This window comes from Myotis myotis, unplaced genomic scaffold, assembly GCF_014108235.1.
Source record: "Myotis myotis isolate mMyoMyo1 unplaced genomic scaffold, mMyoMyo1.p scaffold_m19_p_2, whole genome shotgun sequence".
Classification (NCBI taxonomy): Eukaryota; Metazoa; Chordata; class Mammalia; order Chiroptera; family Vespertilionidae; genus Myotis; species Myotis myotis.
In genome coordinates this window covers 199,689,671-199,833,849 of record NW_023416324.1, presented here as the reverse complement: position 1 = coordinate 199,833,849, position 144,179 = coordinate 199,689,671, and the positions used below count along the sequence as shown (strand labels likewise).

General features: G+C 36.7%; 1 long non-coding RNA gene across 1 annotated transcript; it reads right to left on the bottom strand.

The window, feature by feature from the left end:
• Nucleotides 1–52,492: 52,492 nt before the first annotated feature.
• On the bottom strand, nt 52,493–132,339 carry LOC118675103. Its single transcript, XR_004973815.1, has 3 exons — nt 132,278–132,339; nt 80,732–80,819; nt 52,493–52,812 (listed from the first exon to the last, which is right to left on the bottom strand). It is a non-coding gene; the product is annotated as an uncharacterized LOC118675103 (long non-coding RNA).
• Nucleotides 132,340–144,179: the final 11,840 nt, after the last annotated feature.

Below are 144,179 nucleotides of genomic sequence, written 5' to 3'. Positions count from 1 at the left end.
TAGTAAGGTACTTTGTGAAATCCTCATGGATAAATAATCTTGGAAGCTACTTGTGTCATGAACAGGAGAGCTGGTATTTTACAAGAGGAAGGAAAAGTTAAAATGGACATTGTCAAATTGGAGATCATATGTTTATATTCTAGAGAAAATAATACATCTGTCCTAGAAAAATCTGTTCTAATTCTAGGTAGAACACAATTTAGAGAAACTTGTTTTGATACCAAAAGTCCCTGTTCTTGTCCTAATCAAATAGGCAGCCTTTGTAATCTCACATTTAAAAATAAACTCAATAAAACAACATTGAGCTATATAACAAATATTTATAACAAAGAGGAGATAGTTTCCTTTGGTATATGTTAATCCATTTATTTTGAAGGGAGGGAAGAACCTTAAAAGCAAATTATCTACCACTTGACATCTTTTATGATAAAGTTATTTATTTAAATATTTGTATATGCATATCTTTATTTAAAGTTTTAGTTGCTATACACTTATTTACCTAGGCCAACCATCAAAAATCACTTACAATTTGCCCAGCCTGGCGTGACTCAGTGGTTGAGTATTGACCTGTGAGCCAGGAAGTCATGGTTTGATTCCAGGTCAGGTCAGGGCTGTAGGCTCGATCCCCAGTAGGGGGCATGCAGGAGGCAGCCAATCCATGATTCTCAGCATTGCTGTTTCTATCTCTCTCTCTCCCTTCATCTCTGAAATAAATAAAAATGTTTTTAAAAAATCATTTACAATTTGTTTTTACTTCAAACTGTCACTAGAGACCAACTCACAATGTTTATTCCTTAAAGGAATAATTTTAAAACTATTTTACAAAGGTTGTTTTAATATGGATTAATAAAAATACCATCTGATTCTTGCATAAATATATTTCCAATAATCAGAATTAAAACCTGTGGGGAAACACTATTTCTCAAAACAAATACATTTAGTAAATATCAATTATAAACGTACCTTTGAAGGTACTTTATGAGCATGGTATGAGTACACATTACTATTATTAACCTTTCCCTAACCATGAATTCTAAATTCTATGTAGCCAAGATCTTGATTCAGGATGGTGGTGGTGGGGGGGGAAGGGGTCCAGCAAAAAAAATAAAAATAAAAAAAGGAACCTTTCAACCTTTCAATGATCCAGTGTTAGCCTATTTAGAGGTATCATCCTCAAAACATGTTATATTTTAATTTGTAATATATAAAAAGAGGATTATTTCAATGTAAAAAATATTCTTTATAATTAAGGAAAATGGTTATTTGGGGGAGAGGTTAACATTTGTAAACAATAAATTTGCAGACTTTTGCAACTTGAAGCAACATCAAAGCAACCAGCCTTTTTGTTATGCTGGGTGCCAAAGGTTGGAAAGCATAAGTCAAAATGTCTTCATGAGACCACCTGCATTTGTTTCTTTTAATTCCGCTTGTGTAAGGCATGGCAACAATCAGGAACAAAGCACCAGGGTGTACTTTAAACACCCCATCTTGCAGTAATTGTTTTTTTGAAAAAAAGGGGGGAGTCTTTAGTTACTGAACTGCACATGATTTTGGAATAGAAAAATCCAACTACAAAGCTTAACCGTATCCTCTGGACTGACACAGACTTCAGCGTAGAAACTAGAGTTAACTGGCAAAATGTTAAGTCAATGAGCAACTAATATATCAAATACATCAGCTTCTATGCAGTTCTTTAGGTATCATCTAGGCTCTGTACTATGTTCTTGGTTAGAAAATATTCAAAACAGTGCCTGATATATTTTAAGCTATTGTTTTTATGACAGGTAATAGCTGATTGAGGGGATTTCAATAAAGTTCAAAAGGCAAAATCTGTACTCGTGTTAGATTTTCAAAAGTTGAACGGGTTGAACGAAATTTACGTAGACCGAATTATACAGATGTAGAACTCATTTACTCTCTAGTTATATCTTCTCAGTTATGTGGGAAAATTTTTCAATTAGAACATGAAGGTGTTTTTCCTTCAATTTTCAAGTCAGTGTATAAAATATGGCCTTCCATGCCTATTATCACTTCTGCCTGGTGACTCCTCCAGTGCTATAAAGAGTTAGATAGAAAGCTCTGAAAGAGAGACGGTCCACTTTAAATTGCACATAAGTTTATTTTTCCCAGTAGCTAGTAAGTATCAAAGACAGCAAACAAACACAAAATGCAGTTGATGTGCTTTAAGAAATTGCACTCAGAGAGAATGTTCTGCAACTAATATATCAACTACATCAGCTTTTATGCAAGCAAATGTGACTAGTTCCATGGAAATTACCACAGGACAAAGACTGGCATTGCGCATAGAAAGAGGACCAACTGAGGACACAGAAACAAGAAAATAAAACAAGGTTTCAAGTGAATATAGAACACCATTTTTTGTTTGCTTGTTTGTCTCTCTTAGTAGCTCCTGGATAGATGTTTTATCAATACCCTAAATGGAGAAATTATTAGTAAACAGCAGGACCACACAGTGATTATGTAGCTTTAAATTAATTATAGCTAACCCATTTTATATATGTTTATATATGCTTACATAGAACTATTTAGAATATTATATATTACTTAGTCTAGAGTGTTATTTTCCTAAACTAATTTTTCTGCTGTTTGTACAAACACTCACCACAAGAACGTTCTCTGAACTGGGGTTCAAAATGTCCAGACAGCCTGGCCAGTGTTGCTCAGTGGTTGAGCATCAACCTATGAACCAGAAGGTCACGGTTCGAATCCTGGTCATAGCACATGTCAGGGTTGCTGGCTCAATCCCCAGTGGGGGGTGTGCAGGAGGCAGCCGATCAATGATTCTCTCCCATCATTGATGTTTCTATCTCTCCTTCTCTTTTCCTCTCTGAAATCAATAAAAATATATTTAAAAAAATAAAAAGAATGTTCAAAGTAAAATATATATATATATATATATCCTCTTTCAGATGCTGATGGAACTGATGTTATTCCTGGGTAGATATGCCAAATGTTGCACTAAATTTCTAACTCAACAATACTTCAGCAAAAGTATGTCATGATGGTCTTTATCAAACAATATAACCAAAAGCAGTTTTTATTATTATAAGAGTTGGGGGGGGGGGTAAAAGAATATATTCTTTGGTATACACATGGATTAATAACTCAAATAATGGAATCACCCTGGAAATATATAGATACTGTAACTAAGATTAGAGAAAACATGTACAGAAGTATTAAACTCTTTGACAAGTGTGTTGGGAAAATAAATGATTAGATAAGCTATCACCTGTGCCTATAGTGGGTAAACAAAAGAGAATGGGATAGAAAGCAAGAGAAAACAATGAAGAAGTAGGAGTTGAGAGAACAAGGATGTTCTAGGAAAAGTATTTAGAATTAGTGGCAGTCAGGAGTGGGAGGCAGGGGCAGACACGGCTGCTCTGAGCTGCATTCCTAAGGAGAGTGTGGTTAGAGGTACATGCCATGCTGGAGGCTGGGGGAGTAACATCTTCTCCAGGGTGCTGTCCTAGCCCCTCTGTTCACACATCCTTTCAGGAAGGTTAAATATAACTACTTTCTGGAAAGAATCCTGCAACTTTCCCAAGAGAGTTATGGCTCATGTTCAATATTTTCAAGAATCTGGGTCATATGTCTGGATTGTAAAATTTATTTCTATTTCTCCTAAACTGGAATGTGGGCTTCCTTGGGGTTAGGACACTATTTCAGTCAACGTGGTATTTCTCAAGCTTAATAACAGTACCTAGAATATAGTATTCACTCAAAAATTTCTAAGTGTTTGTTCAACAAAGACCTATACCATTTATTTAGTCTCTTCTTAAATTTGTTTTAGGATTATGTCCTGTTATCGTACTTAGGACAGCTATTTTAGGCTTCATCTGAATTACGTAGAATAGACATGTTCAAGGGCCCTTTACTTCCTGAGCTTTTCCTAATAGGTAAAGGAACCCAAACTTTCCCTCGAAACTCTACTCCCTTATTTCTACGCACACTTTCCTGGTTCCATGTTTCACTCTTTCTATACTTGGGATTAACATATTCATGCACCCAGAAATGATCACATTTTCTCTCCATTGTCTCTTAGCCCTTTAAGCTTTTCAATGTCTAGTTCTGAAGTGATATAAAACAAGCAAAGTAAAACAGTGTAGCATAGTTATGTTTAAAAATTCAAGTCGCCACAGCCATTCTCTTAAAAACTGGAATGATACAGAACTAAATGGCAAGGCGTTATAATTCTGCCACTGAACCAAAAATGTCCCCAAAATTCAGCCTTGGCAAAGGGAGGCTAAAAGTAGCTGATAACCTAACAAAACCAAAGATGAATACATACCTGTAAATACACGCAAACACATATGCTTTCTGCCTACATATTCTTGTGTCTGTATCTACATGTACACACATACATATCAGGCATATTTGTATACAATGTCACAAACAATGCTCATTAATCAATGGGTATTTTAGGTTAATGAGTAGTTTTCTTTCTTTAACATGAGACAAGAGACAATGGTGGTGAAGAGGAAGTCTTGGGTTAATACACAGTACACAGTGTTGGGTCACCCTTTGGGAGGACAACACACTTAAATAAATCTCAAAGCAGGGTATGAAGAGGATGTGACCAGGAAATATTTTCTCTACAAATTTAACAGATGTAGAAAAGTCAGAAGCATAGGCAGGGCTTAGTCTAGACTCAGCGGTTCTCAACCTGTGGGTCGCGACCCCTTTGGCAGTCGAACGACCCTTTCACAGGGGTCGCCTAAGACCATCCTGCATATCAGATAGTTACATTATGATTCATAACAGTAGCAACATTACAGTTACGAAGTAGCAACGAAAATAATTTTATGGTTGGGTCACAACATGAGGAACTGTATTTAAAGGGCCAGAAGGTTGAGAACCACTGGAACTCTAGTGGAAGATTTTTTTTTAAATTCTGAGTTAGATTGAGGGTGAGAGGCTGCAGAGGTCCCTGACTGTTGACGCTGGACGGCTTCCTCCTTTGGACACTGTGGCTTTTTCAGAGGTGGTGAAGGAGGAAACCCACTAAAGAGCAGGAATAGAAAGCAGGCGGGTCCTGCAAAGTCTGGGCTCCTCTGATGTGGTGCTGGCAGCCCGCCACCCGCGGCCGCCAGGTCACAGCCTCAGAGCGCCCACCTCCATCTGCAAGTGAGCACAGCAGGCTCATCGGGTGAAGGCTGGGACAGGATGGCGGGGCAATTCAAATGGCAACATCCTGAGGTTTCACCCACGGGGGTTAAATAAAGAGGGACAAGTTCTCTCTGGCCTGTTTACCAAAGTTGTGTGCTTAAAATAACCGGCCTTTCATCTTAACAGCTAATGACTTATGGCAGTTATAAACAAAGTATCAGTGTGAAATGTAGAGTTTAGTCTGAGTGGCTGGGGTCAACCTTATTTAGCAGCACAAATTATGTCTAAATGTGGAAAAAGACAGGTGGTCAGTGAAGGAAAAATATACTGACCGATCTTTTTCCTTTGGCTGTCAGGGCTGGCTCTGTGGCAGTGAGGGTGAGCTGGGCAGTTATCAGAGAGAGGTTGCTTGAGGAGAGTAAGAAGACAGGGACATGGGAAGAGTCTTTAGAACAGTGGTTCTCAACCTGTGGGTCGCGACCCCTTTGGGGGCCGAACGACCCTTTCACAGGGGTCACCTAAGACCATCAGAAAACACATCTATAATTACATATTGTTTTTGTGATTAATCACTATGCTTTAATTATGTTCAATTTGTAACCATGAAATTGGGGGTCACCACAACATGAGGAACTGTATTAAAGGGTCGCGGCGTTAGAAAGGTTGAGAACCACTGCTTTAGAACCAAGAACAGTCTTCTTGTCTTCACTTTGTTCCATTCTATTTTGATTGTTACTGATGTTCTCCAGATGTTCCACTAAAATAAAATTTTAAAACCTTAATATAAACTGCAATCCTGGTTTTATATGGTTATATAGTGTAGGTGGTCCCTAATAACTTTCCATAGCAAATATTTGTTATCAGAAGAATACGGGACCTCATCTAATTCTTAGATGGCCTTTGTTTCATCTGTAAAATGTGGACAATGATGATGATCAATACCAATGGCTGTTAGAAGACTTCAAGGAAAACATGCAAAGGTAAAGATAAAATATGATTTATGCTGTTGTTTTGAGGGAGACTTTTATCCTGGTAAGAGTGTTTGGAATGCTCAGGGAATCATGCGTTTAACTCCCAAAAAGTTATATGTACTTGGAAAAGGAGAGGAGTGAAAGATAATTTCGATTGCAGCACTAAGCAGAGGTAGCGTGTAAGCCACGACAGGTATGACTTAGCAATGTCGGGCAGAGTGTGTACCATTGCTGATAAAAGTTTTAAGAAGGTGAATATGGCAAAGGCTATAGGTTCAAGCTTCCTGTCTATTTTAGATATTTAAAAATAAACAAGGTCTCAAACCTCTATTTTTGTTGATGTCATGTTATGGAAAGGACTTAGTTTATGACTGGTGTGGCTGCCTGAAGTATGGAATCAATACAACCTACCAAGAAGTGAAGGGATTCATCATACCGCATGCTGAAATCAGAGGCTGGGGTTTCTGGGAAATGCTTCCTCTCTTGGTTACAAGGGAGGCAGAACACCCAATGAGGACAGAGAACAGAAGCCAGCATTTGGAGGTGCTTTCACCCCCCAGAGAAGGGCCAGAAAGCAAATGACCACCAATGAAGAAGCTTTGAGTGCTCCCAGGGTGATGACCCACTCAATTGGCTCTCCAAAGACAGACAAGTCTCCTCTGTGTGCCTTAAACTATATTGGACAGTAAAAGTGATCGGTCAGAAGGCAGACTCCCTTGATGCACACTGAAGAGTCTAAGATGTTTTTCAGATACAGGGTGGGGCAAAAGTAGGTTTACAGTTGTGAATATGCAAAACAGGGTTTATTCTTATACTAGTGACCTGGTGCACGGATTCGTGCACATGGAAAGGAAATTAATTAGAAGGTGGCCAGTGGGGTGGGACTGGGCAAGACAGGCCCTTCACGCCCTGGAGCCAACCTCCTATGATCCCTCCCTGGCCAGCCGCACCTGGAGCAGCACCGTGGCTCAAAGGGTGTATGTGGAGTGAATGGGGTCCCTCCAGCAGGTGGGGCCCCTCAGCCTGGCCTGTGGGGATCAGGCTGAAACCAGCTTTCCAACATCCCCCGAGGGGTCCCAGAGTGTGAGAGGGCACTCTTCAAAGTTGCTGTCATACAGGTTGTGGGACGCAAATGCAAGTGTGCAGTAACCAGATTCGGTCCGACAGTGCCCCAGCAACAACATAACCCACAGCTGGAGGTGGAATCGCGCAGCCCCGTGAGGAATCAGGCTCCCTCTTCTCTGGTTTTGGGGTGGGTCACCAGAGAACCACCACTGCCAAGTCACTGCAGCTCAGCAGCTCCCGTGTTGAGTGTCTGCCCCCTGGTGGTAAGTGCACATCATAGCCACCAGTCAGACAGAAACTTAGCCATATTGCACTAAAAGATTCATGGCTGCTGACACTGGTTTTCCTCCAGCACCCGGGACCCAGGCCTTCGCTCCAGCCAGAGCCACCTTCAAGCCTTTGCTCCACCGCTTCGTGACTACATATGCAAATTAAACGCCATCTTTGTTGGCGGTTAATTTGCATATCTCGCTGATTAGCCAATGGGAGGCATAGCAAAGGTACGGTCAATTACCATGTTTGTCTATTATTAGATAGGAGATATATATATATATATATATATATATATATATATATATATATAAAATTGTTTATGCATCATTGTTTTACTTTCCACATGAACAACTGTAAACTTATTTTTGCCATAACCTGTATATCCACATATCGTACCATTGTCCTGATTTATCCAAGTAGCTGCTCTTTCCCCTTTCATATTTCATCAGTCGAAGAACGGCCCCTTCCCAATAGCTCTGGAAGGGCTGTGTTCAAGTGCCATTTCCCCCAATAGTTTCTCCTGCCCACTGCCAAAACTCAAACCCTCCGGTGTTTACTGGAATCTTTATGTTTAGTCTTTAAATGTCCTTGCTTAAAGGACACTGTAGACACATGTGTCTTCTCAAGGATACTTACCCTATTGATAGTATCTAATAGTTCATTTTAGTTCAAGCTGCTATTACAATAAAAGCCTAAGGAGACAGGCAAACAGGGCTGTTTGGTTTCTCTAGCCAGGCAGTCCCTTAGCCCTCTCTTTCACAGAAACATGTGTCAGAGTAATCATTCATCCATTGCTCAGGGTCTGCTGGTCAACCCCGGCTAGTGGTGCCCCATGTGAGGAGGAACACAATGAGACGTGGAGGAAACCTCGAAAATGAAAGTAAATGCACAATAAGTCATTAGAGCCTGATGGGGATTTCCAAGTTCAAGGGGATTGTTACTCAGCTAAGGAATTTACTACCTGTTATGCTCCTTGAGAATGTGAGTATATTTTCCATTGGAAAAATTAGCTTATTTCTAAAAGTAAGGGGAAAAAAAGTTTTTCCTGTATTTGCCTAGGAGGCATTCCTTTTCCCTGAAAGAATTAAGAGCTAAGTTGCTTGAGGAGGATGCAGTAGGTAGTTAGACAGACATGAGCAGAGCAAGGATGATAGGCCAACTAGAGGATAAATAGATAAGTCTCTGAGACACTTCTCACCACTCCAACTTCTCTGAAGCTAGCAATAGAGGAACCTGTATAGAACTGACCTTTACAGTTTGCTTAGTAGGAGTTAGGACACCTATTAATAATATATGGAATTATTCCATTAACTAATTAGAAAGAATTTATAGTTTCAATGTAATAAAAGGTATAAAGATAAAGGAAAAAGAAAGTAAAGTAGACAAACTGAAAAGTCTGTGTAAGTTATAGAAGATATGTGCAAGTTACAGAAGGTATGTGCAAGATAAAGAAGAATTAGAGTTGAGGAAGTAAAAAACAGTGAGAAGGGATATAAAGAAAGAGATATAACAGGAATAAAAGGATATTGGAGTAGGAATACTAAAGAGTAATTGTGAAAGTTGTAAGAATATTTTAAAAGTTATAGAAGGGTTGTGAAGAGAAATGTTAAAAGGAATTTAATACTATAGTACAAGGTTGATGGATATCAATCAATCTAACTAATCAGAGGGGAGAATGACAGTGGGTTCTATAACCTAATAGAGAAACTGAATTAATCTGAAAAGTAATCATATTATTTTAAATCTTATAACACATATACTTATGTGAATAAGGGATTAAGTTTCTTATATGTGAATAGGAGGTTAAGTTTTTCATAAAGTTTATTTTTAAGGTCCGTGTGAAACGATTAAGGAGCTAATTCAGCTGTGAATCCAGCAAGCAGAACAGATAAGCAGGGTCAGACCGACCTACCAAAAGTCAAAATATCATCTCATCAATATCTCATCACCTGATGACTAATTACAATAGCTGACATCTGCATACCCCCAGGCCTGTACGTAGCTACATTCCTCACCCTATACCCATTCCCCTTTATAATTTTGTCCCCTACACCTTGATAGAAGGCAGGATTTCATACTTATAAGTGCCCTATCTTCTTAATCAGACTAACCACCATTATCATTGTAATTTCCTTGTTTTTCTTATAGTTTGTAAAATCCGGAACGCAGTGATCACACTTTGCAGACCCTAACATTCCAAAGCAGAAAGTTCGCTGCCTCCCTTTGACTTTTGCATCCAGCAGGATCAGATCATAGATGAGGCCCTATGGCCTAGCTCTTTTCCAGCTATTCCAGTGGTTTTCAAATGTTTGTTTAATTTTACTTAAACAGTAGAACTCTTTGCTTAAAATACTTCTTGCTAGAAATTCCAATATGAAAACAGACAAAATCTAAAGTTATCCATTGGAATTAGGCCTAAAGTCTGCTAAGTATGTATGTTCTCACCCCTTTGCAGTCACTATGTCACTCAGGGGCAGGACCCTCGGGCTCCTGGGGACAAAATTTTGCACTATTTCTCACATCAAGGTCAAAGAGGATGAAAGCTCTAAATCACTTAGAAAACTTAAGATAGGTGCTTAGTTCTTGCTATGGGCTGAATGTTTTTCTCCCTATCCCTTCCCAGTCATATACACACTATGGTTACATTTAGAGGTGGGGCCTGTCTGAGCTAATTAGGTTTAGATGAGGTCAGGAGGTTGAAGCCTCTGAGGATCTGATTAAAAGATGTGCCCTCTCTTGTGATGTGAGGATCCAAGGGCAAGGCAGCTGTCTGCAAAACAGTAAGAGGGCCTCCCCAGACTCTGAATCTGCCAGTACCTTGACCATGAACTCTCCAGACTCCAGAAGGTGAGAAATAATTGGCTGTTGTTTAAGCCACCCATGCTTCGGTATTTTTTGTCAGCAGCCTGAACGAAGGCAGTTAGTTGTACTGTTTTTGCACTTAACTACATATGGGCCTGAAGAAAAGGAGGCGTTCACTAAGCAGAAGAAAGAAAAGACATTCACTTCATGCATGTTACTAAAACTGGCATAATCACTTTATTCTCCAAAACAAATTTTAATGAAGAGATTTTAAATCTTTTCAAAAGAGTTCCAACCTTTGCATAATGATCATCACATGTCTGTAAGTACTGTATTAATGTAGGAAGGACCAAATAACAAATGGGTGCAGCAGAGTAAACCAGAAAAACAAAAAGTTATTTTTTTTAAAATCTGTAATTAAAATGATAGTTGAAAAGGAAGATTTTAAGTAATTTGGGGTCCTTGTTTGTTTTAAACTTATGCAATTTTTCAGTCTCTCCAATTAATCCACTTAGCTCTTTTGTATGAGAATGTACATTGAGCATTAGAACAAACGTTGTAGATAGCATAAAGTTATATTGCTTGTTAGCAGATACATGGACATCCATTGACATGAAATTCCTTTACACATAACAAATATACACAAAACCCCTTTCTCTTGTAATAGAACTTTGTATGTGCCCATTTTTCTCCCTTAAATGAAATGGAGGAATGCTCTATTTTGAGTCTTTTGTTACTTTATATTCCACAGGTGTTCCAATAGTTGTTTTTTCTTTTAATTGTAAATATGAACATTGATGCAGGGGTTTTTTAGTATTTCTTTACATAGTGTGGTAGTTCCTAACAACTTTCCATAGCAATATTTATCAGAAGAACTTTTTATCATCCCCCACAAACATTTTAGGAAGACAAAAATACTTTAGTTTTGATATACATGCCTGAATCAATGTTAGTATCCTTATATCTCCAGTAGGAATAAGATAGCTCATTAGGTTTTTAAAAAAAGAATACCTGGTATATGATAATTCAAAATAATCCAGTGAAGCCATTTTGAAACTACTGTTCTACCTCTTACTGAGAAATTTTAGATGGGAAATGGAATCATTTAAAATGTATTTGAATATTGGCTAAAATTGGGGGAGTTCAGTTTAAGAATAGTATCCTCTGAATATATGTTACAGGTCTTAACTCTAAATTAATTATCTGTGATCTCAAGGATATTGCTACTTCTTTAGATCTGAATTCCTCATGTACATTGAAGGGGTTGGACCAGACTGTCTCTAGGATATCCTTCTATTACTCTCATCAAGGAGGTCCATAATTAGGATATGATCCTTACACTTGAGCTCTAAAGAATCAGAAAAATTTTGATATGTCAAAGATAATTTTTCCTTATGATTTTCTTCATGTTGATCTCCACTATTGAAAGAACACCACTTATTAAGCAAGCACATTGAGATTCTTCTTCAACATTTCAGCATTTCTACTATTGCTATCTTAAAGGAAACTTCAGCAATAGATAAACTTATCTACTCAGTCACTGTACCCTGAATACACATCCTCACTATGGCATCATTGGCTATCCTATGCAAGGCCTCTCATTGGAATGTACCTCTCCCTTCTTGCAAATTTCACCTATACTTCAAGTGCTAACTCAGATACTTCTTCCTCTGTAAAGTTTTCTTAAGGAGATATGCCAATCTACTTACATCATCTCTCAGTGGTTTTGGTTGTCTTTGGGATACAATTCCATGCCATGTTAAATACAACATGACATACAATTCCATGTCATGTCAAATACAACATGACATACAAGGCTCTTTGTTATATGGCTCCTGCCCTGGCCTCATTTATGAACACATGTATATTGATAATTAACACCAATTTTAATATACCAGACAAAGAATCAAAATGATGAATCAGACAGGCCATATCTCTGTCATCATGGAACTTGCATTCTAGTGAAAAAGATAAATGATAATATGCAAGTAAACACATATATTGGGGAAATAACTTCAGATAGTGATATGAAGAAAATGTAGCTGAAATATATAATACAACTAAGAGGAGAGGGTGGATCAAGAAACATGCTTTGAGAAAGGGCTATTTCAACAAAGACTAAAGAATAAGAAGATGTAGCCAAGTGAGACATCAAGAGAAGAACATTGCAAGAAGGAATAATGTCAAAAGCACAAATGCGCTGGGTAAGACATATGGCTGCAGATGAGCTCAGAGAAATAGGCAGGACCAGGTTAATCAGGGTCTTTTTGGGTAGACCATATGGAATTTGGATTTTTCTTCGTGTATTAGGAAGCTACAGAATTATTTTCAGCAGATGGTGTCATGCTCTGACATATTTTTTAATGATTATTTTGGCTACTGCGAAGATAATGGATTTCATTGTTATAAAAATAGAAATTTGGAGAGGAGGCCACTGCTGTAGTAACTCCATTTCCAGTCACTCCTACATATCTTCACTTTTCCCTGGATGTAACTTCTAGAATTTTTTTCCACTAACATAGAAGAGTTGGAAATGGATTCTGTTTTATGAGTAAGGATAATATTTTGAGCAGAGATATTCACACATATTGACTCATTTTTCTCACACTAGCTCAATGAACTATATGTTATTATTTGACATTTTATAAATGAGATTAATGGAACAGAGAAGTTAGAGGCTTCTGCATGGTCATTCACCCAGTACATGGAAATACAGAGTTTGGGATCTAGGGAGTCTAACTCCAGAGCTCTACTCTTATCTATTCCATAAAAGTTCTTTGTAAAATAAAACACACAATGTCACTATTTTAATGGAATCTATTATTTGTTCATTAAGATAAATATTAAGCAAAATTATAAAAAATATGGTAATAGCCAATGGTAATGAATTTTGCAAGAGAAAATTGTTTGGTATCATGAAATATTGGCATCCCCTTAATAATTTCGAAAAGATATGAGGATATAAGAGCAACGGATTTGGCTATTTAGTTGAGAATTTAAAAGAAGAATGTCATGAAATTGGAGGAAGATATGGAAACAAAATTTTCTTTAGGAATAGAAGGCTCTAGCCCTAACTGGTTTGGCTCAGTGGATAGAGCGTCAGCCTGTGGACTGAAGGGTTCCAGGTTCGATTCCGGTCAAGGGCATGTACCTGGTTGCGGGCACATCCCCAGTAGGGGGTATGCAGGAGGCAGCTGACAGATGTTTCTCTCTCATTGATGTTTCTAACTCTCTATCCCTCTCCCTTCCTCTCTGTAAAAAATCAATAAAATATATTTTAAAAAAAGAATAGAAGGCTCTGAATAAATTTGGAGATAGTGCAAAAGTGTCATTTGGAGAGGAAAAATAAAAAGTATTAAAATAGGAATAAATAATATACATAGAAGGCCCTCTAGGTAGGTATGATCTAACTTTAGGTAAAGAAATTATATTTAGAACTAGAGGCCTGATGCATGAAATTAGTACATGGGAGGGGGGAAGGGTCCCCCAGCTGGGCCTGCGCCCTCTCACAGTCCCGGACCCCTTAGGGGCTGTCCTCCTGCCGGTTTAGGCCTGGGCCTAAGCAGGCAGTTAGACATCCCTCTCACAGTCTGGGGCTCTTGCAATCTGGGACCCCTCGCTCCTTACTGCCCACCTGCAGCGGAGGCGGGAGAGGCTCCCACTACTGCTGCTGTGCTTGTCAGCCATGAGCCTGGCTTCTGGCTGAGTGGCGCTTCCCCTGTGGGAGCACACTGACCATCAGAAGGCAGCTCCTGCATTGAGCATCTGTCCCCTGGTGGTCAGTGCATGTCATAGCGACCAGTCGTTCTGCCATTCAGTCGATTTGCATATTAGGGTTTTATTATATAGGATTTGAAAGAAAATTTTGTCAACTAGGTTTTGAAATAAAGAGCAATGAGGGTGAACCAGAAATAAAATGAGGTGAAAATTAAAGATAGAAAAAGGATTTCACATTATATGGCTATATTAATAGAAATATTTTATGGGACATGGATCCATCCATAACTTAACAAACATCCATCCGCCTATGTCATTTATTCCTTGCTGAAACAATACTGGAATAAGATCAGAACTATGTTGCTTATAATTTGTCATGTTATATAGAAATATTCATACTAATGTTAAGTATTTTGTATATTAATTATAGTACACACCATCGCGTATAGTCAGCTATTATCATTTTGTTTTCATAGACTTTCTAAAACACTGCAACTCAGTGACCCTTCAGCCACTGCCAGATAAAGTCAGCCTAGTTGAGATGCCTGATAATTTCAATCAACGTCAGAGCCGAGTAAAATAACTTAACAATGGCGTTTTAGAAGGGACTATTCAGGTATAGAAGCACACTTGCTATCACCTAGGATTTAGGGTAATTTGATATTGTCCCATGTGTCTAAGACATGGCCACATGATAGATCATTTACATCTGAATATACATAACTCAAAGCCATCTGTGAAGCTATGAATGAATGAACAAATATGGAAGTAATCACAGAAGAGATTGAGAGTGAGAATGTTACCAGCACTTCTCCATAAACCCTGGTAATTGGTGAGATGTGCACCAATGTGTCTGAGCACTCATTACTCCATGGGGGATTGGGTGTCACCCACCATCATCAAGAACAGGTGTTGGCATCACTTACAGCTCATCCATCATCAGGCTGCAGCAGTGTTAACATATGTTGCTTTAGTGCTAATCATGTTTGTTTTTATAATCAACGTTGATCTGCCCTTCATCATGCCAAAGAGATAAATGTTTGCTGAGAAGAAACAAACCCAGAACATAACATTATGTATTCACCCAGATTCATGCATCACTGCTCCCACACCCAGGCAAATTCCCATGCCTCAGACCTGAAGAATCTCAAAGATTTCAAATTCAAGATCTTAGGATAATTTAAAAGTATTCAAAAAGTGCATTTTTAAGAATTACACTTGACATGAACTATTTGGAGAACTCTTGGTTAAAACCTTAAATTCTGATATTGATTGTATGCCACTGATTTAACTATAGATCACTGAATCAATAGCATTCTATTTAACAAAGACTATTTAGAGATTAGGATTTAAAGGCAATTCCATTTGAATAATGAACAACCAGTCTTGCTATTCAATTGTTAAAGTATAAGATGTGAATAAAATGTTTTGCATTTTAGCAAAACCCAGAAGCACATAATCAAGCCTGTATAGCAATATGCCACAAATATTTATTGATTAGGCTCTGTCTGATTAAGTGAAAAGGCTAAGTACAGAACTCCCCCCTCCCTCCAATATAGTTGCAATTTTCATTAAGTTTATGACTGGACTTCAGTTTAACAAATGAGAATTTGTTAATTAAGTAGTTCATTCAGAATCTCTAATTTACTGTTTGCAAACCAACTGTTAATTCTTAAACAAATTTCCTAAAATGTTTAGAGAAATTTTCTTCTTAAATGTTTACTTTGTTTTTTGTTCTTATGTCAAAAAAAGTTTTGCTAAGTAAAAGTATTCAATGCAAACTTTTTGCAAATATGATAATTCCTAAATTGGGAAGTAAACAATTGAGGCTGTTAAATATCTAGCTGCTGAAATTGCTTGGTTGTAATTTTAGCAGCTAGATACTTTGTTATTGTTGTTTTAAGGTGTGTTGTTTTTGTTGTTGTTGTTTTTGGTGTGTATGTATTTGCTATGACTAGGGATTAGTCATATTGCATCTTCGTTCTCACCCAGCTTTTTGCCAAGTCTTTCTCATGTGCTATTTTTTTTTCCTTCGGGTCTGGGTCAGCTTCCACTCTTTGTGGCTTTTGCATTTGACTTTCAGTTCTGCGACTGTAGTCAATTCACTATCTTGTTACTTTTTTTGTGTCCTTCATGTGCACTGATCTAATTTGTTCTTGAGATAGAGAATTGCTTATGTGATGAAGTTGAAATAGCTTTCCCTCCTGTTCAATTTTTCCAAATTGTGTCCTTCTTTTCTAGTCCAATTTTAATAGAGTATTATTTCTTAAATATATTATTTATTTTATTTGGTACTCTTATTCAGATCTTGAATCTTATAGTTAAATCCACGAGATTTTATAGATATTCAAATGATTTTCAATGTTCCTCTAACTGGTAAATAAATAATGTGAGCAGAGTATTTTTTTATTATAAAAACTCCAATTTTAGTATGAGGCTAAATTATTAAGAGATAGTCTGGAGTGGTGATTAGGCACAAATACTTTGGAGTCAGTTTATTCTGGTTCAACTTCTGGCTCTTCCATTACTAGCTATGCATCTTTGGACACATTACTGAATCTCTCTGTGTCTCAGTTTCTTCATCTGCAGAATGAAGGTGACGCTATTACCTAATATAGCAGTGGTTCTCAACCTTCTGGCCCTTTAAATACAGTGCCTCATGTTGTGACCCAACCATAAAATTATTTTTGTTGCTACTTCATAACTGTAATGTTGCTACTGTTATGAATCGTAATGTAAATATCTGATATGCAGGATGGTCTTAGGCGACCCCTGTGAAAGGGTCGTTCGACCGCCAAAGGGCTCGCGACCCACAGGTGGAGAACCGCTGTAATATAGGGTTCTTGTGAAGATAAAGTTAGTTAATATATGTAAAACGCCAAAAGCAGTGCCTGAAACATCACAGTGAAAATATTTACTTAGTTTTGAGTTTTCTGACATCACTATCATTTCACTACTATTGTTATTTCTAGTGTAAACACTTACCTTTATGTAACTTGTGTGTGTCTGTGTGTGTGTATAGTATACCCACACATGCATATGCTACTCAGTGTCGTGAAGGTTATTGCTTAAAAATCAAAACTACTCCCTCAAATTCCAGGGGTCTCTATCCATAACACAATCCTTTACTTCAATTTTTTCAGTATGCCCTTTATTTGCAATCTCAGAGACCCGAGTTTTTCTTAATGAACCTTAGTGCTTTCAGAAAAGGTCATTTATATCCTAATAGGAATGAGAAGCATGGACAAATGGGTAATAGACCAAAGAAATCATGTCTCTGCCCCCCTAATAGTGCTGCATAGAAGAGCAAATTGCCAATCAGCAGCAACATGGGTGGGGAGGTAAATGGTGATGTCTGTTCACTCACCCTTCCCACACACTCAGATCCCAAACATTTCAGGCTGATTGGAATCTATGTAGTTCGTATTCAGTCACTTTATCTATGAAATTTTACATTTTAGAGCACATTAACACGTATCATAATTCTTTATACAAATGTTACTATACTGCTATAATTGACGTTCACCTAATTCCCCGTAGTACAATCATGCCAAAATTAAAACTGATAAATGCATTGTCTGTGCTTCCTACTGTTGCTGATTACCACTACAGGAAAAGTTGTATTTAAATGAAAAATAATCATGTTGCTCAGTTGAGAGTGAGTTATTCTCATCCACACGTCTTTGAATTAAATCAAACTCCTTGCCTTTAGCAACCTTAATACAGATCATACTACATGATAATAGCATCATCTCCTTTATTTAGCATGTACTAAAAATACAATAATTAATAACCAAAAAGAAAAATGTAGCCCTTGGGTGATTTCCTTCTGTTATTTTGCAAATACATTTACCATAGCAAGGCTATAATATCCCTGAGAGCATGGAACCATGACTAGTTAGTTCCCATATTCTAGAGTGATGTGTACTCAGTACATATTTATTGATCAGGTGAATGAGAGAACCAAAGCATTTGGTTCTCAGAAAGACCTTAATGGTCACTGACTTCTCATTAAAAGCCAGGTGTTGCCATGGTTATGACCATTATCGTGCTCTACCTTTTATTTGTGTATTCGCTTCTCTTGTTGCGTGTAGTTCGCCTTCATGAATCCTACTTCATATTTTCAATGACTCTAATTTTCACGAAGCACGTAACAATGAGGTATGGGATGAGGCTTGTTAGAAGAAATCTAGTATAAATTGTTCCTTTGTACATTGGAGATTTCTGAACTGATTGGATTTGAGTTCACTGAAGTTTTGTTCCATAAAATGCCTGGAAGCCTGCCGGTGCCTTTCATCTCATGTGCTTGATGTATGTCTCTCCTCGTTCCTTCCATATTTCATAGTCGGTTAGAGAAAAAGATCTAATGTAATGTGAGAGTGTCATCACACCTTGGGAGAGAGTAGGATTGCACCGAAACAGAGTCACTTGTCAGTTTAGTGCTTTCCATCCAACAAAGTTGACATGGCTGACAGTAGCCTTCAGGCACTTTATCCGTGTGCTCAGAATAACTATAACTTTTTCTCATGTTTATTTTCCACCTTTCTCTGAACATAAAAGTTTATAAAATAAAATATGGTCTAGTTTTGCTTTATCTGAACATCATTTTCTCTTCTTCAGGATGTTTTATATTTAGAACTTGTATTACCCACATCTGCATAATTTCCTCCACTTAAAGTCCCAGCGTTATGATAAGAGACAGCTCAACCGATGTAGGTGATAGGAAGTAGAGTTAGAAATGTTGGCTTAGTTTAAAATCGATGCCATTTTTCATTAGTACTCCAAATCTCTACAGATGAGACAGCAGTTTTTCCAAAAACAAAAGGGAAAATGAAGTGTGACTGCTTTTCAAATTGATAGTGTGCATTATACATTTATATTTTAGTTATCAAAGCCCATTATGTGTGATGGTATTTCTCATCAAGGCAAAATGAATACAATTGAAAAGGAGAGATTTTGACCTTGTTTAAAAAAGGGCAAGGGAGATTACATTTTCTGAGAACTTTTCTAATTTTACTGTCTTTAGTTATTCTGAATTCTGTATGAATAGCATGCATAAAATATTAAGATATTTACTAACTCATGCCCTAACTGGTTAAGCTCAGTGGATAGAACATCGGCCTGCGGAGTAAAGGGTGCCAGGTTCGATTCTGGTCAAGGGCATGTACCTTGGTTGCGGGCTCATCCCCAGTAGGGGGTGTGCAGGAGGCAGCTGATTGATGTTTCTCTTTCATCGATGTTTCTAACTCTCTATCCCTCTCCCTTCCTCTCTGTAAAAAATCAATAAAATATATTTAAAAAAATAAAATAAAATATCTACTAACTCACAGACATCATAAATAATGCCTTCCAGCTACCATAAACCACCAATATGTTATGGAATGCAAAGCAATCTATAGTTATTTAATATGATACTATGTCACCTGTATTTTCATAGACAGTTTGGTTTTGAGACAGAAGGTTAACAAGTATCACAAAAGATCTGAGAAGGAAAATTAAACTGATTTGGAAGGAAAAATATTAAGCTATATTTCAAACATAATGGATACAAGGATGAGAATAAAACAAGAGTAATGTGAAAGTAAACAAGCAAGACAATAGCAAATGTAAACAGATAAACAAAATAACAAGATTGCTTTTGAAATCTCTTAAGGATCTATTTCCACCTTATTTTATCTTAACTCCAAAGGCAAAAATTACCTTTGAATATGTTGTGATTATCTATTCACTAAATAGCAGAAAAGGGATATTGTGTCTTTAAAAAAGTATTTTGTGTATGTAGAATTCTAGGAACTGAAAGTCCTACAAATACCTTAAAACAGAATGTATCTTTTGCAAATACTCAAACAAATGTTGGTTTGTTAATTAAATCATTTGCATATGTTCTCATTTATCTTCAGCATAAAAATATTAATTTATGAACATTTTCTCATTAACCACCTCATTTTTTCCATTGTCTCGATCTCAATAAAATGCAGTTTATTAAATTAAATAAAACTTGGTGGCCAGAAAAAAAGTTAATTTGTCACAGTAAGTGGTACATTGTTTGATTCAAGGCAACAGTAGGAAAAAAATTGAAAAAACAATACAAATATACATGTATATGTATATATCTCCCTATAAAAACAGTGTGTGTGTGTGTGTGTGTGTGTGTGTGTGTGTGTGATGAGAAAATAGAGGTCCTAGGATAAAATTTGGTTGATATTGCAAACACATTACAAAGAAATAGAAGGAGAAACACAGGGAGAGAAAAGAAAATGAGAAAGAGAAGGGGAGAAGGAAAGGAGGCAAGGAGAAGAGAAAAAAAAATCTAAACCTGTTTAACTGCCTTTCAAATAGCTGTTTTGTCAGCTCCCATTACATGTTTGAGATACTTCAAAGTCTTTATAAAATCAAATTAAAATCCTTACTACATGATCTGTAGCCTCTAAAATGTTAAATGTTACTAGATTCCATGCTGCATAGAAGACAAAACACTTAAAAAATGACTTTCAATAAAATATGTACCTAAAAATTTTAAATTTCTTGGAATACAAAAATACAGAGATTTGGAAACATCAGTGTTTAAAAAATGACAATATTGATATTTCAAGCTTTTAAATACACAACACTATATTGCCCCAAATATTAATGGCTCAATTAAATACTAAAATACAAATATTACATTTCAAAAAAATCCAACTGTACTTTTAGGAAATGGCTCAAAATTCATCTTTCTCATTTATTGCTTGATTCTGTTATTCCTACTTTGTCTTTCTTCTATCTTTACAATGTCTCTGAAAGTAAGAAAAAAAATCACAATTTCTTTGATGCTGCTATTAATCTCTTTTCCCAAAGTTTTTGTTTGGATAGGATAGAAGAATCAAACTGAACTAATCTCAAGAAAAAAATTAAAAGCCAAAAGGAGGGTAGAGCCAAAAGTATCGTAAGCAAGTCCTCCTGCACTCAGTCCCTCTTAAGTGTTCGGCCAGTGCACTCTCAATGTGGATATTCAATTACTATCAAGGGACTGTAAATCATGGGACATGTTTTGAGTGGTCTAATGTCCACTAGGGAAATGAGAGTAGATGCTGCAATGATTTCCATTTGCTCACTGACTTTGAACTCAAACTCCCAATAGCTCTCTCTTGACTGAATTTTCTGCTTGAAAGATTTGTATTTATGTATCACGAATGAAAAAGGCTACTTCTACAGTATATAAATTTTTGCATATGTTTTCTCAGATTAGTTGAAGAGAGTTTCACTCTGTTCCTCATACTTTAGTTATGACCAGTCAACGGTTTCACAGCTTTTATATTTTTCTGTATGAAGCTTACAAATGCTCCCCTAGCCCTTCCCCTGCAGGAGGGGTGTATTCTGGGCTTTTGGGAGTTGTAGAGTGGGAAGCCTTAAGTGGAGAGAGGGAGAGAAGAAGCTGACAATCTGGCCCAAGGGTCTTATTTATTTATTTTTTCAATCCAAAGATAATATAGAAGGCAACCATCAGTCTTGCTGATGGGGCTTCTTGATTAGTGTCTTAGAAGACTATTAGGACCCAACTGTGCAATTGCCTCTTACATCCAGAGACCACAGGGGACCCTTCTGCAGCTACCAGTTGGTAGAAACCATTACTCTGGTTCTAAATTTGACAATCCATGAATTGTGGGTTCACACTTCTGGGACCGACACGTTTTCAGCCTCCAGATGTGAAGCAGACTTTGAATTTTATGTGTATACTCAATGCCTTCCTTGAGCTAAATTGGGAACTTCTGTGGAATTCATTTTAAGTTTTCTGTTACATGTCAATAATTTTTTTAAACAAAGTAACCATTTCCCAAAATGAGTATAAAAGAACTGAAATGAGGCTGAATAATTGTGAAGTTCAACACTATCATTTTATAACTGAGGGCATTTGGAGTCATGAATTGATAAAGTTATATTTTTTTATGTTTTGATGCCAAGTTTACTCTGATGAATAAATAATTTCTACCTTCATATTCACTAACCTACCTGTTACCAGTTCTAAAAGTAGTCAGGAATACCTGAGTATCCCAGTCCTTTTCCTTTTCTTGGATATTATTAAGTTATTCCTACTGGAAATGAAATGTATAATTTAAATTAATTTGGATTTTTTCTCTAAGTATTAATAAAAAACAAGTTACCAGAATGGTCAAAATTTAGACCTGAATAAAAATTTTATATTTCTTAATTGAAGATGCAGCAATGGCCGATTTTATAATTTGAATTAGAAGAATTTTTAATTTTTAAAATAATGATGTTTTATATTCAACACATGGGACCATCAGAATGAACTATTCTCAATGTCAAAATTCTCCTTTAATCTATACAATAAGGAGAACAAACCCTTCCAGAATCAATCATTCTACTCTCTTGTAAGTAAAGGTTCCTCAATTTCTTTTAGATACTCCAATTAAGAGAATAATAAAACTATAGTGAAATTATGTTACTATATTAATATACTACTTGTGGGATAAAACAGGTCCTTTATTTTTCTGGCATTGTATGGCATATTATACTATACCATACCTACACTTTAGCTTATTTTTCAAATGACAGTCATCTAATTTCTTTCACAGTGGGGAAAAACTAAACTCTTGTACACACCAACCTTTTTTTTTTTTTTAATGTGAAGTTCTCATTTAAGATGAGGCATTTCATTTTTTTGTTTGTTTGTTTTCAGTATGTGGACATCTTTATCTAGGTATCTAAACTTTCTAAATGTAAGCCTCCATTAAAAAATAATAGCTTTATGCATTATAATTCATGGATTATAATGGCATTTTATATTCAAACTCTTGCAATTATAAAATTATGAATGCAAAATAAAAGTTACAAAATTATCTTAAATGCATGCACTCATTGCTTATTGTAAAATATTTTGAATTTATATTTCAGTCATTACAAATTGAATAATGTTCTGTTTAGTTTTCTTTCAAATTAAACATTGAAGAAAAGCTTATATGACCTAGAAAACAGTAAATACCTTTTAAACCTGTAATTTTCACATATTCAAAATGTTATTTGTAAATTATTACTTAGTTTGATTCAAAAAAATGTACATTTGGATTCTAAAAACTCAATCTTCCTAAATATTTTACTTTGGAGTTTGGGCCTAATTATTAATGTAGAGTAGATATAGACTAGAAAACAGTAAATGGGGGGTGGGGGTGATATTATTTAAAGTAGCTATCCTAATTCAGGGGTTCAAATTTTACAGAAGAGTATGGTAAAACAAATCTTTCAAACATAAACATTTTATAACATTATGGCAAAGAAGAGGACTGTAAATGATCAAACATATTCAGCATTTGACATTAAAATATGCTACAGTAATATGACTTGCTATATTAAACACATCATTAAAAGATGAAATTTTGTTTTTTCCCATGCTCTAATTGACACTGCTCCTGTTTTGTTTATTTATTCCAGCCACCTGACAGTTCTTGCCAAAAGCTCTAAATTTAAGTGCCTAAGACTTAGCTAGAATCAATCTTATTATCACCTTTAGTTTATAGTGTCAATTGGGTAATTAATTCCCTAAACTTATTTTTTATGTAAAGATATTAGCAAATGGTGGTTCAAGAAAACCTAGGGGACAGAGCTCTGGTCAAGATGGCACAGTAGGTAAATGCTGTGCTCGCCTCCTCCCATGACCACATCACAATTACAGTTATATTACAGAACAGTCAACCTGCAGAGCAGCTTCCTATAACAGAAATCCTGTAAGGAAGGTTATAAAGCAGTAGATGGAGACCAGCAGGAGGGGCAGAGACTTACATGGGCTGGTCCCACACCTCGTGTGGGTGGTGGACCATGGGAGGGATAACTCACCTGCAGAGGTTCCCCCGAGGAGCAGGAGTCCCTGCCTTAGAGCGGGCTCCCCAGCCCAGAGCACCAGTGCCTGGAAGAGGAGCCCTACAACATCTGGCTGCAGAAATCAGCAGGGATTCCTCCAGTCTCTCCAGGTGAGACTGAGGACTGCTGGAAAGCCAGGTTTTCCTCTTAAAGGGCCCCTGCACAGGCACACTTGTAGGCACTCGCCCTGGGCCCAGGTGGAGAGGCAGAAGCTTCAGGGAGCCGGAGACACACAGGGAGAAACTGAGTTGTGTGCCTTCGGGGCAAGAGCTGGAGAGACAGCAGCCATAATCCGTGTGTTGGTGGTGGGCTCCATCTTTCCTGTGCTGACCCCTTCCTACACAGGCTGAATCTGAATCCTCATTAGCTTGGGGAGCACCACTCTCCCCATCCTGATGGTTTCCGAGAACCTGCCCCATCCAATTCTGGCACCAGCAGTGTCTCTTTGGCAGCCAAACACGTATCCTTCTCAAACTTTTACATAAAACTCAAGAGGAGGCAACCTCCCAAGCCCATATTAGAAGGCCAGCATTATCCTGATTTGAAAACCAGACAAAGACATTTAATAAAAAAAATTATAGGCCATTATCCCAAATCAACGTAGGTGCAAAGATCCTCAACAAAATATTAGCAAAGTAAATTCAGCAACACATTAACAAGATCATACATCAAGATCAAGTGGGATTTATTCCCGGGATACAAGGTTGGTATAATAGTCCCAAATCAATTAAAGTGATATACCACCTACACAAAATGAAGAATAAAAATCTTATGATCATACCAATAGATGCAGAAAAAGTACTTGACAAAACCCAGTATACATTTATGATAAAAACTCTCAGCAAAGTGGGAATAGAGGGACATACCCCAACATAATAAAACCCATATATATCACACCCACAGTTAACATCATACTCAATGGGTAAAAGCTAATAGTGTTTTCTGGAGATCAAAAACAAGACAAAGGAACCCAATTTCACCACTTTCATCCAACATAGGAAAAACATTTGTAACTGCATATGATAAATGTGAACTAGACTTATTGTGATGATCATTTCATAATATAGAGAAATATTTAATCATGTTGTACACCTGAAACTAATATAACGGCACATGTGAACTATACCTCAATAAAAATAAAAAACAAAAAGAATCCAGAAGATAAAGTTGTTCTACAGGAGAATTTTCAAACTTTAAAAGAGTTAAGTTTCTCTTTCTGTGTGCAAACTTCTATTGAATGCATAGGGAGTGTCAGGCATGAAGCTAAGTTATATAAGCATAAGTTCACTCATAGATATAAGAAATAAAATGGTAGTAAACATTTTAAAAATACTTAATAAGGGCATAGGCCAAGTGACAGCCCAGAACAGTTCAAAACATCAAATTCAATATTTGGGGAGAAATATTATTAAAGCACATGAAGAAAGAGACATCTGTGAAATATTTTAAGATGCTACAGCCTGTAGCAGCAAGTTATATTAAAGTATATATTTGTAAACAAAATTCCTCTGATGTCCTTGAGATGCACATTTAAAAACACATTCCTGATGGATTCCATATGCTGCTCAACACTAATTACATACGTAGTTCTATTTACACAAAGCTAAGAAATCTCATTAGCATTAGATTAAATTTGTAGAGTCGATTTTAGTTTTTTTTTTTTTTTGCAGCTATGTAAGAAATTGCCATTCTTTAAGGACATTCATAATATAAAAGAAGCTTTAAAAGAAAATACTATTATTTCCCATCTGAAACTAAAATTGGTCTCAAAAGTCAGTGAATTGTGGAATGCTCACGATTAACTCTCAAACTTTGTGCCAGTTTTAAAAAAGGAAGACTTACACCACAGAGTTAAGTAGAACATTTTGGAGCTTTTACTCAATGTGAATGAAAATTAAATTGAGGTTGAACATTATTTTGAGATTATCAGAGTATTGTCAAATGAACAGCCACATTTCATAGGTAACTCTATAAAGACTGGGCTTGCTTACAGTTGCAATTAATATCGCCTATTACTTTTTAACACGTATCTGTAAAATCTTGGTCTTTAAGGAAGTACTTTAAAGTAATGGTTATAATTGGTTATTTTATCAATTCTGCATCTTCTAATTATATTGAATTTAATTACTTAATAGGTATGCTTACTGATATGATTTCAAAGGAATGTAAAGTAATAACTGTTAAGCTATTAAAATCTAAAAATTTATCATGTAACAAAATCTCAAATCATTTGAATACTAATTAAAAACCACTGTCAATTTCTTTCTTTCTAGGCAATTGCACGCCAATTTTGTTCTTATATAAGCACATACTGTATATAATTTTCCCTTTGACATGTTTCACTATACTTTACCATCTGTTTTATTGTGAGGATATATATATATATATATATATATATATATGTATATCTTAATATATATATATATATCTCAATATATGTGTGTGTATATATATATTGAAATATATACACCTTCACAAATGTACATGTATGTGTGTCCACAACACACACACTGACACACACACACATTTAGTAGCTACAGACCTGTTCTCGTTACATTATGCAGAATCATACCTCAACTAAGACCAAAACACTTGGAGCCCCAGTTTTCTAAAGTGCACAAGTGGGGGCTGCATATGCCCTGCTCACAAAGATTTTAGGAGTATTTGGTAAGGACATATATGTGAAAGCACTCTAGAAATAAGATTATAGCTCTGAACCAACTAAGTAATCATGGGCATATTTTTCAGTCCTGGGCTTCTACACCTAACATCGAATAATGCAGAAGGGGGAAAAAGCATGTAAGACACAAAAAAATACGGGCAAAATTTAAGAGCCAAACACTATGAAACTAAAGATTCTCCCTAATATATATGGTGTTTTCTACTTTGATAATTACAGTGGTAGAATAGCTGATCACTTCACCAGCGATATGTTCTATTACTGAAGAGTGGGCACAGCAGTTACGGAGGGTGGGGAAGGAAGGTACGCATACATACACGTTTACTCTGGTTGGGCAGCACCGCTTCAGGGGTATTACAGCTACATGTGTGTTGCACACAGGAACGATCAGAAAGCAAAACCAAAAGAAAAAATATTGAAGGTTTAACATTTTATCATTAGACTATATTTCCACCTCAAAATAAAGGTGAGGCACAGGGGAGGAACGCAGCCTTGTCTAACTTAAATAATAGTGTGGTCCATCATGCTTGATAAACAGAACACCTTTCCTGTACTCAAATCAACTCTCAAGGAGAAACACTAGTAATACCAATTTCAGATGAATTTCTGGATTTTTGCCTTGTTTCTAAATAAAATTATCCAATTATATAATTTTTATATTTTAAAGTAATAGACTCTGTCCTCTTATTATTAATTGATATAAAAACTTACCTGTTACTTAAAAACAAATGTAATGTCAGCCATGCTTTTAATACATTTTTAATTAACTTTATTTACATAGGTATTCTATTTCTTAAAGATACAATAGAGTCTTGCAAAAAAAAAGTACTAAAGTTTCTCCAAGAAATTTTAATTACTCCAAACCAACTCCTTAATATGACAGTTCTATAATCCTATCTCCCCCAAATTTATATAGGTCAGATCAATGGTTAGTAAAGTTTAAGCCAGAAACCACCGAAGTGTAGAGGAACTTGGCAAATATCTTATTCAAATTTCACGCTTTGATAATGATACCGTTGAATGACTTTAATATATTTTAGCAATATGAATGCTGACTCCAAGGCGACACAGGCATGCTACCTTGGTTGACAAAATAACAACAAAGTAACTGGTGTATTTACATTTGTTAACTAATTTTGTACAATTATCAAGTAAAGCTTCTGCTGTCACCTTAATTTAATATATGAACGTCAGAGAAATGTTTCACTGGTTAGGTGGCTGCAAATCTCTGCTGATCTGTTTCTGAAATTAGACAATCATAGCCTGTCTGTCTGTTGGTACAGAATTGGGCAAACAGATATCCTCCACTGCACTCAGATTACAGGCAAGGCTCAGAGTGACAGCTAGCATGATTGTATCATGGCATGATATTCATCTCAGGTGAAAAGGGGATCTTACGCGAACTGTAGGGAGCAGATTTAGTGTGTAATGTAAATTTTAAGAATTTTTTTCTACGATTTTTAAGAAGTCAAATATAGTGCATTGTTTTCTATCATTTTATTTTGTGTTCTTTGTGTTTTTTTTTCTGACCAGTATATGTTTCATTCAGTTCCTTCAGGTAATAAGCCAGTCTCCTAGACAGAGATGAGCATGTAACCAGTTCCCCCAGCAATACTGGCAGAAGTAAAAAGGGTGGGCACAAATGTTAAGCAGAGCCAATCAGAGTCTTTCCTTGTGATTGACATAAACAAAAGCGATCTTTTGTAGGAGAAAATGAAGTGAGCCTATGAGATGACAGCAGAAATGAGAAATGGATAGTGATATGGATTGGGAAAGAACTGAGTCTCCAATGCCATCTAATTTGACACTCAGGTCTTTCTTTGAATGTATGAGTCGCTATAGCAACTTTCCCAACTCAGTGGTCCAATATTTCACCTCTTTTTGTCTAAGCTATTTTAATTTAGACATCTCTCTCTAAAGCTGAAAGAATTCTGACAAATACATCAAATAGCTGCAATTTAGAACTTCTAGGTTGACTAAGTAGTAATCAACAACAATCAACACATATTTATTGGTCTCCAATAAAAATATATAAAATTTCAAAGCACTTCTCAGGGGCCAATTTATTTAATCATCACAACAACCTTATAATATTGATGCTTTTATTATCCCCATGTGAATGATTAAGAAAACTGACATGGGGATATTTTGTAATTGCCCAAGGGCACACAACTGGTAAAAGGAAAATTCTGAATTTGAACTCAGACTTACTGACTCCAGTGTCCAGATTCCTAATCTTGACTCTATATTCCCTCGCTTGACATGAATTGCGGTCTAATTCATCCATCTACTAGTTGAGTGCTGTAATAACTGAAACTTACATGTTTTTAATCTTTAAAAGACGTGTACTATTTCCTACTGCAAAGATTGTTGTAGGTATAGAAAAAAGATAATGCTTATGAAAGCATTTTGGAAACTGCCTAGCACTAGAGAAATGTCAGTTCATATTATAAAGTTGTAAACTACATTAAGGATTTATCAGTTATGAATCTTGTAATTGAGTTAACTACAAAATTTAATCAACATGTTTCAGTCAATAACATCTCAAAAAGTAGATACAAGGGTCAATTTATATGTCAGGAGTAGCTTTTAATCTAAATTAAACTAAGTAATTCTGGTGAATAAAATCTGTCTTTTTTTCAATAACAGTGATGATCATGCCTAAAATAAAATTAACTTACATTGTACTATCACTTTAAATTTTCAAAATTACTTTACATTTTTACCTTGTTTAGCATATTTCAGTGTCTTGGGAAATGAATTATATTTATTTTCTTCCTGTTAATGTCAATCTATTGCTATTAGGCAAGTTTTAGTAATAAGTTTTCTGGATGACAAAGCTTTATGCAGTTCACCATGAAGCTCTCAAAAGTGATAAATATGGATTATTTATTCAAATCTGCTTTTGAATTCCTTTCTTTTACCTCACTTGAAGACATTAACTTCTCAGAATTTGCCCAGAATACTGCATGTAAATAAAATTAAAATAGAATATTCACTACAAAGACCAAATTACACATCTGTACCCAATTCTTTATTGGTAATATAAAAAAATTTATATAGTATATAATTAATTCATGCATTTACTTTTTTCTTACCAAGTCTGGAACTTGAAGCTAATCTTTACGCATTTATATACTCAAATTCATGTACATTTTTATATATGTTGGCAAATACTTGACAACAGAACTATGCTGATTAATCTCACAATAAGCAAATGGATCTTTAATATCACCACATATTATTATTTAGTTGCCAACTCCAAATCTTATATTTATAATTAATATTTAAAAATTTCAAAAAAATCACTCAATTCTGTACAGACTATTATGACTAGAGAATATTTTGGATTGAAGGGAATTTTTTAGCATGCATCATATAGTGAATAATTTACTCTAGCAATGTAAAGTTTTATGGATTCATATAAACATTCTAATTAAATCACTACCACTAATAAAATTCAATTTATCTGAATCTTAGAAAGAGTTAAGAGAAGGGAATCAGAAAATTGGAAAATGTGAGCAAAGAATGTAGTAGGATATATGCACACGCAAAAAATCCTCAGAACAATAACAACAAAGATATAAAATTAAATGTATGTTATGAATTTACATAGTGATAAATTTGATCTCCATATAAGCCCCTAGCAATTCTAAAATAGTTTACCAAAGCCAATTCTTATTGCCAATAAGATTTCCCAGAAATAATTTCTTTTAACATTTATATAAGTCACAGAGGTCTATTTTATGAGAACACATAACATAATCAGGCAAAATAAAACATTACATAAAATGGGGAAAAAAGTTATGAATTGTTTTCTAGTAGTGTGCTAATGAGTCGCAGCAGAACAATTCTTTTATCAGGGCTTAAAATTAAACCGATACAAATATAGCTGCTGAATTATATTTCCTTATTTGACTTTTTTATACATATGCATATTATTTTTAAGCTCATTCGTATTCATGTGAATTGGATTGCAATTTAGAGTCTGGAAGTTTTGATTTCATTAAACCTTTTTTTTTGCTTTAATCAAAAAGTCTGTGTACACATGAATATTTCAAAGCCTGTATCCATTTCTTTTAAGATTTTCAAAACTGCATCGTTAAGTGTAATAGCAAGGAGAATGCACAAAGAGGGGTCTAAAATTTCTGAACACTTTGGACTTGGTAAGAACCAAAGTCCAAAATAAACCAAAGTTTTTTGTTTGTTTGCTTGTTTCACCACTGTCTTATATTCATTCTGCTCTGAATCTACATGTTTTCTTTTTAGATAAGTCTTGGGAAAATCCATAGCTTTTGATGATAAATCACTGCTTTAAAATATACAGCCCAGTCTAATGCTGTTATTTCTTCTAACTGGGCTAGATTCAGGCTCGGAAGTTGCCATGGTCGAGAGAGGAAATGGTATGCATGGTCACTTCTTTCCACAATTCAAACCTTGAGTTCGCTTTCCCCATTCACTATGTTGGCTCTTGATTAAAGAAGAGAAATGAAGAACTTAGGGTGCAGCAGGCACCTTTCTTCATTAGCACAGTTGCAACTTGTGCTGGTGACATTTCTCATGGGATGTTTGTGAGTTCTTGTGGTCGATGACAACTCCTTTTGAGATGACACAGTAAGGTTACTTTCTCTAGTGTCCAAACTGAGGGTATAGAATATTTCTTTAGAATGTGTGGGCACATATATCATGGTTCTCAGATATAAAGCCTCTTTCAAAATGCTACCTCACCAGAAAAAGTACCACTTAACTTTGTTGGAGAAACTATATTTAAAGAGACCCAATGAAATACTGTTTCTTAAGAAAACATTAAAAGATTCCGTAGTATAAAAAAAATCCCAGTGAAGATGGAAGCCCAGCAGCCCAGTCAGGTGGCTCAGTGGCTGAGTGTCGACCTATGAATGAGGAGGTCATGGTTCGATTCCTGGTCAGAGCACAAGCCAGGTTGCGGGCTCAATCCCCAGGGTGGGGCAGGCAGGAGGCAGCTAATCTATGATTCTCCCTCATCATTGATGCTTCTATCTCTCTCTCCCTCTCCCTTCCTCTCTGAAATCAATGAAAAAAAAGATGGCACAGCATTCATGATGTGATGTATTACTATCACTTCAAAGACATAGCAAGGTAGATGAAATGCAGAAAGAAGAAAAATCCGAAGACAAAGCTAATCTCAAAAACAGGATGAAATATCAATGAATGAAAACCAAAAGAGAAATACAAATCAGCAAGTGAGGCTGAAAGGGTAGGTCCACAATTTGAAAGTGAACAGAGGTGGCCAGAATGGTAGCCTCTGATGGTACAAGGGGGAACAAAAAAATCTTCCACATGAATCTGAGGACCAGAAAACGGCCATGCTCTTTGCCTGAAACTAGGGATTAGAGTAAAGCTCCTTTTTTGAGTGAGAGGTTGAACAAGAGCAAATAACAAACAGCAACCAAACAAGACAATCACAGCTGGAGCTGTTTCGGAGGTCACAGAAGGACAAGGGCTTACGTTAATGGAAGTTTATGAACATAGAGTTTTTTAAATCAGAAATTAAACCAAGCTACCAATGGTTCTAGGATAATGGGTTTCCAAAATAAATGCTGGAGAGAGACTGGGTGAGACAACCGCAAAATGCTGACAGGAAGTTGTTAAGAATAGAGAGAATGGGAGATTGAAAGGGAGCAAAATCCCACAACTTGGCCTCTCACTCATAATGAACCTATAAACCTAAATACCTGAAGAAACAGACAAGTTAAGACAGAAAAGATAAGCGACAACCTCAATATTGGATTGAGAGGTGTCTTCTCTTAAGAGGAAAACCCAATATGTTCCTTTAAGCAACAGTAAGTTGGAATGTTGTATCCTACCATTTCCAAATAGAATTTTTGTGTGAAAATCAACAGGGAGGAGTTAAACTCTTACATGTTAAGTACATTTTTTTAATTAAAAAATAATACTCAAAATTCTTTAAATCTATATGAAAAGTTGTAATGTTAAAATATATGTTTAAAATTATAAAAGAATGCAAACAATAAGGACCAATTATATATATATATATATATATATATATATATATATGCCTAAGCGACCAAACGACTGAACAATCAGTCACTATGAAACACACTGACCACTAGGGGCAGATGTTCAAAGAAGAAGCTACCCCCTGGTGGTCAGTGCACTCCCCCAGCCAACTTCCCATGGCCAGCCAACCTCACACAGTCCATCCCCCTGGCCAGCTGGCCCCGATATACCCTGATCAGGACTGGGCAGGATGGCCCCAATAGGTCCCAATTGCCAGCCAGGCCAAGGGACCTCACCTGTGCACAAATTCGTGCACCGGGCCTCTAGTATATATGTGTGTGTGTGTGTGTGTGTGTGTGTGTGTGTGTGTATAAATTGTATGAAAGATTATATACCAAAATGTGCATGGTTTACACTCAAAACAGGGATTATGAATAATTTCTCTTTATTACTTATTTTCATTTTTTGCAATAAACATTTACTATTAATATAACAAATATATTATTTAAAAATTGATTGAACAACATTCTGATTCACCCTTGGCATTGTGCCAGTACCACAGAATGAGCAAACTATCTAACAGTATATTACATAAGTAATCTTAAGACCTAAATTTTGCATGTATGTTTTATTCCTCAAGATCTAACCTAAAGTCCATTTTTCAACCTAATCTTTCAATCTTTATTTTCCCCTTTCTGGCATCAGCTACACAGTCATTAATGATCTAATATGGCTGCTTTAAACGTATTCTAAAATTCAAGGACAATTTTTGTTCACTCTTTAATTAACTATACATCTTAGATGCCAGGTTTTGCTGGTCCCTAGAGTGTTACCTATATCAAGTTTTGCTCTACACATGTGTTTGTTTGTTGTGGTTGTTTACATTATCTATCTAGACTGGCAATTTTTTAATCATTTTCATCTCATGCCACACATATGCTAATTACTAAATATATATTTTGTGAATCTGACAGAAATAGGTATATTTTGATTCATTCACACTGGATGGCTATTGTTGTGTTGGATGTTGTAATTATTTATTTATTTTTTTTTACAATCTAAAGGAAAAGAGGTCAGTGACACTGACTAAATGGTCAGGTATTACATGTTTTAAAAATTCTTGTGGCACATAGGTTGAAAATCTCATGTAGAAAATAGTGTGCTCTAAACACAAGTTAAATCACTTGGGTTTTACGTAAGTGTTTTTCAAAAACAAAGCTGCCATTTCCTTTAGAGGAATAAGAAACTTTAAGGTGGAATGTAGCAATTAACAAAACAAATCACATTCCCTCTACACACCAATATGAAAAAGATTTCTATAAAGAACTATGAAAACCAAATAAACTTTTACACCATAAATGTGGTCTTTAAACCATTGCTCTCCAGCATATTAAGTTAACACAGCAATCCACAACATGCTCTATTAGGAAATGTACCCAGAATCTTTGCCCTCTTATGTCCTCACACTTTACACCTGTTACTGCGAGATAAGAATTTGATGTTGTATACAAACGCATTACCCAGCTTCATAAATGGTGGTGCATTCAGACAATGGGAAATTATTCAGTGCTAAAATGAAATGAGCCATCAAGCCATAAAAAGACTTGAAAGAAACTTCAATGTATATTACTGTGTAAAAGGAGACAATCAGAAAGGGCTACATACTGTATGATTCCAAATGTATGACATTTTTGGAAAAGGCAAAACTACGAAGGCAGTAAAAAGATCAGTGGCTGCCGGTAATGAAGGGAGAGAGAGGATTGCATAGGCAGATCACAAGGATTTTTAGGGCAGTGAAACTACTCTGTATGACACTCTAACACTGGATGCATGTCATTATACATTTGTTCCAGGGGTGGGCAAACTTTTTGACTCGAGGGCCACAATGGGTTCTTAAACTGGACTGGAGGGCCGGAACAAAAGCATGGATGGAGTGTTTGTGTGAACTAATATAAATTCAAAGTAAACATCATTACATAAAAGGGTACAGTTTTTTGTTTTTTTTGTTTTTTTAGTTTTATTCATTTCAAATGGGCTGGATCCGGCCCGTGGGCCGTAGTTTGCCCACGGCTGGTTTAGACCCATAGAATGTACAGCACCAAGAATGGACCCTAATGTAAACTATGGACTTTGAGTGACTACGCTATGTCAATGCGCTGTAGGTTCTATTGTAACAGATGTACCACTCTAGTGGGGGATATTGATAGTGAGAGAGTCTGTGCATGTGTGAGGGCAGGGAGTACATGGGAAATCTCCCTACCTTCCTCTCTGTGAACCTAAAAAACTGCTCTAAAAATGAATGCATTTCCCTTCTCGGCTTGGTTCCCAGTAATACAAAAGGCAAAACTAAATAACCCCAATATTTCTTAATCTAGTGTAATTCTTTCTATTTTCCACACCAAACTGGATTTCTTTACAGAATAATTCATGAATTTCTATTTTATCCATCAAAACCCCAAGGAAACACCTTTCACATATTTTTTTCAGGCTTCTTCTATGGAAATTTAAAAATTATCTTTTCATTGAATGAAACTTTTTAGAATGCGAGTAGATTCATAGGCTCCTCATTGACTCTGTGACACGCATTGGTGATACACATATTGGCCACTAGGAACTACATGCTATTTACACATTTATTTTTAATTATATATCATTGTGAATGCTTGTGTTTAATCTATAAAAAGGGTAATTTCACATGGTTCATTATGAGATTTTTAAAAATCTCATTTATTCCTTGTAAGAACCATGGGATGCCTATTTTCATTGACAGAAGAGGAAACTGAGTCATAGAGATAGTAAGTATCTTGCCCAAGGGTACATGCACAGTAAGCCACAAAGCCAAGTAATGAATTTGGCAATTTGACTATACAGGCCATTGAATGAACTACTCAATATGTTGTAACAAGGTAACATACAGTTACATGTATGTATCTATGGGGGTTTTACTTCATTTTTGAACCCCTTCCCTTTGATAAACTACTCAAAGGTTATCATTATTCAAAGTATGACTGAACAAAAAGAGTAACCTGGGCCTCACCTGAGGTCTGTGAGAAATGCATAATCTCTGGCATTGAGATAATGAGGCTGAATCTGCATTAGAAGGTGATTCCCAGGTACCTTCGAGTTTGAGAACTGTGCTCTCTTGATTTTTAAGGGTTGACAAGCATATGCAAAACAATTAATTTACGTGCCAATAGGTAAAGAAAGAAATGTACGAACACCCTGGTTCAGTGAGAAATAATATTTTATATGTATCTGGTTCTGCACAAAATGAATGTGATAGAGGTACGCATTCCCTCTTACTCTTTGCTCCCCTCGAACCTTTTAACTTGTTAAGTGGATAATCATCTGTTATGTTTCAACAGCCATGAGAGCGTGTCTTTCAGTTTGCTCTTTTACCTCTTAAGATACACAGCGGTTCTCCCTTTCCTCCTAGAACTTTAGGGCTTTATATACAATCTCCATCATAGTGACATGGATTATTTCTTCCCACTAGATGGCAGTAATGGCAATTTAATAATACATTTATAAAGCCACTGCCAGCTTGCCTCATGCACAGCAAACAATGACTCTTTGTGTGTGAGGGTTTGAATGTTGCTGGTTTTAATATAGTTGCTCTGGTGCGCAGACTGATGCTCTAACCATGTAGCCACACCAGTAAGACTAAAGTGAACTACTTAAATCTTTTAGACACCCCATTTTAATAAGAATATTTTGATTTTAAGATTTTTTTGACTAAATTTAAACTAAACACTGTGTGCTACTTATTATAATTTTTTAATTTCAGCTTTATTGGGGTATAATTGATACTAGTATTTAATTAATACTAATGACTTAGTAACAAATTAGAGAAAACATTTCTCTATTGGTGTCGATGTTTAAACTTCATTTTGCTTGCTTTAGAAGATTGAAGGCTGTCTTGTTTTCATATCTCTTACCTGAACCTGTAAGAATCAGCAATGATGAATAATTTCACTGGTAAGAATTTGACAATAGGTGGTTGTTAAATAATATACTAAATAATATAACTGTCAACAAATAATTTTATTAGTTCATTTTTGAGGAATTTTAAAAATTTTCTTCTTGATCAAATATTAGATCTGTATAATATCTTAATGCAGAAATTCAAGATTTTTATGAGAAATTACATCTTGGGTTGATAAATTCATATTTTATTAAGTTCTTTCCTAATAAATATTTAAAGAGCATTATATGCAAATACCAGACTATAGAAGTTAAGTAATAGTCATGAGGAGAAAATTGGTTTATAGTAAAGTGATAATAAGAGTTTGTAAATGCAGTTAGGTTGATATTCTACTTAGTGTTTAAATATGACTTCTTGCATTAGAATGTTTTTACATAAATATTTAACAATTGTCTTAAAGGAAGGAAGACATTTATTAATCAAAATATAAGTTCCTTTTTGAATATATGCAATCCTATTGTATTCTTGGTGTTTCAAATAATGCATAAATACACTACATTTTACTATTGATCATAATTGTCCTATACAGGACATATTTCTCCATTTTGTTAACACTGTGAAAGTCCCAGCACAGTGCTTCTCACACTAATGGTGCTAAAGAGCCAGACTTTTCCCCAAATAGTCATGGACAATAAAAGTGAATAACTAGAAAAACCAAATTAAAGAACATTTTCATATATATATATTTTATTATTTGAGTCAACAGACACAAAATAACTATGTCAAAGTTTTATAAAATTTTCTAAATGCTTACTCTCAGTTTTCATACTTTTGGTTTTCTGATTGGTATCAGCAGGGCCCAGCCAAAGGACCGCCCTTTGGTTAGCACTGCTCTAGACTGCTTCCTGGCAGAGAAAGCTACATCTACTGGGAGAGGAAAAGAAATAAATCAAGATATGGTCACCATTAAAAATTTCCATGAACTTTACTAAGAGATTAGAACTTAAAAGTTCACATATACACACAAACACACACACAAAGCTAAATATGTGAAGTGATGGGTATGGTAATTAGCTAGATAGAGGGAATCTTTTCATGCTCCATACATATAACAATTCACCATGATGTACACTTTAAGCATCATACAATTTTTATATCAACTAGAGGCCTGGTGCATGAAAATTCATGCACTGAAGGGGGGTCTCTCAGCCCGGCCTGCCCCCTCTCACAGTCCAGGAGCCCTCAGGGGTGGGAGGTGACCTGGCAATCAGGGAAAGGCAACATCCCATCACACCTCTGCTGCTGCCACTGCTGGCAGCGCAAGCCTCAGCCCACCCTGGTTACCTGAGCCTCAGGTGGCCCTGGGCGGCTGGGGGGCCGAAGGGACTGGGCACGGCCATCTTGTGGCTGTGGGAGCTGCCATCTTTGAGGGCGGGGAAGTCAATTAGCATATTTTCTCCTTATTGGCTGGGGGTGCTGCCATCTTTGCGATGGCATGAGGGTCAATTAGCATATTACCTCTTTATCAGATAGGATTACACCCTAATAAAGCTGAAATTAAAAAATTCTAATAACTAGCACACAGTGTTTAGTTTAAACTTATTCAAAAAAATCTTAAAATCAAAATATTCTTATTAAAATGGGGTATCTAAAAGTTTAAGTAATTCACTTTAGTCCTGATTTGTGTGCTATATGGTTAGAGCATCAGTATGCGCACCAGAGCAACTTATAAAAAATTAACAGGAGTCAAAATTAGTAAAATATTAAAACAAGCCCAGCCAAAATTTAGTTTACATAAATTGAATTTGGAGCCAAAATGAGCTCTTCCTATTTTTATTGTTATAGTTGATCATAAAATTCCATAAATATTTTAGAGATAAAAGATTGTCCTATGGTTGAACAAATCACCACCAATTAATTTGTTTAATATCTCTAAGTAAAAAATTTTTGAATCTCAGGGAATACTACTTGTTAAATACTGCTTTACTTTAAAATGTTAATACTAAGCCCTAACCGGTTTGGCTCAGTGGATAGAGCATCGGCCTGTGGACTGAAGGGTCCCAGGTTTGATTCCGGTCAAGGGCGTGTACCTGGGTTGCAGGCACATCCCCAGTAGGAGGTGTGCAGGAGGCAGCTAATCAATGTTTCGCTCTCATTGATGTTTCTAACTCTCTGTCTCTCTCCCTTCCTCTCTGTAAAAAATCAATAAAATATATTTAAAAAAAAATAAAATGTTAATACTAAAATACATTATAAAATATGTCTAATGTCTAAATTTTTAATTCTTAAAGTGCTATTCATAGTTTTCTTTAAAATAACATTTTATATATTGTATTTACAATTAATTTCCTTACCAATCTGATTAGCTACCACAGGCATCAAAATTATTTATGAAAAAAATTTGAAATGAGGTGAAAATTTTGGAAAACATATGCTTACTGATGAGGTTTTATAAGTTATATTCCAACTCTGTGAGAATCTACAAATGTTAACAAAACGATTGTTGGGCCAGTCCAGTTTTTCAAACAGCAGAATATTCATGTAGGCTGTAAAATGAATGTTTTCCTTCGTTCACCTAGTTCATTCATAGTTGGCAAAACATTTGGAAACTAAAACATTACGGAAGGCTGGTCCCCTTTCCAGACCATGAATATGCAGAAAGAGAACAGCAGAATCTAATCTTTTTACCCACAGTTTCAAGATTTTCATTTTAACCCTATGTAGTTCTTTTATTTTAACAAACCCTGCACTATATATAAATAGCTCAATTTATATATATATATATATATATATATATATATATATACATACACACACACACTATATATATATATATATATATATATATATACACACACACACACACACATATATATACATCTTTGGTTAATTAACTATGAATAGTTCTTGATCTATTTACTACTAATGTGAACTAGAGATATATTAGGAAAAAATTCTAAAGTAAGCTAATAAAAACCAAGGACTAATACACCTGTATCTGTTAAGTAATATACTGTAAGCTTCTGGTCAGTTTTCATGGTGTTGTACTCCTAATAGAACATGAAGAGAAATAACCAAAACCCCATAGTTAGTTCTGTTAGTACCTGTAATTTACTTTAAAATACTCCAGTAGGTACAATATGACATACATTAGTTTATCTTTATTTCACAAACTAGAAAAAAATGGTTAACATTTGGAGAATTCTAGTCGGGGGTTCACTTTCTAGTCTGGTTAAGATTTGAACTTTCCTAATCAATAGTTTACACTCTAGGGGCAACTGTGACAAATGTTTCAATTTTCTAAATATTGTTCTGTGAACCTGTATGTGGGGGCTCAGTAATTTACAACGGATTGTGACAATTTCTTATTGGTTGAGACAGTGGTCATCAAGATGTGTGATTGGCTAGAAACACTGGGCAATCATCTTCCCCTTGTGTGAGAAAGTATAAATATCCCAGTACAAGGTCAAAGGCTACCATCTTCAGCACTGTAGATCTAAAATTCTATTTAATTTGTTCCCCATCCTCAACTTAAAACTCAGCCCCTTGCTCCTGCCGCCAGAATACTGATCCATTTGTTCAGCAGTGATCCTTTCCTACAAGGTGCTGGCTGGCATGCCACAAAGGACAGAGAACAAAGATTACCCCCAGATTTTAAAAATATATATATATTTTTTATTAATTTCAGAGAGGAGGAAGAAGGAGAGAGAGAGAGAGAGAGAGAGAGAGAGAGAGAGAGAGAGAGAGAGAGAGAGAGAGAAACATCAATGATGACAAAGAATCATTGGTTAGCTGCCTCTTAAACAAATCTAGCCCACAACCAGGGCACGTGCCCTGACCTCCTGGTTCACAGGTCAATGCTCAACCACTGAGCCACGCCAGCAGGCTACCCACAGATTTTTGAAACGGGCTGTTTGATAGATTTTGTAACTGATTGTTAGTAAAAGTTTGGACATTTGCAGAAATTGGTCAGTAACTTATTTGGGGGTTTGTTTTTGCTTTTTATTTGTTTGTCCTTCACAAAACTATCTGGTAGAAAAGTTGTAAGAGACATATAGTTCTGATCTATTTCTTATTGTCAGTGATTAAAACATTGACACAAAATCTCTGACAATTATTGAAAGAAGTTTCCATCAGTTCACAATATTGACCTACTACATAGGAGATAACTCAGGCCCAAGTAATTCAGTTTTGCTAGAGAAAGAAGATTTTGCTGCAATAACAACCAAACACCATCTGAATGGTTTAAAATTACAAAGGCATACTTTACACTCACACTAATTATACATTACAGGTTGGCAGAGGAGCTCTGCTAATCCTAGTAACTCAGGTAAGCAAGATACCAGGGCAACCTCCACCTCAATTATAGGAAAAGATATGAGAAAGATGAAGGAACATTGACAAATGTTCTGGCCTCGGGTACAATACTTACTGGCCTGCACTCCTTTTCTGGCCCCACATAAATCACCAGGGACAAAGAAAAACAATTCAGTTCTATCACATTCCCAGAACTGAGGAGAATCAGAAATATTTAGCAAACTTCTAAAATTAGCACAGCAATTCTCAATTAAAACTGGGTGGTTTTTTTTCTTTCTTCTGTTTGAACAGTATATTCTAAAGTTGCAGTACATTGTAAAATTATACTTTTTGCAAAAAAGGGGATAATTAAGTTTGGTTTGGTTTTGCTATAGATGGAAACTTTCCTGACTTAAATCAATTCTATTCTAATCAAAGCAACCTAGAATATGAGTGGGCAAGTTAAATAATGTAAATAATCATATTTTTTTTTTGCAATGGGATATTCTATATATATATATATATATATATATATATATATATATATATATATATAGTACTTTCTATTTATATACTACTAGAGGCCCAGTGCACGGAATTCATGCATAGGAGGAGGATCCCTCAGCCCAAACTGCACCCTTTTGCAGTTCGGGACCCCTTAAGGGATGTCCACCTGCCGGCTTAGGCCCAATCCCCTCGCAGTCCATGACCCCTCACCTGACAGCTTAGGCCTGATCCTCTGCAGCCTGGGACCCCTCACTCCTTACTGCCCACCTGCTCACTGCTCCTGACTGCTGGGCTCGCTGCTCCTTAGCACTGCTGTGGAGGGGGAGAGGCTCCCACCACTGCTGCTAGTTCTCCAGCCATGAGCTCGGCTTCTGGCTGAGTGGCGATCCCCCTGTGGGAGTGCACTGATCACCAGGGGGCAGCTCCTGCATTGAGTATCTGCCTTCTGGTGATCAGTGTGCATTCCAGAGACTGGTCATTCTGGTCATTCCACTGTAAAGGTCGCTTTGGCTTTTATTATATAGATAGCAGGAGTGACCAAATCTTCATCTGTATACTATTAACAATGAGTATTTTTTTTACAATTCAGATTCCTGGGCCTCTGGACTAATATTATAATTTAATAGGCCTGGTATTTGAGTGCAGAATTCTACAATTTAAAATACACCCATTTAATTCTGAAACAGGCACAATTGGGTCCAGGAACCAGATTTTGAGATATGATGGCTTTAGTTGATTGGTTTCAAGAAGCAAGAAGCATAAGTATAAAATTGAATTGGGCCAAGTAAGATTTCAATCAATTCACGGCAAATTTTATGTAGTTGCTGAAATTGTATTATAAAAAAACGTATCGCCGAAACCGGTTTGGCTCAGTGGATAGAGCGTCGGCCTGCGGACTGAGAGGTCCCAGGTTCGATTCCGGTCAAGGGCATGTACCTGGGTTGCGGGCACATCCCCAGTAGGAGATGTGCAGGAGGCAGCTGATCGATGATTCTCTCTCATCGATGTTTCTAACTCTCTATCTCTCTCCCTTCCTCTCTGTAAAAAATCAATAAAATATATTTAAAAAAAAAAAAAAAAAAAAAAAAAAAAAAAAAAAAAAAAAAAAACGTATCAAGAGAACATCTGATTCAGCCATTTCAACAAAGTTGCTTCTCTGCTCTGTATGAAATGAAAACTTTGAAAAACTGATATGCAATTAGTTCCTATTTACATTATGAAGAACAGGGACAGACTGTTAGAGAATTCCCAAATTGGTATCTCTAATTCAAACTCCTTTCCTGAGTACCACACTCAAATATCCAACTTTCTACATGGTATCTTCATTTGGATAAACCTAATGGGCATTGATATCTTTATATTTTCAAATCCAGATTCTGACACTTACCCCCAAGTCGCTCATCTTATGGTCATTTCCATCTCAATCAACTATCAACTATTCTTTCAGTTCTTGCATCATTTCCTCAGCCATTTTCTCAAAATTTCAACAAAGCCTTTCAGTGCTTCCTTTAACAACGCCTTCCAGAGTCTATTTCCTATCAGTTTCTTCACTGCTACCCTTGTCTAATCCAAGCCACAATGACCTCTCATTTGTACTGTGGCAATAACTTTTGAATGATATCCTCAGAGACCTCAGAGATGTGCTGATAAATGTGTACCAACAGCTTTATTTATGAAAATAAATTTTATAGTGGTATAAAAGAAAGAAAAAGAAAAGAAAAAGGAAAAGGAAGGAAGAAGGAAGGAAGGAAGGAAGGAAGGAAGGAAGGAAGGAAGGAAGGAAGGAAGAAAGGAGGGAGGGAGGGAAGGAGGGAGGAAGAAGAAGAAGGGAAGATAGCTAAAGGAAGGAGAGAAGGAGAAAAAGAGGAAAGAAAGAGAAAACGACAGGGAGAGTGGGGGCAAAAGACAACAGAGAGATATACACAAAGAAACAAAGAAAGAAAAGAAATCCCTGATTTACAGCTTTTGCAGGTTTCCATGCTATAAACATTCCCACCATGGCTAATTTCAAGAGACATAACACATTTGGGAAACGATGTGCACATTGGTAGGAGCTGGGAGCTGGTAGGAGTGAGTTCTAGCACACCTTGTGTTCTCCTTTCTCAGCTAATATCCTCTTCACTGCACAGCGTCCAGAATGACCGGACTCTGGTGACATCACTTCTCAGCTCAAAGCCTTACAAGACTCCCCATTTCACTCAGAATAGAATCTCAGGCTGTAATGCATCTTGAAGGGCTGCATGATAGCACCCAGAGCTGTGCTCTGCAGTCTCATCACCTATCACTCTCACCTGGCTCGCTGTCTTCCAGCCACCTTTAGCTCCAAGCTTGATCTTGAACATACGAACCATGCCCCTACCTCCGGGCCTTTGCACTTTCAGTTCTCTCTGCTTAGAACCATTTTTCCCCTAGATATGTCCTTCCCTTACTTCCTTCTGGCCTTTAAATAAATAGTACCTAATCAGCCAAGAAGTTAAGGGAAGGCTGAGTCTAGGAAAGGTAGCAATGAAATAATTAGGAAAGATCAACAATAGCAAAGATTTGTCTTTAGATACTAAGGCTAAGTTATCTACACCCTTGTGTTTTTAATTAATACCTGTGAACGAGAAATTTGGACAGCGAGGAAGGCTGATAGGGAAAAAATGGATCCCTTTGAAATATGGTACGGTGGGAAGCTGTATGGATACCCTGGGCTGTCTGAAAGACAAACAAGTGTGTCTTAGAGCAATATAAGCCTGAAACATCAGTAGTGCAAAAATGACAAAACTGAATCTGCCTTACTTCAGGCACATCATGAGAAAGCAGGGTTCTTTGGAAAAGACAATAATCCTGGGAGAAATAGAAGGCAGCAGAAAAAAACAAAAAGACCAAATATGAGATGGATTGACTCAAAATAAAAGGCCCTAGGCATAAATCTACAGGAGCTGAGCAGGGCTATTGAGGACAGGGCACTGAGGACATCACTCATTGGAAGGGTCACCAGGAGTTGGAGCTGACTCCATGGCATGTAACACATGCACAATCAGAGGGCCTTGCCCTGAACATCTGACATAAAATGGCATAATGACCTTTCCTCTCTAATCCTGCAGCTTGCTTTATTTTTCTTCATAGCACTTTTTACCACCTGACATTTATATATATAGATAGATATTATTAGCATCAATATTTATTGCTGTCTGTCTCCTTCAGGGCACATGTTGGCTCAGTTCCTTTGACACTGTCTGTCACATAATGAACTAATAAAATATTATTGACTAAAATGACATACAAGCAAATAAACAAAGGACATGATTTCAGGTAATGAAAAGTGCCATAGAGCAAATAAAGGAGGGTGGTGTGTGATCCCTGGGGGAGCAGTGGCGGGTGGGTGGTGGGTATCTCAAGAAATAATATCTAAGCTAAGGTCAGGATGACAATGTAATTAGTACAGTCTGCTCATGAATAAAAATTCATTACAGGATAAAAGAGAAGAGCAGCTTTGTCGATGCTTTCATAGTTTATATATATAAAAAAAGAAGTAAAACCAACCAATTGCCACAGGTGCTCTTATAAAGTGCACACAGAGTCCTAAAATGACAGAATAAAAAGATGACATTTCATTTAAAGGAGAAGGAAAAGGTGGGAGCAAGGATCACCACTTCCAAAGCCCCACCCCAAAGAGGGATGGGGAGGGATACAAAATTTCAAGGGGAAATCCTTCTATTGGCATAGACCTTTATACTTTCAGATTTAACGTTTTCCAATTTATTCACCATGTTTCTCTCTTGCAATTACTTTCGAAAACAGGCATAATTTATTTTCATCATTAAGAAGATGAACCCAAGACTTACAGAGGTGAATGTCTTCTCTAAGATCAATGGCTAGTTAGTGAAGGAGGCATACCTAGCAGCCAGGTGTCCTCACACAGTCCATTACACTGTGCTCATTATGCTATGCCACCTTGATGAAAACTGGCCAAAGATTACCTGGAGTTTGCCAATCTGCTCAGTTGACTCACATTTAAATTCCACAGAGTTGAATTAAAGGTTGATTTTGAATGGATGGCAGGAAGGCCAATAGTAGCATTGACTTTCAAAGATTTCTTCATGACCCCCAAACGAAGTACAGTCCCTTGTAGCCAGCATTTAAGGCCACCACAGTGTGACTCCAGTGAGAATTCCCAGCATTACCACATACATACATTAAAAAGAGGTTTATGACCATTTTGTCCATGCCAGATCATTTGTCCAAGCCACTAGCATGAACAGAAGCAAACAGAGCAGGATGTATGATTTGATCCACCTGTGATATCTATCCTCTTTCTCCCATTTCTTTTTGTTGCAATTTAGCCATCTGTAAGTCTTTTGAAAACCTCTCAAATTAGCTGTGATGTTTTCCTTTTCATATGAGATTCTTCAAAGTCTGATGACACCCATCACATTCCACGGTCATAGTCTACCACGTACAATTTGAGGTATTGTTAATATTCTACTCCCCAAGCAGAATACAAGTAATTTGACAAAAGGACTATCCCTTCTGTCACTTCTTCAATTTTATATATATTTTTTTTTTGCAGATAATCTGCCAAGTAGTGGAAATCAATAAGTATATTTAGAGTTGTAAAAAAAAATGATTCAGAGAGAAAAAAATATAACCTTCAGATTAATCATTGCAACAGTCTGTTGAAAGCATAAGGAAAGATATGAGAGATATAAAGCATAGAACAAAATCAATAAATGAACTCATTTGAGAGAATGCAGAAAAGTGAAAGTGGAAGGGCTCTGTTGAATCTTCAGAGGCTGGCGCAATGCATGGTGCACAGTAGCTACTCAATAAATACCTGCTGAATTAATAACTGAACGAATGAACAGGAAAGGGAGTGGAAGCATGGACAAAGAACTATTGGAAGATAACCTTAAAACTGGGTCTGTCATTTCAAGCTAAATGGACAGACACCAGCAGAATGAGGTTATTAGTATAAAATATGCTATTCAAAGAATAAGAGGACATATCTGCTGGTATCACCTCATCTTATGCTCCTTTGTTATAAGGCAATTTCCTAATTCATTTAATTTGAGCCACAGAACAACTCCATAAAGAAGCAGGAGAAACATGCTTCCATCCATTTTAAAGGGAAGAAACAAGACCAGGAAGGTAAGTCTCTAGGTTAAGATCAGAATCAGGGGCATAGTCAAAACTTAAGCTTCCTTGTGAAGAGCCCTCTCACTCCTTGGCATTCTTCTACCTGTGCTCCCGAGACCAGCAGCATTGTAACCTGCTGAATTCTCCTTAGAAAAGCAAAATTGCAGACTTCACCCTAGACACCTGAATTGGAACCGGGATATTAACAATATCCTGAAGTGATCTGAAGTAATCTGGAAGTTAACTGCTTATCTGCTACAAAACTGGTTATAAATCTGTCTGCCTTCATAGACAGGTTGAGCATGACATATGACAAATATAAATATAAATCAATAGGAGAACCACCGTAGAGACATTATCATTTTTAATAATAATAAGTATTGATACATATTTTATATGTTATATAAAAATAAATATGAATAAGAAAGGAGCATTGCTTAGGTCCATGTATATGGCCCTTAAAGAAAGAAATGCTTAAAAGAATGAGCCTTTTTTTAATTAAAACAAATTTCACTGAGCAGTTTGTTGGGTATTTTAAGGATTCAATCATCTCCTTGAGAAACAATACAAAAGGGAATGCAAAGTAATATAACAGCACAATAGTTGGCATCCATATATAAAAACAAAGGCTTATTTCAACACAGTAGCTTTTATACACCCACATACACGCACGCACATACACACACACACACTAGTAAAGTAGAATGGATTTGATGCTCAAAAAGTATGATGGTTGAGACATGCCAATTAAGGGAAATAGCTTTTGGTAAGCTTATGTTAGTAATAATAAACAATAATTTTTGGAAACCAAGGCAACAATGGAGCCTCAACATCACTTATTATAAACACATGTTCATCTCATGCTTCAGACAAAAGAATGGAGAAGAGTAGGAGGTTCATTTTCCCTCTCAGTAGGTTGAGAGAATGTTTTTATTTTACCTTTTTGTAAGGTTAAGGAAAAGCATTTCTTAAAAGGTGGTTGAGAACTCAGAGCTGAGTTGTATATCCAATTACTACAGTTTTCCAGTGTGAAAATATCTGCATATATTTCAAACTTTCCTATTGCCATCTAGTTATTTTTATTATTTTTACCTTAATAACAATATAAATGAAACAGAAGGGAAGAGATGGTATTTGGTATAAGAGATGTATTTGGTATAAGAAAGGGGGAAAAGTAGGAAGTAAAGATATCCCAGGAGAATGGAAATACTTATTGAAGGGGGGAAAATTGAACTGGGTTAATTAATATTGACTAAATTTCCTGGATAAAAATTTTTAACGAACAATTTTCTGTTATCAAAACGTGAAAGAGTTTCTTTAAAAAAAAAATATCTAAAAGGACTATGTTTTTTTTTCAATTTCTAAAATTTAAATACAATAGTGCTTATCATTTATAAATCATACTTATTAAAATTATAAAATAAAAGATATTTTCATTAAATATTCAACGTGATATAAGTAATTTGAAAATATTTCATATGTAAATTTTTTACATTGATCTATTTTAAGAATTGTGAAATACTGTTTGAAAGAAAGAAGAATTTCAAATAATGTGACGTAGGGAAGAGAATTTTCCTGTGCCACATTATTTGCTAAAATTTGGTATTATATCCAATGTGGTTGATATAAATGGCAAAGTACAAATCCTTTTGCAACTTTTGATTGGCTTTAGAAGTCACAGAAGCATAATATTATTGTGTTCAAATGCTTTTTTTCAACTACAAAAACATTTTATTCAATGAGTATTCAAACATGTGTTTCATACCCCACCCCACCACCACCACCCACACACACTATCCTCTAGTTGAATGCCTGTGAGAATTGACATTGGGAAAAGAATTATGTTTATCTTAGGATAATGGTGAAGTAGCCTTGGAGAATCTTGACTTTATGTGAAATTCTTCCTTGTGTTCATGAATAGGATGTACGGCTAGATTCTGTAACTTGTCTCTGCTTACTCTTGATTTAGGACTGTATTAAGAATCATATCCTTGCCACCGAGTCTGTATGGTTTGTAATTTTATTTGTGAATATGAAGCTCTTTGTGATACATCAGCACCTGTTACATAATGAGAGTAGAATCCAGAAAGCATATACGATTCTGGGCTTAAACATGGAGAATTCTGGGTATTCATAATATAGATGCATGTTAGATTTAAAGTAGACAGCATTATATTCACATGGCTCTCTCTCAGAACAGCAGCACCTTTACCCTGCTTTCTCCTCACACTTGACTGTGGGTTCCACAAGAGCAGAGACCAGCTATTAATCATGTTTGAATTCCCAATGAATAGCACAATACTTCTCCCCAAAATAGACGTGCAGATTAATTAACTAATTTGAGGGCCATATAAGCTGAAGTGTTTGGGTGTATGTGTTTGGGAAGGTAAATTAGAACCATAACATAAATAACCCTCTGTATTGTCACAAAGGAGATCCAAGAGACCCTGCAAAACATGACACCATATAACTCATTCTTCAAACAATAAGACCAGAAAAGAATTCATTCATGATTCTAAGTCATCTATTATTTAGTCAGATATCTACACTTGTAATCTAGAGATTTTACCTATAATCTACCCACAATAAAAGTTTAATTGGGAATAAAGTACCTTATCTATAAAAATGCATATTTCATTTTCTCCATTAATAGATTTTCCATTTTTATTTCTTTCTAATAACCTCACCCAAAAGCCAAGTGGGTTAATACATATGAAAAAATGCTTGAAATTAAATGATATGCAAAACAAAAGTATTCACTACTTTAAGATACCTCATTTTGTTTTATAAAAATTCTATGACAATGAAGTGAGTCTGGCTTAGAGACACATTTAAAGGATGTCTGGCCATTTTCAGAACCCTGTTTTCAGACACTCACTTAGAAATGATTAGACAATTACATATGAGAGCATATAAATGTTTTGATAGGAGAGGAACAAACATGGGTGTTTATCCAGGTAAATTAGAGAAGTCAGAAAGATAAACTGGATGACTTCCTGATATAAAAGCTAAACCTCTAAAGAAAAATTAGAGTGCTTAATATTTTCCATGGCCATCCCTCTCTTTCATGTTTAATCTCCATAATTGATTTCAATAGTTTTGTATTTTAGACAGGTTGATGAATAGAAAACTTCTGAACTTATTGACCTCTTAGTGGCTATAACGTACTTACGAAGATGGATTGAGAGAGGAAATTAGGCAATGGTGTGCTGGTCAATGCTTACCAACCGGTTCTCAAAAAGAGAGAGAGGCCCTGATTTGCAGCATTTGCTGATTTCTATGCTGAAAATACTTCTGACATAGCCTCTATCAGGCAAAGAAAATGATGCCTCTTAAAATGGAGTTTAGGAAGGAACAGGCACAATTGGCTGTTTCACGATGGGTTAGCCAGCTTCAGAGCATCATTTAAATTAGGTCATATTAAGCTAATAAACATTTTATGAATGTAGTTGATTAAATACACACACACAAACACACACACACACACATATATAATGTAATGAGTAAATTTTTAAAACTTTGATTAAGTAACTTCAGAAAATAGTGTCTAATAATATATGCCTCTCTTGAGGATACACTAAATACATTAGTTGTTTGAATGCCCTGAAAAGTATTGTATATAAAAAATCTACTTAACATTGTTTAATATAGTATACCTTTAGTATATTTTGACTCCTAGATTTTGTTTTGTCTCAGAACATATAATAACGTCAAATGTGCCTCTGGTGTGTGTAACCAGATTACCAAGAGAAAGTACTTATTTGTGTAGAAAGGTCATAAGAAAAAGACTTTTTAAAAGGATACATCAGTAAGTAGAGAATATTCCATTCTGTCTTCCATGAGACTGTGTTATTTTCAGAAAATGTTTAACTTGTGCAATCATATGTCTGTTCACTTCTTAGCTATTTATTGAGCATCTACTATATTTGAAGAACTACCAAACACTAGGCACTGGAAGTTTTCAGTTGTTTTGTTTCACTTATAAGGGTATGTGCTCCATTAGGAGAGGCCAATTTTTGTTTTCTTTTCTTTTTTAATTTTTATTTTGTAGGGAAGAGAGAAAAAAGACTACCCTAAAGCTTAATTCTAATAAATGCTTACATCTAACACACCTTGTTACATGAGGAGAGCTACATGCAGCTATTTAATACCTCAAATATAGAGAATTCTTCCTAAGAATGTTTCTGTCACTTTCCCCGCTAAGTATTCAACATTAAATGTCCTCTCTGGATATTAATGTGTTAAAGCAATAGCATTTAATAACTACCAATTTGACACTATGAGAATGTCTCCAAGTGCTTTACATCCACCTTTGGAAGTTATTGTAACTTATGTTCACACATAACTATTTATAAAACTGAGCATGTTTTGAAAAACAGAAGAGCAAGACTAATGGCTAAATGTTCGCTGAAGGAAACCCCCCCCACACACACACACACAAGTATCCAACTATCTTTTTTGCAGCTGATTTCATGCCATAGCCTCATTTTCTTTTAACCACAACTCACAAATGATCATACAACATGTAAACCTCAGTACATTTGCTTTTGTTTTGTTTTCCTTCGGAGAATTGACAGGTGGATTTTCCGCAGAAGAGGTAACTGGCACTTGACCTTTGGCGGCAAATATGATCTGTTGTTACATCAAAGTAACTCTGATGTTAATTATCTTAGAAGTACATGATTCTTTAAAGAAACTAGAGCATGACAGCTTTAATATATGTTTGTTGCTTATCATTGTGTATGAATTATTATAATATTAAACATATTGATACTTAAATAGTTTACTTTTTTTACCACAAACACTTTCCTTACCATGCAAGCATAGAAATTAATGGATCTAAACACATTGAAAGAAACAAAACCATATGCATGCATTTATCCATGGACCGAGTTTAAAACACAGCATCAGTATGAAGGATCACGCCAAAAAATTATTTTCTGATTTCTCGATTGAGAGCATAAAATTCTTACCATCACTGTCACCAGCACTTAATTGCTTTTGTAAAGCTACAAGGTAATTTTCCTTCAGCTAAGTATTTGAAATAAATATCTACATACCATAAGGCCATATGGTGCCCATTTACAGTAAATACAAAGCGTCTAAAAATAAATTGAATGAAAGTTGTTCAGAGCATTCTTTTCCTTTCTTTCCCTAATTTTAACAATACACTTGCAAACAAGACTTGCTCAAAGGATACATTACCTAGAACATCTCTAGTTAATTGTACATCCTTGGAAGACAACCAAACACGAGCTCTTCTAATATTTAGTTATACTACATTGTTAGTGGAATATCTATCCATCTTAATTACTCCTATGTCTACATATTTTGAGTAGCTATTATAGTAGACCTATCCTCGATAATACAGATATACTACATTTTATATTGGTCAAATTTTTATTCATAAAGTATCGGGTATTTATAACAGAGTAAATTATATCACAACATGCAACTTTACAACTAAACATCCCACAGAAAAGGAAAATAAAACACTTATATTTGAATCTACAGGGTCACTGATGTTTCAAGCAATGAGTAAAATACAAATGCTTGAATTAAAACAGCACTATTGTCAGAGGCGAATGGTTCTGACACAAATTTGAATTCACTACAAGCATATTTCAAAAGGCAGAGAAAACGCTGCCCTCTTAGAGACCGCACAAAAGAAGCTTCTCCCCAAATTTTCTACCTCTTTTCCATGAGACCTAACCTCCTTAATGAACACAATCATGGGAAAAAGCAGGGCAGGAAATCAGAGAGAACCAGACAGACATAGAAAGAGATTCAAAAGGACAGGTACTCGATGTTATAGTCCGGCAAAAAGGGAAATATTTTAAAATGGTATCTGTAATAAAGTTACATTAACAATAGTCGTATGGTCCTTCCTTGGGGGGGTGGGAGTATTATCTTGACCCTTGACCTCTGCTCACATAAGAGCTTGAGAAATTAAAAGCATGCCTATCATCGCTGTCTGTTTTATACAAATATATTATCTTTATTTAAACTGCTACAAAGAAAAAAAATTCTATTCTGAAATAGCCCAAGTCTGGTTCATAACAGTCATGTGACTTTTTTTTTTTTTTCTGCCAGCCATGTGCTCCGTATCATTTTACTCTGAAATAACTATGCGGATTTCAGCTCAACCTGCCTTTGCTTAGAATGCATGACATACCCCGCGAGGGAGCCTGAGAACAGACTCCCTTGAAAAGCAAGGTTCTCATAGTTGGCCTGTAACCATGGAAGCAGATGCCGTTTTTCTTCTTACCCCTGCTTACCTCTTTGCAGCCTCGAGCCGCTCCCTATTGTTACAAGAGGTACGCCTTGATTTTTCTTCATCATGACCGAACTTGCCTCTTCTTCAAAGGGCATGATGCTGCAGGTCATTGGTCTACTGTTTGCACGGTCCAGAGAACAGCCTTGATGTAACCCTTGCTCCGTCTGCGCCACACCACCAGCCGTGCATCTGTAGACTGGGGGACATTGGAGATCTGTATTTGAAAAGAAGTCTGTCTGATTTTGCCATTGTGCCTTTTCACTCATCGATCGAATGAATATCGAACCTTCTGTCGTTGCATGTGTGAAATAGATAGCTTAGCAAGCACTTTTGTGCCCAACCTGTGCGGTGGGCCAAAAGGTTTTCCTTTTAGTCTCGAGAATTTTTTCTTTCAGACTTTATGAATTTTGTGTTAGCTTAAATTATGTATATGCTGTTTAAAAGATGCAACTGTTATAATGACCGTTTGTGTCGCTTCGTCAGCAGTGACTTTCTTTTGGTCCTAGAAGGAACATTTTCCTTTCTGTCAACTATGTGTGTTTTTTTCCTTTTGTAGCTTTTAAAGGTCTTGTAACCCATTTATAACTAGAAGTGCTGTAACTATACCCTGTAGAGCCAAAGAATTGAGGTATCTTTTTAAGAAGACAATTAGATGGTGTTTGTCATTTAACAGATTTAATTCCAGAAAGGTGAACTTGAACTGCTTCAAGGTAATTTCAGTGATTTGTAAGAGTAAGTAAATCAAATACTCACATTGATTTTAAGTTAAACAAAATGTTTGATAAGCTCAGTTATTGGAAAGATTTTTCTCTGCTTTTTTTCCCTTTTTAAGATTTTGTGAAAATGTTAGTCTGATGTCTTGAAATATACCTAAATACATAAATGATTTACTGTGATTTTGTATGTTAAATAAATACCATATATTTATAATATTCTTATGACGTGATTTAACTAGAAAGTATACAATATGAAAGTAGGTTGCTTATATTTCATTTTAATACAATTACAATTCACTGCTTGTCATCAATAACTGATGTCCACAATCACCGATGGCAACCATACCACCTGCTCATTCTAAAATGAATTCTTTTACTGAGCCCTTAAAAAATCAGAATCACTTCAAAATGTCTCATATGCTCATTTTCAGTATATTGCTTAGCAAGCATTGACTGTGTGTCACAAGTTTTGCTTTGTTTTAAGAAACCTTTGTCTCATATTTCAAGGCATATACCTACTTTCTCTAATTGCCACAGGCAAAGGGGAGGTCCATGACAGAATAAAGAAGGTTATTGTGACAGATGAAACATAATTCACAATGAGTACTCCTTTCATCCAGCCTTAAGTAGCAGAGGATTACTTGAATTTGGTGGCAGAATGTATGAGCTGGTTTTATTAACATATAAGGACAGGCCAAAGGCAGAAAACCTATTTCTCCTCAGCTGGGTGGTGGTTATTTTGTGTGTGTCTGTTTGGGAATCTTATTTTGTTCACCTCAAATAGAAGAGAAGCTGGACCGAAGAGATTCTGAAGAATTGGAGGGAGTACGTGGGAAGGGTAGGAAATAGGAAACTTAAAGCAGTAAAAGTTGGGGGTTTTCTATACCAATGAAAAACGATGAGTTCCATATATTTCTACATTAATTGGCATGCACATGAAATAAAGTCATACTATTTTTCAACAAACGTATGAGCTGCAAAAGCAGGTAAATTTTATTTCATAAACTTAACTTATATTTCTTTAGATGATGACTGTATTATCTTTTGGATAGTGTTAATTTCAAATGGATTATTAGGTTTCCAGATGCCATTTAGTTTTACATGAGGGCTTAATACTAAATTTAAATTAATTAGATGTGTTTTTATTGGGATATTTTACTTGATTTCAATTGTTCATTTTTAATGACAAGGATTTTATCTTTATAAAATTTTATATTTAAAAATGCATACTTTTTTATTTCTCTTTCTAACAAGGTCAGATTTTTAGTTAATTAAAAAGATAGGCAAATCATTGTACTTAATAAAAATATGTGCATCACAAGGAAATTCCACACCACAGATTCCATTGCATCACATTAACCATTTGAATTTAGTTATTCCTGAAATTGTTTTTCTTTTGGCTTTATTTTCAAATACCTTATAGAAGTTGTAGTTGAAGTGGCTTTTTACATGTAAAAATAAAAGTAAGCAGTTATTCTGTCTACTAGAAGAACTCATAACAAAGTGCCATTTCTCTACTATGTTCTTATTAATCATGTTTTGTTATTCCAGAAAGTGAAAAAAACATCTGAATTCTAAATTGAGGTCTTTCTCAATATATATAATGGATACACTTCATATTTCAAATTCTGTAATAACTCAGATGCACTAAAATTATGCTGTATTCTCTAGAAGAAGTCATAAAAACTATAATCTACAAGTACTTATTTTATATATTTTTTAAAAGTATAATGATATGGTTCTGTTCTATCTATTGAGTATATAACTCACATTAGCTAAAATGATTTCACTTAAGTTGGCTTTGTAGCTAAAAATGTAATAAAATATGCAATAAGATTCTTCTTCCATAAAATATGTTAACCCTGCTAATGAATACTTATCATTGCATTAAAGATTTGCTTCTATTAACTGATTTTTCATTTCTCTTTGTGCTGTGATTGAATTGTTATTGTTCAAAACACAGTAATTTAAAAGAATGTAACTATTCTATAACTTCAGAAAGTATAAGATATCATGTCTTTATTATCTATCTGTTGATTAAAGTAGAAATCTTCCTCTACTGAATTAAAAACATCCTGAATTGAATCATGTTTCTAGGGAACATTTTTAGAATGTTATTTTATATGTTTTGTTAATGCAAATAAAAGATAATCTTTAAACAAAATAAGAATTTTGAAGTGTGAAAATATGTACATATGTATTATTGTTAGATCATCTACAGAGATTTGCTATTTGTAGTTCAGATCCTTTCTAATAATTACTCAGTGAAAACATGACGATACACACATATTGCATTTAGTAATAATTTCTACTTCTGCTGTTATTTGTTATTACTTTATGTAATTTATTTAGTATATTTTGTAATTTATTATTACAAAATATCAATGAATTGAATGAGGACTACAGTGACATTTTTAATTAAAAATAGGGGAAAGAGAAAACTTTACGAATGATGAGATTGATACAAAAATTACCTAAATATTGTGATTCATAGAATATAAAAACTGTAATAAATGAACCTATTTTAAATAATAGATTTTACATCATCCATTGTTGAAATTAAAGTCAAATGGAATGTGTTGAATTATCATACCTTCAAGTATAATTCAGCATTACCCATTGACTATTATACAAATTATGAGAAAACAATTTTATTCATTTGAGGATGAGATTTTGTTTTGCAATTACATAACAGCTTTTAAATACATAACACTATGTAATCTGAACGTGATATAATTATATACACCTTAAAAAATTAACCTCTATAACTCATGATAGTGCTGTAAAAAATAGAGGTAAGTATATTTGATTTTAATATAGGATCTTTACAGATTTACCTCTGTTTTAATAAAAATTTATCCACTGTGTTTCAAACCAGAAAAATTTTCAGATTTCTCCCTTCTTACTCCCCCTCCCTAACACACATTTTGCTATAAACTCTGCACCAATCACTAGGAAAGACACAACTGCAGAAGCAGTTCAGGAAGCAGCCCTGTGAATGTAAAAAAATCACAGACTTTGATTTTATAAGACATGTTGGATAGGAGTCAAAACTGCCACATGTGGTGTGAAAAAATGCCACCCTGGTGTGAACAAAAGGTTTAAAATGGAGTCAAGAAGCATGCAAGCTCTCTATGTCTAAGCCTTTCCTGTGAATTGTCTGCCACAACCTGCAGGGTATCAAGTGGGCCAGGAAGAATAGGGAAGCTCTTGGAAGCTACAACTGAGAAACATCAGCAGTCAAACGTGTTAGTTTTTTTAAAAAAAATTGTTTTGTTTTGTTTTGCTTCATCTAGGCATCATTATACAAAACTGTTTTACCCAAAACATAAAACAAACCCAAAAAAGTCACATAATGTGTGAAGTAACTGTTGCTTACAAGTGAATTGTTAAGTTTTGTGTGTGTGTGTGTGTGTGTTTGTGTGTGTGTGTTTGCATCCCTTCATTTATAGCAGTTACCAACTGTACTTTATATTTTAAATTCCTTGCTTTGTGGGATTGAGATTTATTTACAGAAGGGTGAATAGGGCCTGAGTTTTATTTACAAAAGGGTGAATAGGGGGAAAAGGTTCATAAAATGCTGATTACTAGAATAAAAATGTAATGATAATACTCATGGTTGATGACCTAAATTATCAACAACAACAACAAAAAAAATGTAGGAAAAGACCAAGAGTTTTCTATTGGAAGCAAGCATTTCATATCTTAATAAATAACATAAGAATAATTTCAAATGACTATTCAGCAGGAATAACCTTTCAGAAAAAAAAAACTATTGCTACAATATACTACTGCAATAACATACTAATATTTATACCTTTCCTAATATGTTGCTATGTAAAAATTTACTCCACATCCAAAAATGTTTGTTAGCTAAAAATAATCAGTCAAATAAATCTGAAGTTAAACAATCATCCCTTGCTTAAATAACTGAAAAAGGCAAATCAATTGTAAGGATAATTAAAAAGTATACTACTATGTCATAACATCCACTTCAATAATCTTAATATGTTCATAAAGGTACACATGAATGCTAATTATATGATAAATTATGAATAGCATTTAAAGAAGGTAACATTTCCTGGGTGACTGTGATCTAATCAATACAGTGCATCTAAATGCATCAAGAAACATCTTTGATGAGCATTGAAAAGATCCTTAAACTTTCAAGCCAGCTATATTACATTTGCATCTTATCTCTTATTAAGGATTGGGTCTAAAGCCAGCAAATCCCATCGGTTATGAATGCAGGTCAAGACAGGAACATTTTTCTATTTACTCTTTGTAACACTGGATAGAAATCAATATGTTACTTTCATTACAACCACACAATCAATTCCATTTAAAGTATAATACAACAGCCAAGTCCAAGGACAATATGGATCCTTGGGAAAAGCTCATACCATTTGCAGGGCTGTGTTTGATATAGCTCCTGGTGAATTGTTTTCTTTCTAATTAGTGTACATGGGTCATTTAAAGCAAACAGGCCTAAACTGCTTTTGCAAAGAGGGCCTAACCAAAAATTAAGAGTATTGTCAAAGTGGCATTTAAAACAGATTATTCTTTTTTTAAACAATGAAACCTTACAAGGAAGGATTCTCTCTATGTTGACACAAATGTGAACAAGACATTATTATATAACCATGTTGATATTTCAAGAAAACTTTACACTCTCCAAAAATTCTACCTTGAAATCAGCATATAAAATCCTTATTTCAAATGGCACCTTCCTCGCACTGCTCAACAAATGACTTTATTCTGATCAATCTTATCTTGTTGCAAAATTACTAAGGTTTTTGCCTCTAGGTTTTCTTGCAGAAAACATAGTTCAGTAAACAAAGGAAATGTGTCCATTGTGTAGTCTATTCACACATAACAGAAGCATCATTTCAATTCTTTTTAAATATCAAATCTAAAATAATCTTTATATTTGTGAATTATTTGAAAGCACAAGCTAAACCATTGTAAACCAATACGAATGGTAGTTAAATAAATTATTTTATAAATGAAAAAAATTCACATCAGTTTTAAGCATTTTAATTTACAGTCTCTTGACTTCCACAAACACATAGTAAATGAATCTCTCAAAAAGAACAATTTACAATTCTCTCAGATATAGTTTAAAAAATATATTTGTTATTCAAATGCATAGAAAAATATATGAAAGGTTATATATCAAAACATGCATAGCTTATATTCAAAACAGGGATTATGAATAATATATCTATCATTAAACTGCATTTTTCATTTTCTAAAATAAACATTACCATTCATATAAATATATATTATTTAAAAATCTATTGTGCAACATTTTCATTCACCCTTTGTCCCAGTGCCATAGAATTAGCAAATTATCCAAAATACTATATGTCATAATCTTTATTTTTGGAGTTTGGGAAAGTTTTCTGTACTTAGAAAAATATAATTCCAAATTTAGTTTCAATATTTCGTTCTTTCTGAAAAACTGAGGACATGCATCTTGTCACCATCCAGTAATGCTTTAATTGTAACTATTGTTACTGAACTTCCCTTTTTAGTGACAAGAAGTAGTTCCTAGGAATAAGCTTTCTTAAAATGCAGCCCATGTACTCCCATATGTTCTAAGGGACTCAACGTTTCTCACCCAAAAGGGCCATCTTTGGTACCATGTCTCCAGCACACATAAGTACAAGCCAATGAAGCCCACGTCAAACTCTGCAGACAGACCGTTACTGCCTGGAAGACATTCTCCTTCATCGCCAAAACTCAATTTCTGATGGCCTTGAATGGCCTTGAATGGCCTTGACGTTACTCCTGTTCAGTTGTGGTTCCTTGTTTTCAATGGCCTCCACCACTGAGAGCATGGAACTCTATTTTCCTTCTCTCTTATCTACCTGGCTGGCTGCATTTTTAGTTTAATTTTTATTTTTTTAAATATATTTTTATTGATTTCAGCTAGGAAGGGAAAAAGAGAGAGATAGAAACATCAATAATGAGAGAGAATCATTGATCAGCTGCCTCCTGTATGCCCCCCAACTGGGTATCAAGCCCACAACTAGGGCATGTGCTCTGACCAAGAATTGAACCATGACCTCCTCGTTCATAGGTTGATGTTCAACCACCGAGCCAGTCAGCCAGTCCAGGCTAAATTTTTTTAAACTGAGAAGGCACCCCTTTGCAGATGACTTGCATAAATCATACTCAGAGCCCCAATGAACTTAGAGTGAACTTGGAATGCTGAGGTCAGAGATAGGTAGACCAAGCCTCTGACAGCAACTCAGATGACACCGGGATGGACTAGGACAGACAGAACCACTTAAGAGTAGAGATTAGCTGGGACCACTTACAATACAATCACTTGATCAGCAGAAAGATATTTCAAGTACATGGGGCAAACCTTAAAAGGAAGATGGAGCATCACTTTAACATTGAAACAAAGGTAAGCAAACTAAAAAACCCTTAGGTATCGATGTCTATATGTTTACTAATTTTTATTTTAACTGTCAACGGTTCTTAAATGTTTCTGAAGCCACACGGGGGGTTCCTAAAAACTATGGCTTTTCCACTTGCATCCCTGATGTGGTATTTAACATGTTCTTTAAGTTTTGTATTCAACTCCATCATCTGTTCTTGTAAATAAGAGATAAATATTCTAAAAATTCAGAAAAGGGCTCATCCTTCACACTCTGTCCAAGTGTGTCTAGGATGTAGGTTTCCACAAAGGAAGGCCAGAATCACCAGCTTGATTTCCTTAATTTATTCATTTTTCTTCATCATTTGACAAACAAATAGGATTAACATGTGGCTTTTTTACATTAAAATTGGTTCATGGAGGCTCAGGTTTTATAATCAAATGCTATAACACACAATACTTTCTATATTGAAGGGATATTAAAGAACCCTAATGAATATAATTGACAATTAAGTTTTTCTTAAGTAATGAGCTTGAATTAATATATTTCTGAAAAGTAACAATTTAAAGCATATTTTAAATGTCAAAACTTTATACATAATATCTCATAGGTCACACTATCATAGGCCCATACTACATATGCTTATAATAAGGCTTAAATAGGCAATGAAAATTTTATAGTGTTGATCTGGACTGTAAGTAAAACCCCATCTATCAGCTATACTGTTCTCTAATCGCAGAAAATATGTGTCAATGTAATTTTGGAAAAAATATTAATCAAAATTCTCTCTCCATACAGAAACTCAAGTTTAAATCTATTGCTAGGAACCCAGTGCACTGGCTCACACTTCTCAATTTCCACTTAATAATTTTTTTAAAAAAAATTTACATATTTGTAGTATTATAATCTTTGCTATCAAAAATCTATACACTTCAATTGGTTGAAAACATTGTTTTGAGAATGAAAACAAAAATAGACCTCTAAGCCCATATTTTATTTTTTAGAAAGTTAATTAAAAGTTGAAAAATGATAGTATTTCAACAGAGCATTATTTCTTCATTAGATTCAGGCAAAATTGGCTATACACAGTTACAAGATTAATATAATAAACCATGAAAACTTGCAATAAACTGGCAACTATTCTTTGGGGATGTGAATCCTTTAATAGAGACCTTCTCTCCAAAAGATATTTCTGAAATAACTCATAACGTGAAATAGATATCGACAATATTTTATATCAAGAAGTCCTTTGGTCTTAAATCCATTCATTCATTCAACTTTTTATTTTATTGCCTTTGTGCTTTCCCAGGATTTGAGGCTATTTTATTCATTCAATAAAGATTTGTTCCCTATTTATTTAGCCATGTTCCAGGTGCTAAATATGTAATTAAAATTTTTTAAAAAGTGATTAAAGGATTATATGCTATGATGGAGAATACTGAGAGTGAGAAGGAGGAGACAACCTTCCTTCATAGATAAGTTAATTAAGAAAGGCCAAGAGGAAAGGTCTCCCAGAGGCAGTATGTGAAATGAAATTTGAAAAATGAGAATGACCTAGCCATGGGAAAAACAACAGATGAAGCTTCTCCACTAGAAGGAATGGTTTATGTGAGGTACCCAAGGCAAAGGAGACACTGAGAATATTAGAAACAGTAAGAGGAGCCCTGGCTGGTTTGATCAGTGGTTGTGGATTTGGCCAGGCCAGTGTGGCCCAGCGGTTGAGCATCAGCCCATGAACCAGGAGGTCATGCGTTTGATTCCTAGTCAGGGCACTTGCCTGGGTTGCAGGCTCAATCCCCAGTGAGGGGTGTGTAGGAGGCAGCCAATCAGTGATTCTCTGTCATCATTGATGTTTCTATCTCTCTCCCCCTCTCCCTACCTCTCTGAAACTAATAATATATATATATATATATACACATATATATATTTTAAAAGGTTGTGGATTTGATTCCCGGTCATGGTCGTGGCACGTGCGAAAGTACCCAATAGATGTGTCCCTCACATAGATGTTTCTGATGTTTCTCTCTCTCTCCTTCTCCTCCTTCCCTTTCATTCTCTCTAAAAGAAAAAAAAAAATCAATGGAAAAAATATCCTCAGGTGAGTATTTTTAAAAAATAAAATAAAAGAGAAATAGTAAGAGGAGGTGAGCACTAGCAGAGCATAGCCAGAGAGCGAGGAAGAGAGAGCTGAGACCAGCGGGATGGGACGACAGGAACCTCAGTCCACCAGGACTCACAGGCCACAGGGAGGTGTTTGGATCTTATTCCCTGGACCATGGACACCCCCTGAGACAGAATCTTTCCAGCGATATTGACATGTGATTTTTTTTTAACTCCCTAGATTCTGGGACCATCATTTATAACCAAATGTGTTAAACCATCATTCTTAACAATGTCAAGAAAATAATTCCTGTGCCATTATTTTGGTGAGTAATTCAGGCCTCCTAATTTTTCATAACTAAAAACTAAATACTTGGGATTTTGGTTTATGGCTTTAATTCCCAGAAACTAATCAAATAAGCACCTTCCTAAAAGTCAATGCAACTTTTTTTTTTTACCTCAGTTGCCAGGTGAGGTTGGTGATTCTAGAAGCAAATATATGTTAACAGTCACTATCAAGAACAGGTGCATCCCCTGAGTTTACCAGCTCACATGGAAAAAGAATTCATCAATGAAATTATATTATTTAACTAGAGGCCCGGTGCATGAAATTCATGCATGGGGAGGGGTTCCCTCAGCCCTGCCTGCACACTCTCCAATCCAGGACTCCTCGGGGGATGTCCAACTGCCAATTTAGGCCTGATCCCCAGCAGTCGGACATCCCTCTTACAATCCTGGACTACTGGCTCCTAATCACTCACCTGCCTGCCTGCCTGGTCACCCCCAACTGCCCCTCCTTCTGGCCTGGTTGCCCCTGACTGTCCCCCCCCCCCACTGGCCTAGTTGCCTCTTACTGACCACCCTGCTGTCCTGGTTGCCCCCAACTTCCCCTATCTGCTGGCCTGATCACCTCTAACTGCCCCACCCCTGCCAGCCTGGTCACCCCCAACTGTCCTCCCTTCAGGCCTGATTTCCCCCAACTGCCCCCACCTACCAGCCTGGTCACCTCTTACTGGCCCCCTGCCAGACTGGTTGCCCCCAACTGCCCACCCCTGCTGGCCTGGCAACCCCTCATGGTCCTCCCCACTGGCCTGGTTGCCCCATGCAGCCTTCTGTTCAGTCGTTTGGTCAGCCCTCACTAACCACCTGGCTGGCCTGGTTGCCCCACACAGTGGGCTTGTTCAGTTGTTTGGTTGCCTCTCACTAATGCCCCTGCAGTCCTGGTCATAGGCAGTCATCTTGTGAGGGCAAGAGGGTTAATTTGCATATTACCTCTATATTATATAGAATTACTAGAGGCCCAGTGCACGAATTTATGCACCAGTGGGGTCCCTTGGCCTGGCCTGTGGGACCGAGCTGAAACCAGCTCTCCAACATCCCTGAGGGGTCCTAGATTGCGAGAGGGCACAGGCCAGGCAGATGGACCCCACCAGTGCATGATCGGGGCCCAGGAGAGACTCGAGAGGTTGGCCAGCTGGAAAAGAACCGTGGGAGGGCTCTAGGGCATGTCTGGCCTGTCTCACTCAGTCCCAATCAGCCAGACCCCAGCATCAAGCTAGCCTACCAGTCAGAGTGTCTGCCCCCTGGTAGTCAGTGCACATCATAGTGAGCAGTTGAGCAGCCTTAGCATATCATTACCATACTAGAGGCCCAATGCATGAAATTCATGCAAGAGTAGGCATTCCTTACCCTGGCTGCTGGCACCGGCTTCCCTCCAGCACTCAGGACCTGGGCTTCCCTCGCAGCTCCAGCTTTATCCAGGAAGATCGTCTGGAAACACATCCAGAAGGATGTCTGGTCTAATTAGTATATTATGCTTTTATTATAATAGATTATGCTTTGATTGGTTGCCTGGATAACCGGAAGACCGGACACTTAGCATATTAGGCTTTTATTATATAGGATACTGGCTCTTTAAATTTTCAGCTGAAACATTTAAGGGCATCACATTATGCATTGCAAGGGGTGAATTAGGTATTTTCAGTTTACTGAATAGTACACATATATATGTTGCTCCTTTATGTTATAAACTAGAGGACCAGTGCACAAAAATTTGTGCACTCGGGGGGGGGGGGCATCCCTCAGCAAGGCCTGTGCCCTCTCGTAGTCTGGGACCCCTCGGAGGATGACCACCTGCTGGCTTAGGCCTGCTCCCCAGGGGATTGGGACTAAGCTGGCAATCAGAATTCCTCTGGAAGCCCGGCAGCCATCGGGGGATGTCCACCTGCCAGTGGGGAGCAAACCTAAGCTGCAGTCGGACATCCTTAGAGCTGCTGAGGAGGCAGGAGAGGCTCTTACCAACACTGCTGTACTGGCAGCCATCAGCCTGGCTTGTGGCTGAGCAGAGCTCCCCCATGCGGGAGCGCACTGACCACCAGAGGGCAGCTCCTGCATTGAGCGTCTGGCCCCTGGTGGTCAGTGTGTGTCATAGTACCAGTCATTACCAGTTTTTCTGCTGTTAGGGTCAGTTTTCATATTACCCTTTTACTATATAGGATAGAAGCCTGGTGCACGGATGGGGGCCGGCTGGTTTGCCCTGAAGGGTGACCCGGTTCAGGGTGGGGGTCCCCACTGGGGTGCCTGGCCAGCCTTGATGAGGGGCTGATGGCTGTTTTCAGGATGCCTGCACCCCCTTTAGGGTGGGGGTCCCCACTGGGGAGCCTGGCCAGTCTGGGTGACGGGCTGAGGGCCGTTTTCAGGCTGGCCGGCAACTGAAACTCCCAGCCTCTCCTGTTTTTATTTTACTTTTTTATTCTTGGATTTATTTACCTTCTATAATTGAAACTTTGTTGCCATCACTGGAGCTGAGAGTGGGCCTGCTGAAAGCAGGTATCTTGGGTTTGTTTAGCTTCTATAAATGAAACTTTGTTGCTTTTGGAGCTCAGAGCCGGGCCACGGCAGGCGGGGAACCTTGGCTTCCTCCATCACTGGAGCAAGCAAACCTCCTACTCGCTTCAGCTGCATGGCTGCCGGCCACCATCTTAGTTGGCAGTTAATTTGCATAGCACCCTGATTAGCCAATGGGAAGCATAGTGAAGGTATGGTCAATTGCCCTTTTTGTCTTTTATTAGATAGGAAAAATATGATACTAATTTCTACTGAACAATAACCAAGAATATTCCACTTAAATATCATTTAACTTCTTAAGAATTTGTCTGCTAATTAATTATATCTACTTTGGGAAGATAATATATGTTCATTGAAACCAAAAGGAGCAAAGCTCTAAAGATTGAATGAGCAGTTGGAATCTACACTAATAAAAGAGAAACATGGTAATTGGCGTACGACCGCTACCCTTTTCTTTGGCTAATCAGTGAGATATGCAAATTAACTGTCAGCCAAGATGGTGGCCGGCAGCCAGGCAGCTTGAAACTAACATGAGGCTTGCTTGCCTCAGTGACAGAGGATCATCGTTGGAGGAAACCAACGTTCCCCGCCTGCGGCTGCAGGCCTCTGAGTGGGCAGTTTAAGAAACATTGTAACAAATACCGCTGGACTTCAGCCAGCAGATTCGCAACATTGTAAGCAAAGGCCAGAAAGCTACTTTCAGCCGCGCGGAGGCCTAAGAGCTGGAGCCAAGCCTCAAGGTAAAGCTGGCCTAGAATAAAAAAAAGAAAAAGAAAAAAAGGAGCGGTTGGGAACTTTAGTCACTCCCAGCCTGAAAACAGCCCTCAGCCCCTCACCTGGACTGGCCAGGCATCCAGTGGGGACCTCCACCCTGAAGGGTGTGTGACCAGCTGCAAACAGCCATCATCCCCTCACCCAGACTGGCCAGGCACCCCAGTGGGGACCCCCACCCTGAAGGGTGTGTGACCAGCTGCAAACAGCCATCATCCCCTCACCCAGGCTGGCCAGGCACCCCAGTGGGGACCCCCACCCTGATCCAGGACACCCTTCAGGGCAAACCAGCTGGCCCCACCCATGCACCAGGCCTCTACCTTATATAGTAAAAGGGTAATATGCCTCCCGGCACCGGGATCAGCGTGACAGGGGGCAGCGCCCAAACCCCCTGATCGCCCTGCGGCTCTGTGTGTGACAGGGGGCAGGGCCCCCACCTCCTGAGCAGCCCTGCTCTGTGCCTGATAGGGGGGAGCTCCCCAACCCCCTCCCCCCCATGGGCCCTGCTCTGTGTGTGATGGGGTAGAGCCATAACCTCCCCATCGGCCCTGCCCTGAGTGTGAGAGTGGCGGCGCCCCAACCCCCTCATTGGCCCTGCTCTGTGCGTGACAGGGGGTGGCGCCGCAACCTCCCCATCGACCCTGCCTTGAGTGTGACAGGGGACGGTGCTCCAACCCCCCAATTGGCCCTACCCTGAGCGTGACTGAGGGTGGCATCACAACCTCCTAATCTGCCCTGCTCTGTGCATGACAGGGGGCGGCGCCCCAACTCCCCAATTGGCCCTGCTCTGAGCCCGACCAGGGGCTGCACCAAGGGATTGGTCCTGCCCTCTGCCACCCGGGAGCAGGCCTAAGCCAGCAGGTCGTTATCTCCCGAGGGGTCCCAGACTGCGAGAGGGCACAGGCCGGGCTGAGGGACCCCCCCTCCCTCCCGAGTGCACAAATTTTTGTGCACCGGGCCTCTAGTCATTAATAATAAGCTGTGGACAACACCACAACTTTTATTAAAGCACAACTAGTAAACCAAATTACAAGGTGTTTCTGCTGACTGAGATACTTAATCACAAGTTTCACTGTACTTTTTCACCCTCTTCAAGACAAATAATTACAGCTCTGTAAATTCTAGATATTAAAGCACATGATTAATAGCAATGTTCTTCAAACATATCATAGAAGTACTATAGTTGATATTTTTAATTGGGGTTTCCTTTTAATAGATTTGTTCCCAAACAAATATTTTGCATCCTTTTAAAGAATAACATACAGAAGCAATCCTTCCTTGAGATTTATGTTTAGCCATGTACATGAAAATAAAGCTGCAAGAGATGCTTAATTCATATCCATGTAGAGATTTACACTAAAAGTTGAGAATGTAAAACTTATATTAATGCATTCAATATTTTGTTTTCCATTAAACTTTTTCATTATGGGTCATTTATACTAATCTTATATACTGAAATGCCATTTGAATGTCTAATTTGATAAATCTACTTTAAAGCAAGGGAGTTTAAACTGTCACTTCATATAAGATCTTATCGATTTTATGCACATATCAATGCATTCCATTAAAAGTTTTTAACTGAAGTAACAGTATATAAATAGATTGCAAAGAGAGTTTTCAGACATGTCTCTTAGCAGCAATTTCAAAGCAGGGGACGATGAACACCCAGAAACTATAAAGGCTTGGAATGAGGAGATGTCAGAGGATTTTCTGAAGATTTCTTTCAGGACCACTGTACCTGACCTGCCAGTCAATTTTAGTGAGGAGGTTTCTGTAGGATCACTTGGAGAGCAGAATTTGGGAGACAGAGTGGAACTGACTTTGACTCCTGCCTGGACAACAAAGTACAGGAATAGATGAGCTAGCTTCTTTATTATCAGATCAAAGAAGAGCTTCCTACAATGTAAATATCTGCTTATATTTCCAGAGTTTGTTGGTGCAAAAAAATGCATGGGTATGACTCATGAACCAGTGTTGCTCCAAGCATGAAGAAAAGCTGCCTAAGAAAGCACCTGCAAGGATGACGGACACTGTGAGAGAGTCTGTGTGGAGTAAATCCCAAACAAATGCAAGCTGAGGATGGAGCAGCAAAGAGGACTTCTAACACCCAATGCACAGGAAGTGCAATCAATCGAATGCTCCAGCAGGGGGGGAACTCAGATGTAGGTCAAAAGCACCCTAAGTGTTTTACAACTACCTGTCCGGGACAGTGGGAAACCCACTTAAGACATAACAGCAAAATATCAACTTCCTGATACTCTCACTTCTCCCTATTGTACAGTAGAAACTGCCCTTAGGAAGATGCTGTAGGTGGAATGCAAGACAGAAGTGGAGGAGGAGAGAAGGTTCTCCCTCTTGCTTTCTGGACCATGGACATCAAACATGATCAGATCCCATTTGGCAAAGGGTAGGTGAGTTTAGAGGGTTATGCAATTGACAACTAATACAAGGTCTTTAGACCATTTCAAAAATGAAGTTGAAAGTACAGAAATTGCCCATATATCTCCTGCCCCCTGTATACATATCTTCCGCCATTATCAACATCATTCAAAAGAGTATACTTCTTGCCGGAAGCCGGTCCATCCTTGCTGCTTTGCCGGGGTCCAGCACCAGCAGGTCCAGGAGTCCCCAAAGGTGTGGATGGAGTCGGCGAAGAAGGAATGACACAGAGACAGCGTTCATTTGATCAGCAGCCTAGCCAGGATCTCTAGCCAGGATCTCCAGCCAAGTTCTGGTCTGGATCTCCAGCGAAGTTCTGCTCAGGATCTCCAGGTTCTCCAGCCAGGTTCAGTTATCAGGTTCTAGTCAGGTTCTCTTGCCAATTTCTGTAGTCAGGTTCAGTCCAGGATCTTTTGCCATGTTCTCTCCAGCGAAGTTCTTCTGTCTCTAGAGAACGTTCTGTGTAGGTTCTGTGCCTAGGTTCTGTCTCTCTTGGTTCCGTATCCTAAGTTCTCTCTTGCTGTCTTATTACATCTGTATTTATACCAGTTGATTCAATCCTATCAATCTCTATTACAAAGGTTAGGGCGTTTCTTATCTCCATTCCAGGGAGTAAAGATTATGTAGCTTAAGCATGATTATTCGTAGTTAAAGTGATTAATTACATACCTGGCACTAGTTAAGAGGTTTTATTCCCTCCCTAACTTCAGGGGAAAATCCCTACCTGTGGAAACACCCTTTCTCAGAGACCTTGGTTAAAACACATAGTGCCAAGAAGGTGAGCAAACATATTAAGAACAGTATGCCATATATGCCAGGTCCCTTGAAACAGCAAGCATGGACTGGCTCCCGGCACTGCTTGACACAGTTGCTGCAGGAAAGAAACATCTGCACAGCATATGTTTCAAGGGACCTGGCGTATATAGCATACTGTTCTTAATATGTTTGCTCCCCTTAGCGCTGTGTGTTTTAACCAAGGTCACCTCTCCAAGAAAGGTTGTTTCCCCAGGTAGGGATTTTTCCCTGAAGTCAGGGAGGGGATGAAACTCCTTAACTAAGTGCCAGGCAGGTAGTTAATCACTGTAACTACAAACAATCATGCTTAAGCTACATAATCTTTACTCCCTGGAATGGAGATAAGAAACGCCCTAACCTTTGTAATAGAAATTGACAGGATTAAAATCAACTGGTATAAATATGGATGTAACAAGACAATAAACAGCAGAACCTCTCTGGAGATCCAGACCAGAACTTGGCTGGAGATCCTGGCTGGAGATCCTGGCTAGGCTGCTGATCAACTGAACACTGTCTCCGTGTCCTTCCTTCTTCGCCGACTCCGTCTACGCCTTTGGGAACTCCTGGACCTGCTGGGGTTGGACCCCGGCAACTTCTGTTAGAACTGGTGGACCTACATTGGCACATCATTCTAAACCAACGTCCATTAGGGTTCACTCTTGCTAGTGTGCATTCTATAGGTTTGGATAAATGTATAATGACATGTACGCACCATTATAGGATCATACAGAATAGTTTCACTGCCCTAAAACTCCTTTGTGTTCCACCTATTCATTCCTCCATTCTCCCTAACCCCTGGGAACCACTGATCTTTTTTATTACCACCATAGTTTTATCTTCTCTAGAATGTCATACAGTTGGAATCACATACTATGTACCCTTTTCATATTGGCTTCTTTCACTAGGTAATATGGACTTAAGGTTCCTCCATGTCTTTTCATGGCTTGATAACTCACTTCTTTCTTAACATTGAATAACATTCCATTACCTGGAGATATTTTGGACATTTTTTAAAAGAAAGTTTTCAATCTATGGGCAATGGAAAGACTTTAGAAAGTTTTAAGAGAGGAGTGACATGATGAGATTTATAATTTAAAAATATAAATCAGCTTCTTTATAAGGAAGAGGTTATTGATGGATAAGGATAACAAAGAGAAAAGAGTTGGTGTGCTACTGCAATAGCTCTGATGTGAGAGGAGTGAGCCACATTCTGGAGTGGTAGCAGTTGAGATGAACAGAATCGGATGGTTTGAATATATATTTAGGAAATAAAATAATAGCACCCGTTAATGGATCAGATTTGGGAAATTATAGAAGGTGAGGTCAAGAATGCCTTTTGCATTTGGGGCTTGAGCAAGAGGATAAATGAAGATTTTAAACAAGGGTGGACAGTGAAATAAGACTAGAAGCCCAACTGCAGTGGGTTGATACCAGCAGTTCAGAAATGTTCTATTAGTTGCATCAAGTCCTCACCAAATATAAATCTCTCTCTCTTTCAGATTGTTGATCACTCCTCTAGGATCCAGGGATATGAATAATGCCCTTAATAATGTCAATCAAGCCTTAATCTCCATCAATCCTTAGTTGCCTACTTAGTTCTGTTCCCTTTGTCTTTAACCATTTCCTTGATGGTGTTACCAGCCACTACTAAACTTGACATTTTACATCTGTCAATACTGTTTCTCAGTTTTTGCTTGTTTGTGTTCTGAAAACTTCTATTATTTGCAAACATTTATGTCAGCTAAAGTGGCTCAAACTTGTTTGTTGGAACCCCAAGTAAAGAGCAAGCATACAAGAAGTCCAGGATAGAGTGCTCAGATCATTTGCAGTATGTTGTGTTCATAATCACTGGCTAACCATGTGCAGTCCATCGTGCCAATTCTCATTGGCTAAAAGCTTAAAACTGCATTCAGATCATGTAAACAGTAGGCTCTAATATTTTTCCTTTTATCAGCATTTCTTCTCATAAAAATGATTGAGAGACTATTAGTATTTAAACAGCAGCTCCAATGCTAATATTTTTGGTTTTAATAATTGGACTATGGTTATATACGATATTGACAGTAAGGGAAACAGGATCAGGGTGCATTGAAACTCTATGTACTAATTTGTAAGATACTTGTGAGTCTACAATTGTCTCAAAATAAAAAGGCAAATCATCACTGCCAGGGCAGAGTTAATAGAGAAATAAGTGTACAAAATATCTGAAAAAGAAAGGTATTCACATATCAGCATTAATTGGATTTAATTTAGCTTTATGACTTTACTTATTCTTGATTAAAATGCATGGGTTCATTTACATTTGCAAATCCAATCCAATTAAATGTTGTGAAATAAGATAAACCAGAAATATGTGAATAAATATATGACTATATAAAATTTCTTGGAGCTCAATGAATAAACAAGAATGAATGTTATCTTAAAGAGGTGTGAAGGAGCTAAGAATCCACCATCAATCTGAATGCAAACTTGCTTACATTATAAACCAGTTTGCCCTTGATCTTAAGTAAAAATATTTTATAAATTCCATGAGTTCTAAACATGTCTTTTAGCTTCACCTGTCTGTTTATCACAACACCATTTTTCTATTTATTTTGGGTACAAACTTTCAGCAACTTCTTTATCTCTTCCTTCTACACTTCTCCTTTCATCCAAATACTTTCTACATCATGCCAAGTCTTTAAATTCATTATCTTTACTCGTATCTTATGTTAAAATATCTGATTCTATCTCATTGCTTCTCTAAGATCCCTGCATAAGAAGATTCTCCTAAATTGACTTTCCTTGACTCGAATGATCCATTCTACATACATAAAGAAAATAATTCAGTATAAATTACAGAATGGGTTATGTTCAAAACCTTCAAAAACAATTTTTACCTTAAGAAAAGAAAAACAGAAAAAGAACAAACTCCTCTAAAATCTAGTCTTCATCATGTCTCTTTTGTTTCTTGCCAACCTCAACTCATACTTCTTTTCATAAAGTTTCCCTGCCCTTATGCTCAAAGGCTGTTCTGCTGTTCTCTTACTAGGCCCATACTTTCCCTAACCTGCCTTTGTCCATGCTGTTTCTCCCCAGCTGAAAATGTTCGTTCTCTCACTCATTCAAAGGGCCAGCTTTAAGGCAGAAAGCCAGGATATAACATTAAGATGACAGAGTGGCCTTGTCCTTGAAAGGCTCCCAATGAAATACTGCTTAACCCGTGATATTTTTCTGATCCACCTGTTAGTGTACAGACTTTTCATCCTTTTCATCTGCCTTATTTTCTGTTAAGGCATCAATATGACTGTATACTGATACACACACTTATGTTTTCCTCCAGGGGGTTGCTTTCATAAGGTCTGAAATGGTTTACAAATATTTTTTAAATCTTGAAATAAGTGCTCAGTAAAGATCAGGGGAATTAAGTTGAACACTGAAGGCATTCTCTAAGAAGCAAAGGTTACTCAACCTCAGTCCCTGATCAACTCCTCCCTTTCCTACCCTGACATCATTACCACAACAAATTTCTACAATTCTTTAATCCTTGAAATATTGACAAGCATGCTACTTGGGTAATATATTTTTTCTTCAGATGAATAACAATCACTGATCCATAATGTAGTGAAACAACCTAATTGTGTTTTTTTTTCTGTTGTACAAAGCATAAGTAACATTTATTCTGCATACTGTTCAGATTTCCAATTGAATAAAAACTAAGCTAGACCATGGAACTATCTTCAGTTCACTCTACTCAGAATCTTACTCTGTCATTGTATTCATTATCTAATATTTACAGGGCTCCTGTATACTTAATAATATTTACAAAGGCTCCTGTTGCTTGTGCTGGGCCCTATAAAAAGGACACTGGTCAGGGAGGTGAGTGAGGCTGAAATCCATCCCCTACTCTGTTTACCAAACCATAAGCATGAGTCCTATTACACCTGCAGGTGTGTATATGTCATCTGTACAAAAGAAAGGGCATCTTCTTATAATTCACAGGAAGTGTAAGTGGGGATTAGTCTAGTCAATAAACCTTAATATGTTGTATAGAAAACTTTTCAATACTGAAATGCTTGTTACTTCTTTAATCCAATTGTGTTGTTAGGAGTGCAATTTTAATCTAAGAACATTCCAGCATAGAAGCAGTGAAGAATTTTATGAATTAAACCTACACACTCCCTAGAAATAATAAAATGATACATTAGGTCATTGGATCGAATTTTTCCCAATATACAATTGTTCTTTCTTGTGTATTTTTCATTGTCTTGTACCATATGTTTAAACTATTTAAGCTATGGTTCTGATTCCATTTTCCAAGAGTGAATATTCAAGAACCTGATATAAGTACCTGGTAATGAATTGAGGGGGTGAGGATTTTCATTTTACACTTCTTTGGTGAGGTAGACTGGCTTAGAATTCAGGGCACTTTCTTATTACTTTTATGTATAATTGTTATTGTTATTATTTGTAAACATCTATTGGCCAGCTGTTGCATTAAAAATGTTCATCATCTCTAATCCTCTCCACAAAGTAGCCTAATAGGTAGTGTTATTCCCATTTTTTACAAAAGAATACCCAGGTGTTTAGTGATTTCTCCAAGTCTAGAAATTAAACATGTACTCAAGCAGATTTAAATCCAGGTCTTCTTTCTTTAGCTACAGAAAATACTTTCACTCCTTAAGATCAAGTCTCATAAACTATGTGTCACTTTTAAAAATAAAGTTATTCAACAAATAGTTGTAGATTAGATTTTATATGCCCTGAATTCTCTTACAATTCTTAGCATTCCTTTATTTCTAGGTGCTTTCTACCTACTGCTTAAGGTAAGAAGTAGTCTTTTGTACACTGATATATCACTCTGCACTGAGCAGTTTGCTTACGTTAGATGCCTTTGATCAATATTTTGCTGCTTTAAAACAATCAGAACGTCTACTTTCAAAATTCGGAGGATTCAAAATAGTACAGTTGACTTTTGTCAAATATTTTTGAAATCTTAAACTGCTAACTCTGGAAGCAATATTACAGAATAATCTAATCCAAATTTATTTTCTATGCAGAATTTTACCAGGTAAGTTGCTACTTGCTAAAATCAAAACAAACAAACACAAAATACCAGGTTATACATCTGTCTACTTGTGAAATTCATTGGTTTATTGGTGACTAGTTTGTTCTTTGGAGTTTTACTCTTTTAGTTCATTTTGTCTTTCTTGAACTAGATCAATATTTCTATGATCTATTTTACTTGTAAACAGTGATGATCGGCACAAATACTGAAAGGTAGGAAATAACACAACCCTTTTGAAGAATGTATTTTGTCAACCAAGTTGAGAACACCTCCCATTTGATAGAAACTTTATATGATAATTAACTGATGATAGTCTTTAGGGGTAATATGCACTATTTAATTTGATTTTATACTCTGTAAGGATCATTCAAACACTAATATGATTTCCTAAATTGTCTATTATAAGGAAAAGAATATTTTGCCCAGCAAATAAGTGTTATGTGCTCTCTTATTTATGGTAGTTTGCTTTTGTTCTATTGTTGAGTCATTTATAAACTTGAATTTGTAAGAGTTGTTAAGCTGCATGGACTTTATCCCCTTTGGGTTAAATGATCAAATACATCTCCTGACAAAACACAACAATGCTCTGGAACACTCAAACCCAAAATAAGTGGCAAATCTTTTTGAGGCTCAGCGTAAAATAGTGAGTTTTTGTCTTTAGAAACCTGTTTTACTGGAAAAAAATCATGAATGATCTAACATGACAGGAAATGAAGCAAGACATGAATGTATACCTATATTTTAAGACTTCTCCAATTATGTATAGAAACACCAAATTTGTCTTTCTCAAGTCACAAGTTAAAGTGGAGTGGCCCCATTTCAGTTTTACATTTATTCCTATTGATCAACCTGTCCAGACAATCCCACCTCCCTTTCCCACACTTTTGATTCAATCCATTATAAGTCCATCTTGTGGAAGTCTTGCTGTGCCCACTGGTCAGAGACAGATTTGGTTCAATACTAAACTGAGTAATGCAAGTGGATAGCCAAATAGCTGATATTATACTCATTAGTGACTGAGAACAAAACAAAAAATCCCAGAGGAATAAATTGGATTTTGGTGAGAGAGATTGTAAAAGATCTTACTGGGCATAGAGTGAGGTTTGACAACATGGAGAATTTCTGCTTTTCATTCTGAGGGTTGTTTTCAATGTGTGTGATTTTGGAGTATATCTTGTATATTATTAACATAGTTTTACTTGAGTTTCACTACAACATGGCTTGTTCAATTCCCATGTGTAGCAGACCACCAGAAATCCGCAAAAATAATCTTAGTCAATAAGCTTGCAGGTATTATCTTCTAATGTAAAAATAATATGAATATTAATGCTAATACTAATTGCCTGGAATGGTCTGAGGGGGAACAGAATAACAGGGCTCTGATTCTTTCCTCTGGAACAACAGAATCTCAGTGAAGAGAGAATTATCAAGACATAGTTATAAAACATTCAAACACTGGTTCATGATCAGAAGAACGCCTAATTAGCACATCGGTGGTTGGGAAAATGAAATTTAACTACTCTTATGTTTAAAATATCTTCAAATATGACAAAGGTTCATGGCTATCTCAATAAACCTTCATTGACCTCCTCCTACATGTCAAGCACTGTGGACAGAAAAGTGAATAAGATAAGGAATTGTGCCCTGCAAACTCCAAGATGATAGGGTGGATCCCTTAATAAAGTATCTAGATTTTTCTAAAACTTTCTTTTTGATTTGAGAAATTATAACTTTTGTGGACCTCAGGTTCATGCAAAGTCAAAAACTCTAATTTTAGGATTCTAAAGGATTGATGATATAATTAGAGAAAAGGAGATAAGTAAAGTGTAGAAAATGAGAGGAGGGAGGGAGGGAGGGAGGGAGGGAGGGAGGGAGGGAGAGAGAGAGAGAGAGAGAGAGAGAGAGAGAGAGAGAGAGAGAATATGAGAATGAGCCAACAGAAAGAGTTGTCTTACTTAAAACAATTTCAGTTGGAGAATATCAATCTGAAGTTATTTAGGTTGCAACCTTAAAATATATTAAGAAAGTCATTTACATCGGAAAAAACAATTGATTTGTGATGTGGTCATCAACTGCTGAAAAAGCATTCTGAATCCAGCTGTTATGGCCAGAAACCGATGCAGAAAGGATAGCGTGTCTTTAAGAACCAGGAAGAAGAAGACGGAAGCACAGAGACCAACAGAGACAGATCCTCCAAACTTCAAGATAAGCACAAGTGATTACAAAAATTAATATGAACTTGTACGTAGTTTACTAACTTGCGAATGTTCATACTCTGCACTCGTCAGAGTGCCTGGAACATCATGTGAGTTCAACAATAAATGTAGAGCAGATGCCTAAACTATTCTATGATTTGCAAGTTAAGTGTGACTGTTGGAGAGAGGGAACTGCCAGGGTCTAAGGATGTCATCATTCTCTAAATCCCTTTGATGAATAGAAAATGGGAAGGGAGACAATAAAGCAACATTCTGTTTCCTGAGGACACCCTAGGCATTGAGTCAGCATGGTTACTTCAACAAACACTCTTTGATCATCTGCAGTTGTTTCTTACTTCACAATGCTTACATTCTAATCGAAAGGAGAGCCTATGGAGAGATGGAAAATAACAACAGGGACTTTAATATTAGCTGAGGGCAGCAAAAGTATTTTTAAAGGAGAAAAATATCATTGGCAACTGGTGCTTGACTATCTGGTAAATTGCTATGACCACAGTCCTTTATGAATTTAAATGGAGGCAATATTGCCACAAATATTAGAGTATGTGTTCTCCTATAATTGAATTTGGAAAGTTATAAGGTATAAGGTAAGATTCCAATGTAGGGTCTATGTTTCTGTAAATTATGATTACTTCTAATTTTTTAAAAGTCTACCTTCTTAATTATTTAACATTATGTCAATCAGCCATAGAATGTGAGGCATCTTAGAAAGCAGTTTCTTAGTGGCACCTCCTTGGACCCAACAGAAGTGAAGAGCACTTCACCCCCCAATGGACCCAAACCACTGCAAAGGGTAATTGAGAATGGCCAAATAAAGCCTGGAAATTCCTATCTTAATGAGGAAAAAGGAACATTGTCTAGGACATCAAAGAGTACCTGCCCACACTTCCCATGAAATGAGTAGATAACTATTTGTATTAATGCCCCATATAAACACACAAATAAATATATTTTACTGTAATGTTGACGGAGTGCAGAATGATTATGTGAGACTGTAGGAATCTGTTAACTCATGTCGACCAAAGTGTTGGTAATTTTCAGAAAGGATGTGTTAAGCAACCTTAGTGCACAGAAGGTAGATCCTTGAAAAAAATGCTGTGTGCAAAACTTAGGATAAAAACTTTCTCAACATAAAGAATCTAATTATTTATTGTGTTTTGATCACAGGGAAAATATTTTACTTACTACCTACCTTTATAGATGGCCTTTCCTTAAATAGATTATGCCTTGATGTATGTTTGACATAAGCTTCGATTCATGAAGATGATTTTCATTAAGCACTCTATTTAAACATGTATGACCCCAGAAGGGGGAGGGGAAAAAACACATGAAGAGAGCCAAATTCCATCACACATGCACACATTTATCTTTCAGCCATGCTAAAAGGCTATGCATGTACCAGCAATACCATATTTGTGTGTGTTTTAGCTTACTGAGGAAGTTACAATGTGAGCTACCAGTTAAATTTCCAACTAAATCATTTTCTGGTGCCCCCAAAATTGTAAAATCAGTAAATAACTGCGTTAGCTCACTGCTGCTCTTTAACTTTCAGGTTAAAGCATGACAGTTAAAAACATCTTTGACAAATACAACTTGGCTTAAGAGTTCCTTCCACAAATGAAGTTTTAGGACAAACTTCTAGTGGATGGTTGGAAAATTCTTTAATACAATATCACACCGATTGGTAAATGAGCTTCTGTGAATTAGGATCCGGAAAATGTTTCACTCACAGAGGAAGGGCCCGACTGTGCTATTTTTCTTTGCTTCCATTCCCTTCTCAAATGACTGAGCAAGTTTATTAGAGGACAAAATCAGTGTCAAAACCATCAAGGGGGAGTTCAGGATGAAGCTACATGTGTCTGATATCTGCCATGGTCCAAGTGCATTGGACAAACATGGATTAGGCATTTCCATATACTTAATTGTGTCATTCTGTTCTGTTATTTTTCAGATAAAAGAAGTAAGGTTTGAACTAGAGTATGCATGTATTTTATTCAATGTCACATACCAAGTGCATAGGGGAGCTTGCACATTAACATACTGCTCTGATATTAAAAACCCTGCTTACATGTGTATTCCTCACTGCCTTTCAGGTTGCACTAATTATCAGAACCCATAACCTTGATTTGAAAATCCCAAATGTTCATTTTAAATCTATTTGGTATTGCTTTGAGAGGTACCACGGGAGTCTGCTTAGCATAGCCTGCTTTAGTAGCTGTTTACACTAATTATTTCAATACTTTAAAAACATAAAACACTTTGGTTATAGGAGTTGTAGTTTTACAGTGTTTCGCATCCATGAACTACTATCACTGTCATGTTAACAAATACAGAGGGAGTGATATAGTTAAGGAAAAGCATGCCACCAAGAGTAAGGGTTGGAATTTATACAGTCCAGAATTTGGATATTTTACTCATAATAGCATACCTCTTTGTAGCATAATAAGAGTGTTTGGTTTATGAACTAAGAACATCAACAACAAACACACCTTTATTTGCTATTTTCATTTTACCAGCTTTAAAATCCATTTGCCAAAACAGGTCACCCTAGAGTCACAGGTCCATAAAAAGTGACAAGAGAATTTTTCATGTTCTCAAATTTTAAAATTGGCACAAGTTTGACTAGTTATTTTCCATGTGGCTCATGTTTAATTATCTCGTGCTGGGAGGATGAGGATGCCTCCTCCTAAGCCTTTGAAAATATTAGAAAGAATGAATTCTACTTTAAAATGTGGTAACCCATCCCATACGATCACAGGAAGAAGTAGAACAGCGCACAAAACTGCACATGTGAAAACCAGGAGGGTGAAGCACATCAACTGTGTCTGAGAAAACACGTGAAAATATATACATGGTATGTTTGACATTTTGGAGCATCCTTGGGGAGACATTGATTTGTAATTCAGATCACATAGCATCTTTGATTTCTCCCACTTGCCCATGGCCTTTCCTCACCCCCTCCCTCCAACTCCAAATAAAACACAAAAGCTTTCTTGGCGATGGATGGAGAGCAACCCAGGAATCTGTGCAGGGACTATCCATCACATTTCTGTCTTAATTGAATGACACCAGAATGAGATCGATAAAATGTAACAAGAGACAGCTTTGCATTTCCACACTCACTTATTCCCCCTCTCTATTACTCTCAGCGACCACCGTGACCAGAAAGCCCAAGTACAGAACATGGCCGCTGCTGCCAGGCAAGCTGTTTGGATATGAATAAACTTGTCAGGGAAACAACACAACTTACAAACCTTCGAAGGGAGCTGGGGAGACAAAGGTTATGAGGGTAGCGCGGACTCAATAGGCTTCTTTAAAAAAGCAATTTCATAGATGCATTCTCACTCCTAAATAACCTCCTCTAATGTAATGTTTCAGTTAGGTCATCTCAGCAGCTGTCCCCATGACCACCCCATCCCCCCAACCCCCCAGATTTCTTGAGAATGCATCAGGGGCTGCCTCAAAAGTAGATATGGTGACATCTCAGCTCAAACCTGCAAGTCCTACAATAAATGCCGGGCAGCTGCGATGCCCGCATGCACCAGGTTCCTGAGATCTCCAATGCATTATTGATAACCTCATCACTCTGCTAAAAGCACAGGCTGACATTGTTCTAATCTCAGCCTTCTCCTGGAGAGCTCTGGCTCTGCATGGGAATCGATCACAGGCAGAAGTAAACCAGAGAGCAACACTGCACATGTGAAAACCAAGACGGTGCCGCATCGCCTAGATCCACCTCATTCGGGTTGTGTTAACTACAATCGCATGGCCTGCTATGATGTTTCCATATCTTTGACAGTTTACAGTGCGGCCAGATGCTAAGCTCTTTGTTGCCATCATTCATTTAATATGCCACATCTTGAGCTTGTTAAAAATTATTCCTGGAACGAAAAGTCTGTATGATAAAAATGTCTTCCATGTAGTTTCCAAACGTGCATTTTCTTTTAATGCTTCATTCCAGTGGGTTTTCTCCAGGTTATTTTGAGACTTAATTAGATATAGGTGACTGCTCTAGATACAGTGTCTCCCTTCCATGGCCATGTGACAGCTCAGAAAGCTATGTACCTCCAGAGATACAGAGCGTACCTCTGTACTCTCTATAATTTTGCTCTTTTATTCTTTTAAATAACAATGTAAGATTATAGCATGTATCAGTGGCTAACTTCTTTATAGGTTTTTATTTTATTATTCAGTGTAGTATTCGCAAAAATGATACATTGCATAGTATGACAAAATATGGGTCCCATCTCATCCCAAGTAGGCAGAATAGAGAACTCAAAAATATATCCAAACCATGAGTTAGAGCTTGACTATTTGCTATGCTCAGGCTTAGAGAGAATAGCTCCAGTAGCCTGTCTTTGCTGTTAAACCCTATTTTCATAGCTGGTATAAGGCTAGGTAATTTGCAAAATAATCTCTTGTCTCAGGTTACCACTGGATTCTAGAGCAAAGCAGCTTGTAATGAAACCATTATTTACAAATGAAACAATGGGTCATAGGGAACAAAAGGCAAAACATACACTGTTTTGTTTCACCTGCAGACATTGGTCCCCTGAAGCAGGAGCTGAAGCCAGGCATGAACGAACCTGTTTCATCTGCCTTTCACAATTGAGGCCTGCATTTGATGTCATGTCAGTTTCCCCCAAGTTACAGATTTTATGTTGCCCAGCATAGTATAAGGTCCCAGAAAATGTGGATTTAATAGGAAAAACGTGTGTCTTTATGCAGGTATGCACATACTGTGAGACCAAATGTACTCGGGACATTCTAAAATAGATAAAACTTAAGATACCTTCAGGCTTCTCGCGTTGCTTTATGGTGATTGGTGCTATTTAAGGCAGCCAGGACCCATTTTCCCCAGTGCTGCAGCTGCTTCACCCCTGGGGGAAAAACAAAAACAAAAAAACAAGTTGCATGGAATGGGGAACTTCTTTGAGCACCATAAACTAAAACTAACTTGGTATAAGTATCTTTTACCTCTTATCATTTTTTTTTTATTTTATTCATTGCTGTTTGCTTAGTTGGCGGGCCGCCGAACAGTTAGCAGTAAGACAGAGAGGCTATTTCTGGTATGAACCAGCACATCACTGAAAAAAAGATTTAAAAATGCAACAAACAGCAGCAGAGTTTGGTGGGATCTGGTGGTTCTGCTGTGGGCACACCTCTGATTAGGGAAGTGGGTGAACCCCACCAAGGCTATGTAGGTCAGGGAATGCTACTGTCCACAGTGGAATATCCCACCAGGAACATACTGAGTGCTGTGGGGTGCTTCTTGTTGCGGGTGTTATTGTGTGAGGGTGGTTTTAATTTTTAAAATGAGGCTGTGGCTAATTAGGGGTGTTGGCACAGCTTGGACTGATGAAACCTATTACAATTATAAAAGATTCTGGGGCTGGAGCAGGCAAAGATGCTGGCTGCTGCCCGTGTAGACCCAGCGGTGTCGGTATGGTTGTCAAGTATGATTATGCTAGGAGCAGACTGGATTTATTGGCTTTTTTCCTATAGGATTCAAATGCCCATGCATGGAGCTCATAGTACTATTACCAGAGTCTTGGTTCCTCTTTTGTATTGTCCCTGAACATTTAGGAAATTCAAGAAAGTAAAAGCAGACCCACTTTACTCTCCAGAGTCTACGAGAAACCTGGATGAGTAAAAGAGAGCAATTATCTTTCCCAAGTAACCTTATCATTCTTCAAACTTAAAGTCAGTCTCAATCCTGTCTGTTTTTCACATTCTATATATTTGAAACTGATAAGAAACAAGAGAACATACTTGATATATACCAATAAGGTGAGAAAGGAACAGACTGAATTTTGCTTAAGGAAATGTATTTTCTAGAGCATGAAGAGAGGAAGAAAAAGAAAGGAAGAAAAGAAAAAGAAAGGAAGAAAAGAAAAAGAAAGAAAGAAAGAAAGAAAGAAAGAAAGAAAGAAAGAAAGAAAGAAAGAAAGAAAGAAAGAAAGAAAGAAAGAAAGAAAGAAAGAAAGAAAGAGAAATCAAAAGTAAAAGAACCTTTGTCTAATCCTATGGGGTAACCTATTGAAATGCAGCATCTAAACATGGTTTATGTCTGAGTTTTGTCCCCTCATGAGCATTCTTCATTTAGGAGACGTGCATTTATTACAACACGTTACAAAAGAGCCTGAATGGGTATTCAAATAACTGCTGCAATCAAAAGATTCTTTTTTCAAAGAAACAACCACAGATTTATATAGTTTTTGTGCTTTGCCATGGACATTCTGAAATGATGGAAAGATTCTCATTTGTGGCCCGCTCCTTCTCTGGAAGCTATTGAATTGTTCTGAATTTGTACAGTGTAGGACAATCCTGCAAAAAATAAAACATTTCAACTTTGTACAAAAGGTGAGGCTTTCCATTGGAAGTTTTTCTTTAGCAGGGGAAAAAATAGAGAAAATGGGCTGACAGCTTTAGAAAATTTAAACAACTCCCCTTGCCAAAATACGGATTTCGTGATTTTTCTCTAATTTCAGATTTGGTGCATATGTGTCGGGCTAACAATGAATGCTTTCAATTTCAACATTCAATTTCTTCTCTCCCTGCTCAAAGCAATCTTCACTTTTTAATAGGCAATTATTTTTCTAATTGCTTCTTAAAAACTTTTTTTTCAGGATGACTGTGGGACACTGCACTCTACGTTATACATTATGGATGCATTTAAAACAAACTGAGTGCATTGTAAATTGCAGAATGCACTTGATTGCTAAGGGTATCTTAGAATGAGGAAGAAAAGCAAGGAGATTATTTGTCAAAGTATTGGAAAACTTTTGAAACTTACAAATTCATAAAAAATCACAGGGAAAGTCAGTTGAGAATAATTCTTTTAAGTAAAAATAAAAGGCAAAATAGCATTGGCTGTGATTGTTTTCATGGGATATATAGTGTATTATTTTCTCCCATAGGCATTAAACCTCACTTCACAAAATACTGTACTCTCCCATTTTTTTCTTTATAATCTATTATTTTCAAGTAACACACTTTTCTATGCTGGAAAGAAATAAAACCAAGCTTTTATCATCTCAACTGTATATATATATATATATATATATATATATATATATATATATATATATATATATATTCACTTGAAATATAATGCTTCAAAACACACTCTTAGGTGCAAAAACAAAACAGATAAAAAACTAGTTAGAAATCAAGAGTAAACAATATGCTACATTTTATTAGACTCAATTTAACTCTCAGGCATGAAAAGAAAGACAATACCATCTAGCCCTGTGCTACCTAGAAAAGTGTCTTACAAAAGCAATGCTAATTTCAATGTTGCAGACACAAACAGAATAATGAAAAGGCATGTGGCTAAGCAGTTGAAATTTGTAATTCTATTCTTTTATAGATCATTCCAATAGGTTTTAGTTCAAATCAGAAACCATAAGTTGATGTTTCATGAAACCAACTAAACATATAACGAAAGCTTCCTTCAATGACCATGTTTCAAAATTAATATGTGACAGACTGTTTAAAAAGACTTGTTTAATTATTAATAGAAACATTTTATCGTATAGATTTTTTAAGTTGCACTTGTTATTAACTACCACTGATTGCAATAGGAGGTAAAATACAGAACATGGCTGGGCCGGTCTATCAAAGCCCTAATTAGGGTCATGCTATAGAAAAACAATGAAGTGATTTCGTCACCAATTACTGACAATTAGCCTAAGTACAACAGTTAATTTCATGGAAATAAAACCACTATAAAATGAAAGGAACAAAAACTATCATAATTAATGGCATTTGCCTGCATTCCTCTACTGTGTTTTTTGTTTTGTTTTGTTTTTTGTTTTTTTAACCATAAAAGTTTTGAAACAACTTGAACAGCTACACAGGCACCCAAAATTCAAGAGTCTATGTTTCTGGGCTTTCTGATTTGTAAGCATCTGTGGCAACACATCACTTAGCAACAGAATTATGTATATCAGTCTTTTATCCTTTAAACCTAAATACTTCATACATGCAGAGTGTGCACTTGTTAAACAATAAAACCAGTATGTTTAGTTACAGAGAAATGTCTTGCGATAGCATATCATCCCACTGTTGCACTGCATCTAGATTCTAGATAGAGTGAACTGCCAATAATCGTAGGCATGTTACCAAGTTAAAAGTTTCCAGTCTCCCTTGGACTTCTGTCCCACTCAAACTTTTCTCTCCACTTGCTTCTTCTTCCTTTTTTTAAAAAAAAAAATGTTGCCCTGCTGTCCTAGTCATGAGCCTGGGGATGCCTGGGCTTCTGCCTCATGTCAGTTTCATCTCAAGCATGAACGCGGTCACACATTTCCAAAGTTGCAGAGTCACAAGGCGTCAGGAAGTCAACTCAAGCTTTAAAATGTTGTGCTGGCTTCTCTGAAAGCCAGAGAGGATTCATTTTGCAAGTTACCTACCAATCAAGAAAGTAAAAATACTTCAAGGCCAGGGACTTCCAACTCTAAACTTCGGAAAGTGTACCCTCGCCAAGACTTTTCTAGTTTCCACAAGTTTTGAAAACAAAACGTGAAGACCTAACAAAACATCTATAAACAGCCACATCGCTTTTAAAACTGTACATATACCAATAAACATTTTAGGGTTTTTTTGGCCACGCGGAGATAAGATCCTCTCTGGGGAGAGGACCAGAAACGGCTCTGTCTTTTGTGCAGACTCCTGGAATGTGCTAGCCTTTCATTTCTTTCTTTGTGTCTGGCACGCTGGCCTCACAGGCAGTGTCTTAAGCCAGGCAGGGTCAGGGCAAACAGAGAGCTGCATTCATGGACAGATCAAGTTTATGTGAGAATCTGCTCCTCCACTGCCCTCAATCTCCATATGAATCGTTAATAAAATCTCAGCCTGAAAGCTCATCACCCCAACAGTGGGGAAGTCATGCAGAGAATCCTCTAGCTCAGAAAAACAAGATTTCTTTATCTTTTTTCATCCTTCGCCAGCATTCGTGGGAATTCTGCCATGTAACCTCCTCCTGAACCAATCCTCCCCCCGCCAGCCGCCTTCCCTCCAACACCCGACCTCTCCCCACAAGTTGCACCTGATCACCAGGGAAGGCGAGGAGCTAAAAGACAAAAGCAGCATTCTGACATCCACAGCAAATCTACCACACCAACTTTGCCTCTGCAGTAATTTGCTGCTCTAAAAACCTTCAGGCAAAAGGAAACATCAATGCTTCATTTTTTCCAGTTTGTGTCAAGCAGCTGGAAAGACTTTCCCAGAGCTTTCTGACACCACATGAACCAGAGAGCCACAGATATAATACAAGGTCACATTTAAAGCGAAGAACAGACTCATACCCTAATTAACTTGATATCTCCATGCAAGTACTGGGCAGGAACAAGACTCCATGTATGTTGCAGCCAATCTTGCGAGTATCTTGCTACAGGCTAGCTGGGCCTCTTGTTTCCCCTGCTTTTGCTCCTTGCAAACTGTTTTAATATCGAACGCTTTTCAGTGGGATGGGCTGATGAACGAAAACATGAATTTCCTGCTTGCCCTTTAAGGTGGGTTAAAGGGGGTGCCAGCAACCAATTACAGAACAAAAGAACACAAAATGAGAGAAGACTTAAGAATATAAGGAGTGAATGTGTTACATTCTTTGCCGTCTATTTTTTTAAACTAAGTGTTTCATTTTTATTCACACTTATCATGAATAGTGAACAATATCTATTTCATTAAAAAAAATGAAAGTAGTTGACCCAGTAGCTCCTGAAGGAAATCTACTGTTTTCTACTCAAAAAGTCTTTAAATGCACTTCACTTCCATTTCAACTTGATAATAATTTTACAAGGAATAAAAAGTTTGAAAGTTTATCCAAATCTGTGAATCAGATTTTCACATTACTTTAATATACTTAGGTACATTTCAGAATAAGAAGTTATATTTTCAACCCTAATGAACATTTTGACCCTATTACATCATTGTGTCTTCATTTATTTTGGTCAGTGATGCAAAAGTAACTTCTAAACTCGTTGCACATAAATTGTTCCAAAATATCTTTCATTAAACTTTTCTGTCATATAACTGCATATGTTCAAAAAATGAATGTCATCTAAAAACAAATAATTCTAAAGTATACATAAGTGAATGTTATTTGACTAAATATAACGGAAATTTCCATCACTATATATCTAAAAATGACAGTAGATAATATTTGAGAAGATAAAAATAAAAAAACACACACATACATACACAGCATTTCTTAAAAGCTAGCAAAGTAAAAGGAACATAAAATGACAGCTCATCCACTCACATAATAAAGTCATGAATGTACTATATCACTCAATTTATCTAAAGTGAAATCACTATTATAAATAGCATATTCATTTGCTTTATAATAACTTTTTTCACATGTAAAACATAAGAATCAGGAGTTCAAGGAATTCTCATACATAAAATTAAAGTCACAGAAGTTTGATAAATTTTCAAAACAAAAGTCATTGTAGTTTTATATTAAAAATCCCAGTGCCTCATGGAATTCTATTTAGATATTATAACATTAGAAATTCATTAAAGACCCAATAGAGCTACAAATGCAAAATAAAGTTCAACATTATTCTTTAGCATTGATGTAAATTATTATTATAATTAATATGTATTACATTGTTTCTGGAAGTATAGAAATTCCAACTGTTCTTCACAATACATCTAAGCTAAATTAATTTTTAAATAGATAGTCAGTAATTCAATGAATGTTAGACATACTTTGAAAGTTATATAATATATAAAAAGAGTTATTTTAGGAAATGTAGAATGATCTGAAATATGCATTTCTCTTTTAGGTAATTACTCAATAAGCTAATTTTATAGTAATGGGTTTAATAGTTAAGCAGGGCTATGAGAAACTCAATATTTTTTATCCATAAGACTTTGTGCTACTGATTTATAATACCTCAAGTCTTTAATGTGTTGGTTTACTTTCATCAATTGCCAAAGGAGTAGTAATATTTTAGCACAGAATGTGTATTATCAAACCTCAGTTTTTATTATGATGTGTGTTTTCTGAAAAGCAGGAGTTAATGATTCTGTCAATTCCCTTTAAGAGTTTGCTTTTCAAATTATGTGTTTTCAAATATTTTTGTGTAGTTCTAGAGTACAGCTCCTCCTTCTTTTTCTAAGTAATGTGCCCTGTTGATTTCCAGGGGAGCCTGCAATCCATAATAGAGTGAAGGAAGAGGCAAAGTTAAACATGCATGTTACTGGGAACCCTGTGAGCCACAGAGAGAGGACCTGATTTTGAGAACTAGCCTGGAGGTGGAGAGCAGATGAAGCAATCAAGAATTCTAATCTGGACACGTGTATCTACATTCAGAATACAAACACCAGTGTGGCTCCATAATATGAGGTTTAGCAAGGCTTTTAGACAGCCTACAGACAAACCCAGAGGCAAGTTGCAGCTTCCATATTGTTACAGACTGAATGTTTGTGTCCCTTTACAATTCATATAATAAAGTCTCAAAACCTCCATTGTGGCTGTATTTGGTAATGGGACCTCTAAGGAAGTAATTAATAATGAGGTAAAGGAGTGGGGCCCTAACTTGATAGGATTAGTGCCTTTTTAAGAAGAGACACCAGAATACATTCTCTCTCTCTCTCTCTCTCTCTCTCTCTCTCTCTCTCTCTCTCTCTCTCCCTCTCTCTGTCCCCCCCAACCCACCCTTTGTCTTCCTGGCCACAAACATGCATAACATGGCCAAGAAAGGCCAGATGAGGGAGGAAGTGGATGTCTACCCACCAAGAACAGAGCCCTCCCCAGAAACCAATTTTGCTATCACCTCGATCTCGGACTTGCATTCTTGACAACTGTGAGAAAATAAATTTCTGTTGTTTAAGCCACCCAGTCTCTGGCATTTTGTTATAGCATCTGAGCATATTAGTATACATATTGAAACAAAGGCTCACAGTAAGAAATTGGAGTAAACTCAGAACTGCATTCTAAGAATAGTACAGTCTACAGCCATACCACCCTGAACACGCCCGATCTCGTCTAAGAATAGTTCTGCTTTACCTGATCTTTCTTCCCTTCTTGGAGAGCTAGGTGAAATAGGCAAGAATCTCAGTTTGCACCCTTACTTCTACTGTAAAGTGGTAAGCCTACCCCGCAACTGCTGGACAGCTTGCAAATCTGTCTTAGACAAGCATTATGGATTTTATACCTAAACTAGAGAGGTATAAAATTAATTTTATATCTCTACTTAATTTCTTAGAATCATTTTCACTCAAAATACCTATGTCAGAAAAAAACATTGGTGGCATAATGAGAAAGAGCATGGATTTTAAAATACAGGTCTAGGAATAGATGAGCTTCAGCTTATTCTTTGACCTTACATGTCCCTTGGCCAGTCTACACCTCAGTTTCCTAAGATGCAAAATGGGAGAAACCTCCCTGATGTTAAAATATTGTGAAGTGTAGGTGCTGCTAATAAGGTGGTACACATCTTCAGCATGATTCTAATCATTATTATACTTTCCCAGGCTCCTTAAATTTCTCCCAGTTCAATTAAGGTACTATATATAGATTTATGTATTTTTTTAAATTTCAGCTTTGTTGACATATAATCCTACATAATAAAAGGATAATATGCAAATTGTCCCCTTGACTGGGAGTTCGACCAGGGGGTGGACATGGCCAGCCAACCACCTGTGGCCCTTTCCCCCAACTGGTGCTGCCCCTGATTGGTACCCCCCACCCCAATTGGGGCGGGCCGGCTGGACCCCACCCAGGCACAAATTCGTGCACCAAGCCTCTAGTTGACATATAAAATTGTAATGTATTCAAAGTGTACATTGTGGTGATTTGATATACATATATGCCGGGGTTCAACCCTAGCAGGTCCAGGGGTTCCCAAAGGCGTAGACAGAGTCGGCGAAGAAGGAAGGACACGGAGACAGTGTTCAGTTGATCAGCAGCCTAGCCAGGATCTCCAGCCAGGATCTCCAGCCAAGTTCTGGTCTGGATCTCCAGAGAGGTTCTGCTTAGGATCTCCAGCCAGGTTCTGTCCAGGTTCTCCAGCCAGGTTCAGTCACCAGGTTCTAGTCAGGTTCTCTTGCCATGTTCTATAGGTTCTGTCTCTAGGTTCTGTTGCCAGTTTCTGTCCAGGATCTTTTGCCATGTTCTCTCCAGCGAAGTTCTTCTGTCTCTAGGTTCTGTGTAGGTTCTGTCTTCTAAGTTCTGTCTTGTTACATCTGTATTTATACCAGTTGATTCCAATCCTATCAATCTCTATTCCAAAGGTTAGGGCGTTTCTTATCTCCATTCCAGGGAGTAAAGATTATGTAGCTTAAGCACGATTGTTCGTAGTTAAAGTGATTAATTACCCACCTGGCACTTAGTTAAGAGGTTTTATTCCCTCCCTAACTTCAGGGGAAAATCCCTACCTGAGGAAACAACCTTTCTCAGAGACCTTGGTTAAAACACATAGTGCCAAGAAGGTGAGCAAACATATTAAGAATAGTATGCCATATATGCCAGGTCCCTTGAAACAGAAAGCATGGACCGGCTCCCGGCACATATACATTGTGGAAGGATTCCCCCATCTAGTTAACTAACACATCTATCACCTCACATATTTATTTATATCTGGGTTTGGATTTTTTTGTATAAGGACGTTTATGTTCTACTTTCTTAGCAAATTTCAGTGTTATCTACTATAGTCACTATATTTTACATTAGATCCTCAGACCTCATTCAACTTGTAGGTGAAAGTTTGTACCCTTTTGCCAACCTTTCCTCATTTCCCAGCCCCAGTGTCTGGCATCCCTTTTCTACTTTCCATTTCTATTAGTTTGAGATTTGTTTTGTTTTGCTTTTTTAGATTACAAATAAAAATGATACATGCAGTATCTGTCTTTCTCTGTGACTTATCTCATTTAGCATCATATCTTTAAGGTTCATCCATGTGTTTCAAATGGCAGGGTTTCGTTCTTTCTCATTGCTGAATAATATTCCAAAGTATATCTATCTCTATATACCTACCTCTAGATGTATAAAGGTAGATAGGTAGATCTTCTTTGTCTATTCATACAGAGATGGATACTCAGGCTGTTTCCCTATCTTGGCTATTGTCAAAACTTCAGCAATGAATATGGTAGGGCAGGCATGTCTTTGATAGTCTGTTTTCCTTTTCTTTGGATATGAACCTAGAAGTGGTATTGCTAGATCATTTAGTAGTTCTATTTTAATTTTTTGAGGAACCTCTATATTGTTTCCCATCTTGACTGTACCAGTTAACATTCTCATGGAGCCAGACAATCTTAGTGCCTTCCTAGAATCACCTTCACAGAACGATTTCTTAATATAAACCTTGAAAATTTCTTCAAAATTCAGTATAAAAAAGAGAGTATATTTTTCTGATGCAATGATGTTTCTGACAAGTTAGTGTGTGATTAATATATAAATGAAATATACAGATAATAGGATGATGTTTAGAAGTGCTTGAGAACTCTGCAGATAGGAGACCATATGAATGAGTTATTTCAGATGCTCTAATGAGGGATCAATATGGTAGTAGAAAAAAAATTGCTTCTTTTTGCTTAAAAACAGCACATTAAGGAAAGTTAAGGGTGTATTAAATAAAATTTTTAAAAAAATTATTTGAGCCATAAAGACTATGTAGTTACCAAAATACTCATCTTTGTCAAAACCACACCAAAGATATAGTTTCTATTTGGAACAGTGTGAAACCATACAAACACTCCGTGGAGCCATATTACAGAATATATTCTATTCCTAACATTATTTCTGTCTTTTCAATTACCATACTTTGCTTTAAAGGTCACAGTGAAGATTTCATGTGTGGTTTACTCTTGCTAATATTTAAAATATAGCCCTTTAATTCTCATTTCAGTAAAAATAATGTTATATGTAAAATATATAAAATGTCAAACAAAACATATAACATGTTCTATTTTATATTGATGCTTCTATAGTGCATAACATTGAAGTGAATTATTTCAAATGAAACTCTAGGAGCTAATTTGATTTTAAAATGATATAAATATTATAAAGAAAAATGAGGTATGATTTTTTTTAAAATTGGAGCTGCCAAACATGGACCAAAATGATTAAAACTGTGCTAATTCAATGTAAGCATACTCCCCAAATTGATTATCATTACATAACATATATCCTTGCCATCTAATCTAATAAAGGACAAACATGCAAATTGACTGTACCTTCGTTACACCTTAAACCATGACCACCAGCCAGACAGAGTGGCTATATGCAAATTAACCCAACCAAGATGGCGGCTGGAAGCCACGGAACTGAAGGGAGCAGGAGGCTTGGTTGCTCCAGTGATGGAGGAAGCCAAACTTCCCAGCTGGCTCTGAGCTCCACTCAAAGCAACAAAGTTTCAATTATAGAAGGTAAATAAACCCCAGATACCTGCTTTCAGCCGGCCATGGCCACGGAGCTGGAGTGAGCAGGAGCCGCTCTGAGCTCCACTGAAGGCAACAAAGTTTCAACTATAGAAGGTAAATAAATCCCAGAATAAAAAAAAAGAAAAAGAATAAAAGAGAGGCTGGGAGCTTCCATCTCCAAGAGGCATGGCCAGCCTGAAAATGGCCCTCAGCCCCTCACCCAGGCTGGCCAGGCACCCCAGTGGGGACCCCACCCTGAAGGGGGTGTGACCAGCCTGCAAACAGCCATCAGCCCCTAACCCAGGCTGGCCAGGCACCCCAGTGGGGACCCCCACTCTGAAGGGGGTGTGACCAGCTGCAAACAGCCATCAGTCCCTCACCCAGGCTGGCCAGGCACCTCAGTGGGACCCCCACCCTGATCCGGGACACCCTTCAGAGAAAACCAGCCAGCCCCCACCCATGCACCAGGCCTCTATCCTATATAGTAAAAGGGTAATATGCAAACTGACCCTAACAGCAGAAAGACTGGGAATGACTGGTCACTATGACACACACTGACCACAAGGGGGCAGATGCTCAATGCAGGAGCTGCCCCCTGGTGGTCAGTGCACTCCCACAGGGGGAGCTCTGCTCAGCCACAAGTCAGGCTGATGGCTGCCAGTACAGCGGTGGTGGTGGGAGCCTCTCCTGCCTCCTCAGCAGTGCTAAGGATGTCCGACTGCAGCTTAGGTCTGTTCCCTGCTGGCAAGTGGAAATCCCCCAAGGGCTCCCGGGCTTCCAGAGTGATGTCTGACTACCAGCTTAGACCCAATTCCCCAGGCAGTGGGCCTAAACCAGCAGGTGGTCATCCCCCAATGATTCCCAAACTGCAAGAGGGCACAGGCCAGGCTGAGGGACCTCCCACCTCCCGAAGTGCATAAATTTTTGTGCACTGGGCCTCTGGTAGTTCTATAAGAAATTATGGTCTCTAATTATCACATTAATGTTGCTAATGTGGTTTTATTCAACAATTGATCAGTTGGCAAAAATACCAAGAGAATCAAAGTATTAACCTAGCTATGAGTAACATTAAAAGTTACATACTGTCCTTACTTGGTAAGGCATGTAAACTAATTTCCTGTACCTGGCAGAATTCACATACTAGTACCCATGAGTATTCCTCCACTTTTCTTTGTCATTTGTCAAATGACACAAGGATCCATTTTCTTCTGTAGCAGCATCCTATATAATAAAAGGATAATATGCAAATTGACTGAATGGTGGAAGTACTGGTCGCTATGATGTGCACTGACCACCAAAGGGCAGATGCTCAATGCAAGAGCTGCCCCCTGGTGGTCAGTGCACTCCCACAGGGGGAGCAGCGCTCACTCAGAAGCCAGGCTCATAGCTGCAGAGGTGGCAGGAGCCTCTCTGCCCCCAGGGAGCGGGCCTAAGCCAGCAGTCAGACATCCCCTGCGGGGTCCCAGACTGTGAGAGGGCACAGGCCAAGCTGAGGAGACCCTCCCCTGCCCCAGTGCAGGAATGTTGTGCACTGGGCCTCTAGTCCTATCTAAAAAAGAGAAACATGGTAATTAGCGTACGTCCGCAACCCTTCCCATTGGCTAATCAGCGAGATATGCAAATTAACTGCCAGCCAAGATGGCGGCCGGCAGCCGGGCAGCTTGAAGCTAACATGAGGCTTGCTGGCTTCAGTGACAGAGGAAACCAATGTTCCACGCCTGCCTTGCCAGCCTCTGAGCTTGCAGTTTGAAACATTGTTACAAATATAGAAGCTAAACAAAATCCCAGAAACCTGCTTTCAGCCAGCCCGGATCTCAGAGCTGGAGTTGATACAGTGTTTCGATTATAGAACCCAAACAAACCAGATACCTGCTTTCAGCAGTTGAGGCCTCAGAACTGGAGCCAGAGCTAAAGCTGGCCCAGAATAAAAAAAAGAAAAAGAAAAAAAGGAGCAGTTGGGAGCTTCAGTCACCCGCCAGTCTGGAAACAGCCCTCAGCCCCTCACCCAGACTGGCCAGGCACCCCAGTGGGGACCCCCACCCTGAAGGGTGTGTGACCAGCTGCAAACAGCCATCATCCCCTCACCCAGGCTGGCCAGGCACCCCAGTGGGGACCCCCACCCTGATCCAGGACACCCTTCAGGGCAAACCAGCCAGCCCCCACCCAAGCACCAGGCCTCTATCCTATATAGTAAAAGGATAATATGCCTCCCATCACCGGAATCAGCGTGACAGGGATCAAACCCCCTGATCGCCCTGCGGCTCTGTGTTTGAAAGGGGGCGGGGCCACAACCTCCCTATCTGCCCTGCTCTGTTCGTGACAGGGGAAGGCACCCCAACCCCCTGATCGCCCTGCGGCTCTGTGTGTGACAAGGTGTGGCGCCCTATCCCCTGATTGTCCCTGCGGCTCTGTGTGTGATGGGGTAGAGCCATAACCTCCCCATCAGCCCTGCCCTGAGTGTGACAGTGGTGGCGCCCAAACCCCCTGATCGGCCCTGCTCTGTGGGTGATAGAGGGCGGCGCCCCAACCCCCTGATCGGCCCTGCTCTGTGTGTGACAGGGGGGAGCTCCCCAACCTCCCTGATGAGTCCTGCTCTGTGAGTGACAGGGGGCAGCGGCAGCGCCCCAACCCCCTGATTGGCCCTGCTCTGTGAGTGACAGGGGGTGGCGCCACAACTTCCCCATCGACCCTGCCTTGAGTGTGACAGGGGGAGGTGCCCGAACCCCCCAATCGGCCCTACCCTAAGTGTGACTGAGGGTGGCATCACAACCTCCCAATCGCCCTGCTCTGTGCATGACAGGGGGCGGCGCCCCAGCTCCCCAATTGGCCCTGCTCTGAGCCTGACCAGGGGCTGCACCTAGGGATTGGGCCTGCCCTCTGCCACCCGGGAGCAGGCCTAAGCCAGCAGGTCATTATCTCCAGAGGGGTCCCAGACTGGGAGAGGGCACAGGCCAGGCTGAGGGACCCCCCACTTTCGACCCCCACCCCCCCGAGTGCACAGATTTTTGTGCACCGGGCCTCTACTTTTAATATAAGCCTCTTATGTAAGTTTCCCTGAATGAACTCCATCAATTACCAGATTTTCTTCTGTCTTTCCCTGCCCTCCACTTATGGAGGTACCTTTCCAGGCCTGGGACCTTCCCTGGGTCTGAGTGTGCTAACAGCTGGATAAAACCCAAGAGTAGGTAAGAAATAGTTAAAAAAACAAAAGTTTCTGCAAAACTTCAAAACTAATTTTTCCAAAAGAGTTTTTCCTTGGTTTGGAAAATAAAAATCTCTTGAATTATTTTAGAAAAATTTTGAATGTGGCTATTCCCAGTATGTATTTGCCAATAATCCTACTCCTTAATGTTTGAATATGCAGGCAGTTGAATTCTTCAATCATGTGCTTGTTGCTAATTCAGCTTTATTGAACTCTTGGAGATGTTTGCTCCCCAAGGAGTCCCCAGGCCTTTGCACCTTGTGCACTTTGTCAAGAATAAATGAGAATCAAGTTACAACAGACTCAAAGCAGTGTCCAGGCAACTCTAATGGTTTCTATGTTTGGCAAAATGTACTTTCCCACAGTTAATTCTCAACCACAAATCAAAAGTAAGCTCTAAATATATGAAGAATTCTTTAGTCAAAATCAAGGTAAAAATCTTTAAATTATGGGAATCAATTGAAAAACACATTCTATACATAATCTTTTAAAAATCTCTATATAACATTGATAGAGACCAGTATTTTTTATTCTCAGACATTTAAATAATTTTAATTGATTTTACAGAGAGAGGAAGGGAGAGGGAAAGAGAGATAGAAACCTCATTGAGAGAGAAACATCGACTGGCTACCTCCTGCACACCCCCCCACTGGACATCAAGCCTGCAATCCAGGCATATGCCCTGACTGGGAAATGAACTGGTAACCTCTCAGTGCCCCAGATGACACCCAACCAACTGAACCATTGGGTTCTCACAAACCATCAAAAACCAACTAGAGCACTTTTCTCTGCCACAACTTTTTAAACTTGTACGTACAAAAGGTAACATTGCTATAAACTTATACTGTCCAAAATAGTAGCCACTAGCTATGTATGCCTTGTGAAGATGTAACATCTTGATTCTAGGAACATATTACTCTTTAGAAAAATTGCATCTGTTTGTAGCACTATTTCTAAATATGTTGCATTATATATTTTTGAGAAGAAAATTAAACATCTAGACTCTTCTCAGCAAAACAAAACAAAACAAACAACACTTTTATGGACATGCGTAGAGTATTTGCACACAATGTCTGGGTTCCAGGGACCTTCTGCAACCAAACAGTGTATTGAGTTAATGACTCCAGCTAAGGAGTTATTTTGCTATGCGTTCTCTCTTTTCCACACCATTCCCTATGAAAGCCTCTTGGAATATCAGTGCCATGGGCAGGAGGATCCTGGACAAAGGAAGCCAACACAGAGGGACAATGACTGAACTTCCGTAGAAGCTCCAAGTGAGGTAATGGAGAGTTCCGTGCAGTGTCCCATGGGATATCATGAGACTGGGTTGAATGCAACAGCCACTGGAGCCCAAGATCTAGCACAAGGATTGGACATTGACAGTGGGAAGCGTCAGGCACAATGAAAGTCCAGAATCTAGTCACTGAGATTCAAATGATAGGATTTTTCTAACAGTCCTCTATTCAGGGATTAGATGTGAGTTAAAGGAACGGATGCTAGTCTCACCTGTGTAAAGTATAACAAGAATCTCTGTGCCTGGCCAAGCTGGCTGGGTTCAGCTTTAGGCAATAGCACATATGAGGAAACTTGGGGATGACTTTATTGACACAGCAGAGGTAAGGTGAGAGACAGCTGAAAATGTGCTCTCCAGAAAAACAATTGTGTATGGAATTCAGGACTTGTCACTTTATTCAAAACAGCTGAAAATGGTGATTGTAGTGTCTCTCAAGAACCCAAGTGGTTATACCACCTCAGTATTTCCTTTACCTACAACCCTTGGAATATAATTAAAATCAATTATAATCACAGATTATTTATTTTATTAGCTACATATATAGATATATGTTATGTTTACAGATTTTGGAGTTGGCTTGCATAGGTTCATGATTTAGTTCCATCAACAACTAACTGTGTGACTTGAGACTTTACCTTCTGTACTATATTTGCAAATCTGTAAAATAGAAATGAAAAGAATACCCAACCCATAGGAAAGTTATGGGTTTAAAGCAATGACTGACACAGTGTGTGTGTTCATTCCATGTCATATATATTGCATTTTTCTCAGTAGATTATTTTCATTTTAAATCTTTGAAATGTCTAATTATACATTAAGTCTCAATTTTTAGATATTTTTTATCTGATAACTAATGTATTATTAGACTTCTGTTCTGAATTTTGAGGCTCCAGGTTCTGAGGTTATGATTTTCTGATGATAGAGGAGTCATGCCCATCAATTTATCATCCCACGTTGATGACAAGTGTTCTGTGTGTTAGTTGGGTGATTGTGAGTCATGAACAAACTGTTCTGTAAACTTCAAAGTTTTTAAAAACATGTTTGAGTGTAAATACACTTAAGACACATGGGCAATCTCTACCCTAGAGTGTGGCACATTTTCACAAGAAACTTTCTTAAAGTGTTGTAACTAGAATACAGGCATAAACATAAAAAGAAATCTGAAACAGTGGCCATCTATGTGCAACAAATTAGAAAAATTATTATTTCCCATGGAGCCTTAGGATATAATAAGATCTAGAGGAAATAAAGTCTTTTTTTTTTTTTTTTTTTTTTTTTTTTTTTTTGGTAACACTATGCTCTGCCATCATCACATTTTTCCTATCTTCATTTCCCAGCATGTTTATTATAGAGCATGAAAGGATTAGACAATTGGGTGCCGAGCTGAAATGCATTCTATATTGGGCTCATTATTAATAACCACTAATTGAATTTCATATCATCATAATAATTCCAATTAGAAAAATGATAATACTTTATCAGAAGAATAAAAAGTTGTCTTTCTGTCTCCCAGCAGGGCTATTAGCTTAGGTGAGAGACATATAAATAGATTCAAACTAGTTCTCTCAGTAGTTTTAAATCACAACCATTGTAACATTCCTTAGAAATATTGAAGTCCAAATTTAATGTATTTTTTTTCAAAGTTTTAATGGAAAATTTAATACTGAATTGAAATATTGCTTTGCTATCTCCTTCTGTGCTTACGGTCTGATATAAAAAACTAGTACTTACATGTTGCCAATTTTTTTTCAATTCTATTTTATTATGTTCTTTAGCATTTTTATATGTAGAAAAGTTACCCATTTAAAATGCCAATTAATTTTTTGTTCTTTAAAATGCACATGGTAGCTTGTTTTATATGCATGATTTATTTGCCAAGTGAATTATGATATTCTAACTGGAAAAGTGACTTTCTACATGATTTTGAAGTGCAACCCCTATGAAGGTACAAGATATATTTTAATGAATTAATTAAATATTTCTGGCAAGACTGATAATTATAAATACATGAAATGCTCTGACACTTTTGTAATAAAATGAACACTAAACACTAAAAATTTTTCTGCACTATATGCACATTACTATTAGCATATTTATTTCACTTTTCATCTGATGAGTTACATCTATTTAACAGGGTGGCCTTTTGCAGTGAGAGTACAAATTTTGCACTATTTTTTTAAATGGAAAGAAAAACGCACATCAATTCTGTGCAATAACTATAGTTCTTGGAAATTACAAAAATTACCATGATAACTGTTATAAGTAAGACATGTGATGAATAATGATACAATGATATAAAGGTTTTACAATCTGAACATTCCTGAGTATAAGAAAATAAAACGTAGATTATAATACCTAGTTATGTTAACCAATTAAATAATAGCACTGAACTTTCAAATAGCCTAATCCATAGGCATAATTTTGTCTTTCCACATTAAGGGTTATACAACATTGTTTATCTGGGGATGCTGTGTCCTGCTGGTGTGTGTGCATGTACATACTCAAGGACTGGCCAGTGTGGACAGAAGGATGCAAGCAAAACCATTTTTAAAACAGGAGAATGATGTGTTAGAGCCTAAAGCAAACATGCTATGCATATTTCTATGAGAATACATGTCTTGTAACTGTAACATCCCCTTCTTTTGAAGATCCATTTAGTTTGCACTTGAGAAATAATAAGGAAAAAGTACAATCATGCACTTTGACTTGTTGCTTTAGGTGTTTTACTCACCTATAGTTCATGACCCAACTGATCCCCAACGAGCCAGCCAGTCAAGGAAGGCAAGAATCATATCTGTTTTGCTCAAAAATATATCCCCAGTATGTAAGCAGAGCTCTTAAATGGCATTTAATTAATATTTTATTAATATAGTAAAAAAAAAATCATTGAATAAAATAAGGGCTTATCTATAATAATAAAAACATAATATGCTAATTAGACCAGATGTCCCTTCAGACAACCCTCAAGACGAAGCCGGGGCTACGAGGGAAGCCCAGGTCCCAGGTGCCAGAGGGAAGCTGGTGCCGGCAGCCGGGGGAAGGAAGGCCTACTCTTGCATCGGGCCTCTAGTGTTCAATAATTATACAACACCTCTTATTAGATGATAAAATAATAATATGGATATGTGCATAAAGCATCGTTTAAAAGAAATAGTCTTCACAACATCATATTTCTGCAAATTTCTAAAAGAGCATGGGAGCTTTTAGACTTAGGTGCCTCATAGATTTGCATTAAAATTACTGCACTGGAGTCTAGAGAGCTTCAGCTCTTTAAAGAGGTCTGATTTTTAAAAGCTTCAACTTCAAAAAGGAGACTCAATTAATCCTCCTCAAATTGTTATTGACAGGATTAAAGTCTAAAATACGGGGTTTATGAAAGCCATTCAAGTGGCAGATATCTTTTCCCGCAGGTTATCGTACATATACACATTAATATCCTATATAATAAAAGGCTAATATGCAAATTGTCCCCTCGACCAGGAGTTCGACCAAGGGGTGGGGCTGGCCAGCCAACCACCTGTGGCCCCTCCCCCTGGCCATGCACAAATTCATGCACTGGGCCTCTAGTTTCAAATAAATGCCTGAAATTTAAGATATTCAACAAAAGTAACTGATAAAATTGGTGCAAAATTTGTTTTCAAATAGTTTTTTTTAAAAATTGAGATAGACTTTAGAACATTATTTGATCCATTTCTGTGTTTATAAATAGGCCATGTTACTAACTTTATAAAAAATACATCCCTTTTTTAAAAAATATATTTTTATTGACTTCAGAGAGAAAGGGAGAGGGAGAGAGATAGAAACATCAATGATGACAGAGGACTGAGGCCACAACCCAGGCATGTACCCTGACTGGGAATTAAACCATGACCTCCTGGTTCACAGGTCAGCCCTCAACCACTGAGCCAGGCCAGCTGGGCAAAAAAAAAAGTACAGCATATCACTTTTCTTACCAAGGATAGGCCAATAGACATGCTCTGACTTGTTTTCTTATTCAAAAATCACTTCCTTTATTTAAATTCCTTTAATGGTTATCTACTGACACAGATGACAGTTAAACAGTTATTCCACTCAAAACCACAATAAGAGTAATAATAATTTGAAGACAACAATCTGCTTATCACTTTTTCTGTTTACAAAGCCCAAATTAATTTATATTTATCCTCTCCTCAGTGGAAACATGTGTGTTTTTCCTTGATACTGTGAACTTGAAGACTGAAATAACCTCTCCTTAAATTTTCAATCACTTTATTTTCCTTAGTAAAAATCAAATTAGTAAAAGCCCTTGTTTTTGTGAATTTCATTTATCTTGGCAATTTGGCATTGCCAAAATTCAATTAAGGTTCTGTGAATTGTTTTTCTAAAGAATACCTAGTGCATGATGCCTAAATCCAGCCCAATATTAATTCATATCTGATTTCAAAATGAAGCAGCTACCTTCCTGGTTTGGATGTTTTGGGACAGTAACTATATCACAACTTTTTCATTTAGTTGTTTTTATTTTAGTCCTGATAGTGACTATAGCCTGATGCTGACATTCTTCAGGCTGTTATTTTTGAGCAACAATTACCCCTGTAAGATTATCTAAATCTATAAACTCTTGTAGGTCAATGAAATAACTCTATGCATAAAGTTCTTCAATGTATCTTGCTTCCCGCTCTCTCTTATTCAATACATCTTTTTTGAGGGACTACTATATGAAAGAAGTACTGTGACAAACTTAAGGCATTTTTCCTGACACCAAAGGGTTGAAAACGAATGGATAAACCATAAGCAAAGGCAGCATTTCTTAGTGTTTTATAGAACAACTAGGGGCCCGGTGCACGAAATGCGTGCACTGGGTGTGGGGGAGGGGGGGTGTCCCTCAGCCCAGCCAGCCCCCTCTCACATACTGGGAGCCCTCAGGCGTTGACCCCCATCACCCTCCAATCGCAGGATCAGCCCCTTGCCCAGGCCTGACACCTCTGACAGAGGTGTCAGGCCTGGGCAGGGGAGCCTCATTTCCCCCCATCACTGGTTCTGCCCCCAGCCCAGGCCTGATGCCTCTGGCCCAGGCGTCAGGCCTGGGCAGGGGACCCCCAGACCCCTCCGATTGCTGGCTCTGCCCCTTGCCCAGGCCTGATGCCTCTGCCAGAGGTGTCAGGCTTGGACAGGGGACCCCCATCTCCCCCCGATCACTGGCTCTGGCCCCCGCCCAGGCCTGAGGCCTCTGGCCCAGGAATCATGCCTGGGCAGGGGACCCCCATCTCCCTCTGATCGCTTGCTCCACCCCCCGCCCAAGCCTGATGCCTCTGACCCAGGCTTCAGGCCTGGGCAAGGGGACCATCATATCCCCCCAATCCCCGGCTCCGCCCCCCACCCAGGCCTGATGCCTCGGCCAGAGGAGTTGATCCTCATCACCCTCCGATCACCAATCACCGGATCGGCCCCTTGACCAGGCCTGAGGCCTCCGGCAGAGGTGTCAGGCCTGGACAGGGGACCCCCAGCTCCCCGTGGTAGCAGGCTCCGCCCCTGCCCAGGCCTAACGCCTCTGGCCTAGGCATCCGGCCCGGGCAGCGGGGACCTGCAGTGGCAGCGGGGGGCGCCGCAATCGTGGGCTCCACTTTAGGCCCAGGCAAGGGACCCCTAGCTCCCGGGACTGCCAGCTTCGACCGTGCCCAGCTCCCATCGCTGGCTCCACCCCTACTTCCTGCTATCACTGGCCAGGGCGGAAAAGGCGCCTGATTCTCGGATCATGGCTGGGGGGCAGGGCAAAGGCGGCCCTGGGGCCGCCTTTGCCCTGCCCCCCAGCTCTTAGCTCCCCCCTGGGTTTCCAATCACTGTCAGTGGCAGGGGGCTTCTTCCTGCTTCCCTTTCGCCTCCCTGCATTGTGCCTACATATGCAAATTAACCACCATCTTGTTGGCAGTTAACTGCCAATCTTAGTTGGCAGTTAACTGCCAATCTTAGTTGGCGGTTAACTGCCAATCTTAGTTGGCGGTTAATTTGCATATAGCCCTGATTAGCCAATGAAAAGGGTAGCGTCGTACGCCAATTACCATTTTTCTCTTTTATTAGTGTAAATTTCCTAAGAACCATTAAAGGTGTCTCCAAAATCAAATTTGTGCAAAAAAAATATAGTGGTTGTCTCCTGCTTATTTATGTTACCTCCATAACATACAGACCATTCAGAAAGCTAGAATCCGTCTGGAAAGTGGTGGACAATAAGATAGATGGAATCTGAGACCTTGGATATCTTCATGAAGCAGAGCCACCTACTTGCTCTGGACAACCTACTTTCATCAAGAAATTTATGTGGCCCTAACCAGGGGTGGGCAAACTTTTTGACTCGAGGGCCACAATGGGTTCTTAAACTGGACCGGAGGGTCGGAACAAAAGCATGGATGGAGTGTTTGTGTGAACTAATATAAATTCAAAGTAAACATCATTACATAAAAGGGTACGGTCTTTTTTTTTTTTTTTTTTTAGTTTTATTCATTTCAAACGGGCTGGATCCGGCCTGCGGGCCATAGTTTGCCCACAGCTGCCCTAACCGGTTTGGCTCAGTGGATAGAGCGTCGGCCTGCGGACTCAAGGGTCTCAGGTTCAATTCCGGCCAAGGGCATGTACCTGGGTTGTGGGTACATCCCCAGTAGGGAGTGCGCAGGAGGCAGCTGATTGATGTTTCTCTCTCATCGATGTTTCTAACTCTCTATCCCTCTCCCTTCCTCTCTGTAAAACTCAATAAATTATATTTAAAAAAAAAACAGAAAGAAATTTATGTGAAACAGAAGTCAATTTCAACCTTGTTTGACCCACTATCTGCCAGGGGTTAATCACTGCTGCTTAAGGCACTAGGAAGCGTGCTCTCTACTATTAGACGTTCAAACTTCCCAGCTCATGGAATTGTCTTCTCTAGTTGTAGTTCCTAACTACTGCATTACAGTCTTGGTAGCTCTCATGTCATTTCCTCTTTCTTCACACCTGGAAAATTCCTTCTCCAAGCTCCGTTATTATATCTTGTGAGAAACATTCCCCAACCCACTCAGACAGCTTTCACTCAATTCCCTCAGCTCCCCATACACAGATTATTTGATAAAGAATCTTATGGTAAAATACAAATTTAAGAGAGAGTCTCAGAAAGCTTGAGAATAGTGAATTTTGTTAAACTCTTAACTTTGTTGCTATGACACAACATCTAAACTTCAGTATTTTATGCAAATTATGTACAATTCAATTTGCCTGAAGAAAAATAAGACCAAACAAAAGAAAAGCATATTTATGTCCTATCTCTCACTTTTGTGGTGTTTAGACTCATAAGACTATCTTATAAAGAACTATGTAATGGAAAGACTTGAATAACAGTTCTAAGTTTAGAAGTAAAGACCCATCTGTGCCTAGTGTGGGAGTATTCTGTCTTCAAGCCAAGAGCTCATATATCTTGTACATCATTCAGCATCTCTACTTAAAATGGGTGAATTTAGCCCTGCGTCACTGAGTTATAAGAATGGCCTATTCCTTGTCAAAAATAAAAACCAGTTCTTAGGAAAGCTGCTTCTTAAATTCAGTTTGTTGCTTAAATCAGCAGGTGTCCACTACATACATATGGCATGTTTCATCATCAATAGTAGAAACCTATTTATTTTAAAATATATTATGTGTATTATATATATATATATTTATATATACATATATATGTGTGTGTGTATATATATGTAATTATATATATATAGTATTTTAAAGTAGTGTGAAGAAAATATTTAAAGGTATTAATGCTCTTTCAAGCTTAATTTGGTAATTTTCATTTAACAAATCTCTCCAAGGATGCATTCTAAAAAGAGAGACAGAAAGAATAATTATTTCAGCCGATCCTGAACAAAAGTAAACCTCTGCTCATCTAAAAGTTTAGCACACCCCATAATAGCCCTCAACTAGAAAAGTAAGAGAACATCATAGAGAAAAAATAGTAATCTCCTATGCCAGGGCAAACCGAAAATGCAAATAATTTTTGAACCAATTTTGGATATGAACAGACCTAGCATGGAAACTTATGTAGTTCAAAGCACTATTAAAGAATCCTTCATTAGTATCAGACCCTAGAAATGCTCTGGTTAGGATACTGTGCCCTATAAAAATCTCAACTTCATAAACAATCTAAAATATTGGAGGCCATGTATTTAGGACTGAGCAAAAGGGAAGGTTTTCAGTAATTTGAAGCTGAACAAATAATTATAGTTAACATTTTAGAGTGCTTTCTTTTTGTCAGGCATTGCATCAATTATATGATCTCTAATTTCTCAAACCTACAATGTAGTAATATAATTATTCTCACTTTTACAGAGAAATAGACTCCGTCTTTGAAAGATTAAGGACCTTGTTCAAAATCATATGCCAGAAAGTGCTGGAGGTTGGTTTAGCTCTGAATACCACACTTTTAAGCCCTATCCATTATTATCACCCGTGTTTACTCACAGTAATGTACATTATATGGGGCTAACATTTGATAATATTAGCTACACTAATATTCTGAAAGGCACCTTTCCGAAGACTGAGAGTTTTAATGCTATATACAATGAAACACTGATTAAAATCGAAAAATATTTCTGATAAAATACACAATTAGGCTTTCAGTTTCAAATTAAGTAAATTAAAACAAAGTTCTGCCAAATATATTATGTAGAAAAAAATAGTATCGCTCCTTTTTTAAGACAGGCTAAAGAATTAAAAGGGTTTTAATAATTCACATTTGAAAACCCAGTCTAAAATATATTTATGTGAATTACACTTTATACATTTTTATATGGTCAAAGACTGTACCACTCTTTTTAAGCGGGGAAAAAAAAAAGCACAAACCTTGGAAAGAAATATTTTATTATCCATCCATAAATTGCATGTTTACAAGAGAGCTGGAATATCCGCCATGGCAACTGGATTGTGCATAAAAGGGGCGATACACTCAGTGACTCACATTACTTTAATTAAAAACCTGCTCTGGGTTACTTCATGTTGGAGAAAAGCACAGAAAAAGAAGTCACAGGGGGAGATTTATATTCTTGATACCACCACTAACAGGAATCCTGCATAATATAAAGATTGGTTTATTTCCATGTCAGAAAGCAATCAATATAAACTAAATGTGAGAAGCGCAATGCTTTTATTAGAGGGAGGAGTTGCAATCTCCATTCATAAAATCCCTGCCAGGGCTGACCCATTAGTCCCTATTCAATCACTACCACAGATGTGTAAAATTTTATCTAAAAGTAATCAATGTATGCAGCAATAGAAATGATTTTACCTAAAAAAACTATGGGAGGAGTCCCTCATTGAAAGCTATATTTTAGTCCAGCTGGTGTGGCTCAGTGGTTGAGCATTGACCTAAGAACCAGGAGGTCAGGATTCAATTCCTGGTCAGGGCACATGCTCAGGTTGTGGGCTCAATCCCCAGTGGGAGGGCTTGCAGGAGGCAGCCGATCAATGATTCTCTCTCATAATTGAGATTCTATCTCACTTTTCCTCTCCCTTCCTCTCTGAAATTATATATATATATATATATATATATATATATATATATATATATATATGAAAACTATATTTTAAAAAGTGTTATAGGAAATACTATAGACATATTTCTGGGGCACGGTAACCAAGAGAGTTAAGTTGGGAGTACCTCTGCAAATAGCAGAACCAGACTGAATGGAGGAAGGAATGTAAAGTGGAAATAGTTTTGACTAGTAAAACAGAATCAAAAACATTAGACATTTTTGTTTTTACCCAGACCCACTGATAGTTAAAACAGATTACACTGGGATATAATATTTCACATTCCATTCATTAATTCTTATAATGGTCATCACAACCTTCAGAATTACAAAAGGCAGATGTTATCAACCCCATTTTACAATATGTAAATAAGCCATAAGAACTCAAAAGGCCACTTGATACAAAGTTACAAATGGACACAGTATAACTTCAAACTCACTATTGCTAGTTCAAATGTGGTACTCTTTCCAAATAATAAACTATCTCATCAACATAGTCCAATGTCAGAAAGGAAGAAACATGGTATTGGAAAACGAAAAATTAATTAACCTTTTTCACCTTATGATGTATAATAATAAAGACATAGTCTCAAGTAACCTATGAAGGATTCAAAGTACTGGTAAGAAATATTCCTCATCTCTGTTAATATTATAAATGGAATATACATAAATATATTTACTATTGGTTATAATGTGAGTTATGTTTTATTATTAAAACAATCTTTAATTTATTCATTTAAGCTACAGTGGATTAAAATCAGGTGATACCTTTATACAATAGAATACTACATGGCTGTAAAAAAAAAACAAAAAAAAACTTATCATTTGCAATAGCATGGATGGACCTGGGAGTATTATGCTAAGCAAAATAAGCCAGTCGGAGAAAGATAAGTATCACATGATCTCATTCATATGTGGAATCTAATGAACAAAATAAACTGAAGAACAAAATTGAGCCAGAGACATAAAAGCATGAAACGGACAGACAGGTTTCAGAGGGAAGGCAGGGGTGGGGTGGGTGGGGAGTGATTAGCTGAGTAACTTACCTGCACATATGCATAGCCCGTGGACACAGACAGTAGTGTGGTAATGACCTGGGAGGGGCAGATGTAGGGTGGAGGGGGTCAATGGGAAAAGAAAAACGGGGACATTTGCAATACTTTCAACAATAAATATATATTTTTTAAGTAGAGTAAGGAGGTCAGTGTGGTTGAAGCTGGATGAGCAAAAGAGAGATGAAAAGGAGATAAGGACAAAGAGGTAAGGGGGAACTGGATCATGAATAGCCTTGCAGGCCACTGTTAGAACATTTGGTAGGATTATGAGTAAAATAGGAAGACATCGCAGGAAATTGAGCCAAGATAGAATATGCTCTTGCTAAGTAACAAAGTAAACAAAATTTTGCTGGGAGAAAAAATCAGGCCAATTTTTTTTACTTCCTTACAATTTGAAAATAATAGGCAATTCTGCACTAGAATTCATCATTTTCCTGCATTTAAGTAAATTCTAACTTCAGCAAACACCTACTGTACATGTGGTATTATCTCACTACGTGACAGGAACTATGCAAAGAAATGGAACAAAGAGATAACATCACAATCACTACTCTTTAAGTAACAGTCTATTGATTCTAAAAGAGCTATAGTTCATTAATATATTATGACAAGTTAACAAACCACAGAAAGAAGCAGTCTATGCAAACATTGAAGATGGCTATTTCTAAAAAATATTTTTCAATTACTTCAACATTCCTATTTCTAAAGTGTATCTCATTGTACTCCCTTTATTCTCAGATTTCACCTCAATTTCAGTAAGGTTGATTAATTTCCCCATGTGTGAACATCAACTCTACTTCTCTTTGACATTAGACCATGTTGATAAGATAGTTCCATTATGTAGAAAGAGGGTGGAAATGATACCTACAATTACTTTCATTCTTTTTTAAAAAATATATTTTTATTGATTTCAGAGAGGAAGGGAGAGGGAGAGAGAGACAGAAACATCAATGATGAGAAAGAATCATCGATCAACTGCCTCCTGCACACCCCACACTAGGGATCTAGCCCACAACCCGGGCATATGCCCTGACCAGGAATTGAACCACGACCTCCTGGTTCATAGGTCAATGCTCAATCACTGAGCCATGCCAGCAGGGCTACTTTCATTTTTAAACATGAATATATATGGAACCTCTTGGGGCTTTGCTTATAAAGTTAAGTGGACTTACTTATTCTAAGATATGCGACATTTACTTTTCAAAATAAAAAACAAATAAACTTATTTCAGAAAAGTTGCAAATTGTCAGATTTATAATGCAATGTAGTCCTTTAATGAAAATATACTTTTATTACTCAAAAATCTATGAACACAAGAATTTGTGAATTTTCTTAAAACTCAGCCTCATTATTTGTCAGGAATTTAAGCCTGAACACAAGACAGTATGACTAAAATCACCAAATGTTTTCATAGAATGTGGATATTGCACCAATGAATTCCATCCTCATGAAAAATTTCACCTCATTTTAAAAGGCTCAAAATTTGTTTGTTCCCTAAAGAAATGGAAATATTATAGATGTTGCTGATCAATAGGCAGAACATAGCCCCACATTATAAAAAGAATTGATTCAATTTTGTTTTATTGGAAATATTCCTTGTCAATAATAGTAGGTTCTATGATGTCTAGTATTTCCTAATTTTAAAAAAGTTCGTATTTCCTAAAATTAAAAAGATATTGCAATGTGCAAGGAAGTAAGCCATCCATAGCATACATATTCCTATTACCCAGAATTAACCACCAATATCTTAGCATTTTATTAGAATTAGAGATTTTAATTCCACCAGGAATTAAACTGTAAAAAACTCAAAAAATATTTGATGAGAGGTAAAGGTTCAATAAATATTCAATACCCCAAATCCTCATACAAAAATACATAGAATTGATATTAGGAGAATTTCTTTTCAGATATCTTTCAGTGCATGTATATGGATAACTTTAGGAATAGTGGATCATTACAAATGCTACTTTTAAAGTATTAAATTTAATTTCATGGAGCATAACAAAAAATGAAACTAAAGACCAATGAATTTCAAATGTTCCTTTATGAAACATATGATTTCTTAAATTTCCTTTTTTTAAATGATAAAAGTATTAAGATATAAAGTTACCTTTTTTAAAAACTACATACATGTTAAAGGATATGATTCTGTGTGACTTTTTACTGTGAAATATGAAGATATTAGCAGTTCCATGTGCACCAATCTTGCCTCTTTCACTTTCCACTTTTTAAATGTGACTATTCTTAAATATATCTTCTCTAGGTTTAACATTTAATCATTTTTGTTAAAATATTACCCTTATTTGCTAAATGTTAGTTTTATAGTTAAATCCATAAAAAGCTTACCATTACTTTCCCTCCCCTCCTTCTGGTTTTTCTTTGCTGTATTCATTATTTTGATTCAATCATTAATTAGCTTAATTTTATTATGATGATGATTTAGGGTACACATACACACATCTCTATCCATCCATATAAATGTATATAATCACTTTAAAAAAATAATACAGTAAGAACAATTTTGAAAAAAACTCTAAATTCTAGCATCAAAGAATGTATTAAAATTGTTCTCTCCACTAATTCAAGTTCTATAAATGCCCTTTAACTAATTTCAAAGTAATTAAAGGGAATTCTATGTTTTCAGATAATTCTAGTTTTAATTTCCAATGTTTATTTAAACACTAATTAAAGCAATGAGCTATGTTTAATATGGTCTTGATACAGACAAGATATTGATGAGGCAGGTTTGTTTCAGATCTCCCACTCCTCTGAGTTTATAGACAACATGCAATTAAAATGAATTCTGTGGAAATTATAGATTCACCTTTTAATTGGTATCCTAGCTTGCACGGTGGGAGGATAAGAAAAGCAAGACTGGAGTCATGAATACAGGAATTGTACTTAAAAAAAAGAAAAAGAAAAGCTCAGAATTTCCTCCATTTGTCACAGTTGATTCAAGCAGTTTATCATCTGAACAGACTTCTTTCTTCAAACTCATCCCACTGTAATCTAACCAAGAACAGGTAACAGAGCCTCCTCCCCAACCCACAACCTATGTCCCGCAACTGATGAAGCTTATTCAAGAGAGCAGATTATGGCAGTATAATGGTCGATGTTGGACCTCAGGTGACTAAGCAAGGAAGCAAGACATTAGCTGTGCCTTGGTGGGATCCTCATTTAAATTTCATAGGCTCTGATTCGAAAATCATGTATTTTGATTCAAAGGGTGCTATGGTTTTGACAAGCTTTGCGACACTCACAGCTACTTGCCCAGCAACATGATAGTCACATTAAAGCTCAGGATGAAATAACACGTCTGGCAAAACGGATAACCTGTGACAAAACAGCTCATTGGGAACTGTCACATTGTGCTTATGAATCGCCTATCATCAGGCGTGCTTAACACCAGGAGGCTACCGGTATCACCAGCAGCACATCCCCAACCAAGAATAATTAGATTTCTCCGGAAGCAGCTTTCAGAATAAGCCTTCTGATTGTCACAATTAAAAGCATAAGCTGACTATCAGATATCGTAGCATTAAAAAATAGGCCCTTTCCGATTAAATAATTGTGTAAATACCATATACGTAAGGGGGTTGGGAAGTTTTTAAGATAATGGAGAACACAGACTTTTAACTATCATTGGAAGAAAACAATACGTAATTGAACTCTCACATTCTGATCACTCAAGAATGGCATATGGAGGCGGGGAAGCACAACAGTTCATGATTCCTCTTTGTTGAGTGGCGTAGGTTCCCAAAGGAGAGAGGGCATTGGATTCTGACAGGACTACAGGTAAAAGTCACAAATCCAGACTCACTTCACTTATCTTTGAGATATTGATAAAGAATATTGCTACTGCATACAATCATATCATTTAGAGGTGTCTGCTTAGCCACAGAAAAGCAAAGGTATGCACAAAAATTCCAAGGGCAGGAGAGGTATGAGAAACTAGGTCTTTGGATGGTGCAACAAAGAACTTAGTGGACAGGCACATATACACACACACATACAAACGCATGGTTGATGTAATGTCCAACATTAAGTATAATTAATCAGGCTGATATATAGAAATTGGTCACTTTATTAGGTATATTGAAAATGAGAGGCCTAGGGACCCTACCCCATATATGTTTTAATGCAGTTGGATTAAGAGGGAAAAAGAGGGAATAAATTAATATTACTCAACTTTGAATTTTTGCAATAGCAAGAAGGGGTTTAAGATATCTGTTCTAAATGGTCTTCTAGGTTCCATAGATATGGCCAGAAAAAATATTTGGGACTGAGCAACTGAATTTTTCATAAATTATTTTCTAAATATTAAATTTTTTAAAAAGGAACAATAAATTATAGTCAAAAGTACTTTGAATATTAACTTAATGTGAATTTAAGGATTTAAAAACGACAGTGGAATTTTTATGTGGGGTTTGTTTCTTATTAAGAAATCCACTAAGTTTGTCTATTTTTTAAAATGGCATCTTAAAAGCAAATAAAAAAATCTTTTTTATTCAAATGTATTTGCCAAAGATAAATATTTGGTTAAGAAATTACTCATTAATATTTGAAAATACTTTTCTGGCAAAATCTGTCAAAATCAATGACCATCTATGTAATAACCTGGTCACTTGTGCTGGAGGATATTTGCTGTAATGCCTACAGCCAGCCTCCATGTACTTTTACTTCTCTCTCCTGTCTTTAAAAAAATGTACTCAGCTTCAAGAACAGCTATGCTAGCTTTACAGATAAGTAGTCATTCAAGAAGGAGTGGAAAACCGACCCCATAGTTTATAGAAAAGGCTTTTATGTGCCAACTCAGTGCATTCTTCAGTTAATTTGTTTTTCAGATTTGTAAATGTGCTGGTAGAAGACATGGGAACTTGGTAACTGCATCAATATAAGTGTCAATATATTTTGTAATTTGTCAATTTAGTTTAATATGCTGACCAAGATACATTAAAAAAGGTTTTCACTTACCTTGCATTTCCACTTAGGTTCACTAGCCCTTTCTTTTTCTTAAAAATATCAGAAGAAATAAAGTCATCTTTAGTAAATCAAGATTTATCCCTTTCTGGGCATATAATTCCACAGTACAGCGTTCTACCTTATAGACAAAGACAATCAAATCAAGTAGACATGGCCATCTGGAGTTCAAAACCACCAAATAATGTAATAACTGTTAAATGTATTAGTCTAGCTCTCTGAGTGGCATTTCCCCCTTGTGTCATCATGCTAAGTACTCAGGGACGTATCCATCCCATAATTTGAGACATCTAAGCCTGCAGGCAAGAAGTACATAGAAAGCAAATGAAGTTTAAAATACAGAAAATTGATTAGAAATAGAATTGAATTAACACCTAGAAATTAGATTGCTTATTTAATTATTTCATTTAGTTTTAATTTTCCTTCAATTACTTTGCAATCTTTTGTAATAAATGAAGCCAAATCATATAGAGAAAAAGTTTTGGCTTTATTTACTTATTTATTTTTTGGTATAAAATTAGACCATTGCATGAACTAGAAATGTGAAAACATCTGGTTAATTATTAACATTTTTAAGCAATATAATTGCAGTTTGAAGAAGACCCAGTTAAATGGAAATATTTTTTCAAATTATTTTGAATTTTTCTAGTTTTTAATGTAAAGAAAATGGCAAATGCTCTAAAGATATATTTGAGACAAAAAAGTATTTTTAATAAGTCAATATCAACTGAGATGTAAAATGCTATTACAAATGTTACTATAATTCAGGCCCTTGGAAATGATGTATTTAAATATATCTTTGGCCCTAGCTGGTTTGGCTCAGTGGCTAGAGCATTGGCCTGTGAACTGAAGCGTCCCAGGTTCAATTCCAGTTAAGGGCACATGCCTGGGTTGCAGGCTTGATCCCCAGTAGGGAGTGTGCAGGAGGCAGCCAATCAATGATTCTCTTTCATCATTGATGTTTCTATCTCTCCCTCTCTAAAATCAATAAAAATATATTTTAAAATAAATAAATAAATAAATCTTTGTACTGAATTTTTAATTGTATATATTAGAAACAAACATAAATATATGTGATGGTAGGGAAACAAAATAGAAATAATAAGAATTATCACACACACTATTAAACAGTATTAAAATAAAGGTAGAATGTTAGATCAAAATTATTGCCACTGTGTAATATATGTTTATCAGTATGAAATGAATTGTCTATGATCATATAGAAAGAAATATTTTGGTATTTGATGATAAAACATTGACGATCAAAACATTTGCTTACCCAGGACCAACATTATGAATTGAAAATATAAAGAACCTGGTATATCTATAATAATAAAAGTATAATATGCTAATTAGACTGGACGGCTGAAGGACCTTCCCTACAACATTCTGGACAACCTTCTGGACAAAGCCGGGGCTGCGAGGGCCGAGCCCCTTACACGCATTTCATGCATCAGGCTTCTAGTTTTCAATACAGTAGGGAATTGTTCTTAAGCCTATGTATGTCTTGCCTATACACCCAATTACAAGATTGCATAGAGTATGACTTAGAAGTCTCATGACTTAGAAATCACAGATGCGCATGGCCTCCTGTGATCTTGATTGCAAGAACTGGGATGCAATGTTGGCCCCCAAAAGCTTTCCTTCTTCAGGCAGCCATAGGCCTGGAATTCCATCATAGTTTAGTCCATTTAGGTTACAGTAAGAGCTTTGCTAGTCTGTAGTTACCTATTAAATATAAAAATTGTAGAAGATAATGTCCTAAGCTACTATCAGTGACTAATACCATAGTTCACATTTCCCAACCTTTTCCATCCCATAATCCTGAATGACAAGGTATACGTCCATCATCAACAGTGCTTTTCTATAGCAGAAATTCTCCATACCATGACTATTAGAAGCCATACAATCCATCACCTAGATAAGAATCACTGCCTTAATTTAAATAAATAGATGGGGTTCCTTTCCCATGGGGACCTAATGGGAGGAGGCTCCTGTACAGCATGAAGCAGGTGAACTGGAGAGAAGCTATTAGATGCAGGGTCATTTGCCATGAGCAAGGCAGGTGTATTGGTTGAACTAAGCTTAATTTCCATTTAATTCTGGCTTATTTAATATTCTTATTTCTATTTGCAATTCTGTTTCTCTCTTACCTATGTAAACACTATTATCTGTCTTGTATTCTTTAATTTCTGTAGCTGGAATAATAAAAATCATATGCTCTCACACTTCAAAATACTTAGGGCAGCGGTTCTCAACCTGTGGGTCGCGACCCCTTTGGGGGTAGAACGACCTCTTCACAGGGGTCTCCTAAGACCATCGGAAAACACATATATAATTACATATTGTTTTTGTGATTAATCACTATGCTTTAATTATGTTCAATTTGTAACAATGAAAATGGGGGTCACCACAACATGAGGAACTGTATTGAAGGGTCGCGGCATTAGGAAGGTTGAGAACCACTGACTTAGGGGGAACTCAAAGATGTTTTCATTGAGAAGTACATTCCTAAACAATATCCAGTAACAGAGTTTAATTCTCATGTGACACTCCCTCTATGAGTCACAAAGTGACAGCATAAATCATTATAACAAGTGACATTCAAAAAATTTAACTATAATCTTTCTCACAATTTTCCCAAAGTTATATTTCATCCTACTTAAGTTTAATTATGGAAGAAATGATGCAGGATAGTTTAAATAAAGGCTTGATATTTAATTTAACAAAATTATTCTTTGTATTCTAATTATGTCTTTATTTTTATTTTTTTAATCCTCACCCTAGGATATTTTTCCATTGATTTTTAGAGAGAATGAAAGAGAGAGGGAAAGACAGAGAGAAATATCGATGTGAGAGAAACACATGGATTAGTTGCCTCCTGCAGGAGCCAGGACCAGGGCCCAAGCCAGGGAGGAACCTACAACCTAAGTACATGCCCTTGACCGAGATTGAACCCAGAATCCTTCGGCACACAGGCCAATGCTCTGTCCACTGAGCCAAACCAGTTAAGGCTATAATTTTTTTTTTTTATTGTTAATGTTTTAAAACTATATCTTAGAAAATGCTAATATTTAAGAGAAAGTGGTCACACAATCATTTATACAGAAGCACTTTAAGGACTCAAAATGTCAAATATTGAAGCCTGTTTGTTTCTTGAAGCCTCTAAATATCGAAAGTGCAGATCAGATTAGGATAAAATAAATGAATTCCATAACCCACCAAATCTTCAAACAAAGCGAAACACATTCTCCTTAATCTACCGATAGATAAATTAATACATTTGCAGGGAAAGCTAATTAGCCGGCTTTATTTTCTTGAACTATTTCCGAAATCTTTCTTTCAATGGAAGTAACAAATCTGACATTTAAAGAGCAATAATTTATGACAAGGTATCTGTTACTTCAGTTGCTATGTTGATGCATCCCATGTCTGTGGAAACCTAAGTTCAAATGCGAGGCTTTCCATTTCAAAGCCATTAATTACCATTTAGAACATTCCAGGTAGAAGTAAACAGAGGTCCACTTAACATAGGTGTTCCAGTGCCAGGAGAGCATGGAGATGCTTTGGTGCCAAGTATAATAAAGATGATATTGCAAACATCTTATTCATTGGAACTATTCTGGCAAATGTCACTCACAAAACAGATTACATGTAGCACTAAAGTAGGTACAGAAACATAGGAAATTTACAAAATGAGTGATTTAACGATGCTTATAAAAATAAATGGAAAAACTGAGAAAGAGCTTCAGTACCAGCAGTAAGAAAAATAACACACAGAATAAAATATCAAATGTCTTTTTTTCTTTGCCTCCAATTGTCTTGGCTTAAAAAAATTCATTCTTTTATTATAATGAAGGCTACTAACACATAAATCTGGGAAGGGGGGACTTTTGTATTATTCAAAAGCTCCTCAAAATTATTAAAGAGGTATCAGTCATTTCCCAAGTTTAGTACAAATTAGTAAGGTAAAGCAATGCTGTTTTGTAATATACAGATAAGCACATGCACATAACCTCAATGAATTAGTTCTGCAGAATGCTCGTTGAAGAATTTATATACTAGAAACAAAAAGAAATGCCAATATTAAGTGATAGGCCCAATAGTCTTACTGATAATTTACTGGCGTGGAGTGGAGACTATAATGATACCAATTTTTAGGAAAAGACTGTGATAAATACTAAAATCCCTGCAAATGTGCCAAGCGTCTCTCTTAGATCTCTGAGCCTGACAGGGAACCAGGATGTTAATGGAATGAATACCTAATGCTGCTCTACAGGCCTACAGGCTGAGGCTGCTACAGGCCCTGCAACTTGTTTCTGAGAAAACAGAGATGGGTGTTAATGAATGATTACCAGGGAGTTTATTCTTCTCTCATTAGAATTTAAGAGAATATGAAAAGGAAACTCCTTTTCTTTTATTTACCATTGAATACCTATTCTCCAATGTGAAGTGGTCCAGAGATTTATTTTGGCCTAGGTGATTAAAATGGTTTACAAATGCCATGATACACTGTTCTTCCCAAGGAGTGGTATAGTAATTCAAATGACAAGCTAGTAATTTATTTTTATTACTTTATCCTTGGAAATTGCTAAGCATCTGTAAAGTTTGTGATTGCATCTAGTGTCTCAAGAGAGCTGGTGGTGATCAATTTCAAATGATCTGTGACAAAGGAAACATTTAGAAACTGTAGATTTCCCAAAGCATTGTCTGGATCACATTTTAATGCTAAGGTCACATTACAGAAATTATTTTTAAATCAAGAAATAATGTGGCAATTCTATGTTTTAGGAACACTGGAATAATTTGAACTTAGTTCCAAATACTGATATTGTCAACACTATTTTAAGTTATGAAAAGTGAAGGAATCTGTACTTTTGTTGGAGATTCAGAAAAAGTTTAATATACTGAGTTAACTTTTATCAGAAAATATACCCTAACCTGATTTTAATTATGATATATTACAATCATATGAATCCCAGTGGCATAGAACAGGGACTGAATTAACATCTTTTTAAAACTGAACTGCTGTATCTATCTGTTCACATTAGGCCCACAAATGCATCAGAGAGTCTAATAGATTTCTTTGCTAAGTCTAGTATGTAAAAATCTTTCGAATTTCACATAGAGAATATTTTATAATTTTAATCATAATTTAAATCAACAATAGCAAAGTGTTGAATCTCTCTGAATGGTTCTCTAACAATGCTAATTAATAATTAAAATTCTATAAAAGGTAATTTATACAACCTATCACCTGTTGGAACCCAGTATTCTAAAAAGTTAAACACAATACTCATGATGTTTAAAAAATATATCATAATTTAATTTTAATTGGCATGTAATGGCAGTAAGTATTAATTATTCAAAAATATGCAGATGCAGGTAGTAGGTTATAATTCTGGATTTTAATTTTGGGGGGAATTTGTTTTACTAATTTTCTTTTCTCTGATAGTTTTCTGTCATTGTATCATGGTTTCATATTACTCTACTTAGCAGATTTCAATGTAAAATCTATTTTGAATGATTTTTCTCTCTTTCCATATACATCCATACCCATCCATACCACCCACACACATATACATATATAATACATAGGCATATATATTATAGCTGTATTTAATATGTATATATAATATATATGATATAAACATAAAGATGTGTTATTGAGAGTCAAATGTTACAGCATTTGTCATACCAACACTTTCACTACATTCAAAATACATTAAACTTTCCATGTGGAACATTAGATTGAGTAGAATATTTTGGATCCTTCTAATAATCATTTTCATAAAAATAAATATGTCTAAGGGTTGAAGTAAAGGTTTGAAGTAAAGATTCCATTTTAGGCTCAATCACTGGCATAACTTTACAGAAATGTACATGTCTTTCCTCCATCTTGTACATAAGTAATGATCAGAGTCATAAACACCATTCGTGTAGGAGTAAAAAAGTGGAAACCAATGACCAGTACGGAGTGAAATTCACAAAGATTAATAGCCCTCTTATGTGAGAAATAAACAAAATTATTTGTATGCTGATTATAGCTATGCAAAATCAGGACGTTAGAAAAAAATAATGCAAAGCAACATCAAAGCAACAGTGGGGTTTCACAGACATTAATACTACATATTTTGGAATGACAAGAGCTTGAGGGTAAAGCCTTGGCTTACTTACTTTTCTTTACATGACTCCCACAATTAGATAATAATGAAGTAAATAAGTCAAATCCTTTTGAAGCTATTCTATTGTTCCTGTGTGGGCAGTGGAATTTGGCAGACTTCTATAAGGGTAGAGTGGAATTAGCTGGTGTACCCATACTCACTCTCACCTTACAACTGCCATTGTGCACCAGAGATCTAATGAAGGCACATATGCCTCACCCTACATCACAGTGCTTCAGGGTTTAGTGAGGTTCCTCCTGAAAGAAATACAGGTTCCAAAGTGTTCTAGACTCACTAAAATAACTCATAGGTAATAGACAATATTAACTTTACACCATATGCCATGACAAATGGTGAGATATTCAGGACTCTTCAGAAACTGTAGAATTGGCATGAATTTGACAAAACTGCTTTTCTTCACTTGGTTCCAATCCCCTCAGTGATTGCTCCGAATCCACCAGCTGCTACTTTTCATATTGCACAGAGCCTCAAGAGTTAGTGCAATTCTCACTGGCCCCTAATTATTCTAGGAAATGGCTTAGCATTACTTAATGACACTCATCTGAAGAAAAAATAGCTCTACTACAATGATAAGAAAGTTTTAAAATTAAACCTCAGAAAGCTGTTTGCAAATTGTTGATCAAAAGCATAATAAAAGCTTTGAATGGTTTTTGTCCAGCCTGATATATGGCATGGGATAAGATCTAGGCATTCTGAGATCAGCACAAATATACGTATTTAATGTATGATTTAAAAAGTGGCTCTGTGGTTGAGCATCGACCTATGAACCAGGAGTTCATGGTTCAATTTCTGGTCAGGGCACATGCCCAGGTTGTGGGTTCGATCCCCAGTAGGAGGTGTGCAGGAGGCAGCCGTTCAATGATTCTCTCTCATCACTGACCGTTTTTTCTCTCTCTCTCCCTCTCCTGTCCTCTCTGAAATCAGTAAATATATATATATATATATATATAAAGTGTGTTTAAATGAAAATGCTTGCCATTTCAAATAATGATTGTAGAACACCTAAAGCTATTGTATAAATCACTGGTTCATTTTTTTAGGAAACACACTGATGAAAAGACGCATAGACTTATAAATTTATGTGTATGTATATATGTATTTACATATACATATGAAATAAGAGCATATAAAATTATAGAAAAGAAGTTCAACTGTTGTGCTGGAAAATCTGAGCTCCACAAAATTAATAAACAACATGCTAACTGATAAACTAATAGTGAAGACAAAAGAAAAATCTATTAAGTAAAATGAAATTAGTAAAGATATCATCTGTTCCATTTTCTAAGGTAAATATGTAATTTGGAAATGGATTCTATGTTTAACACAGACAAGAGGTGTTTTTAAATGTTCTTAATGATCTGTTGTATTTTCCACAGTTACTGTGCTCATTTTCCATTAAGACCTTGTGTATACATCCCAACTGTACGTAGCTTTGAATTCTTCTTTTTTTAGCCTTAATCTTTTCCATAGATTAAGGTTATGAGAAACACAAACATATGTATATATTTATTTAAATTTATTGCTAACATTAATAAATAAACATTATCACTATAAGTGTTATTCAGAGTTTAATGAGTTCCCTCCTGAAAGAAATACAGGTTCCAAAGTTTTCTACACTCACTGAAAAACTCAAAGATACTGAGGACAATATTAACTTTTACAACATACGTCATGACAACTTACTAACATTTATTGAAATAAATGTTTAAATGAAAGCATTACTAACATTTATTTAATTATTTAAGACTGGGTAATATATTTATCAAGTTATGTTTGTTTATGCTTCATTGAAAGTTACTTTTACATTTCACAGTGGAAAATCTCTCTTGAGAGATTTCAATTACTCTCTTCAGAATAAGTATATGTTCTCAACATGATACAGGGTGGGTATCTTCCTAGGATAAACACACACAGAAAAAACACCTTTACTTACAAAGTAACCAAACTATGGGTTAAAAGTAATAACCAACCAAGTTTAACTCTGAGTTGAATAAGTCCAAGCTAATCTGAATGCTAACAGGCTTCCAGAAGAGGTGTTATTCCTACCTCTGTGCAACCCGCCCTGTCTTGTCAGCAGAAGCTGTCAGCCAACTCAGAAACTTCCTTTCTCATGCTGCCTCCCTTACTTCTCATCCCAGGCCACTACTGAAGAACTTAAATTGTTGGAGATGCCAATAGTGACTAAAGTTATTTGGAGAAAAAGCAACGGAAGATTCTTGCTTGCTCTTGGACAAGGGACACAATAGCAGAGTCCCTCAGATGGGTAGCAGATGCGACTTCAGGACTTCCTGAAAAGTCAGTCATATATTTAATCTGACAAAAATAGTGGAGAGGTCCATTGCACAGTGACCCTCTGCTTGCTGACCGCTACCTCACTGAAATGCCAATAAGTACAATTTTAGCAGTTTACGTGGGTGTGTCACCATCTTTTACCCGCCATTATATTCCCAAGATTTAACTCCCTGTTAGTTTATACTCATTTATGACAGTCAGCCACTAGCACCCATTTCATTGTCATTCCTTGGGTGAAGGGGCGCCAGGAAGAATTCTGACTATGTCTCCGAAATAAAACAGTGTATCAAATCATGAATGCTGCAACAACAAGCAAATGATAAATTATCTCTTTGTTTATGTCAACTGTTCTGAGACTTTTGAGTACATTTTCCTTGACGCATACCCCTGCTATAGCACACAATTCAAATGCTTACAATATAAATTCCTACCTTTTTTTCTCGTCAGAACACTGATTTATTTGGGGACATCAATGTGCCCAAGTAAAATTATTCAGTTTCTCAGCTGCTCAGAAAGTCAGAGCAGGCAAAGGGCCACAGTTCTGGCCAGTCAGATGTAGGTCAAAGTGGACAACCTTCCCAGATTTAAGGGCAAAGTGCTTTTTGCTCTTTTTTGTTTGTTTTTTGTTTTGTTTTGTTTTTGTTATTGCCTTTCTGGACAGTGAACATGAAGCTATGGGGCCTAGAAGTGTGGTGACCACCTGCCACAGGAAAGAGCCAGCAGGACAGTAAAAGCCTCCAGCATGGGCCAGAGGGCAGAAAGAGGCAAGGAGCCTACAGTCTACGGGGCATCTCTAAGCCTCAGTGTTAGGCCTAATTTCAGTGTTGTAGAGAGATAAGAAAATGTACTTCTATTTAAACCACTGTAGTAGAATCTTCTGTTAATTGCCCTTGGGTTGACTGTTTCTACACATGACATAGCATCACTCTCTGCGATATTTAAAAACATTAAATATGGCCAGTGCATTGCTAAAGAGGGAATTTATCCATAAAACAGAGGTTGACAAACATTCTCCGAGGCACCTGTAAACTTTTCAATATGATGTGATTATAGTGGCTTACTTCTAGCTATTGAAATCATAATGTATGGCCCACAAAGTGGGATAATCTGCCTGAAAAATTATTTTTACACAAGTGGAAGTCAGAAAGATAGAGTCTAAATTCTAGAAGTACCTAACATTTTTTGCTACATTTTTATTGTTTATGTTACTAGCAGGAAAGTACAATGGGAATTTTACTCACTTCGGAAAAATTTATAATAAGCTCACTCTAAAGTAATACCAACAATGACAGAAGTTCTGGCAGAAAGATTGGTGCTCAGGGTCAAGGACATGACAGTCATCAAATCTGTTTTTGAAGACATTAATTTTAAATAAATAATATGTAATTTTGTGGCAGTTTAGAATTACTTTAAATAAGTTATTTTTGCTTGATAAAAACATGAGTTTGTAATAAAAATACCTAAAATTTATGTTCTGAATAACATTTTAAAAACTGTGACTACAGGTTACCTATGTGAGAATTACTTGAGGTAGCTGCTAAGAAAGGTAAATTCAAAAGATATTTATTTATTTAAAAATATTAATTTCTGGGGGTGGGACTTGGAACATTTTTTTTTTTTAATAATTTGCTCTGGTGATTCTTCTCACTTTTTTTTTGAGAATCTCTACCATAGTGGACACAGTAGAATCCTAAATTTCTTGATTTACAGCTTATAGTTGAATTGTAATATAAACTTAAAATGTTTAGTATAAACCTTGAGACTTATCAAATATTCAAAATCAATTTCTTCCATATTTGATTCCAACACAATGTCCCCAAAAAGCAGAAGCCTGATGCATTATCTTATCTAAACTATTTTCAGCCTTGAATCTCTGGTGGCATAATGAAATAAGATCTTTCATGATATTCCTCTTAAATCCATGGCTGTTTCTTTTCTTTTTCTTTAAACAGACTATTATCTACAATACTAGAGGCCAGGTGCACAGATTCGTACTCCAGTGGGGTCCCTCAGCCTGGCCTGCACCCTCTCACAATCCGGGACCCCCCGGGGGATGTAGTAGTGCACAAAGCAGCAGGCGGCCGGGGAGGAGCCTGAGCCCTGGCTGGGCGCCGCTCCCCCTCATCCCACCCATGCTTCACCTACTGCCGCCACCACTGCTAGTAGCACTGCCACGGCTACACTTGCCAGCCGTGAGCCTGGCGTCTGGCGCCCGTCAGCTGAGCAGTGTTCCCGCTGCAGGAGTGCACTGACCACCAGGAGGCAGCTTCTGCCTTGAGCATCTGCCCTCTGGTGGTCAGTGTGTGTCATAGCGACCAGTCAAACAGTCGACTGGTCGAGCGGTCCACCAGTTGCTTAGGGTTTTATATCTATAGAAAATTCAGTTGGGTTGTAGTCAGTAGGGTCGAATATTGTGTGACCATTAATACAGTTATAAATAGAGAAGACTGTAAAGTGAAAGAGAATTTTTCCATTTATTGAATTTTAATATCACTAGTCATTCAGAGCTAGTTTGAAATTAATCAGTAAGTAGAGAGAGCAAGAATTTTCATTCTAAGTGCTGCTGTGTTATAAATTGTGTGCACAAACATCGAAAAAGCCGAGATTGATATAGAAGACACAAAGTTTGTGACTACTGTGTATAAAGCATTTTGAATAGATATTGGCAAACATAAAAAACGGCAAACTGTTTGGAAATCACAGGAAAAAAACATAATTTTAGTTGTCATATAGAATTTTTAAATGGTACTGAGACTTTCTTTACTCAGTCCTCTTATTTTTAGATGCTAAATCTGAGATTCCAAAGAGTTAAATGACATGTGTACAATTCATGTGCCTAGTCAGTGGAAGCTCGCATTCTTAGCCAGGTAATGGAACCCAGCTGAACCAGCCTTTAGTTTGTGGCTATTCTCATTTTACTTAATTCAGTTCATTCCTTTAATTGACTAAGTATATTTTAAGCCATTAAATATTTCTACCAAATTATCAGTAACAAATATTTCATGGAAAAATTTTTACAAGTAATTAAAAACTTAAACTTTTCTCCAAAAGTTTAATTTTGAAATACCACATTTGAAAGACCATTGCTTACTTTTACTCAGAGCAGAAAAGATGTGTTAAGAAAATTACAAATTTCCAGCAGGAAAAGCAAAAGCAAATATTAGCTATTTGGCAATACCAATAAATATAGAACACATAATTTAGTGGGCTGAAATAGTATCCTTCTTTTAGAAATCACATCGTAAAAGTTATTTTAAAAATATACTGTTTGTCTACCCAAACAGAAACAGACATTCTTATGAATGCGCACATAGAAGCTTAACTTGGGGGAGGGATCACATCCCCTACAACTTAGGCTGTCTAAAGGAATAAGTTGTTCTTGTGAAAACTCAGCCTATCAAATGCCCAGAAACATCAGAATCTTATCAGTGAAACTCAAATTACTTTCCAACTTTTCTGAAGTTACGGGAGTGAAATCACCTCAACAAAAGCATGTTTTTTCCTTTGGTTTGTGTTCTTGGATGCTTTATCTATTTTCTAAGGACTTCCTTCAGAGATACAAGAAATTATATGAGGTCCATCTGATCAAGGCACACAGAATAACCAACTTTTTGTGGCTGGAAATAAATTCTTTTAAAGGAGATGTTACATTACAAAAATCTTAAAATGCTGTAATAATAAACATGGCTTTCCTCTTGTAACAGTGCAAAGTGTAGATTCAATTATATTTAATTTTAACTTGAAATCAATTGCTATTGAGATAGGAAAAAGAAAATAGCCATAGTGTTCTTCAATTAAAACTTTTTAATTTAAAAAAGGGTATTAAAATACCAGTACCTCACTAACATTTCGAAAAGTGTTCTATTATCTTAAGAAAATGTCTTTTTTAAAGGAGTGACTTTCTATTTTTATGTCCCTTGAAAAAATCTCAGTGAATTAGACAAAGGTAGGCTTTACAGACATCGAATTCGAATATAAAATAAGCATATCTAATTCACATAGAACAATGCCTTTTAAACAAAAACAAGTCCCAAACCACGGGACCACATATTTGTACATGAAATTTTCAACATAATCACTCTATAAACAGTAAATCATTATTTTAAAAATTAGATCATCACTAAAATAATCTGAATTTTGCAAAGTGTTTCTATTGTAGAGTAAAAGTGCATAATGATTTAGCAAATTTCTATTCTATTAATTTTATTTTATAAAAAGGAACAAGTACTTAATCTTAAAAAATTCAAAACTGTTATAGAAAATGATGCAAATATATTCACAGTTCTACAACATATGATTTTATTATTAAATAGAAAAATATTTGGTTGTAAAATTCTACTTCAAAATAATATTTTACTCTTTAAATTTGATAACTTAATCGTTAAATAACAATCCATGAAAGTAAAACTATGAAAATTATAAGGAGCATTTATAATTAAAAATTATAATTTATATCTAAATAGAAGTTGTAATTCATCTTAACATAATATTTATTTTATTGTGGCATATATTTACATTCATTATGATAATAAAAATTCTAAAACAATTAATAATTATAAAATATGCAATTTCAAACTCTCTTAACTATATTTTTAAATAATAAGTTTATTCGCTAAATTCTAATCTTTGTATCTACCTCATATATTTCAAATGCCTTAAACAATTTAAAGAACTATTCAGCTAAAATGATTAAAAATCTACTAAATATGTACCATCTGCCTAATGATGTCAATGTTCTTTACATAATAGAAAAAATATTTTTCACTACTAAAGAAATGTAAACTTTATTCATATTTCAAGAAAAATAATATTGAAGGGTTTACATTTGACATGAATATTTTTGCATGTGCAATTTTGAAAATAGCGAGTAAAGATTCGGGAAATTTATTTTAATCTTTAAGACAAAAATTTACTATTAATTCAGTCAAGCAAAATCTGATTACATTTTCATTTATTCCTCAACCTTCTGTACACCATTAGGAAGTATAAAATGGATCGTATCTGTAAATGTTAATAATATAAAGCTAATAAACCTATAAGTCCCTCTAAAAGACTAGTATTAATAACTTATTGTAGCATAAGATATTCTTGGAAACCCAAACCCTAAAATAAATATGCTCTAAATATTTATTTTGAATGATTAAATGCATTCTCATAATTTTGAGGGAGATAAAATTTTATTTGAAAATATTATATAGGAAGATATTTCAGCCAAGAGTTTTGATTGCACCCCACATGATTAAACGTGTTCACAATAATGAATGCAAATAAGTGTAGGTCCTCTACACATCTTTTGTGCCCTGATAAATATTTATCCTTGTCTTTTGTGCTTAGGCCTATTGTCTGTAGTCTTCCCAAGACAGAAGGTAGGGAAGGACACTTCAAGAGAGCTGGAAAGACCAAGGTTGTGGAATGGGTGTTTCTGTACAGAAAACATTTAATTAAGATCATTTCTGATTTTGAATCTCCCTCTGTGCTGATGAAAAGGCAGCTGTGAGGAAGAGAAAGACCCTCCCACTGGCTGTAAACAGAGGAGAACAAATACCCTGCAGCTCTAAACAAGGAAACATGGGCCCCCCTGCTGGCAAGCAAAGGGAGGAAGTTATCTCCCACAGACTTCAGAGATAAGTCCAAGAAAGGGATAGACGTATGAGAAGCATAGGCACAGGGAGAAAGAACAGGAAATGGAGCTAAACCATTCATCATGGTTTAGTTCCTCTATTGTGTAATAATGCGGGCGGATTTCTAAGCACAAAATCATTGGGACTTTGCATGGCAGAAAGCATGGCTGTTAAGTTTCTAAAGGAGGGGGCACTCTAACTCTTCTGCCTTAGCAGCGAAATCATGCATCAGTAGACAGCTTTTGTGTGCCCATGATGAATATTATGTCTCGTTACTATCTCACACTGATGAAAAACGATTCTCCATTGACTGGCAAACACTAATGATCATAATAAAGCACTTTATTAAGTGGCATTCTTTAATGAAGAAAATAAAATAGAATCCACATGTTGCCAAAACTTCACCTATTTTAAAGAAAAGGTTGGCAGCCATATTTGTACTTGTGAACAGCACTGTTTCATGGAAATTCGAATGGTGGTGTTCTTAAGGAAAACCTGACTCATCCTTCATTTGACAACATTCTTGCAAAGATATGGAAAATAAACCTGAAAAACCTGATACATTATGAATTTCCCCGACAATATCTACTTCCCAAGGCTTTTATATTTGTAATCTTTGAATATTTAAAGTCCATGCTCATAGCCTTACACCAAAACATAAAATTAAAAGTCATATGTGATTTATTAAGTGTTTCTGACTTATTCCTATTAAAATTAAATAATAAACAAGTAAATAAATGCCAGTTTTCCAGTGTTGTATAATTAGATCAACTAAGTCTCCCATTCAGCTGAGTTTTGTATGTTGGAAAACTTCCCTATGTTCCTTCAGAAACTACCTATAAGCAGGTTGTTCTTGTTTCTTTATATTATTGGTTGAAACATTGGGATTTCAACCAAAATTAAATCTTACTAACAAACAATAACATTATTTCCAGTGATATAATAGTGGTGCCTTGGGGGCTATGGCTTGTTTTGTTTTCCTACCTCACAGAGCATAATTTTCTAGTAAAAATCTAAAGATACACTAAAGGCCAGAATAGTTTTCGTAGCTAAAACTTTTTCTAAGGGAAAATATTAGAAACGAATGGATAGTAATCATTATGTTAACACTTCTAAAACTAAAAAATGCATGTATTTATGATAAATTGACTCTTTAATTGGCCATTACATAAGATACCAGTTTTGCAAAAGGACCATATAGTGCAAAGTAGCAGAACACAGTATGAAAGAAACAATTATGCTTTAAAGATTAAGGCCTGATTGCCCTTCTTACTAGTTTTGAATATACAGTGATGCCATCCAGGCAATCTGTTCTCAGCTTCTCTATTTAAGAAGGAGCAACAAAAATATTCTATGTTCCATACAATACAGGCTTATGCTGAGAAGGAAAAGATATACTGTCATCCAGTATCATACAGAAACAAGTTATTCCTAAAAGTATCTGATTGGGGTGCTCACTAAAACTTGTTTACAAATATTCTATCTAATTCTCCATTCTCCCAAGCACACAGGGGATCCACTTTGCCATCCCTTTTGCCTCTATGACTTGTGTTGGGAAATAAAATGTGAGCAGATTTAATGCTTTAAAAGTTAGTGAGTGATCCACTAGTGTCTCTTTCTTTCTCTGTTGCATCAGTCAAGATGGTCTTCAACAGCATGCAAAGTCCTTTTTGTTTTTGTTATTGTTGTTTTAATATGGTTTTTTTTTGCTGGTAATATTATAGATACCTCCCATATACATGGATAGAAATTGTGGGGAGGCAGATTTTTTAAATTGATTTCAGAGAAAGGTAGAAGGAGAGAGAGATAGAAACATCAATGATGAGACAGAATCATCAATTGGCTGCCTCCTGCATGTCCCACACTGGGGATCCAGCCTGCAACCCGGGCATGTGCCCTGACCTAGAATCGGACCATGACCTCCTAGTTCATAGGTTGACGCTCAACCACTGAGCCACAAAGACTGGGCAAGACTCCCATGTTTAAAACCTCCAATTCCAACCACCAATGTCAGCACTCTAGTTTTTTTGTTTGTTTGTTTGTTATCCTCTTCTTTTAATAACAGTAAAATTGAACTAAGAGGTAAATTAATCAAACAAATATTGTTACACAGTCTAAAATAATGACACTACCAGACTTAACTGCTGAAGCAGCAGGGGGACTACTTTGTAAAGTGCATGGTTTCTAACCACTGTGCTTTACATCTGAAACTAATACAAAATAATATTGAACAATCTACTTGTCTATATATATAAAAACCTATGGAATGACCGAACAACCAAATGACCCAACGACCATTCGACCAGTCTCTATGATGTGCACTGAACCATCAGGAGGCAGACACTCAACGTGCCCCTGGTGGTCAGTGTGCTCCCACAGGCAACCTCCCACAGCTGACCAACCTCCCGCGGTTCCTCCCCGAGGCTGGCCAGCCCTGATCGGGCCCAATAGGGACTAGGCAAGATGGCTGATTGGTCCCAATCACTGGCCAGACCAAGGGACCCCACCCATGCATGAATTCTTGCACCGGGCCTCTAGTATTATATAATAGTTACAGTTCATCATGTCTCTTAAACTCATACTCAGGATACAAATCATTGTTTACTTCAGCCTTCACAGTTTTAAAAGCAGTCAATCTCTGAGTGTTAATCAGCTCCAAATGTTATTCTTACTAAACCTGATATTTCAAGCCTCAACTTAACATCCAGAAAATATAGTTTAGATTAGGTCAGTTCTAAATCACATATATGGATCCTATTTCTATGGTATTCCCGTAATACAAAATTTCAAAGGCTCCTATAAATTACCAAATTAAACAGTATCTCCTTGGTCTGACCTAACCAGGTCATCACAAACATCTGCTTATTATAAACTCCAGTCTTCTCAAAATAATGATCAGCAGCATCAGTTAAATACCCACCATGTGTTAGAAAATGGTCTGAATAGAAAGAAGCCAAAATGCACAGTAATCAAATATGATTAGAGTTAGGGGAGTGGGGATAGGAAATGGCAAATAAATTGAGAACAAATAAACTTGGTACTATGGTGTGGAGAAAATCAAATGGCTGGCTGAGACATTCGGCCCTTTTCCTCTTAGCAATGCAAAGTCATCAAAATATTTGAGTGATTGGCTCTCTTGATTACATACAAATTTTAGGAAGTACTGATGGCAGTGTGGTGGAAGACCAAGAGAAGAGAGAATGTAGAAATAATTAGGAGCTTAAGAAAAATCAAGGAGCAGATTTAGTGGTTCTAAAACTAAGGCAGTAAATATAAAAGCAAAGAGAAATTTGGGATTAGATGTAAATATCTGATTAATAGGATTTACATAGAGAAATTTGGGATTAAATGTAAATATGTGATCAATAAGATTTACATAGAGAAATTTGGGATTAAATGTAAATATGTGATCAATAGGATTTTGAAAAAGGTTGGTTAAGGGTTGGAGAGAGTAGAGTACAGCTAAAATATGAATTCTATAAAGAGCCCATTAGATTTCTAACACAGAATCCTATACCATCAACCAAGACAGGAAATGAGAGAAGGTGCAGGTTAGAGATAAAGACTGAGCTTATTCAAGTTCTGGTTATCTTCAGGTTACCAAATCAAAGATATATTAATGAAAATTGGAGATACTAAACCTTAGGAGAGTTCACGCAGATTAAGATCTCTTTGGCATAGAGATTAAAGGTTCTGGCTGTCCTCAGGAGGCAGATTTTTCTAATTGCTAGCATAGTGCCTAGAGCAGTGGTTCTCAGCCTTCCTAATGCCGCGACCCTTTAATACAGTTCCTCATGTTGTGGTGACCCCCAATTTCATGGTTACAGATTGAACATAATTAAAGCATAGTGATTAATCACAAAAACAATATGTAATTATATATGTGTTTTCGATGGTCTTAGGCGACCCCTGTGAAAAGGTCGTTCGACCCCCAAAGGGGTCGCGGCCCACAGGTTGAGAACCGCTGGCCTAGAGCATAGTTGATTTTCAATAAATGTTTGATGGATGGCTGGATAAACATTGAATATAAAATCCTGGCATGAACTTATCTTGGTTTTTAAAAGCTACAGTAAAGTTAATAGAAAGGGAGGGGCAACAATAATAACTTACCAAATAAGAAAGTCATTATACTTTACATTTAGGAGGTTAGTGAAAGTCCTGAGAAGGAAATGTGATGGAGTGAATGTCCTGGATGCAGGAAGAAGGGAAGATAGTGGGAATTGCCTTTGGAAAGAAGAACACTAGACACTTCAAGATAGGAGGGCATTTCCAAAGGTCGGGTTTCAAAAAGTGTGACTATGGGATCTAAATAGACTCTGAATTCTCTCTGGCCCTAGTGTTTCTCCCACTGTAGTTGATCTTCTCCATTCTCAGAAGACTCCTCTTTCTAAACATGGTTAACTAAGATAACTCACCAGCTTATATTTGGTAGCTTTATCTCTAAAGTCTAAATCCAAATGGATTATTTGGACTTTGTAAGAATTTGCACAGACTAGCCCCATCTCTGTCCAGTAGACAGAATATAAGAACATGAAATATGAATAATATGACCTTTTATATTAAACTGATAGAACTATATTTTAGTTAGTATATTACATGGGTTACATATTGTTTCCAAATTTTCCAAACATTTAAGATGTTGATCATACTCAAACCTTGTTATAAGTGACCCAAGACACACATTTAGACATTTTCATAGAAATAAATCTAAAGATTTAAAGAATGGAATGAGAAATAGACAAAATGTTCAGCAGAATTAATTTTAAAAAGACAAAGAATAAATATTTCCAGCTTTTTTGTCTTTTTGAAAGAACTAATAAAATTTGCAAAGTATTGACATAAAAAGTAAATGAAAATAACATAAAAATTAGAATGGTAGTCTGTCAATCTTATTCAGTAATAATTTTGCAAATTATGACTATAATTTATTAATATATACTAATAATATGAAAAACTAATAAAATAGACAATGCTTTAGAAAATGTCAGATTGAAAATTAATTCAATAAGTAAAATTCTAACAAAATTTAAGAAAATTGGATGAAATTTTTTTTTACATAGCAAATACCACCTCCATCTCTGGCCTTATTATTTTACTAGTGAGTTTTTTCAAGATTATAAATTATATTGATATATGTAATTATATATAACATAATTATATTATTATAATATATTATATATGTGATAAAATATAATATATAAATAATATGTTATATAAGAAAATATTATCTATAATAATAATAAAAGCATAATATGCTAATTAGACCAGATGTTCTTCTGAACATCATTCTGGATGACGCCAGGGCTGCGAGGGAAGCTGGGGTCCCGGGAGCCAGAGGAAAGCCAGTGCCAGCAGCCAGGGGAAGGAAGGCCTACTCTTGCATGAATTTCATGCATCAGGCCTCTAATTGTAAAAGTTCCAATAGAATATAACCTCCTTAATAATACTAAAATGATGGCAAGCAATGAAATAATACTGTAGACCATCCTAACTTTGGAGCATTCCTCCAAATTCCCAAATAAATCAAAAAGTATTGAATTATATATAGTATTGAATAAAAGAATAAGCTTGCAGCTATTCAAGAATCTATAATAATAAAAGCATAATATGCTAGTTAGACCTGGCAGCCAAATGACCTTCTGGACGTCCTTCTGGATGAACTTATGGATGAAACCGGGGCTGCGAGGGCCAAGGCAGCTGCCTTGGCTGTGAGGGCTGAGGCAAGCCACCACAGCTGCAAGGGCCGAGCCCCTTGCACGAATTTTGTGCATCGTGCCTCTAGTAACATAATATTAGCAAGTCAACTGCTCAGAGAAGTGGTGGGCAAAGATTCAAACTCAGGCTAGCTAGAGGGTCATTTGGAGGCAGATGGGGTGAACCTAAATCTTACATCATCATCACTCTCATTTTTTGAATTCCTACAGTAGGCTGTGTGTTCATATACTGAAAACATTTGCCAATTTATGCAAAGGTTAACTGGTTATGTTTGGTGATGAGAATATGGTTATTTTGTTTTTATATGTATCTAATCTGTCCATTGTGAACATCATATCATGTGAAATGAGAAAATATTACAAATATTACAAAAGCAATTTCAAAGCACCTTGTTTGGGTCAGGAGGTCAGATAAACTATCTGATTTTAGACATCTGCCTCACATCCAACACTGTTTAACGACTGAGAGCCCATCTGATTGTCACCACAATTGTCACAAACCTCAGCAGCAAGTTTCAAGGGGGACAGTTCTCAGTTACTTCAACTGGTTCTACAGGATGCATAATGACTTCATATCTCCCATCTCAAAACTTGAAAAATAAACTCTTAATGCAGATCATCCCAAAGTAAGTTATCTAGGTGTCATAATGTATGAGGTACAGAGTATAATGTTATTTTAAAGAATAGATAATTATGTATCTACTGAAGGTCATAAATAATATTTTTATAATTTTACTATGAAGAAATAACACAGTTATCCAGAAAGATAATTGAAATGTGTATTTCTATATACAGTCCTACCTACATATAGTTTACAAAATATGTTTGCTAGTAGCAGAGAAATTAAATCCAGCATTTTATTGTATTTTGAATTTTAGAAAAGATTGATACATAGTCCACAAATTTACATGCCATATATTTACATGCCAGCATGATAATTTAAAAATAAAAGGGAATTCTAGAGGTTTTGCTTTTTATAAAAAAAAAAAAACACAGTTAAAATATGAGTGAAGAACAATAATTCATGTTTCTCATTTCAATACTCAGGAACTCGTATTAATTAGTGATGAACAAATATGGTGATATAATAAGAAGTTCTACTTACCATTTGGATAAAATTCTTAGAATTTCACTTGGACAATTATCCCAGTAAAATTCTTGAATATCTGAAAAATGAGAGTGATTGAGGAAGATCAATAAGACATACTTTATACATCATTTTATAATACATTAATTCCATATGATCTTTGACTCATACCTGTTCTAGATTTATATAAGAATGCATTAAGACTCATGATTTTCATTTAATATGAATACTGTCTAAACTCAGGAAGTAGGTGTGTCCTTTTATTTATTCACACACCACCTGTAGTGCTAGAAACCCCAGCCTGCCTGTTCTCAACTCAACTCTGACCTGCAGGAACCACACTGCAGATAAGAGAAATAATTCTTCTGAACTCTGAATGCGTATGTCCCTTAAACAAAGTCAAGAGACTGAACCACTACGTTCTTATTTTTCAGGGCATAACTTCAGTGGGGGAAATTACATTATAGTGTTTCACTGTGATGGAAATTACATTATAGTGTTTCACACAGAGGAAATCTGTATCCTGAAAATTTAAGTACATATACTAGGTGAACTAATTTAGAATTTTAGTAATTATGTCACCTCTGCAAATGTATTTGTTTTAAGATAGTGATTACAAGATTATTCTGATGTGATACTCTAATTGCCAAGTAATTTATAAATCAGAAGAACACTCATCTATCCAAAAAAAAATGTTTTTAAAAGATGAGGAAAAGGAGACCGAATGTAGGAGAAATGGCTTGGCGGAGATCTTAGCTTAGAGAGAGCAAGGTCTTAGCTTAGAGAAAGCCCTATGACCAGATGCTAAGTCTCAAGACTTTAGCTTATCTCATTCCACCTGATTATTTTAAAACACATTTATTAAGGCTCTGATATATACCAGGCACTGAACTGGGTACTGCATAATGAACAAGATAATGGACAAGACAGATAAGAGGCCTGCCTTGGTGAAGCTTAATTCTGGTGATCTCCATTCATTAAAGTATTGAATACAGAACATTTCCATCCATATAAATGTAAAGAATGTAAATGTAACCTAGATACTAAGATTTTGGTATGTATTTCTACTAAGACCAAGTCTGGTTCCCAATGAATATACTGTCTTTAATCTTGGAAATATATCTGACCTGCAAAATACTTAGCTAAACATCTGAGTATTTTGACGTGTAGGTAGATATGTTGTACATCGATAAATCATTAAAAAATCGAAAAGAACACATTTTTTTCCATTGAGTGCTTTGAAAGAATCTTTTATTTGCTTACTTATCTAAATGTGTCAACTTCCAGACTCAGTGTGAAGCTTAAAAACAGGCTATAGAGATGAAAAGTTCCACATGTGCAACTGAGTAACTAGATATCACGTGGAAGAGTGAAATAATGACCTTGAGATCCATTCTGCACATCATTTCTTAACTATCATTTTATATTTAGCACTGAGGTAAGTGTTCTGCTTATAGTAGATAATTGCAAAATAGAATTATATAGCTACGTGTACAATAAAATACTGAATTTCTAGACTTCTAAAGCACCATTCTCATGCCTTTTTTTTTCATGCCTCCAACCAATAAAAGTAACTATTTTCCATGATTTTCATTACCTTAATAACTTTAGAAATATTATTTTAGAGTGATTTTCACATGAAGCAATCAGACTAATTTCTGCATTACAAAATAGCCATTAAAACATGGAAAGCAAAGAGCCCAAAATAATGTACTAAACATGAGCCCAAGTTCTGCCTAAAATTGCAGTTCTGTCTAATATTTAATCAACAGAGAGATATGCAGAATATTTACTAAGTATAAAGTGATTATTGGTTAGGTTCTCTTGAGAAAGACAATCCAAAGGCTATGGTCTCAAGTCACTTTGGAATGCTTCTGTTTTAGCAAGTAAGCCTTCAAATTCTCCATAAACTCTCTTAAAATAACATTTAATATACTGAAATAGCAAATTATCTTACCAAAAAATGAATCATTCTGTAGAATGAAACTATAGGAGGAAGTTTGAGGAAAACTATTCCCATTATTTTAAAGCCCAGAGCCTGGCCCATGGTCACATACTTGATTAGCCATAGAACTGAAGCTGGTTAATGCTCCTTACTTACTATTTCGTGTCTTTCACAACTTCATAGCCAAACAAAGATGAATTATTTTATTCTCATCCACTTAGGACATAAGGAGTGCTTTATGGCAGATATAATAAAAGTAAAATTCTAACATATATAATATCACAATATATATTATTACATGTATAATGTCTGCATGTTCACTGAAAATGTCTGAATTTGAAATCTGTGTCTTCTGTTTCCAGTGACTAACTCCATCATAATTAGGGTACTATCTTTCCAGAATATGACATTAAGAAATCATAATCAATTGTACCACAAAAGTTTATAACCACTTTCTTGGCCCACTTCATCCTGCCTACCTTGGAGTAAAATTTTTCCAGTAGATGAGATCTCTACAGATTTTTCTGAAATGACTTCACTTTAAAAATTAAATTTAGTGCATTCCCCCTCCCCCAGAAAACCCCATCTCAGATCTTATTGCCCTGTGCTATGCTTTTATTCCTATTCACTGTTCTTATATAAATTTTGGTTGGGAGCTTTGAATTTTTCAAAATATCAATATCAGTGTTCTCTTATAATTATTTTTTTACTTAAAATTATCACTCTGATTTATATCCTTGAAACACATGGTGCATACATGAATGTTATCTGTCATCTGCTTTGAAAAAAAATGTCAAAGATATTTTTTCTTTAATTATCTTACTTATTACTGAGAATTGGGGGGTCAATAAAACACTAGTGATATAAAAATATTTTACTCCCATTTCATTCACACAAGGCATTAACTAGGGGTCAAATGTTTATGACAGAAATAAGCCATATTGATACTGGTTATATTTGCCATAAATCTATCAGTTACTATATGTTTCAAATAATGTGATTGATTTCTTTTATTAATGGCTTTGCTATTAGGGGATTAAAGGAAGGAAAGGGGACAACTAAAAGGGAAAGGAAACGGGAAATTCTAATAATGATGACAGTAGTCATCATTTATCACTTGGGTTATCGAAGACTTTAAGCCAGACAATGGCATGACTTGTTTGAACACCTTTATGACATTTATTCTGGCTGCGAAATGGAGAATAGATGAGGAAGTGCAGGGCAGAGTGGCGCTAGATAAGTGGACAGAAAAGTTGGAAGGCTACTGTTGTAGTCCAGGAATAACATACTGATATTTTCAATTAGAATACAGTAGTGAAGATGGACAGAAGCAAATGTAGTTGAGATATTTGGACAATAAACTTATGGAAAGAAAAGCAAGGATGACTTGGGTTTTTGGCTTGAATAAGGAAATAGATTGTAGTGCCTTTTATTAAAAGAGTACGTCTAGGGAGAAGCATCCGTCCATGGTGAATAGAGAAGAATGGGAGGGCAGGCTATTATTTTGGCAAGGTTGCCTCTGTAAATTTAAAAATACTTGTTCTGTAAATCATTGAAAAATACTTGTTCTATAGGCCAATTATGTAAAATACCATAATTTCTGCTCTATCAACCACAAAATGTCTTTGATAATAAATATAAGAGCCAGCTCTCCAAATTCTGCTGCACCATATTCGGGTGCTTCATGAATAATTCTCATGTCTTCTACATTCTTGGTCTCTTACTCTACCAGATCCTTTTGCAGAAATCATTAATAATACTCATGTGTCTCTTTGACAATCAATACTGTGAACCCCTTTATTAATGTCCCTTTCACAGCTAAGTTCCTCAAAAGAGAACATGAAGCTTTTCATTTGAACTCTCCCATTTATTTTTAATTCTACTATGCTACTGAGTGGTGCTTTCACTCCCACTACGTTACTGAAAGTGACCTTGCTAAGATCCCCAGTTAATTCCGAATAGCAACATCTCACAGATCTTTCTGGCAAGCTCTTTCACTGGCTCCTCCTCCTCTTAATTTTTTTTTTCATATCGCTTTTTAAATTTTATTCTTTCTCCCTTCAACACTTTGCCTTGAGTAACATCAACACTCCGTTTAGTAGCTGCTGATGACCAACAAATCAATATCTCTAACCTGTATTCTAACCGGTAGGTTCACATATGCAACTGGCTACTTGGTGTCTCCACCTGGCAGCCCTGTATGCACTTCAAATAAAACATAGCTTAACACTCAGCTCCTTACCTTTATTCCCAAAATTCCCCTCCTATTCCTATTGGTGGGTAGCATCACCATTGCAACCATTAACTCAAGACAGGTGCTTTGGAATCTACTCACACTGTTGCATTTTTCACGTCCTCCAAATTCCATCACTGACCCAACATTATCAATATTACTTCCTTAAAATGTCCTGCCTCAGCTCCCCATGTCTCTATCACCACCAACCACTTCATGCCTTATTTCACATCTCAATATTACCTGAACGAGTCATTTCTTCTCTGCACAGCTGCCAAAGGTCTCTATCTAAAAACCCTTAGGTAGGTCTTCATTGCCTTAAGGAAAAAGTTCAAGGACCTGAGCAGGGCTTCTGATGATTTCCTAGATCTGGTCCCTGCCTTTCTTCCTTATTGTCATTCTTCTCTCTCACCAAACCTTTCTACATGCTTTAATAGTACATGAATAATTCTGTTGTGTCCGTCCTGATTCTACTGGAGCTCCCACACTTGAATGAATGCTTCTTGATGATCCTGGTATAAGTTCTTCTTGGTCATTTTACCCTTGTTTATACAACATTCTCACTTAGCAACTCTAATATTTCATGGAACTCATTGATTTCTTACCTCTAACCTTCACTAAACTGCTCTTGTCTTAATAAACCAATGGGCATGATTGGTGTTTAATAAGTGGTTGATGTTATTCAAGAAGGAACAAAATGAAGAATAAATGAATTACTGAATAAATGGTTTATCACAAAACCTTACTAGAAAACCTAAGACTTATAAATAATTGCAAAATGCCCATGACTTTCTAATTCAATATTAAAGTAGAGCCCACAAAAAAATTATAAACCTATATTACATAAATAGTCTACCATGAAAAGAACAAAGAGTCAGCATTGGACAAATCTATTAAGTCAACTATTGACAGACATAAGCCATTTCATGGACTTTGACTACAGCTAAACTTGAGAAAACAAATCCAAGTTAAACTTTGAACTTCAGAATTTAGGGAGAAAAAGAAAGCAACTGAAGAAAATTACATATTCAGTTTAAATTCAGTTGGCACTATTTCTAGATACAGCTTAAAGTTCTGTTAGCTGTCTTACTTATTCTTGCCAAAACTAACCATAGGCAAAGCATATGAAATGCTAAGGTCTTTAGCAAATAGTGACTTTTAAAAACATATGTAATGTTACTCATGTGGTTGAGTCAGAATTATACTTATGCAGTAGTACAGATGGAAATGATTTGTTCTGGAAACCAAGATAGTATTATTACTTTACTATTTTTACCTACACAAATGATTCACATGCTAGTGCATATGAGGAATCTCAGACCATAAAATACATCCAGAAATATTTGAATCAAAATGCCATGATATTATAGCAATTAAATTTAGATTTGATGCTTTCACACTGTTTACCTTGTATCTCTATATTAATGACATGTGAGTCTCTATTTTATTTAAAACACATAGCAGTATATAAACTGAGCTTCAATGTAAAAGATTCAAACAACACCCACATATTTTCTATAAAAAGTTTCCCTTCCTCCTCTTCCCCAGTTTATTCTCTTCCTCAAAGGTGTTCAGTGTACATCATTCAAGCTATTATGTTACACATTTACGTATGCAGTTTTTATTATATGTATTGTTCAACGTATTGCATTTTTTCTTAATAGTGATACTTAAATATATTGTTGGTAGAAGTATAAACTGTCAAGAAATTGTTGAAGACATGAGTTAGAAATTCATCTTTTAACCAGATAATCATGTTGCTGTGTAAAGTAATGAGACAGATGTAAATGTAGTGAGCTTTGGTACCTGCAGGTTATTTCCTATTGTTCCTCTGGAAATATTAATTCAGCTTTATTTGTAAGTAGTATTCTCAAAGATTAAGTCTCATGAAAGAATAGTAGTAACTGTAAGTTCTTCAATGTCAGAGAAAAACTCTGATTGTTGGTAGGTTTCAGATTTGAAATGAGTTATTAGAAATCTCTCCCCTTTGGGGTATAATTACAAAGAGCAATGGACTTGGGAAACTGATTTTGAGTAAGGTATTTGATCTTTCCCAACCTCAATTTCCCAATCCTTAAGTTGAAATAAGGCGATAATTAAGTAGGAAAGCACATACCACAAAGAGCTACTCATTAAATGTTTTTTAAAACTATAATTAAAATTCTTCTTTCAATGATTCTTTGGTGAATCCAACAAATTCTGATCATCTCCAGTATTTAATCCCTAACAGTTTAATTTATACAACAAGCAAGAGCAATTGGTTAATAAACAATAGATATTGGTTAAGTGCAATAATTTATTAAATGAGACTACACTTTAACTATAGGCTATTAGTAAAGTAGGAATTTTTAGGGGTGAAAAAGGCAGGTTTAGGAAATTTTTTAAATTAAGGGGTTCAGTGGAAGAAACCAAGGGCTACAGAGCTACAAAGGTTACATTTTCATAAGATGAGAGGCAGCAGTTACATTTCCATAAGACAAGGGAGCAGGTAGCCAGCAGAAGTTATATTTCCATAAGACAAGGGCACTTGAGTAGCCAAAGGTCTATAGTTACAAAATAAAGAAGGAGGGCTTCACATGTCCCTCGTGAGGTTTGACCTTTGAGCTCAGGAGTTGCTATAGTGACCAAATCAAAGGGAATAGTGACCAATCCGGACACAGGGACTTGCAGCCTTTATAAACCCTAGAAGGAGGAACTCAGTGGGACTCTTTCCCCCTCCCCACATGGGAGTCTGTGATGTGAGATTCTTTCTACCTCCCCACATGGGAGTTTGTACTTGTTCTTCAATAAATTCCCACCTTTGCTATACCATCTTCCCTCCATGGTTTCATTCTTCATCTCCGATGAACAAAGAATCCAGGGAAGCCATCTTGCCCAGGGGAACACCATGTATTCCAGTCCCAAAATCCCATATCATTAGTAAAAAAAAAAAAAAAAAAAAAAAAATCTCGTTTAATTTGTTATTTAGGACAAATGTATTTTTGAAAGGTAAAATAATTTATTAAATACAAATGCTTAATCTCAATAGATTAAGTACAAATAAAACTTCCAGAAAAGTCTAACAGTGCTTTATTTCTGATGGTTCTTACACCTATTTTAAGCCACATCTTAAGGATATATTTTCCAAGACAAAAATACTAGGTGTGAAATATGAGCATGAAAGAGAAAAAGAAAACTTTTCTAAATATTAAACAAAGGGCTTAAGAAAACCATTGAGAAATACTTTCAGAAGTATTATATAAATATTAAAAATATTAAAAATATTCACCTCTTCTCAAACAGAGTATTAGAGAAGAGACAGCTAAATAATTCACTTGAAGAAGATAAAAAAGGACAAACAACTATTCTGTACTTAAAGGTAAATTCACAATCTTATAAATAAAAGATAGTTTCAAATGTGGTACTCTCCTCAAAAATGTCATATAATCTATTTTATATCCTCTCCTTTGAGATGATGAAAGGAGAGGATATAAAATATATTTTATATTATATTATTACTCTTTCAGATTTTTTGTGAATTCTTTTTCAAAGTCAGATTCAATAAAGATGATGGTTCACATAAATTATGTCATTTTATTTTCTCAGTAGTCCACCAAGGTCGGCTATCTATATACATAAAAGCCTAATATGCAAATTGTCCCCTTGGGAATTCGACCAAGAGAGGGGGAGTTCAACCACTTGCTATGACATACTCTGACCACCAGAGGGTGGTGTGGAATGAAGGGAGGCTCCTGCCAGCAGCCAGAAGGCCCCAATCAGCCTGACTAGGGACCCTACCCATGCACAAATTTCATGCACCAAGCCTCTAGATGATGATAAATGCAGGATCAGAAAGGTTAGGAAACTTGCCTAGGGATAGCCTGATGCACCTCAGAGCTGGAATTCCCATTTGTCCCCTCCAAATTTAACTTTTTAAAAAATTTACCACATAACAGTTGCTTTAAAATCTTTACATCAAAATGAATGTAAATACTTTGCATTCTTAGTTCTATTGATCAATATAATCATTCTCATTATGTATTTTAAGGCAGTATTTATAAAACATGTAATGAGCCCTAGCCAGTTTGGCTCAGTGAATAGAGTGCCGGCCTACTGACTAAAGGGTCCCAGATTCGATTCTGGTTGAGGGCACATGCTGGGGTTGCAGGCTTGATCTCCAGTAGGGGGTGTGCAGGAGGCAGCCGATCAATGATTCTCTCTCATCACTGATGTTTCTATCTCTCTCTCCCTCTCCCTTTCTCTCTAAAATCAATAAAAATATATATTTTAAAAAAAAACATGTAATGAGTAACATTTAGTAAACCTATTTATAAAAAGGTATCAGCTATGTCACATCTTTCCCATGTGATAGGAAGGATAAGAAGGCCCTGACATGAGTTTTTTATTGTTTTGTTGTTGTTGGGTTGCTAAATGCTCAGTAATTAAATAGCCATCAGGCAGTTAAAGACAGGCTGGTCTCCGTACTATATTTATGTAAAGCAGACAAAGAGTGCATTTTCCATTTTGTGGTCTGGTTACAGTGCATAAACCCCAGCAAAAGGGTCACATAATTGAAACCATTCTTCATGGATCTGTCACAGAAACAAGACTTTGAATTCTAAAAACTCTGTATGGCAAAAAGAGATAGATGTGTTGTTTTTTGTTTGTTTTTGTGTTCTTTTACAATACTATTATGAGTGCCAAATTTTCTGTCTATAGTGGAATGGTTCTGGTAGCCATTTTCATAACTTTTAAATATCATTTTTCACTTAATAAAAGTACTTTGCATTAGAAAAGCCTAATTATGTTATGCAAAAGCCACAGGGATAATTATAGTACATCCAGACATTTTTAATTTATATTAGTGGAAACATGTTACAGGCCTGAAGAGAAACTCACATATCATTATGCAATCTCAACAGCTGCTCCGCTCAGGCTTGCTGTAATCAAAGTTATCATCCCATCATTTCTAACATGCCAAGTTCTTCAACATTTCTACTGATTTAAATATATATTTTGAGTCATCAGATCTAAGGCTTTGTACTATCACTAAATGTGTTTCACTAAACCAAACATGTCCTTTCTCTAACATAATTTAAGATTGATATATATATTTACAATTTAATTTAACTAACATGCATTTGCCAAATATGCTCTCAGTGTTAATGGAACTAGGAAGCTTATGGGTATTACAGAACCTACCATCTATATATAAAAAACTCTAATATGCAAATAGACTGACTGCAGAACCAAACCAAACAACCAGTCGCTATGACATATGCTGACCACAAGGGTGCGCAAGCAGAACATGGCAGGTGTTGGCAGCAGGCAGCAGAGCATAGAACATGGCAGGCATTGCCACAGTGGGATGGTGGAGCAGGTGAGCGGGGGTGCCACACCAAGGTGGGGTGCCAGACGCTGTCATTGGGGAGAGCCTCTTGTGGTTACTGAAAATTCTTTGCTCCCCCATGCTGTGGTCCCGCTGGGCACTTGTACCTGCTGCTGGCAACTGGTGCCAACCCCGTGTTTGGCGCCATCAGCGGGTGTGAGTGGCAGCTGCCAGCCCCAATTGCCCCTGAGGGCTTCTTCACCTGCCCCTGCTCCTGAGGGGCAATTGGGGCAGCAACAGCTGCTCACACCCGCTGATGGTGCTGGCCCCAATGGCTGTGTGTCAGCTGATGGGAGGGGAGCTGGCGCTGTCAGCATGTGGGAGCTACAGCAGTGGGAGCGGGGCTGCCAGCAGATGGGACTGGGGTCATGGCAGGAGGGGCCCGGCTGGGGCAGGGATGATGGGCCGAGACCCACCCCTGTGCTCACTGCATCCTCACGGCCCACAGTTCCTTTCAAGGTGCTTGAATTCGTGCCCTGGGCCCGTAGTATATTCATAAGCAGCCAAAGGCCATAAAGAAGAAAATAATTTCACTTACTGTTCACGTCCCATTTCCATGCCTCAAATTGCCCAACTTACTTAAAGTTTCAACTCCATAGTCAGCTCATTAAATAATTATGAGATATGGGAACTATTCCCTTTTAGAGCAATATTAAATCCTTATTGAATGTAATTTAGTACTGTGTCGAAACTAGAATTCACTTATCCAAACCGCGGGTATTTCAACTCTTTCTGTTGGAAGTTTCCTCCCAAACTGAACAAATTTCACTGTTAGATGTATTTCCTGCCTCTCAGTTCATCTCCTTCCTGGTGCTTATTAAACTGGAAACAAATACCTTAGATCTGTAGGATCAAAAATTAATTTTGCTTTGTTTTAGCAATCTGGAAGAGTCAACAGTCATTTGTAAATTTTCCATGAATTATAAACTTCTTATCTGGTGTCAACATTAGTGTAACCATTTGTGAATGATGAAAATGTTACTACTTCTGACAAACAAGAGAAAAATGATAAATAAATAGCTAAACTGTTTAAACCTTTTTATACATGTCAGGAAACTTTAATTCTCCTCTTTGGGCAAACTATAAGGGAAGGTGAATGAAAATCTTACCTTTACAGAAGAACCCGAAGACACATCCTTTCATTTAAAGGAGTTGCAAAAGGATAGGAAAACAAACCAAATGAACCAAAGACACACTCACACAACATTCTCATTAATCCTAATCAATATTTGCACTGATGACCCGCCTATTCCTTCACAATTTTCAAGATATTTAATAAAGTTTTATATTAATCAGAAATATTTTAGCCTGTTCCAATCATGCCTATATGAAATTTGCTCTATTTTACATATCAAATCTCCAACACTACCCAATGTACTAGTATCTCACCCAAACTTAGCTTCAGGGGTTGTTTTTACTTCTCACTTTTCTTTTTTGCTCTTTTATTTAAATAAGTTATGTATCCTAAATACTTAGTCCTTCTCTAGTATCATTCTACAAAGTAGGAGAAATGGTTATAAGAAATTTTAAAACATCAGCTAACAGAGCAATTTTCCCTTCAATTGCATACTACTAAAAGTCAGTATAGTTCATCTTTATTTTATTTTTTTTAAAATCAATAATATTCTTAGTTATGGTTTTATTTGAACTCAGTAAATAAACCTTACAAAAAAAAATCTGATAACTACACATTTTTAGCCTAATCTTCTAATCACAGATTCTAGTACATGAAAAACTGAATAAATACCAAAATAAAACACCAAGATATTTGAAAAAAAAAATCAATGGGTAATTTTAGTACAGTGGTATAATACAATAAGAATTACAATGTGGAGAGAGAGAGAGAAAAAAAAGTCTGTGGCAGCAGCCAATTACAGCATAACATTTCTTTTTTTATCCTCCTCACTGTTCCAGTATTTCACTTTATTGAAATGCAGAAAATGTATTATTCTCTCAGGTGGTGAAAACAGAAACTGGTAGACTTGGTAACAAGACCACTTTACAGAACTGTGATTGATCAGAAAGACACAACATAGGCCATGGGAGTGCAGTTAGTTAAGCCATCATAGTTTGACAATAGTGGAAAGATGGCAGGAACGTTTTTTCCCCTCTTTCTAAATGCTGGAACATGTAATAATTGTTCCTCAGAATAACTCTCTGTGGTGGATAGAGTGGTTATCCTGGATAAAACTAAAAGCTCAGGTAAGTTTTGTGGCAAATAAGAGAGTAGCCTAAACTCAATCATTATCATCTGATACCTGGTCACTCCTTTTCCCACTTACTTTAAAAATATATTTTTACTGATTTTAGAAAGGAAAGAGAGAGAGAGAGAGAGAGAGAGAGAGAGAGAGAGAGAGAGAGAGATCAAATGGTT